General features: G+C 28.4%; 7 protein-coding genes and 1 long non-coding RNA gene across 8 annotated transcripts; 4 read left to right on the forward strand and 4 right to left on the reverse strand.

The window, feature by feature from the left end:
* Positions 1–560: 560 nt before the first annotated feature.
* LOC122515579 (nose resistant to fluoxetine protein 6-like) lies at positions 561–5,045 on the reverse strand. The gene is made up of 13 exons (XM_043632979.1): positions 4,802–5,045; positions 4,436–4,680; positions 4,172–4,365; positions 3,954–4,084; positions 3,477–3,704; positions 3,148–3,361; positions 1,997–2,162; positions 1,825–1,904; positions 1,646–1,741; positions 1,343–1,472; positions 1,064–1,238; positions 838–980; positions 561–753 (listed from the first exon to the last, which is right to left on the reverse strand). Exons 1-13 carry the CDS (start codon positions 5,016–5,018, stop codon positions 634–636), a joined length of 2,139 nt encoding a protein of 712 aa, XP_043488914.1. The 5' UTR covers positions 5,019–5,045; the 3' UTR covers positions 561–633.
* An 11,859-nt stretch (positions 5,046–16,904) lies between these two features.
* Positions 16,905–21,556, forward strand: LOC122515580 (nose resistant to fluoxetine protein 6-like). The gene is made up of 14 exons (XM_043632980.1): positions 16,905–17,121; positions 17,823–18,067; positions 18,146–18,339; positions 18,424–18,554; positions 18,739–18,966; positions 19,084–19,297; positions 19,583–19,748; positions 19,845–19,924; positions 20,020–20,115; positions 20,367–20,496; positions 20,599–20,773; positions 20,857–20,999; positions 21,081–21,107; positions 21,515–21,556. The coding sequence occupies exons 1-14, from the start codon at positions 16,905–16,907 to the stop codon at positions 21,554–21,556; spliced, it is 2,088 nt and encodes a 695-aa protein (XP_043488915.1).
* A 2,513-nt stretch (positions 21,557–24,069) lies between these two features.
* LOC122515581 (nose resistant to fluoxetine protein 6-like) lies at positions 24,070–28,701 on the reverse strand. Its single transcript, XM_043632981.1, has 10 exons — positions 28,485–28,701; positions 28,119–28,363; positions 27,859–28,049; positions 27,641–27,771; positions 27,164–27,391; positions 26,840–27,053; positions 24,791–24,920; positions 24,512–24,686; positions 24,286–24,428; positions 24,070–24,192 (listed from the first exon to the last, which is right to left on the reverse strand). Exons 1-10 carry the CDS (start codon positions 28,699–28,701, stop codon positions 24,070–24,072), a joined length of 1,797 nt encoding a protein of 598 aa, XP_043488916.1.
* A 16,381-nt stretch (positions 28,702–45,082) lies between these two features.
* Positions 45,083–45,549, forward strand: LOC122515477. The gene is made up of 3 exons (XR_006303279.1): positions 45,083–45,153; positions 45,256–45,430; positions 45,514–45,549. It is a non-coding gene; the product is annotated as an uncharacterized LOC122515477 (long non-coding RNA).
* Positions 45,550–49,404: 3,855 nt separating this feature from the next.
* On the forward strand, positions 49,405–50,127 carry LOC122515582. Its single transcript, XM_043632982.1, has one exon. It carries the CDS (start codon positions 49,405–49,407, stop codon positions 50,125–50,127), a length of 723 nt encoding a protein of 240 aa, XP_043488917.1.
* Positions 50,128–66,535: 16,408 nt separating this feature from the next.
* LOC122515584 (nose resistant to fluoxetine protein 6-like) lies at positions 66,536–68,350 on the forward strand. Its single transcript, XM_043632983.1, has 6 exons — positions 66,536–66,587; positions 66,705–66,808; positions 67,473–67,552; positions 67,648–67,743; positions 67,993–68,122; positions 68,225–68,350. Exons 1-6 carry the CDS (start codon positions 66,536–66,538, stop codon positions 68,348–68,350), a joined length of 588 nt encoding a protein of 195 aa, XP_043488918.1.
* A 2,669-nt stretch (positions 68,351–71,019) lies between these two features.
* LOC122515585 (L-lactate dehydrogenase A-like 6A) lies at positions 71,020–86,590 on the reverse strand. Its single transcript, XM_043632984.1, has 6 exons — positions 86,435–86,590; positions 76,419–76,536; positions 74,010–74,183; positions 73,024–73,197; positions 72,672–72,913; positions 71,020–71,196 (listed from the first exon to the last, which is right to left on the reverse strand). Exons 1-6 carry the CDS (start codon positions 86,588–86,590, stop codon positions 71,020–71,022), a joined length of 1,041 nt encoding a protein of 346 aa, XP_043488919.1.
* A 4,780-nt stretch (positions 86,591–91,370) lies between these two features.
* LOC122515492 (L-lactate dehydrogenase-like) lies at positions 91,371–141,699 on the reverse strand. The gene is made up of 8 exons (XM_043632863.1): positions 141,618–141,699; positions 97,509–97,611; positions 97,279–97,431; positions 97,085–97,202; positions 92,926–93,264; positions 92,336–92,453; positions 91,729–91,861; positions 91,371–91,649 (listed from the first exon to the last, which is right to left on the reverse strand). The coding sequence occupies exons 2-8, from the start codon at positions 97,590–97,592 to the stop codon at positions 91,461–91,463; spliced, it is 1,134 nt and encodes a 377-aa protein (XP_043488798.1). The 5' UTR covers positions 97,593–97,611; positions 141,618–141,699; the 3' UTR covers positions 91,371–91,460.
* Between the last annotated feature and the right edge of the window lie 2,480 nt (positions 141,700–144,179).

Consider the following 144,179-nt stretch of genomic DNA (forward strand, 5'->3'; position numbering starts at 1 on the left):
AGTAACAAAAAAAATTATTAATGATAATAATAATAATAAGTATTATTATTATTTTTTTTATTTCCTTTTTTAAGTTATTTTTTTGAAGTTATTTTTGAGGTTATTGAGGTTATATTTTGTTTTGGTACGCCAAAGAAGTATAACTTCTTACGATCGTACATAAGTACACACACCAGTTTTTTTTAATACTGGCTGGGCCCAAAAATATATCTGATTTATTTCTCCTATCCTTATTCTCAACAAATAAACAACTCTCAACATTCACACGTGACGGCATTTTCGAACGATAATAAAAAACACTGGAGTACCGATCAAGTCGTTGGTCGTTCACCATAGAATTTTTATGTTTTTGAAGAATCTTGTAATTATCTTTTCAATAAAATCTATTGCTTCAAATTTCCTTAACTTTAATTTAAACATTGTTTAATCGAATATGACTTTAAATTAGTGTAATTGTTTTAAAAAAACTTTTTTTATACATAAATAATTTTTTATATAATACAATACTTTATATAACGGAGATTTATCGACTAACTTTATGCTATTAATTTCATGTCATTGTTAGCGCACATGATAAAAATATCATTTTTTCTTTAACACTCCAAAAGAAGTATAACTTCAAAAATACTCATGTTATTTGTTTAAGTATTTCATCCCTTCTTTCATCAAGGAAATATACGGCATTTCGAACATCAACGATACCACGTAGGAACATATGTAGCTTACTACTACGTATCCCAAACTTGCCACTACCTGGAAAATAAAATAGAACAACGATAATTGATTAATACTAATTTAATCAATAGGTATAATCAAAAATTAAAAAATAATACATACGTATGTTAGAGCATCGAAGTGAATGGATGTTTCACTTAAAAAATTTACAGAGCTTATAATAAGTGGATGTATCAGAAAGGCTGCGTAAGTCAATCTACTTAATGGTATCAAAACTTTCCACGAAAGAATACGATTCACTATACCTAAAATACGAAATGATCTTATTAGTAAAAATAATGAAGTTATTATATCGATTTAAAGAATTAAATTAAATATTTATTTATACCTCCATTATCTGTAAAACATGCTATTATTACCCATGCTATACTGATTGCCCATACAGTTTTTCCGAGAGCAATGTAAAAGGCAGCAGCTAAAACTGAAATTTTTTTCTCATATAATCCAAAAAGGACTGATAAATTGCATAAACTGCCCAGTATCCAAAACAATATTATTGTTTTCTAAAATCAGTTATATCAACAAAAAAGTCATCATCAACATCATCAAGAAAATAATTTGATTGCAAAGTATTTGTAAGCGTCAAAAGATCAGAAGATTTTTTTACTTTTTTCCATAATAATTTGTGGTTTAATTTTACAACTATATACGCAGCGATGACACCCACTAGGTAAGGTCCTATCCTAATCCATGGTCGAATGTACAATGGTTCAAATACATTGTATTGCTTGTCCATTCTGTAATATGAAAAATCGTCATTTCGTTCATGAATTAACCTTTTCATTAAAACATACTTTTGGATAACTCGACAATCTGTAAAATACTAGCTTATTATAAAGAATTACGGTTTTAAGTAAACTTAAACTATACATTACCGGAAATATGTATAATAATTAATATTTATATTTACGTAGGAATATAATTATAAATGTAGGATATACAGCCAGAAAGAATTATCGATGATATAAACAATAAGCAAAACAAAATAACTGCTACTTTAAAATACCTGTAATAAAATTATGTTCGATCAATTAGCATGATATACTCTTAAAAAGAACCTTTTATAAAAAAAAATATAAGATGCCTTACATTGAAGATAAGAATAACAGAAAATTTACTGTAAGGAAGTATTGCATATCGTTCGCCAAATACCAACTCCAACTCATACACTGCAAAGATCGGTATTGATAAGTAATATTGTATCTATTATTAATTAAATCATAGGAGAATTTATAAAATTGCTATTCACATAGGTCCATACCATATCTTGTAGACTAAAAAAATTTTGAATGTAAAGAATATTTCTCCACCAATATTTCTGACAATTTTCGTGTAAACGTTCCGTTATATAGAAGAGTGATGTTTTACTGTACCACGTTACATTTATCTGCACTAATCCGATAATTATCATAAAAGTAGGTGACAATCTAAAATAGCAGAAGTAGAAAAAATAAGTAAGAAATTCCAAATAATTATAATTCAAATTTTGATCTAATTTATATAAAAATTCATAAATCTTTGATATTCGGATATCCAAGTGAATAAAATTTAATATAAAGTCCAGGTAAATTAAAAAAATATATCTAATAATACGATTAAAATTAGTGATCTCAGAACCGTTTATCCGTTGTCAATTGAGCTTCCATCAAATATAGATAAAGATCGAATTTTCTCGAAATATGCATAATCGTTGTAGTATAAGAATCAATACTCGATCAATGTCACTTACAACGGATAAACTACCCTAAATCGTTTATTTCTAGAACTTTTTTTGTTCTTTCTTAATTAGTCATTTTTTTTCTCTAAGCTTGAAATAAATTCAAACCTCCACCTCTCTGTTTTATACAGGGAAAACTGAAAAACCAATTCTGTAAATTGACCTAATCTTTTCAAGGAATTTTAACACAGCCTTTCTACTTTTCATTGATTGTTACACATAAAATTACTTGAGATTACTTCCTTCACCACCGTACTCTAAAAATTCTTAACAAAAGAAAATCTTTTAAAATGAATAAAACCTTCATAATAATTATACCTTTAATAATAATACCTAATAATAATTCATACCTCTCAGTCAAATTGAAAAATAAATTCTCCTTTCTACAAATTGCGTGGATTTTACACTATGCCTGGCATTCTATAAAATTACTCATAACAAATATATTTAATTTCTTTTATTTTTTTATTAATATTTTGCAATCGGTTATTATAACCCCGTATGTTAGTATGCACATATATAAAGGTCCTCGAACAAAAAATCGTGCTTATGAACAACTAACATAAGGGTCACTATTATAGTTGATATTATTTATATATTAAAAAAATTGTTTTTATTGTCCTCGGACTTGAAAAACTTATGCATAAATTACTTGAATTATGTTAGATATATGAAATTTAAAAAAATGGTCTTACCTAATAAACCTTTTAATGAGAGCGAGAAAATATAATTTTATTACATTTAAATAATTATGCGGTTTACGTATATTCTTGCTCATGTCGTTTTTTAAATACAGGTAGGAGACAAGAAAACCGCCAAAACAAAAAAACGTATCAACTGCAAAGGTCCCATTTGATATTAATTGAGAGAAAAAATCGTCAAATTTTCTTAGAACCAATGACCTATTGTCTTTTTAAAAAAAATAAAATGAAAATAAAATAAATGTAAAAATCTAAATAAAATTACATAAAAAATATGTTAATAGATAATAAATTAAATTTATTCTGAATTATCTATACTTTACCAATAAAATTCTTTGAAAAGTAAAATGGGTGCAGCGAAATAATCCATATCATCGTAAAAAATCTTAATCCGTGTATAACAGAAATACCAGCATCTACAGATTTCATACTAAATATTATTATCGTGTTCGAATATGCGGAAAAAGCTAGGAATATTTTACAAAAAAAACTGTGGTATTTTGACTTTTCCAGTTGTCCTTTGTCATTATCGTTTAGCGTTTGAAGTTCTTCTAAAAAAATAAACGTTTTGATATTAAATTATTATCTGTTTGTCCATATGAATTGACAATAATAATCCTTTCGTTACTATTAACCCAAATACATATCTCACTCATGTAAAGATTTCGTAAAAATTACTAGAACATATAGGAGTATTACCTCATGCTACGACAGGATACGTGCAAATAATTTCTTATCGAATGATAATAGCTCAAAAGTATGTTGAAACCAAAGGATTACAAATTATAAAATAGATATACCTATCGCTAGAGAATTAACATTTTCACGATCTTGAAGACAATTGTCATTTTTCTTCAATCGTTTTTGGTATATCAGGACATCGTAGGCCGTTCCTATTATCACTAATAGGAATGTGAGTACGACTATTACCCTAAAAAAAGGCAACAACAAGAAGACATAATTTTATTGTATATTTAACGAAGGACTATCATAAATGATAAAAGAATTGTTGGTTTACATCATTGTAATGAATGTGCCACTTAATAACCATCGATGGTCATCCATTAGATCTTTTACTTCTACCAACGAAAAATCGGCTGAGTATAGTTCGCCTTTAAAAAAAGTTCTTTTTCTCAACACGTTTTCTAAAAGAATAGAAACTTGATCTTTCGAACAGGATGCTGGTAAGCACATACCGAGTATTATCAAATTCTACGAAAAAAAAATCAAAATATTTAATAAAAATGTTAAAATTGTTATTTTAATTTTTAATAAAACTTACTTCTTCAGGTACTACAATGTGGTATTGTAAAGTGCTATTATGTTGAAAATAAGCAACAAAGAATTTCACTTCAAAAGGTGGAAATTCATCTTCGATATGACGAAATCTCGAATTGTTTCGTAATATCTCTTCCGATAGAAGGAAGGGATTTCTATTTCCGGCATCTTCGCATTGGCTTTTACTACCCAACCAATAATTATTTCCATATATGAATCCTGCCTTTGGCTCGCCGCTCGCATCGATTACTTGATAAAAGAAATAAAATACAAATTTCATGTTTTTGTGGATCGAAATTAATTATTATGTGCAACTCAGGAAGATTAAACCATTTTGGTAGTCGCAAAAAAGATCGTAGATTTCACGTACCTTTTAGGCTCCATAATAACTGCTGATCATTGGCTTCTCGAAATTGAATCAGTTCTTTTCTACATTGAGTTGAATTTAAAAGTTCTGCGTTTGCTAGCATTGCATAAACTGGCAGCGTACGTATCTTCAATTCTCTCGTTTCATTTGCCGTACAATAATTAAGAAAAAAAATAAATGCTGTTAAATATTTCAGCAATTGGACTACTGGACGTGCCATTTTCACTATGTGATGTTGTTCTGATGTACTTTCGTTGTATTTTTTTTGCACCTATATAATACTCATCAAAAAAAATTTATTTTTACGCTACTTTCACCTTTTTGAAAAGTATTCCTTTTTGTTTTTACACTGGATGAGCAATAATATTTCGAGATAATACAAAATAGTATCAGTATAAATATTCAGAAGGAAAGAAACATAAAGTAAAGATAAACGAACGATATTACTTAAGCCTATACTCGAATAATAATGCGCGACGACCGTGAAAAAACTGAGAACATACACTGGGAAGATTTCACACCACCTGACGGAAAAACTACAACTGTTTGATTGCATTTCGAAGGATGTCTTTTTATAATCTATCTCTCCTATAATAACTGCCTCTTACATTTTAATAAATAATATTAACATAACAATTATGAGCGTCATTGTTGACGTCACAAAATCTTTTATTTTAACTAATCCAATCAACCTGCTCGTAGAATTGTTTTTTTCCATTCCGATAAGTTGTTTATGTCAAGGACTCATAGTTTCTTCAATTGAAGAATATTTTTCGTAGTAGAACTTCTTTTACCAGAAACGTTAAAAGAAATGTATTTTCTTGTAAACAATCCTAAATGTTAACAAAGTGTGACAAATTATTTAATATACCTCAAATTAATTTTTTAGTTGTTTGAAAAAAGTTTATATTTTAATCAAAAAACTCGTTTTTTAGGTTCGATCTAAAGACATCATATATATTTTTCCGTTATAATTAATTAAGTTGATAGACTACAAGAGCTCCAAATGATCGGAATAAATTAAAAATAAATAATCGGAATAAATTGAAAATAAATCCGAATGTTAAAGTCAAGAAGCTGATTAAATACGTTTTCTTATTTTCTACAGTAATCTTGTGAAAAAGTAAAATAAAAAAATCATTAAGCTTCTACATTCTTTGCCTACAATAATAAAGCTGTTTCCATCAATGATTTTTTTAAACATTTAGAAGAATTATAAATAGTAATTAAAATGTCCTAGTTTTTGATTTTCTCATTGTGTTTATTGTGTTTCGTCCTTTGTCTGAACAAATTTTGGAGGTTATTAAAACGAAAAATTCCTAGCCGAGTTGACCAATGATAAAGATACCTCAAGATACATTTTCACTGAAAGGATATATGATATTTACTTAATTTACAACGGGATAGGTTTTCTTCGAAAATCATACAACGGTATTTTTTGATATCTATACAGCTATCGCCTTCAACTTTCTATCTTGCTTGCTAGAATCTGGAAAGTCGTACTTCTCCTCAGCTATTCACACTCTAAGATGATACCGGTGCCCTTTATTAAAAAAAGATTTATAAGTAATGGGGGAAGACCGCTACAACTCAGTTGATCCATAGTTATTCAGAATTTGTTTAGTTTATCCAAATCAGTTGGATCAGTATTCAGTTGATCCAGTTGATCCGCACATAATCAGTTACGTAAATTCAAGTCAGTTCAGTTGAGTCATATTCAGAGTTTGTTTATTCAATTATTATTAACAAATTCAGCTAGTTAGTATGGATCAGAAGTTACTGATAGTAACAAACAAATAAATTATCTCATCTTATAAAGCGTTTTATTCTTTCAAAACATTTTATTAGAAAGTTTCCGTTTTAATTTCATTAGAAAGGAGTTTTTTAAATGGTCTACAAAATAGACCAGCTATACCAAACCTGTGACCAGGTCAGTCGTAAAAAGACGTTCGAAACGCATAAGCATTATTCATACATTTTATTGCGTCACCACTAGTTGGTCAATAACAATAAAACTCAATAATACTTTATACAAACGCGATTGTTTTTTTTTCTGTAATCGATCGCTTCTGATATCCATAACAAATATAAAAATAATTAATGAAAATTGTATAAGAGATAATATTTACTTACGATATAATTAAAAACCAATAAACAACTTTGAACTAATGTATTTAAAACAAACTTTCTCGATCAACATTTACTATGTTGATAAGTACCTTATTTACGACATAGAACATTTATAATTAATGAAAGTTGATTTTCATTGGAAGAAATAATTTAAAATGCCAAGTTAATCTGACAGTTTTTAGTCCTTCTGATAAGTATTATAACTCGTCATAATATAGGATCCTCCTTTTACCACCCTGTATAGTAAAATCTCAACAAATAAATTCCAAAAAATGTACAACTGTAAAAACACGGTAATAAGCACAAGTTAATAAGCATAAGTTTATATTATTTTTATCGAAAATAAGAAAAGCGACACTACCATATAACTATTCTTTTTTTTTTTAGGATCATATCCTACCATACAATGGTCTCGATTAAGCAACGTTTACTTTGTCTCTTATTACGCTTTTCGTGGATAAAAAGTAAGATTTATCGAGAGATTTATAGTTATACACGTCTATGAATATGTATACAGAGTGTACCGAATAAACATTATTTAATTTGAAATATTTCCGTCATTGGAGATTGTCCGCGCAAAATCCTTATCTAAAAGTTTCACACCACTTAAAGATCATTCTTGATTATGTATAGAAAATCTTTTTGAGGTTAGGAAAATTTATTTCCACCATTTTATTTGAAAATACAATCCACTATGATGGATTACGAGGAGATCAAAAAGTTAAGAAAAAAGCTAAAAAATCAATATTTTAACATTTAATTTACTTTATATAATAAATATCAAAATTCAATTATTCAATAATTTAACTCTTAAACAAAAAACTTATTATTGTTGTAAAACAATATTTAAATCAATAATATTTCAACAAATGAATTTTGATACTTTATTGTTATCTAAATTTTTTTTAAAAGATTAATTTACCTATTTAAAGTTTTATTGTACTACATTTAAAATACCGTAAAAAAAATAAATTACAGTACGAATTACTGTATAATACATACAGTACAGTACGGTACTGTATAATACATAATGAATAATCAACAAAAGTAAAAATATGTATTGAAACTAACTCAAAGTTCGTGATTATTTAATTCTATTTTTTTTTTAATTTTCGAAGGAAACCTATATATATATATATAATTTACACCCTTAAATCAGTTATTACTGCTGGTCATTAACAAATTATTTCATTGTTGCTGTTCAAATACTTTCTTGAAGCACTGTATATATGTGGGAATGTGAAAATAGTTGAATTATTCAATCGTTCGATGGTTAGAGAGAGAAAATATAATAATTTATATTATTTATACGATTACCAGTGTATGTAATTTAAAAAGGAATATTCATTATTTTACGACGAGAAAAACTAACAAACGTACATGCGCCATTTTTTCTAAATAGATAAATACTAAATGAGAATAAAATGTTCAAATGAAAATTGTCTACGCACACAGGAGTAAAAATTAAAAGTCAAAAAGACGGTTTTTTGTGGTTACTGTGTTACGTAAGTTGAATGGGAAAATAGACAATACATAGAATTTAAATGCGAAAATAAGAGATGACGCAATTTATACTTAGCATTGCATATTATCGGTCTTCTCTTTTTTCTTATTTTCTTACGAATGATAGAATGGTTTGCTATCATACCATTCGTGCCACAAATTAAAATGAGAGCTCTATAATTTTATATATTATATATTATTATTATATTATTTAATAATATTATAATTAAATTGAATCACATTCATTACTAAGAAACTTACCAAAATAATCTTTCTCATAAAGTAATGTTTGCATAAAAATAATCCATATCATCGTAATAAATCTTAATCCGTGTATAACCAGTAAAAAGTATTCTCAGATTGCATATTAAATATCATTTTCGTGTTCGAATATGCGGAAAAAACTAGTAATATTTTGCAAAGAAGACTGTGGCGTTTTAACTTTTCTAGTTGATCCTTGTTATTATCGTTAAGCGTTTGAAGTTTCTCTACAAAAATAAACGTTTTGATATCTAATAAATATTTGTTTGTCTATAAGAATTAGCTATACTAACCCTTTTGTTACAATCACCAATGCGAGGATAGAGTACGTACAAATAATTTCTTATGGAATGATAATAGCTCAAAAGTATGTTGAAACAAAAATATTAAAAATTATTAAATAAATATACCTATGGAATAGCAGTGCATGAATCTGTTAAAAGTTAAAAATAATAATCTTACTTCTAAAAAAAACTAATAATATAATTCTTGTGAAAAATATTTATATTATTATATTATTATATTATTTTATTATAGCATTAAAAAACTTATTCTCTTCGCATATGTGATCAATCATTTTACTGAAAAAGATCGCGCATTATTTTCAATAACGATAAAAAGAAACCAAAGACACTGAAATCATAAAGGATTTGAAAGACATTATCTTCATTTTTTTCATACTGGAAAGAAACCATGAGCATTAATATTCTATCAAAAGAATTGAAAAAATATTGCATCTTAATTGCATATAAATTATTTTCTACGATAATTCATATTAAACTATCATCTCCTGCATGTTTTTGACCAGTATCAGTATACATTTTACTTTCTGTTTCAGTTTTCGAGATTTCTAAAACTAATGCAGAGAAGTGCAATTCCTATAACTGTTGTTACAAAAATGTATTTAAAAGAAAGTATCCATCACAAACAAACGCAGAACGTTGTTAGGCGTAGAGGCTTCGAAAAAAAATGTTTTGTTACACAAAAGAAGTATAACTTCTTACGTGTGTACATAAGTACACACACCAATTTTCTGTTTTTTGAATATTTGGCTTTATCTTAAAAACTAATTAAATTAGGGATATAAAACCTTAAGGATCATTTCTGTTATAACTCTGTTCTGAAGAAGTATGACTATCGACAAAAATTCAAAAAATAGAAATGATCCTAATAGTTACAGACCCATCAACATTCTCTGTATCCTTGGTAAAATATTAAGTTGAGTTATCCTTAACGAGTTAGTACTATTTAAAGCAAAACAATATCTTCATCAATTAACAATTTAGATTCCGCAATAAGAACTCTATCATCTGAAAGCTAATAAGATTCATTGAATTTGTTGTTTATGGGCACAATAACAAGAAACTTTAACCCATGGTCTTATTAGGTTTCAACACGAAGGTCTTGACACAGTTTAATATTCAAGCTCTCTAAGCTAAATTTTATCCCCTCCCCAACTTATAAAAATCTTACTCAGTTTCCTATCCGACAGATCCTTCCATGTCTTTGTAATCCACTACCTCTCCACATTCATCCCTGTTCCCCGTCGTGTAGCCAAAGGGTGGATCCTTGGTTAAATATTATTCAACATCTTCGTCAACGATATTCCTTGTAACCTAATGGATGTAATTGATCTTTTTTTTCTGGGTGAGACAGCCATTCTTACTTCCTTCTTGTTTTACGCATACTTAAAAGCATATTCTGAAACACAAATGAGCCAAATCCACAGATACCATATTTACAAAAAATTTAGTAACAAGTGGTATAAACCATAAAACGGAGAAAATCCGAATAATAGATCCGAATGTCAGGTTTTATCCTTAGGAACGAGTGTTCTAGCCAATCAAACGAGAAACAACAGCCCTCTTAATTCATTTTCACAATGGCCCTAAACCACCAAAACGTGGCTAAAAAATGTGTATGTAGTTCAAAATTTTAATAAGTTAGGATTTAAGGATTTTTGGAGTCGCTGAATATGAATCTAATATTGATGATAAGACACTTCAAAATCGTCAATCGTGCAAAAATATTACAAAATTCCTTAGAACTGGCAACATCCTGAGTAACGAAGAGCAACAAAAATTTCCCTCTCTATTTTGATCATAGCTTAGTCCTTCCTCGATAGACATCATATTTAAACTTATGCAACGAATAAGAAACGCTCACGACCAATAGGGCACGCTTCTCCCTTCCGTAACGCCTACTTTGGGAAGAGACTCCTTTTCCTTCTCCATGAAATTCGTAAACGATCCTTTATAAAGTAGGGCTTCATGATTCTTATTTCTATACTTTCAATCTGCGATACCATCTTGGAATTTTCCGATTGATGCTGCATTATTCGAATAATTTACTTTGACCATTACACTGAGGGAACTCGTTATCGCTCGCGAATATTTATAAGTGAATTATTATTAAATTATATTATCAAATCTTTGTGACCTTTAAATTATTGTTAAACAAATAGATTACATTTATATAAAAATAAGTAAAAAAGGTGATAACAAAATTCACATTACGGCGGAAATTTCTAACTTATCGACTGAAGGATCGCTTGATGGAACGTGTCAATTATCCTTTGGTATGAAAATTTCTTCATTAAAAAAATTAAAAAGCTTTTATTAAACGTGTGAAAAAAATGTAAGGCTTTTGCTTAAACGTGTATCAAATGGACTACAACTTATTCGTAAAATTTAATATATTTACTACAATAACTATAAAATTTACATTTATTGATAAAAAGATCCCTGCCTTATCGATTAATAGAATTAGTTACAAGATACAAACTCTGCAGACATTACATTAAACATTTCCTGCATTAACATTTATAGATATTCATAATTAGTATAATATAATAGTTAACAGTCAAGTCAAATAATCAAATAATTTATAAATCGCAATTGAAAAATAATTTCGTTAACGATAGTTATTACTATTATGAAAGTATTAGTAGTCGAAATAAGATTCAGGTAACATACAATTAAAAAAAAATATAGAATTATATATAATTCTTCTTTTTCCTACGTTACCAAAAACCGTTTGGCATTGTGGCCAATGCCTAGAAGAAGCTTACGATCCCTGAAAGTCACACTTTTCCTATAAAAACTATATCTATATGTTATTATATTATATATTATTTTATATATATTTATATATTATGTAAGATTTTGGTAGATTTATATTTATAATGGTAAAGTAAAGTACTTATTTATTAATAAATAAAGTAAGGTATAATGTTTTTAAGAGATAGAATAGTAAGTATCTATAATCTAAACTAATGGTCTAATGCTACGATATACTAGGTGTAACCCTTTACGTCCGAAAACAACAGTTTTTATTAGTAAGAAACACCCGAACCCGACTCGTCGTTGCCTATCGTCGTCTTTTGTCCCTTCGCCGTCACCCGTTGTCTTACGTACACTTCATTACACTTTTCACTCGTCGTCTCAACCCAAAAACTATTATGGAATGCCACCACCAGTCGTTTCCGTCGCCCACTTAAACCCAACATCCCCTCCATCATCTCCCGTTGTTTCTTGTCATTCCTTCTGGAAACTTCCCGATAATTCCAAATAACGCACAAAGGCTTTTCCTGTATTCCAACGTCGAGAACGTTCAGGAGACTTCGATGTAGCTACACAAAGGCGGCAAAGTCCAGACGGTGTAACCCTAAACTTAAACTAATATTCTTATCTATCACAACGGTCCCTTTCTTTATCCTCGACCGATGCATTCTTTCATTCCTTTCAATCATTCTCTCATTCATACCATTATACATATTAATATTTACACTTCTCAAATACCCCTCAATCCCACATATTATTATAATTATTATATAAAAAAACGACAATTAATTGCGAAAGGATAGCGATAAGTACTGTTCAATCGTTCTGAAAATAATTGACCTAGAGTAGTTTAACCATTGTCAAGTTTTGTTTGTTCGAATATTAATTCTTGCACCACTATGATTACGCATATTTCGAGAACATTCAGTGCGTATCTATATCCGATCAAAGTTCACTTAAAAACTACGAAATTATTCGAAGATATCTTTTCTAATTTTATCACAATTTTATATAGCTTTCGTTCTTTTCTCTATTTTAACTAAACAGAATTAACTGAAGCACATTTTATAGATTGAATGAACCTATCAGGGTATTCTTAAGAATTTTTCTTTATACAAATTGCTTAAAACATATCTGTTGAGAAATGTTAGGTCCACTGTGGTAAAATATATTAACTCATCACCTTATCAGATTCCTTCTATTATTATTTTAACATTATTTAATAATTTATTCTTATGAATTACATATATACTTATATATATATATGGATACACAGAACATGTACTTAGGTTATCTTACTACTCGATACTAGGTTATCTCTGGTACTTGGCCATCTTATCTTCTTACTTCCGTTACGCGTCTTCTTTAAAGCTTAGCTGTTACCGTTGCGCGTACATGCCTAAATACTCACTCTACTTATACTACTTAATACCTAGTATAAGTAGTATGGAAATTACTATTGTCTTAACAGTATCTAATCCAAATAAAATTACTTTTGACTTTTTAATTTACATTGACTGCATTCAATTATATATTTATTTTTATTTCGAAATATAAAGAGTTTATTATTACTCAAAATCAAAAATATAGAAATTTTAAATATGTCTTACTTATTTTTTGTACTTCTACTGTTATAGATTGATACCGACTGACTTTATATTAATCGGATTACAGCAAATGGATACAACGTTGTATAGTAAAACCTTGCTGTTTTTTATAACGGAAGCTTCACATGAAAATTGTTCGAAATATTGGTGGAGAAATATCCATTATATTCAAAATTTTTTTAGTCTACAGGATATGGTATGGACCAATGCTTATAGAAATGTTAAAAATTGGCGTATATATTAATTAGTAATAGGAATAATATTATTTATCTATATGAATATTTGTAGTGTATGACTTGGAATAAGTACTTGGCAATTCACACGCAATATTTCGAGATTATATCTTACCTTTTATTCGTATTTCCCATGTAAAGCAAATAAGCATAATAAGCAAAAAGAGAAGATCGATAATAGGCAATGCTAAGTATAAAATGCGTCATCTCTTATTTTTGCATTTGAATTCTATCTATCGTTTCTTTTCCCATTCAACTTACGTAACCATAAAAAAACCACTTGAAAAATATTTTTTTCACTTATTAATCATCGCTTTTAGTAAACAGCCCATGTACGTTTGTTAGTTTTTCTCGTCGTAAAATAATGAATATTTCTTTTTAAATTACATACATTGGTAATCGTATAAATAATATAAATTACTATGTTTTCTCTCTCTAACAATCGAACGATTGAATAATTCAACTATTTTCACATTCCCACATATATACAGTGCTTCAAAAAAGTATTTGAACAGCAACAATGAAATAATTTGTTAATTATCAGCAGTAATAACTTATTTAGGGGTGTAAATTATATATATATATATATAAGTTTCCTTCGAAAATTAAAAAAAAAATAGAATTAAATAATCACGAACTTTGAGTTAGTTTCAATACATATTTTTACTTTTGTTGATTATTTATTATGTATTATACAGTACCGTACTGTACTGTATGTATTATACAGTAATTCGTACTGTAATTTATTTTTTTTCGGTATTTTAAATGTAGTACAATAAAACTTTAAATAGGTAAATTAATCTTTTAAAAAAAATTTAGATAACAATAAAGTATCAAAATTCATTTATTGAAATATTATTGATTTGAATATTGTTTTACAACAATAATATGTTTTTTGTTTAAGAGTTAAATTATTGAATAATTGAATTTTGATATTTATTAAAGTAAATTAAATGTTAAAATATTGATTTTTTAGCTTTTTTCTTAACTTTTTGATCTCCTCGTAATCCATCATAGTGGATTGTATTTTCAAATAAATTGCTGGAAATAAATTTTCCTAACCTCAAAAAGATTTTCTATACAAAATCCAGAATGATCTTTAAATGGTGTGAAACTTTTTGCTAAGGATTTTGCGCGGATAATTTCCAATGACGGAAATATTTCAAATTAAATAATGTTTATTCGGTACACTCTGTATATATATTCATAGACGTGTATAACTACAAATCTCTCGATAAATCTTACTTTTTATTCACGAGAAGCGTAATAAGAGCGACGTAAAGATTGCTTGATCGAGTCCGTTAAGCATGCAGATATGACTGCAAAAAAAAAGAAAAATAGTAGTATCGATTTTCTTCTTTTCGTAAAAGAAAATATAAAGTTAAGAGTCGTAGTTGCACTTGCTTTGAATATTCTTCACATTTAATGCATTTTCGTGTACCTGTAAGTCTTGCCAGATTTGTATCAATTATGTAATGCTGCAGCGACCGTATTAGATAGTGTTTGGAAGAAACTATTTATAGGTTATATACCATTTTCGGGAGAAGTTTTACGCCTAACCCAAAATATGGTCCTAATTCGTTTTGGAAATATATATTTAGGTATTTTCATGCTGAAAAGATATTAATCCAATTTATTCGTCAAAATAGTTGAACGAATGGATGTGTTACGAGACTTGTTTTCGTGATTGGAATGATCTTTAATAATAACTCAAGAAAAAATCAGAATATATTCATTATTCAAATAAAAAAATATTTATACGTTTTTTTTAACGCTCTCAATAGGTTGTGTAACAATTCCATACGAATATGAGAACGTTCGATTTGTATGAGTTGAAATGTATTGTTTTTTTGTGTTTTTTTTATCTCAATTTCATGTCTACTCGTAAAAGTTTTGTTTATGTATGTTTTTATTTACTTTTGCTAGAAGTCGTGTCTACTGTAACGGTAATTTAACGTGCTTCCACAGTTGCACATTTTAAAATTATTCAAAATAAATTTGTACAATAAGTATATGCACTTTTATAATGAACATTGAGAAAATATTTGTAAATAATACTATAGAGGAGATGGTAAAAAGAGGGTTCAATATTTTAAGGAGTTATAATACTTATCAGGAGGAGTACAAATTGTCCAGTTACCTACTTGTTCCAACACAGAACGAAACACAGCGAAGAAAACAAACAGCCGGATTTATTAATTACTCTTTACAATTCTTTCAAATGTTTGAAGAAATCTTTGATGGAAAAAGTTGAATTATTACAGGCAAAACTGTAAAAACTTAATGATTTTTTTATTTTCATTTTTTACAAGATTACTGTGAAGCATAAGAAAACGTATTAAATCAGCTTATTGATTATACCATTCGGATAATTTATTTTCAATTTATACCGATCTCTTGGAGCACTTGTAGTCTATGAACTTAATTCATTATAGCAGAAGAATATTTTCCTTTTATTGCTAATATTATATTCGTTATACCCATTAAACCATCAAAAATAATATAAAAAACGATTAATAAATGAAATTCAAATGAATTTTGTACATAATAAAATGTAAATTTAATATTAATTTTTGATGAGGTACTTAGGTCGAACTTAAAATCTGAGTTTCTAGATTACAATATGTATTTCTTTCGAGTAATTAACAAAATAATTTGACGTATATTAAATAATCTAATACACTCTGCCAATATTTAGGATGGTTTAAAAGAAAGTACATTTCCCTCAACGTTTCTGCTATAAGAAGTTCTAGTACAAGAAATATTTTTTAATTGAAGAAACCATGAGTCCTTAATATAAAAAATTAGTCGGAATTGAGAACAACAATTTTACAAGCAGGTAGTTTGAATTAGTTAAGATAAAAAATTTTGTGACGTCAATAATGACGCTCATTATCGTTATGTTAATATTATTTATTAAAATGAAAAAGGCAGTTGTTATAGGAAGGATAGATTATAAAAAGACATTCTTCTAAATGCAATCAAACAGTTGTAGTTTTTCCGTCAGGTGGTGTGAAATCTTCTCAGTGCATGTACTCAGTTTTTTCTCGGTCGTCCAGCATTATTATTCGAGTATAGGCTTAAGTAATTTCGTTCGTTAATCTTTATTTTGTTTTTCTTTCCTTCTAAATATTTATATTGTTACTATATTATATTATTTCGCAATATTTTTGCTCATCCAGTGTAAAAACAAAAGGGATACTTTGAAAAAAAGTGAAAGTAGCGTAAAAATAGATTTTTTTCGATGAGTATTATATAGGAGCACAAAAAATACAACGAAAGTACACCAGAACAACATCGCATAGTGAAAATGGCACGTCCAGTAGTCCAATTGCTGAAATATTTAACAGCATTTATTTTTTTTCCTCATTATTGTACGGCAAATGAAACGAAAGAATTGAAAATTCGTACGTTGCCAGTTTACGCAATGCTAGCAAACGCAGAACTTTTAAATTTAACTCAATGTGGAAAGGAGCTTATTCAATTTCGAGAAGCCATCGATCAGCAGTTATTATGGAGCTTAAAAAGTACGTGAAAGCTACGAGATAATTTCTATTACTACAGATTCTAAGTACTATGCTTTGAAATAATTATTTTTTTTATAATAAATGAGATCGTTCGAATGAATATTTTAAGGTACAAGGACTTATAAATAAATTAGTTCGGCTTTTTACTTTAAGAAAGGAGCAATATTATGAGGATTAAAAATTTTCAATTTTTTAATATAATTTTTCACAGGAGAAAGATCATCTCAAAATGATTACAGTTTCGTACAATTTATATTTAAAAATCGGACAATTATTGCAACGCGTAATTAAAAATTTTGTTCTAATTTTTAGTTATTTGGCTTTTTCTCAAAAATTAATTAAGTTAAGGATCTGAAATTTTCAGAATTTCATTGTTTTATTAGTACCTATATATTCTCTAAGTATCATTATATTGTCTCTCGCGGGCAAATTCAGTACGCTTATACCCCTATGGCCTTTCAAGAAAGTATGTATATTTCAAGAAAGTATTCAAGAAAGTATACATATGTGTTGCTTACAAATTCAAATTCTTCTGAAAAAATCTTACAAAAAGGGTCATTATTTGTAATAATATACTACTTTTTTATGGATGAAAAATCTTTAAAAAGAGTTCATTTTCAACTTTTCAATGGAATTTTCCTCGTAAAAATTACATTCGATTTACATAACAATGAAATTTTAAATAATACTTTATTGTCCAGTAATCGATGCGAGCGGTGAACCAGTATCAGGATTTATTTATGGAAGTAATTATTGGTTGGGTAGCAGAAGTCAATGCGAAGACGCCAAAAACGGAGATCTCCTCGTATTATCGAAAGAATCATTACGAAACAATTCGAGATATCGTAATATCAAGGAAGAATTTCCACCGTTCGAAGTGAAATTCTATGTTGCAAATTTTCGACATAATAGCACTATACAATACTACATTCCACTACCAAAGCAAGCAAGTTTCTATTAAAAATTAAAGAAAAAAAACACGTAATTTTAAGTCTTATTAAATATTTTGATATTTTTTTTCCAGGACTTGATGATACTCGGTATGTGCTTACCAGCATCCTGTTCGAAGAAACAACTTTCTATTCTCCTAGAAAACGTGTTGAGAAAAAGAACTCTTTTTAAAGGCGAATTATACTCAGCCGATTTTTCGTTAGTAGAAGTAAGAGATCTAATGGATGACTATCGATGGTTATTAAGTGGCACATTCATTACAATGATGTAAACAGACACACAATTCTTTTATCATTTATGGTGGTCATATATACAATATAATTATGTTTCCCTTTCGTTGACTATTTTTAGGGTAATAGTTATACTCACATTCATATTAATGATAATGGGAACAGCCTACGATGTTCTGATATACCAAGAACGATTGAAGAAAAATGACAATTGTCTTCAAGACCGTGAAAATATTAATTCTCTAGCGATAGGTACATCTATTTTATAATTTGTAATCTTTTTTTTGCAACATACTTTTGAGCTATTATCATTCGATAAGAAATTAATTGTACGTACCATATCCTCGCATTGGTGATGCGTAACGAAAGGGTTATTATAGCTAATTCTTATACACAAATAAATAATTATTTAATATTAAAACGTTTATTTTTTTAGAAGAACTTCAAACTATAAACGATAATAATAAGGATCAACTGAAAAAGTTAAAATACCACAGTTTCCTTTATAAAATATTACTGGCTTTTTCCGCATATTCGAACACGAAAATGATATTTAATATGAAATCTCAGAATACTTCTTTACTGGTTATACACGGATTAAGATTTATTACGATGGTATGGATTATTCTTTTACACAAATTATTTTTTGTGAAAGAATATGTTGGTAAGTTTTTTGTAATGATTGTGATTTCATTTATTTATAATAATATAAGTGATCTCATTTAAATTTATCAATGTTTCCTTCATTGTTGTTTTTTAAATCTTTAATATTTATTTTAAGACAATAAACGATTTGCTTTGAGAAAATCAGAGGAGTTGTTCCATCAAGTGATGTCCAATGCAACCTTTGCAGTTGATACATTTTTATTTTTTAGTGGCTTTCTGGTCACTTACTTTTACGTAAAGATAGAAATAGACAAAAGTATACGTAAACCAATTAATTACTTAAATAGGATAAAATTATATTTTCTCGTTGTCCTGAAAAGATTTATAAGGTAGGACTATTTATTAATATTTTTAATTTTTCCATATATTAGGATTAATTCCTGCATAAGTTTTTTAATTCTAAAAATGATAAGTGAAATTTCGTTATAGTAATAATAATAATATTTTTGTTGACCATTATATAAGTCGGTGGTAAATGCGATCCTTTGTTTTGATGTCACGTATATGGCTGGATTGTATTATAGAATAGTAAAAAAATATTAGTTTAGTTAGTACTAATAATATAGTAATTTTAAATATATCTCACCTATGTGTTACTACTTCTACTGTTTCAGATTGTCACCGACTAACTTTATAGTAATCGGGTTACAGCAAATAAATGCAACGTTGTATAGTAAAACCTCGCTGTTTTATATAATAGAGAATTCACACGAAATTTGTCCGAAATATTGGTGGAGAAATATCCTTTATATTCAAAATTTGTTTAGTCATCAGGAATTGGTACGGACCAATGCTTATAGCAATGTTTAATATTAGAGCGTGTATAAATTAATTAATTTTAAGAATAATATTACTTACGTATTTCAATCTTTACAGTGCCTTACTTGGAGTTGGTACTTGGCATTAGACATGCAATATTTCGTGATTATTACTTTTCTGTTATTCTTATCTTCCATGTAATGATCTTTACATTACACTAAACATACTGGTATATACAAAATAATATACAAGCGTTTACAATCCTTTTTCATTAAATATAATTCTGTTCCAGGTACTTCAAAGTAGCATGCAGTTTGTTTAGTTTCATGTTTACCTTATCGATAATCTTAACTGGATATTATGTCTACATTTATGACTACGAAGTTGTGTAAATATCAATGTTAATTTTTATACAAATGAAAATATTTAATCCTCCCGTCACTAGCGGCTTGCATATTTGTCCATATAATGGCTCGTATATAAAACTAGTGCAATCATTTATTGGTTATGCGTTTATAAATTATATTTATAAGTGATAAATATTTATGAGCGAATTTATATAGAATTATACTTTTGGGCCAAATACGCTATAATGAAAGGGTTATTGTATCAATGCATTAAAGATTTTTTGCATTACAGATTGGACAAACAATACAGTCTTTCAAGAGTGTTTTACTTTTCACCATTGGTTAGGATAGGACCTTATCTAGTAGGTGTGATCGCTGCATATATCGTTGTGAAATTAAACCACAAATTATTATGGAAAAAAGTAAACGAATATTCTAATCGCTTGTCGCTTTAAAATGCTATAGAATCGAATCACTTTTTTGATGATGTTGATGTTGACTCTAATGTTAATAACTGATTTTAGAAATCAATAATACTCTTCTGGATACTCGGCAGCTTGTGCAATCTAATAGTAATCTTTGGATTATATCGGAGAAGAGTATCAGGTTTAGGTGCTGTTTTTTACACTGCTCTCAGTAGAACTGTATGGGCAATTGGTATAGCGTGGGTAGTAATTGCTTGTTGTACAAATAATGGAGGTATAAATAAATATCTGATTTTATTGTTTAACTCGACATTATTACTTTCTTATCGTTATTAATAAAATCAATTTGTATTTTAGGTATAGTTAATCGTATTCTATCGTGGAAGGTTTGGATACCATTAAGTAGGTTGACTTACGCAGTTTACCTGATAAATCCAATTCTTATCATTTCTGTGAATTTATACAGTGAAACTTCCACTCACTTTGATATTCTCCCATTCGTATGTATTATTTTTTCTTGTTTGTTTATATTGATAGGTTTATATGAATTTTAATTATTTTTTTTTTGTTTTGTTTTACAGTTAATTTCAGGTGTGGGATACGTAGTAGTAAGTTACATGTGTGCATACGTGGTATCGTTGATGTTCGAAATGCCGTATGTTTCCTTGATGAAAGAAGGGATTAATTACTTGAACAAGAAAACATGATTCGTTTTTTTATAGTTTTCGATAGTTTTTTTCTATCGGTTACTAACGATCACGATAAAAAAACAAAGTTAATACAATCACTCACAAAAGTATTTTAAGACTTTCCATGAAATAATTTATTTATTATAATAATTATATTATACGACACTTACCGACATACTATTAACATTGTATGAAGGTGTGACTCTCTAGATTGTAGAGGTAATCATTCAAGCAAATTGAATTACATATACAATAGTCATACTTTGTCAATATTTTAATAAATGTGATTTTTATATAATATTTACGAAGACCCTTATTCTTAACAGGATAATGATTCTATAGATACTGCAGAAATGGTTAAGAAATAGTTTATATAGAATACAACTCACACTTTGTCTTCTTGTTTATTTCTTTTTGTCACTATGTCTTTTCCTTAGATTACTGCAATTTGCCTTGCTAAATTATCTTAAGTACTGAAAGCATAGTTAGTTTGCCATTTATGTGAACTACTGTAAATAGTTTCGATTTATTTTATACTACTGATTAAATGTTACTCGTTGTTTAGTTGTACTACTGCAAAAAAATTTGCTTAGAAAGTCGTGTCGATAGGTCACAATATACTAGAATTTTTAAATATCTTATGAAAGGATACTTCCAAATATTAAAATAAACAAACGAAAACCATGTTTCTGTTGCAACATTCTAATAATTTACATTTATTCTTTTCTCCATCTGAATCTGAACACATGCATAGATCTTCAATGACTTAGATTAGTATTATGTGTGTGAATATCGTAATATACAAATTTATAATTATGAAAATAAATTGTTACACATTCTCGTAGTAAGTTCAAATGTAATTGATTATTACCATCGTTTTTAGCTCGTTGGATGTAAATCAATACATATTATATATCACTGATTATTTCATAGCATCTTCTTTCTCCTCTACACCTTGAAAAGTATTTGTATGCGCAACTGCTGCACGAGTCTTATGATTGCAAAGCATTCTATCATTCTTAAGAAAATAAGCAAAAAGAGAAAACTGAGAATAAGCAATGATATGTATAACATGCGTTCTGCATAAAAGAAGAAATTGTTAGCTTCAGTGAACGCTACAACTCCCGTTTAGCCAAACATCCCAACCCTTTAGCAAAAAATTTACTGGAAACAAATGAACTAGTACGAAGACTAAAAAGGTTCTACCCTTCTGACCTTAAAACAAGATTTGAATGATTTAAAACATCGTAATATTATTTGAGTCTAATGTATTATATCTACACTCACCATTGTAAATCTTATTTATTTACATTTCATGTTATTACATCACGCCAGCCTAAAGTACTTATAATTCTCGTCGAGAATTGATTGTATGTTCTGTAATGAATTAAAAAAAAAAAAAAAAAAAAAAAATATAATAATTATTGTTTAGAAAACAAAGCGCAAGTACGTTTGTTAGTTTTTCTCGTTGCAAAAGAATTAATATTCTTTTTCATATTTCATACACTGGTAATCATTTTGTTAGCACAAATTATTATAGTTTATAACCGTCAATTGATTGAATAATATAACTATTTTTATTAAAATCGATGAACTAAAGTCTATAGATCGAAAGAAAAATTTATTAATTCATACAAGTCTTCACGATAGTCCGCAATCCAAAGTGTCTCACTGACAATGAGATCTAAATTGTGCGGTGCGACAGTTACTCAGAGAGAAAATACTTTATAATTTTCCCATTTGAACACATATACAGTATTTCAAGAAAGTATTTAGGCACCTACAATAGAATACTATATTAATTATTGTTATTTTTAATAAAGTTAAAGGTGTAAATTTAGTTTTCTTCGAAAATATGAAAATAAAAGTTAAATTAATACGAACTTTGAGTTTTCTGCAATACCTATTTATATTTTTGTTGGTTATATATTCTGTATTATACAGTACCGTATTTTATTTTGAAGCCGCTGTAGCTTATAATTATTTAAGAGAAAATTTTGTACTGTATTTTATTATTTTTACAATGTTTTAAATGTAGTACAATCAAATTTTATCTACAAATACACAAATTAATCTTTTACAATATATTTAGATAATGGTAAAGTATCGAAATTAATTTATTTAAACTGATATAAATATTGATTTACAACGATAAGATTTTTGTTTTAGAGTTAAATTATTAAATACTTGTTTTTTGACGTGTTTTAAAGTTTAATAAATGTTCATTTAAATATTTTGTTGCCTTTTTGTTAACTTTTTGGTCTCCTCTTAATCTATCATGGTAGATTTTATTTTTATATAAAATGCTGGAAATGTCTTATTTTTAGAAAAAGGCGTCCGTCAATTAAGACCTGTAAGTTTCAAAGTGATACGTTTGATAATTTCAAGCGATCAACTTGAGTTAAACAAATAAAATATATGTAAGAATGAGGGGTGATGGGGAGTAAGAAACTAAAGTGCATAATTTTTCATGTAAAATAAAGAAATGTCGTATATTATTTGTTCCAAATCAAAAACCAAAGGATACGGTCTGAATTCTACTGGAGCTGTCAACCGTCAGCCGTTTTTACTGTAATTAATATAACAATTTTGAATGTTTCGAATCCTACGCAAACGAGTGAGTGGGAGCGTCGAGACGTCGAAACGTGTCGAGACCTGTCGAAGCGCTACGACACCCGTGACAAGGAAGTATCCTAGTTTAGCGTTAAAACCAAGAAGCGCCGAGAGCCTTTTGTAAGGGCTCCTTCTTTCTTCTAGCACGCCCTTTCCGACCACAAATATTAGGCCATTCTTATGCATCGACAGCTACAGTATTTGTCTTTTCGGCAATTACCACTCCAAAAGAATAAACACTCCAAAAGAAGTATAACTTCAAAAATACTCATGTTATTTGTTTAAGTATTTCATCCCTTCTTTCATCAAGTAAATACGGCATTTCGAACATCAACGATATCACGTAAGAACATATGTAACTTGCTACTACATATCCCAGACCTAAAATTACCTGAGAAATAAAGTAGAATAACACACATGACGATAATTAATTAAAACTTATTTAATCTATAGGTACAATCAAAAATTAAAAAATAATACATACGATTGTTAGAGAATCGAAGTGAATGGATGTTTCACTAAAAAAATTTACAGAGCTTATAATAAGTGGATGTATCAGAAAGGCTGCGTAAGTCAATCTACTGAATGGTATCAAAACTTTCCAAGAAAGAATACGATTCACTATACCTAAAATGCGAATTGATTTGATTAATAACGATAAGAAAGTAATAATATCGAGTTAAACAATCGAATCAGATATTTATTTATACCTCCATTATTTGTACAACACGCTATTAATATCCATGCTATACCAATTGCCCATACATTTCTACCGAGAGCAACGTAAAAAGCAGCAGCTAAAACTGATAATCTATTCTGATATAATCCAAAAAGTACTGATAAATTGCATACACTACCCAGTATCCAAAAGAGTATTATTGTTTTCTAAAATCAGTTGTATCAACATTAGAGATATCATCAACAGCATCAAGAAAATAATTTGATCGTGAAGTATTTGTAAGCGACAAGAGATCAGAAGATGTGTTTACTTTTTTCCATAATAGTTTGTTGTTTAATTTCAAAAGAATATACGCAGCGATCACACCCACTAGATAAGGTCCTATTCTAATCCATGGTCGAAAGTACAAAGGTTCAAATACATTGAAGTGCTTGTCCATACTGTAATATGAAAAATCGTCATTTCGTTCATGAATTAACCTTTTCATTAAAACATACTTTTGGATAACTCGACAATCTGTAAAATACTAGCTCATTATAAACAATTACGGTTTTAAGTTAACTTTCTATAGGATGCTTTTAAAATATACATTACAGGAAATATGTATAATAATTAATATTGATATTTACGTAGGAATATAATTATAAATGTAGGATATACAGCCAGAAAGAATTATCGATGATATAAACAATAAGCAAAACAAAATAACTGCTACTTTAAAATACCTGTAATAAAATTATGTTCGATCAATTAGCATGATATACTCTTAAAAAGAACCTTTTATAAAAAAAAAATATAAGATGCCTTACATTGAAGATAAGAATAACAGAAAATTTATTGTAAGGAAGTATTGCATATCGTTCGCCAAATACCAACTCCAACCCATACACTGCAAAGATCGGTATTGATAAGTAATATTGTATCTATATTATTAACTTAATCATAGAAGAATTTTTAAAATTGCTATTATCATAGGTCCATACCATATATTGTAGACTAAAAAAATTTTGAATGTAAAGAATATTTCTCCACCAATATTTCTGACAATTTTCGTGTGATCGTTCTGTTATATAGAAGAGCGATGTTTTACTGTACCACGTTACATTTATCTGCACTAATCCGATTAATATCATAAAAGTAGGTGACAATCTAAAATAGCAGATGTAGAAAAAATATGTAAGATATTCCAAATAATTATAACTCTAATTTTGATCCAATTTATGTAAAAATTCATAAATCTTTGGTATTCCGATATCCAAGTAAATAAATTTAATATACAGTCCAGGTAAATTAAAAAAATATATTTAATAATACGATTAACCCCTTGCACTATTCGGAACCTCAGGAAAGGCCAGTCCAAACGCGGCTGTCTCGATCATCGCGGTGAAAGGCGAGCGGCGGAGCGCGCGTGCCGAAATTTGAAACCTATTTTCACGACCGAACGCAAGATGTCGAGTACGAGTCAAGCTCGTGATATTCATGTTTGATTTGGAACTGAACAACGAGCCAGACTCGTGACATCCATGTTTGGCCTAAAATTTTCATCACTAGTCAGACTCGCCAAAATAGTGCAAGGGGTTAAAATTAGTGATCTCAGAACCGTTTATCCGTTGTCAATTGAGCATCTATCAAATATAGATACAGATCGAATTTTTTTGAAATATGCATAATCGTTGTAGTATAAGAATCAATACTCGATCAATGTCACTTACAACGGATAAACTACCCTAAATCGTTTATTTCTAGAACTTTCTTTGTTCTTTCCTAATTAGTCGTTTTTTTTCTCTAAGCTTGAAATAAATTCAAACCTCCACCTCTCTGTTTTATACAGGGACAACTGAAAAACCCATATTGTCAATTGACTGAATCTTTTCAAGGAATTCGAACATAGCGTTTGTAATTTTCATTGATTGTTACACATAAAATTACTTGAAATTACTTCCTCCACGACCGTACTTTAAAAATTCCTAACGAAAGAAAATTTTTAAATGATTAAAACCTTAATAACATTTTATAGCATGCCCAGTCAAATCGAAAAATAAATTCTCCTTTCTACAAATTGCGTGAATTTTACACTATTCCTGGCATTCTATAAAATTACTCATAACAAATATATTTCATTTTTTTATTTTTTTAATTAATATTATGCAATCGGTTATTATAACCCCGTATCTATGCACATATATAAAGGTCCTCGAACAAAAAATCGTGTTTATGAACAACCAACATAAGGGTCACTAGTATAGTTGATATTATTTATATATTAAAAAAATTGTTTTTATTGTCCTCGAATTTGAAAAACTTATGCATAAATTACTTGAATTATATTAGATTTAAGGAATTAAAAAAATGGTCTTACCTAATAAACCTTTTCATGAGAGCGAGAAAATATAATTTTGTTACATTTAATAAATTATGCGATGCACGTATATCCTTGCCCATAACTTTTTTTAAATACAAGTAGGAGACAAGGAAACCACCAAAACAAAAAAATGTATCTACTGCAAGAGTTCCACTGTATATTACGTAAAAAAATAAATCATCTACTTTTTTCAAAAGAAACGACCTATTGTCTATTAATAAACATAACAGAAAATTAAAGAGAATTAATATACAAGCATATATTAATTTAATTGAAATATCTTATTTGAATGAAACTTAAATTCAATCGTAATAATTGTACCAGAAATATCCATTGAAAAGTATACTGTATGCAGCCAAATAAGCCATATCATCGAAAAAAATCTTAATCCGTGTATAATCGGAATACCAGCATCTTCAGATTTCATACTAAATATTATTTTCGTGTTCGAATATGCGGAAAAAGCTAAGAATATTTTATAAAAAAAACTGTGGTATTTTGACTTTTCCAGTTGTCCTTTGTTATTATCGTTTAGCGTTTGAAGTTCTTCTAAAAAAATAAACGTTTTGATATTAAATTATTATCTGTTTGTCCATACGAATTGACTACAATAATCCTTTCGTTACTAGTAACCCAGATACGTGTCTCACTCATGTAAAGATTTCGTAAAAATTACTAGAACATATGGGAGTATTACCTCATGCTACGATAGGGTACGTACAAATAATTTCTTATGGAATGATAATAACTCAAAAGTATGTTGAAACCAAAGGATTACAAATTATAAAATAGATATACCTATCGCTAGAGAATTAACATTTTCACGATCTTGAAGACAATTGTCATTTTTCTTCAATCGTTTTTGGTATATCAGGACATCGTAGGCCGTTCCTATTATCACTAATAGGAATGTGAGTACGATTATTACCCTAAAAAAAGGCAACAACAAGAAGACATAATTATATTGTATATTTATCGAAGAAATATTATAAATGATAAAAGAATTGTTGGTTTACATCATTGTAATGAATGTGCCACTTAATAACCATCGATGGTCATCCATTAGATCTTTTACTTCTACCAACGAAAAATCGGCTGAGTATAGTTCGCCTTTAAAAAAAGTTCTTTTTTCAACACGTTCTAAAAGAATAGAAACTTGATCTTTCGAACAGGATGCTGGTAAGCACATACCGAGTATTATCAAATTCTACGAAAAAAAAATCAAAATATTTAATAAAATTGTAAAATTGTTATTTTAATTTTTAATAAAACTTACTTCTTCAGGTACTACAATGTGGTATTGTAAAGTGCTATTATGTTGAAAATAAGCAACAAAGAATTTCACTTCAAAAGGTGGAAATTCATCTTCGATATGACGAAATCTCGAATTGTTTCGTAATATCTCTTCCGATAGAAGGAAGGGATTTCTATTTCCGGCATCTTCGCATTGGCTTTTACTACCCAACCAATAATTATTTCCATATATGAATCCTGCCTTTGGCTCGCCGCTCGCATCGATTACTTGATAAAAGAAATAAAATACAAATTTCATGTTTTTGTGGATCGAAATTAATTATTATGTGCAACTCATGAAGATTATACCATTTTGGTAGTCGCAAAAAAGATCGTAGATTTCACGTACCTTTTAGGCTCCATAATAACTGCTGATCATTGGCTTCTCGAAATTGAATCAGTTCTTTTCTACATTTAGTTGAATTTAAAAGTTCTGCGTTTGCTAGCATTGCATAAACTGGCAGCGTACGTATCTTCAATTCTCTCGTTTCATTTGCCGTACAATAATTAAGAAAAAAAATAAATGCTGTTAAATATTTCAGCAATTGGACTACTGGACGTGCCATTTTCACTATGTGATGTTGTTCTGGTGTACTTTCGTTGTATTTTTTTTGCACCTATATAATACTCATCGAAAAAAATTTATTTTTACGCTACTTTCACTTTTTTGAAAAGTATTTCTTTTTGTTTTTACACTGGATGAGCAAAAATATTTCGAGATAATACAAAATAGTAACAGTATAAATATTCAGAAGGAAAGAAACATAAAGTAAAGATAAACGAATGATATTACTTAAGCCTATACTCGAATAATAATGCGCGACGACCGTGAAAAAACTGAGAACATACACTGGGAAGATTTCACACCACCTGACGGAAAAACTACAACTGTTTGATTGCATTTCGAAGGATGTCTTTTTATAATCTATCTCTCCTATAATAACTGCCTTTACATTTTAATAAATAATATTAACATAACAATTATGAGCGTCATTGTTACGTCACAAAATCTTTTATTTTAACTAATCCAATCAACCTGCTCGTAGAATTGTTTTTTTCCATTCCGATAAGTTGTTTATGTCAAGGACTCATAGTTTCTTCAATTGAAGAATATTTTTCGTAGTAGAACTTCTTTTAGCAGAAACGTTAAAAGAAATGTATTTTCTTGTAAACAATCCTAAATGTTAACAAAGTATGACAAATTATTTAATATACCTCAAATTAATTTTTTAGTTGTTTGAAAAAAGTTTATATTTTAATCAAAAAACTCGTTTTTTAGGTTCGATCTAAAGACATCATATATATTTTTCCGTTATAATTAATTAAGTTGATAGACTACAAGTGCTCCAAATGATCGGAATTAATTGAAAATAATGGTATCTGAATGGTATAGTCAAAAAGCTGATTAAATACGTTTTCTTATGTTCTACAGTAATCTTGTGAAAAAGTAAAATAAAAAAAATTATTAAGCTCTTACATTCTTTGCCTACAATAATGAAGCTGTTTCCATCAATAATTTTTTCAAACATTTAGAAGAATTGTAAATGGTAATTAAAATGTCCTGGTTTTTGTTTTTCTCATTGTGTTTCGTCCTTTGTCTGAACAAATATTGGAGGTTATTAAAACGAAAAATTCCTAGCCGTGTTGACCAATGATAAAGATACCTGTAGATACATTTTCACTGAAAGGATATATGATATTTACTTAATTTACAACGGGATAGGTTTTCTTCGAAAATCATACAACGGTATTTTTTGATATCTATACAGCTATCGCCTTCAACTTTCTATCTTGCTTGCTAGAATCTGGAAAGTCGTACTTCTCCTCAGCTATTCACACTCTAAGATGATACCGGTACCCTTTATTAGAAAAAGATTTATAAGTAATGGGGGAAGACCGCTACAACTCAGTTGATCCATAGTTATTCAGAATTTGTTTAGTTTATCAAAATCAGTTGGATTAGTATTCAGTTGATTCAGTTGATCCGCATATAATCAGTTGCATAGATTCAAGTCAGTTCAGTTGAGTCATATTCAGAGTTTGTTTATTCAATTATTATTAACAAATTCAGCTAGTTAGTATGGATCAGAAGTTACTGATAGTAACAAACAAATAAATTATCTCATCTTATAAAGCGTTTTATTCTTTCAAAACATTTTATTAAAAAGTTTCCGTTTTAATTTCATTAGAAAAGAGTTTTTTAAATGGTCTACAAAATAGACCAGCTATACCAAACCTGTGACCAGGTCAGTCGTAAAAAGACGTTGGAAACGCATAAGCATTATTAATACATTTTATTGCGTCACCACTAGTTGGTCAATAACAATAAAACTCAATAATACTTTATACAAACGCGATTGTCTTTTTTCTGTAATCGATCGCTTCTGATATCCATAACAAATATAAAAATAATTAATGAAAATTGTATAAGAGATAATATTTACTTACGATATAATTAAAAACCAATAAACAACTTTGAACTAATGTATTTAAAAAAAACTTTCTTGATCAACATTTACTATGTTGATAAGTACCTTATTTACGACATAGAACATTTATAATTAATGAAAGTTGATTTTCATTGGAAGAAATAATTTAAAATGCCAAGTTAATCTGACAGTTTGTAGTCCTTCTGATAAGTATTATAACTCGTCATAATATAGGATCATACTTTTACAACCCTGTATAGTAAAATCTCAACAAATAAATTCCAAAAAATGTACAACTGTAAAAACACGGTAATAAGCACAAGTTAATTAGCATAAGTTTATATTATCTTTATTGAAAATAAGAAAATCGACACTACTATTATATATAATTATTTTTTTTTTTTAGGATCATATTCTACCACACAACGGACTCGATCAAGCAACGTTTACGTTTACTTTTATTACGCTTTTCGTGGATAAAACGTAAGATTTATCGAGAGATAGTTATACACGTCTATGAATATATATAAAGAGTGTACCAAAAAAACATTATTTAATTTGAAATATTTCCGTCATTTGAGATTATCCGTGCAAAATCCTTAGCAAAAAGTTTCACACAATTTAAAGATCATTCTTGATTTTGTATAGAAAATCTTTTTGAGATTTGGAAAATTTATTTCCAGCATTTTATTTGAAAATACAATCCACCATGATGGATTACAAGGAGATCAAAAAGTTAAGAAAAAAGCTAAAAAATCAATAAATTATCATTAAATTTACTTTAATAATTATCACAATTCAATTATTTAATAATTTAACTCTTATACAAAAAACTTATTATTATTGTAAAACAATATTTAAATCAATAATATTTCAATAAATGAATTTTGATACTTTATTGTAATTTAAATCTTTTTTAAAAGATTAATTTGTCTATTTAAAGTTTTATTTTACTACATTTAAAATACCGTAAAAAAAATAAATTACAGTACGAATTACTGTATAATACATACAGTACAATACGGTACTGTATAATACATAATGAATAATCAACAAAAGTATAAATAGGTATTGAAACTAACTCAAAGTTCGTGATTATTTAATTCTATTTTTTTTTTTAATTTTCGAAGGAAACCTATATATATATATATATATATATATATATATATATATATATATATATATATATAATTTACACCCCTAAATTAGTTATTACTGCTGATAATTAACAAATTATTTCATTGTTGCTGTTCAAATACTTTCTTGAAGCACTGTATATATGTGGGAATGTGAAAATAGTTGAATTATTCAATCGTTCGATGGTTAGAGAGAGAAAATATAATAATTTATATTATTTATACGATTACCAGTGCATGTAATTTTAAAAGGAATATTCATTATTTTACGACGAGAAAAACTAACAAACGTACATGCGCCGTTTTTTCTAAATAGATAAATACTAAATGAGAATAAAATGTTCAAATGAAAATTGTCTACGCACACAGGAGTAAAAATTAAAAGTCAAAAAGACGGTTTTTTGTGGTTACTGTGTTACGTAAGTTGAATGGGAAAAGAGACAATACATAGAATTCAAATGCGAAAATAAGAGATGACGCAATTTATACTTAGCATTGCATATTATCGGTCTTCTGTTTTTGCTCATTTTCTTACGAATGATAGAATGGTTTACAATCATACCATTCGTGCCACAAATTTAAATGAGAGCTCTATAGTTTTAAAGAGCTATAATATTATAATTAAATTGAATCACATTCATTACTAAGAAACTTACCAAAATAATCTTTCTCATAAAGTAATGTGTGCATAAAAATAATCCATACCATCGTAATAAATCTTAATCCGTGTATAACCAGTAAAAAAATATTCTCAGATTGCATATTAAATATCATTTTCGTGTTCGAATATGCGGAAAAAACTAGTAATATTTTGCAAAGAAGACTGTGGCGTTTTAACTTTTCTAGTTGATCCTTGTTATTATCGTTAAGCGTTTGAAGTTTTTCTACAAAAATAAACGTTTTGATATCTAATAAATATTTGTTTGTCTATAAGAATTAGCTATAATAACCCTTTCGTTACTAATCACCAATGCGAGGATAGGGTACGTACAAATAATTTCTTATGGAATGATAATAGCTCAAAAGTATGTTGAAACAAAAAGATTACAAATTATTAAGTAAATATACCTATCGAATAGCAGGGCATGAATCTGATAAAAGTTAAAAATAATAATCTTACTTCTAAAAGAAACTAATAATATAATTCTTGTGAAAAATATTTATTCAAAGAATTAAAAAACTTATTCTCTTCGCATAGGTGATTAATCATTTTACTGAAAAAGGGAGCGCATTATTTTCAATAACGATAAAAAGAAACCAAAGACACTGAAATCATAAAGGATTTGAAAGACACCATCTTCTTTTTTTTCATACTGGAAAGAAACCATGAGCATTAATATTCTATCAAAAGAATTAAAAAAAGATTGCATCTTAATTATTTATAAATTATTTTCTACAATAATTCCTATTAAACTATCATCTCCTGCATTTTTTTGACCAGTATCAGTATACATTTTACTTTCTGTTTTAGTTTTCGAGATTTCTAAAACTAATGCAGAGAAGTGCAATTCCTATTACTGTCGTTACAAAAGTGTATTTAAAAGAAAGTATCAATCACAAACAAACGCAGAACGTTGTTAGGCGTAGAGGCTTCGAAAAAAAATGTTTGGTTACACAAAAGAAGTATAACTTCTTACGTGTGTACATAAGTACACACACCAATTTTCTGTTTTTTGAATATTTGGCTTTATCTTAAAAACTAATTAAATTAGGAATATAAAACCTTTAGGATCATTTCTGTTATAACTCTGTTCCGAAGAAGTATGACTATCGACAAAAATTCAAAAAATAGAAATGATCCTAATAGTTACAGACCCATCAACATTCTCTGTATCCTTGGTAAAATATTAAGTAGAGTTATCCTTAACGAGTTAGTACTATTTAAAGCAAAACAATATCTTCATCAATTAACAATTTAGATTCCGCAATAAGAACTCTATCATCTGCCAGCTAATAAGATTCATTGAATTTGTTGTTTATGGGCACAATAACAAGAAACTTTAACCCATGGTCTTATTAGGTTTCAACACGAAGGTCTTGACACAGTTTAATATTCAAGCTCTCTAAACTAAATTTTATCCCCTCCCCAACTTATAAAAATCTTACTCAGTTTCCTATCCGACAGATCCTTCCATGTCTTTGTAATCCACTCCCTCTCCTCACTCATCCTTGTTCCCCGTCGTGTAGCCCAAGGGTGGATCCTTGGTTAAATATTATTCAACATCTTCGTCAACGATATTCCCAGAAACCTAATGGATGTAATTGATCTTTTTTGTGGGTGAGACAGCCATTCTTACTTCCTTCATGTCTTACACATACTTTAAAGCTTATTCTGAAACACAAATGAGCCAAATCCACAGACACCATATCTACAAAAAATATGGTAAGGAGTGGTATAAACCATAAAACGAGGAAAATACGAATAATAGATCCGAATGTCCGGTTTTATCTTTAGGAACGAGTGTGCTAGCCAATCAAACAAGAATCAACAGCCCTCTCAATTCATCATCCATCGGTGCACAATGGACCTAAATCACCAAAACGTTGCTAAAAAATGTATATGTAGTTAAACATTTTAATAAGTTAGTATTTAAGGATTTTTGGAGTCGCTGAATATGAATCTAATATTGATGACAAGACACTTCAAAATCGTCAATCGTGCAAAAATATTACAAAATTCCTTAGATCTGGCAACATTCTGAATAACGAAGAGCAACAAAGGTTTCCCTCTCCTTTTCGATCATGGCTTAGTCCTTCCTCGAAAGATATCATCTTGTTACGACCCTGTTTCGTGCCGTCCTTGGAAAAAGGACGTGAAGGTTGTTTCCAGGCAACGAGTTGTTGATCGAGAGAGAACTTGACAGGAGTTTGGAAAGCACGGACGTGTTCGTAATACGGGGAACTGTAGAAAGGGCCTTAACGGTTGTAAGAGTCCGCGCTGTTAAAGAAAGTTCTGTTCTTGTTATTTTACGAAATCTGTGTTTTGGGCGGGAGCGTTACAATATTTATACTTATGCAACGAATAAGAAACGCTCACGACCAATAGGGCACGCTTCTCCCTTCCGTAACGCCTACTTTGCGAAGAGACTCCGTTTCACTCTCCATGAAATTCTTAAACGATCCTTTATAAAGTAGGGCTTCATGTTTCTTACTTCTATACTTTCAATCTGCGACACCTTCTAGGAATTTTTCGATTGATGCTGCATTATTCGAATAATTTACTTTGACCATTACACTGAGGGAAGCTGTTATCGCTCGCGAATATTTATAAGTGAATAATTATTAAATTATACTATTAAATCTTTGTGACCTTAAAATTATTGTTAAACAAATAAATTACATTTATATAAAAAAAATAAAAAAAGTAATAACAAAAGTCCCATATTGGGGGAAATTTCTAACTTATCGACTGAAGAAACGCGTGAAGGAACGTGTCAATTATCCTTTGGTCTGAAAATTTCTTCATTAAAAAAATTAGGAATCTTTTATTGAACGTGTAAAAAAAGTGTAAGGCTTTTGATTAAACGTGTATCAAATGGACTACAACTTATTCGTAAAATTTACTATATTTATTACAATAACTATAAAATTTACATTTATTGATAAAAAGATCCCTGCCTTATCGATTAATAGAATTAGTTACAAGCTACAAACTCTGCAGACATACATTAAACATTTCCTGCATTAACATTTATAGATATTCATAATTAGTATAATATAATAGTTAACAATAAAGTCAAATAATCAAATAATTTATAAGTCGCAATTGAAAAATAATTTCGTTAACGATATGTATTACTATTATGAAAGTATTAGTAGTCGAAATAAGATTCGGGTAACATACAATTAAAAAAAAATATAGAATTATATATAATTCTTCTTTTTCCTACGTTACCAAAAACCGTTTGGCATTGTGGCCAATGCCTAGAAGAAGCTTACAATCCCTGAAGGTCACAATTTTCCTATAAAAAATATATCTATATATTATTATATTATATATTATTTTATATATATTTATATGCTTATAAAAATCTTAAAAATTGGCGTATTTATTAATTAATAATAGGAATAATATTATTTATTCCTATTATTAATTATTATTAATTATTAATATTATAACTTACCTTTTATTCGTATTTCCAATGTAAAGCAAATAAGCATGATAAGCAAAAAGAGAAGATCGATAATTGGCAATGCTAAGTATAAATTGCGGCATCTCTTATTTTTGCATTTGAATTCTATCTATCGTTTCTTTCCCGTTCAACTTACGGAACCACAAAAAAACCACTTGGAAAATATTATTTTTAATTATTAATCATAGGTTTTAGTAAACAGCGCATATACGTTTATTAGTTTTTCTCATCGTAAAATAATGAATATTTCTTTTTAAATTACATACATTGGTAATCGTATAAATAATATAAATTACTATGTTTTCTCTCTCTAACCATCGAACGATTGAATAATTCAACTATTTTCACATTCCCACATATATACAGTGCTTCAAGAAAGTATTTGAACAGCAACAATGAAATAATTTGTTAATGACCAGCAGTAATAACTGATTTAAGGGTGTAAATTATATATATATATATATAGGTTTCCTTCGAAAATTAAAAAAAAAAATAGAATTAATTAATCACGAACTTTGAGTTAGTTTCAATACATATTTTTACTTTTGTTGATTATTCATTATGTATTATACAGTACCGTACTGTACTGTAGGTATTATACAGTAATTCGTACTGTAATTTATTTTTTTTACGGTATTTTAAATGTAGTACAATAAAACTTTAAATAGGTACATTAATCATTTAAAAAAGATTTAGATAAAAATAAAGTATCAAAATACATTTATTGAAATATTATTGATTTAAATATTGTTTTACAACAATAATAAGTTTTTTGTTTAAGAGTTAAATTATTGAAGAATTGAATTTTGATATTTATTAATCCATCATAGTGGATTGTATTTTCAAATAAAATGCTGGAAATAAATTTTCCTAACCTCAAAAAGATTTTCTATACAAAATCCAGAATGATCTTTAAATGGTGTGAAACTTTTTGCTAAGGATTTTGCGCGGATAATCTCCAATGACGGAAATATTTCTAATTAAATAATGTTTATTCGGTACACTCTGTATACATATTCATAGACGTGTATAACTATAAATCTCTCGATAGATCTTACTTTTTATCCACAAAAAGCGTAATAAGAGACAAAGTAAACGTTGCTTAATCGAGTCCATTGTATGGTAGGATATGATCCTAAAAAAAAACAGAATAATCATATGGTAGTGTCGCTTTTCTTATTTTCGATAAAAATAATATAAGCATATGCTTAGTAACTTGTGCTTATTACCGTGTTTTTACAGTTGTACATTTTTTGGAATTTATTTGTTGAGATTTTACTATACAGGGTGGTAAAAGGAGGATCCTATATTATGACGAGTTATAATACTTATCAGGAGGAGAACAAATTGTCCAGTTAACTACTTGTTCCGACAAAGAACGAAACACAGCGCAGAAATCAAACACCTGGATATATTAATTACTCTTTACAATTCTTTCAAATGTTTCAAGAAATCTTTGATGGAAAAAGATGCATTATTACAGGCAAAAATGTAAAAACTTATTGATTTTTTTATTTTCAGTTTTTACAAGATTACTGTAGAGCATAAGAAAACGTATTTAATTAGCTTCTTGATTACACCATTTGGATAATTTATTTTCAATTTATACCGATATTTTGGAGCACTTGTAGTCTATCAACTTAATAAATTGTAGCAGAATAATATTTTCCTTTTATTGCTAATATTATATTCGTTATACCCATTAAACCATCAAAAATAATATAAAAAACGATTAATAAATGAAATTCAAATGACTTTGTACATAATAAAATGTAAATATAATATTAATTTTTGATGAGGTATTTAGGTCGAACTTAAAATCTGAGTTTCTAGATTACAGTAGGTATTTCTTTCGAGTAATAAACAAAATAATTTGACGTATATTAAATAATCTAATACACTCTGCCAACATTTAGGATGGTTTAAAAGAAAGTACATTTCCCTCAACGTTTCTGCTATAAGAAGTTCTAGTACAAGAAATATTCTTTAATTGAAGAAACCATGAGTCCTTAATATAAAAAACTAGTCGGAATTGAGAACAACAATTTTACAAGCAGGTAGTTTGGATTAGTTAAGATAAAAAATTTTGTGACGTCAATAATGACACTCATTATCGTTATGTTTATTATTTATTAAAATGTAAGAGGCAGTTATTATAGGAGGGATAGATTATAAAAGTCATCCTTCGAAATGGCAATCAAGCAGTTGTAGTTTTCCGTCAGGTGGTGTGAAATCTTCCCAGTGTAGTCCCCTACGTCCCCCCCCTTTATTTAGATTAAAAAATTTACTCTATCCCTCATTTTTATTTTCTTATTATTATGTGAGGCAGTTATTATAGGAGGGATAGATTATAAAAAGTCATCCTTCGAAATGCAATCAAGCAGTTGTAGTTTTTCCGTCAGGTGGTGTGAAATCTTTCCCAGTGTATGTTCTCAGTTTTTTCACGGTCGTCGCGCATTATTATTCGAGTATAGTCTTAAGTAATTTCGTTCGTTAATCTTATTTTTTTTTTTTTCCTTCTAAATATTTATATTGTTACTATATTATATTATTTCGCAATATTTTTTCTCATATAGTGTAAAAACAAAAGGGATACTTTGAAAAAAAGTGAAAGTAGCGTAAATAGATTTTTTCGATGAGTATTATATAGGAGCACAAAAAATACAACGAAAGTACACCAGAACAACATCGCATAGTGAAAATGGCACGTCCAGTAGTCCAATTGCTGAAATATTTCGCAGCATTTATTTTCTTTCTTAATTATTGTACGGCAGATGAAACGAAAGAATTGAAAATCCGTACGATGCCAGTTTATGCAATGCTAGCAAACGCAGAACTTTTAAATTCAACTCAATGTGGAAAGGAACTCATGAATTTCGAGAAGCCATTGATCAGCAGTTATTATGGAGCTTAAAAAGTACGTGAAAGCTACGAGATAATTTCTATTACTACAGATTTTAAGTACTATGCTTTGAAATAATTATTTTTTTTATAATAAATGAGATCGTTCGAATGAATATTTTAAGGTGCAAGGACTTATAAATAAATTAGTTCGGCTTTTTACTTTAAGAAAAGAGCAATATTATGAGGATTAAAAATTTTCAATTTTTTAATATAATTTTTCACAGGAGAAAGATCATCTCAAAATGATTACAGTTTCGTACAATTTATATTTAAAAATCGGACAATTATTGCAACGCGTAATTAAAAATTTTGTTCTGATTTTTAGTTATTTGGCTTTTTCTCAAAAAATTAATTAAGTTAAGGATCTGAAATTTTCAGAATTTCATTGTTTTATTAGTACCTATATATTCTCTAAGTATCATTATATTGTCTCTCGCGGGCAAATTCAGTACGCTTATACCCCTATGGCCTTTCAAGAAAGTATGTATATATTCATATGTGTTGCTTACAAATTCAAATTCTTCTGAAAAAATCTTACAAAAAGGGTCATTATTTGTAATAATATACTACGGGTTTTTTTTTGGATGAAAAATCTTTAAAAAGTGTTCATTTTCAACTTTTCAATGGAATTTTCCTCGTAAAAATTACATTCGATTTACATAACAATGAAATTTTAAATAATACTTTATTGTCCAGTAATCGATGCGAGCGGTGAACCAGTATCAGGATTTATTTATGGAAGTAATTATTGGTTGGGTAGCAGAAGTCAATGTGAAGACGCCAAAAACGGAGATCTCCTCGTATTATCGGAAGAATCATTACGAAACAATTCGAGATATCGTAATATCAAGGATGAATTTCCACCGTTCGAAGTGAAATTCTATGTTGCAAATTTTCGACATAATAGCACTATACAATACTACATTCCCCTACCAAAGCAAGCAAGTTTCTATTAAAAATTAAAGAAAAAAAACACGTAATTTTAAGTCTTATTAAATATTTTGATATATTTTTTCCAGGACTTGATGATACTCGGTATGTGCTTACCAGCATCCTGTTCGAAGAAACAACTTTCTATTCTCCTAGAAAACGTGTTGAGAAAAAGAACTCTTTTTATAGGCGAATTATACTCAGCCGATTTTTCGTTAGTTGAAGTAAGAGATCTAATGGATGACTATCGATGGTTATTAAGTGGCACATTCATTACAATGATGTAAACCAACAATTCTTTTATCATTTATGATAGTCCTTCGTTAAATATACAATATAATTATGTTTCCCTGTCGTTGACTTTTTTTAGGGTAATAGTTATACTCACATTCATATTAATGATAATGGGAACAGCCTACGATGTTCTGATATACCAAGAACGATTGAAGAAAAATGACAATTGTCATCAAGACCGTGAAAATGTTATTTTTCTAGCGATAGGTATATCTATTTTATAATCTGTAATCCTTTTTTTGCAACATACTTTTGAGCTATTATCATTCGATAAGAAATTAATTGTACGTACCATATCCTCGCATTGGTGATGCGTAACGAAAGGGTTATTATAGCTAATTCTTATACACAAATAAATAATTATTTAATATTAAAACGTTTATTTTTTTAGAAGAACTTCAAACTATAAACGATAATAATAAGGATCAACTGAAAAAGTCAAAATACCACAGTTTCCTTTATAAAATATTACTGGCTTTTTCCGCATATTCGAACACGAAAATGATATTTAATATGAAATCTCAGAATACTTCTTTACTGTTTATACACGGATTAAAATTTATTACGATGGTATGGATTGTTCTCATACACAAATTAATTTATGTGAAAGAATATATTGGTAAGTTTTTTGTAATGATTGTGATTTCATTTATTTATAATAATATAAGTGATCTCATTTATATTTATCAAGGTTTCCTTCATTGTTGTATTTTAAATCTTTAATATTTATTTTAAGACAATAAACGAGTGGTTTTGAGAAAATCAGAGGACTTGTTCCATCAAGTGATGTCCAATGCTACCTTTTCAGTTGATACATTTTTATTTTTTAGTGGCTTTCTGGTCACTTACTTTTATGTAAAGATAGAAATAGACAAAAGTATACGTAAACCATTTAATTACTTAAATAGGATAAAATTATATTTTCTCGTTGTCCTGAAAAGATTTATAAGGTAGGACTATTTATTAATATTTTTAATTTTTCCATATATTAGGATTAATTCCTGCATAAGTTTTTTAATTCTAAAAATGATAAGTGAAATTTCGTTATAGTAATAATAATAATATTTTTGTTGACCATTATATAAGTCGGTGGTAAATGCGATCCTTTTTTTTTATGTCACGTATATGGCTGGATTGTATTATAGAATAGTAAAAAAATATTAGTTTAGTTAGTACTAATAATATAGTAATTTTAAATATATCTCATCTATGTGTTACTACTTCTACTGTTTCAGATTGTCACCGACTAACTTTATAGTAATCGGGTTACAGCAAATAAATGCAACGTTCTATAGTAAAACCTCACTGTTTTATATAATAGAGGATTCACACGAAAATTGTCCGAAATATTGGTGGAGAAATATCCTTTATATTCAAAATTTGTTTAGTCTGCAGGAAATGGTACAGACCAATGCTTATAGCAATGTTAAATATTAGAGCATCTATAAATTATTAATTTTAGGAATAATATTACTTATGTACTTCAATCTTTACAGTGCATTACTTGGAGTTGGTACTTGGCATTAGACATGCAATATTTCGTGATTATAACTTTTCTGTTATTCTTATCTTCCATGTAATGATCTTTACATTATACTAAACATACTGGTATATACAAAATAATATACAAGCGTTTACATTCCTTATTCATTAAATATAAATCTGTTCCAGGTACTTCAAAGTAGCATGCAGTTTGTTTAGTTTCATGTTTACCTTATCGATAATCTTAACTGGATATTATGTCTACATTTATGACTACGAAGTTGTGTAAATATCAATGTTAATTTTTATACAAATGAAAATATTTAATCCTCCCGTCACTAGCGGCTTGCATATTTGTCCATATAATGGCTCGTATATAAAACTAGTGCAATCATTTATTGGTTATGCGTTTATCTTCTTCTTCTTCTTCTTTCTTTAGTTTAGGCAAATTGCCTGTTCCGTAACGACGTTTTTCTGCCTATTGCACTGTTAAATTGTCGCACCATCGTTTTCGTGGGCGCCCCGTGCTTCTGCGGCCTACCGGTGACTTATCCCGTGCAATTCTGACAATTCTTCCGTTGTCCATTCTGTTGATATGTTCGTTCCATTCTTTTTTTCTTTTTAGTATCCACTCGTTAATGTTTTCCACTTTGCATGTTCTTCTTATATCTTCACTTCTCTCTCGATCCAGTAGTGTTTTTCCAGCTATTCTGCGAAGAACTCTCATTTCGGTTGTCTCTAGTAACTGTTTCGTTTTCGCCGTGTCTGGTCGAGTTTCTGCGGTATGTGACATAATAGGTCTTACCATTGCCTTGTAAATTCTTGCTTTGGTCTCTATGTCAATGTTTTTGTTTCGCCATATTGTGTCATTCAAACAACCCGCTATTCTGGATGCCTTCATTGTCTGTTCTCTTACCTCTGCTTCAACATCACCATATCCTGAGATTTCTATTCCTAGGTACTTAAATCTCATTTCCTGCTGAATAACCTTCCCTTCAATTTCCAGTTTGCATCTTAACGGTGTCTTTGATGTTGTCATGCATTTTGTTTTCTGGGCCGATATTTTCATGTTGAATGATTTGGCTATGCAGTTAAATCGGTGTAGTAGACGTTGTAGATCATCCTCATTTTCGGCCACTAATACAGCGTCATCAGCATAGCATAGGATGGTTATTTCTTCACTGCCCATTTTATATCCTTTTAGCAGTCTTACGTTTCTTATTATTTCGTCCATAATGATGTTAAAAAGCAGGGGACTTAGGGAATCCCCTTGTCGGATACCACGACCTGCATCAATCGGTTCAGTCAAGGCGCCATTTATCTTTGCTTGGATCTTATTGTTTCTATAGATGTCCTCTATGGTCTTGATAAGATTGTTCGGAATTTGCCGGTTATAAAGGAGGTGTATAACATCCTTTAACTGCACTCGGTCGAATGCCTTTTCCAAATCAATGAAACACATATATGCTGGCTGTTGTATTCAATTGATTTTTCTGTTATTGTCTTATGATGAAAACCGCGTCTGTGCACGATCTGCCTGATCTGAATCCTTGTTCGTCTTCTAGATTCGTTAAGCTGTTAATTTTATTCGTTATAATCTTTGTTGTTAGTTTTAATGAAGTGTTTAAAAGGTTTATTCCCCTGTAGTTTGTAGGCAGCTGTTTGTCTCCTTTTTTAAACATAACTATAGTTGTGCTAGTGCGCCATTCGTCAGGTATTTTGTGTTGGCATAGTATTTTTTGGATTAGGAATGTTAGTTGTTGTGTGAGACGTTGGCCACCATATTTTATTAACTCGTTTTGGATGCCATCTTGCCCTGAGCTCTTCCTATTCTTTAGTCTTCGAATAGCTGTTTCTACATCACTGGACTCAATTTGTATGTCGCTTCTGGTTATTATTTCTGGCGTATTTAGTTCCGTTTGAGGTTCTTCTGATTTATAGAGCTCTGTTAGATAGTTAATCCAATTTTCTTTTGTGATCTGGTTTGTTTCTATCATTTCATTGACCTCCTTTCTTTGATTTCTAATAAATCGCCAGATTTGTTTTTGGAGTCCATAGAAGTCACTCTCCATTCTTTTCGAAAAAATCTCCCAATAATTTTGCTTTGTTTGCCTTACTAATGTCGCTGTTTGATTCCGGATTCGTCTATACGTTTCGTATGACTCAGGTGTTCTTAATGTCCTATAGTTAAGGTATGCCATTTTCTTTTTTTTGCATATTTCCTTAATCTCTGGGCGGAACCAAGGAGTTTTGATCATTCTAGCCCGGTTTTTTACAGTTCGTGTTCCCAGGGCTTCATATGCAGCTTCTAAAATGTTGGTTCTTAGTTTCTTCCAGGCTATGTTTATGTTATCTTCTTCTTTTATTGGGTTTTTTTCGATTTTTTCTTTCAACCTGTTCTCGTATAGTTGTTTGGTTGATAAGTTCCATAGTGACTCGATGTTTATTTTAATTCTTGAGTTGCTCGTGAAGATTTCTTTGGGGTTTAAACTTCATTCTTATCTTTGCTAATAGCAGGCTATGATCGCTTCCTACATTCGCGGAGTTTAACGTCCTGATATCTAATATTTGGTTTGGTTGGACGTATCTGTTGGTAACAATGTAATCAATTGTAGACCTAAAGCCTCTGGTGTTGCTGTATGTAAATTTATAGTGTTCTTTATGATTGTAAAATGTATTAATAATCCTTAGCTCGTTAAATGTGCATAGCTGTGTCATTAGTTCTCCATTGTCATTTAACACGTTTTCGTTGAACCTTTGTTTTATTCCAGGTATTATTTCATTTCCGATGCGGGCGTTAAAATCTCCAAGGATTATCATTTGTTGGTTACTTGGTAATGATCCGACTAAATTTTGTAGTTGGTCGTAGAAGGCTTCTCTTTCTTCTTTCGGTTTATTATCCTCGGGTGCATAAATTGACACTATATTTAATTTTTGGTCTTCCGCTTTCATTTTTACAACCAAGATACGCGAAGATACGTAGCTGCATTCTTATATGTTATTTTGATATTTCGTCGACACTGCGATGGCTACCCCTTCTTTTGCCCTGATTTGTTTTTCGACTCCACTATAGACCACTAGGTAGTCGTCGTACTGTATTTGCCCTTTGCCTTTCTTTTTGGTTTCTTGTAAGGCGCAAATATCGATGTTATTGTCCTTCAGTTCTTTCAGAGTTTCTTGATCTTTATTATTAGGTGATTTTATTTTCCAGGTATCCAGACGCATTATGTGTTCTTTTTTCCAACTCTTTGTCCTTTTTCTTGCTTGGGTCGTCATCTTTGAATCCGTCCTGTTCCGAGGCAAAAACTCTTCTCTATGAGCAAATTTCTTTTTTTTACGTTGGGTAGGGAGCTAGCCTGATCCAACAACCTTCCTCCTTTTCCCGGGCTTAGGACCGGCAACATGATCGCTGATTTCGATGCTCCCATCGATCATGCAGGCGGAGTTTATGCGTTTATAAATTATATTTATAAGTGATAAATATTTATGAGCGAATTTATATAGAATTATACTTTTGGGCCAAATACGCTATAATGAAAGGGTTATTGTATCAATGCATTAACGATTTTTTGCATTACAGATTTGACAAACAATACAGTCTTTTAAGAGTGTTTTACTATTCACCATTGGTTAGGATAGGACCTTATCTAGTAGGTGTGATCGCTGCATATATCGTTGTGAAATTAAACCACAAATTATTATGGAAAAAAGTAAACGAATATTCTAATCGCTTGTCGCTTTAAAATGCTATAGAATCGAATCACTTTTTTGAAGATGTTGATGTTGACTCTAATGTTAATAACTGATTTTAGAAATCAATAATACTCTTCTGGATACTCGGCAGCTTGTGCAATCTAATAGTACTCTTTGGATTATATCCGAGAAGAGTATCAGGTTTAGGTGCTGTTTTTTACACTGCTCTCAGTAGAACTGTATGGGCAATTGGTATAGCATGGGTAGTAATTGCTTGTTGTACAAATAATGGAGGTATAACTAAATATCTGATTTTATTGTTAAACTCGACATTATTACTTTCTTATCGTTATTAATAAAATCAATTTGTATTTTAGGTATAGTTAATCGTATTCTTTCGTGGAAGGTTTGGATACCATTAAGTAGGTTGACTTACGCAGTTTACATGATAAATCCAATTCTTATCATTTCTGTGAATTTATACAGTGAAACTTCCCCTCACTTTGAACTTCTCCCATTCGTATGTTTTATTTTTTCTTGTTTGTTTATATTGATAAATTTATATGAATTCTTATTATTTGTTTTTTTGTTTTGTTTTACAGTTTATTTCAGGTGTGGGATACGTAGTTGTAAGTTACATATGTGCTTACGTGGTATCGTTGATGTTTGAAATGCCGTATGTTTCCTTGATGAAAGAAGGGATTAATTACTTGAACAAGAAAACATGATTCTTTTTTTTCAAGTTCTCGATAGTTTTTTTCTATCGGTTACTAACGATCACGATAAAAAAACAAAGTGAATACAATCACTCACAAAAGTATTATATTTTAAGACTTTCCATGAAAAAATTTATTTATTATAATAATTATATTATACGACACTTACCGACATACTATTAACATTGAATGAAGGTGTGACTCTCTAGATTGTAGAGGTAATCATTCAAGCAAATTGAATTATATATACAATAGTCATACTTTGTCAATATTTTAATAAATGTGATTTTTATATAATATTTACGAAGAACCTTATTCTTAACAGGATAATGATTCTATAGATACTGCAAAAATGGTTAAGTAGTTTATATAGAATACAACTCACACTTTGTCTTCTTGTTTATTTCTTTTTGTCACTATGTCTTTTCCTTAGATTACTGCAATTTGCCTTGCTAAATTATCTTAAGTACTGAAAGCATAGTTAGTTTGCCATTTATATGAACTACTGTAAATAGTTTCGATTTATTTTATACTACTGATTAAATGTTACTCGTTGTTTAGTTGTACTACTGCAAAAAAATTTGATTAGAAAGTAGTGTCGATAGGTCACAATATACTAGAATTTTTAAATATCTTATGAAAGGATACTTCCAAATATTAAAATAAACAAACGAAAACCATGTTTCTGTTACAACATTCTAATAATTTACATTTATTCTTTTCTCCATCTGAATCTGAACACATGCATAGATCTTCAATGACTTAGATTAGTATTATGTGAATATCGTAATATACAAATTTATAATTATGAAAATAAATTGTTACACATTCTCGTAGTAAGTTCAAATGTAATTGATTATTACCATCGTTTTTAGCTCGTTGGATGTAAATCAATACATATTATATATCACTGATTATTTCATAGCATCTTCTTTCTCCTCTACACCTTGAAAAGTATTTGTATGCGCAACTGCTGCACGAGTCTTATGATTGCAAAGCATTCTATCATTCTTAAGAAAATAAGCAAAAAGAGAAAACTGAGAATAAGCAATGATATGTATAACATGCGTTGTCTCTCTTTTTCGCATTTAAATTCTATCTGTCGTCTCTTTTCCCGTCCAACTTACGTAACACAATAATCACAAAAAACCGTCTGTTTGACATTTGCTTCTTACGCCTATGAGCGTAGAGATATTTTACATCACACATTTTATTTTCATATAATAATTATTGATTTAGAAAACAAAGCGCAAGTACGTTTGTTATTTTTTCTCGTTGTAAAAAAATTCTATATAATATAATAACTTCGCCTACATGATCGTGAGGGTCATGTTGCCGGTCCCAAGCCCGGATAAAGGAGGAGGGTTGTTAGGTTAGGTTAGCTACCTGCCTGACGTAAAATAAAGCACAAGCTCGAAGAAACCACAACGCGCCTCGGAATAGGACGGATACACTGATGACGACCCATGCTAGAAAACGGATAACGAATTGGAAAAGAAAAAACATTACCAGGATGGCCTCTTGGAATGTAAAATCCCTTAATAACAAAGAACAAGAAATTCTACAAGAACTTGAAAATCAGAAAATAGACATTGCTGCACTCCAAGAAACGAAGAAGAAAAGCAGGGGCCAAAGAATATACGGTGAATATATTGTGATATACAGCGGCGTTGAAAAGAGCGAACGAGCTAAGGAGGGTGTCGCCATTGCCTTACATAAAAGATACATCAACCAGATCGAAAGCCGTCAACACATATCATCACGAATTGTACTGCTCAAGTTGCTGACTGATTCGTCCCCACTAAATATCTTGTCCATTTATGCACCAGACGAGAATAAAGCGAAGCAGAAACGTGAAGACTTTTACAAAGAACTTGAACGTATCATTGAATCACTACCCCCGAGGGAACGAGTAGTAATTTTAGGGGACTTTAACGCTCGCATTGGTCACCAACCGATCCCCGGCATAATGCAGAGATTCAATGAGCAAACACTGAATGAGAACGGAAAACTCATGATAGACTTCTGCTCCCTAAATGGATTTAGAATCACAAACACATTTTTCAACCACAAAGAGCAACACAAGTACACTTTTAGCAACACACGGGGTCAACGCTCAACCATTGATTATATCTTAACCAATAGTTATATACCATCATCTGGAATCTTGGATGTGAGAACACTTAACTCAGCCGACGTTGGAAGCGACCACAGTCTACTTCTTGGTAAATTTAGAATCAAATGCCAACACAAAAGAAAAGATCAAAGTCACAAACGAAGAAACAATAAAGATAGATACCTTCTGGGATACAACAACACGAGAATTATACAAAAGACGTTTAAGAGAAAAAATCGAACTGAACCCAGCTGATAATCGTGACGAAGTAAACACTATATGGCTGAAACTAAAAGCAAACATAAAAAGCGCGGCCATAGAGGCATTGGGAACCAAGAAATGTAAAAAACGAGGCGTCGCAAAAAATAAAACTCCATGGTTCTGCGAAGAGATAAAAGAACAATGTAAGAAGAAAAAACAAGCCTACCTTAAATATCTAACAACTAGAACTGCCGAGTCTTACAACGCATACAAAAACATCAGGAACGAAACTGGTACGCTAGTTAGAAGAATGAAGGACATGCACTGGGAAAAGTTCTCAAAACAACTAGAGAAGGACTTTTACGGTCTCCAAAAACAAATGTGGAGATTCATTAGAAACCAGAAGAAAGAAATTACGGAATTAATACCAGTAAGCCAAATTGATAAGGAAACATGGACCGCATATCTAAAAGACCTATACAAGGATGACCAACCTAACACAACACAAGGTGTCCCAGATATCATGATAAATAATAACATCTCTATCGACGAAGCTGACATGAGAAAAGCACTATATGGATTGAAAAATAGGAAGAGCCCTGGTCAAGACGGCATCGCAAATGAACTCCTCAAATACGGTGGAGAAAGATTGGTTCAGAAGTTGACTATTCTCACACAAAGGATCCTCGAACAACAAAAAATTCCGGACGAATGGAGAGCAAGCACAATGATTTTACTCTTTAAAAAAGGAGATAAAAAGCAGCCCGGGAACTATAGAGGAATAAATCTGCTATGCACTACCTTGAAATTAGTCACCAAAGTAATCTCAAATCTTATCAGTAAAAGGAAACCACTAGCTGACGAGCAACAAGGGTTCAGACCTTGACGATCATGTAGAGATGCAGCATTCGTCGTCAGACAAATAACGAAAAAGTCGATAGAATATAATAAACCGGCGTTCTTCTGCTTTATAGACCTAAAAAAAAGCGTTCGATAGGATACGACTAACTGATGTGGTTCATCTCCTCTATAACAGACAAATACCAAACAACATCATAAAAACAATAGAAGATATATACCAGAACAACAACATACAGGCAAAGATAGATAACGAACTAACAGAACCCGTAACACTGGGAAGAGGCATTAGACAGGGAGACTCACTGAGCCCGCTACTATTCAATATTATCATGGATGAAATTATAAAAAAAGTCTGTAAACAGAGAGGTTATAGGATGGGAGATAAAGAACTGAAAATCATATGCTATGCAGACGACGCAGTTTTAATAGCGGAAAATGAAGACGATCTGCAGAGACTTCTACATGAGTTCAACACAATGGCTCAATCTCTTGGGATGGTAATATCTACATCCAAAACTAAGTGCATGACCACATCCAAGATACCCCTTAGATGTAAATTGGTGGTTGATGGGAGCATTATACAACAAGTGATGAAGTTTGACTACTTAGGCATAGAAATTTCCAGCTTTGGTGAAATAGAAACGGAAGTAAGAACACAAGTGGTTAAGGCAACAAGAGCTGCGGCACAACTCAATGACACCATATTCCGCAACAAACATCTCAGAATAGACACAAAAAGCCGTATTTACAAGGCCACTATAAGACCCATACTAACATATGCGGCGGAAACAAGACCCGAGACATCTAAAACCCGCCAGATGATGGAGGCAGCGGAAATGAAAATAATCCGGAGAATAACCGGAAAATCTCTATGGGATAGACAAAGAAGTGAAGCCCTCAGAAGAACATGCCAAATCGACAACATCAATGATTGGGTATTGGGGAGGAAAATTCAGTGGAACGATCACATAACCCGAATGACAGGAGACCGAATTGTGAAGATCGCTAGGGATAGATCACAACTAGGGAAACGAAGCCCAGGAAGACCACGAAAACGATGGGCGGACAATATACCTACAAGAAGCGAGTTGCGATGAAGAACAGGCAATATGCCTATTTGGACGCTGGAAGAAGAGAAGAAGCAAAAAAATTAATATTCTTTTTCATATTTCATACACTGGTAATCATTTTGTTAGCACAAATTATTATGGTTTATAACCGTCAATTGATTGAATAATCTAACTATTTTTATTAAAATCGATGAACTAAAGTCTATATATCGAAAGAAAACTTTATTATTTCACACAAGTCTTCACGATAGTCCGCAATCCAAAGTGTCTCACTGACAATGAGATCTAAATTGTGCGGTGCGACAGTTACTCAGAGAGAAAATACTTTATAATTTTCCCATTTGAACACATATACTGTATTTTAAGAAAGTATTTGAGAACTTACAATACAATACCATATTAATTATTATTAATTTTAATAAAGTTAAGGGTGTAAATTTAGTTTTCTTCGAAAATATGAAAATAAAAGTTAAATTAATACGAACTTTGAGTTTTCTGCAATACCTATTTATATTTTTGTTGGTTATATATTCTGTATTATACAGTACCGTATTTTATTTTGAAGCCGCTGTAGTTTATAATTATTTAAGAGAAAATTTTGTACTGTATTTTATTATTTTTACAATGTTTTAAATGTAGTACAATCAAATTTTATCTACAAATTCACAAATTAATCTTTTACAATATATTTAGATAATGGTAAAGTATCGAAATTAATTTATTTAAACTGATATAAATATTGATTTACAACGATAAGATTTTTGTTTTAGAGTTGTTGAACGACCGACGCCTTGTATCGGTACTCCGGTGGTTTTCTTGTCGTTGAAAATGCACTTATAGATGGATGTTAGGAATCGTTTATTTATGAGGAATGAGGGTAGGTGAAAATAAATTAAAATATATTTTTTGAGCCCGGTCAGTACTAATAAGTACGATTTATTTGGCTCGTTGCAGGGAAAAGCCTTTCGGCATAAAAACCCTGGTTGAAATACAGTTGATGATGATGTGTCGCTGGCTTGCCTATCGGCAGCTATCGATGATAATGTTAATCCAAAGGCAGAGTATAATTCTGACCACATGGCCTTCTTCTCTTGTTCCTTTGTTCCGCTGATGTAATAGAAGCGCAGGAATGTAGTTCTCTTCGAAGTGAACGCACGCAGGTCTCGTGGTAGAATAGCATTTAAGCGTGAAAGCGCGCGGCTTATATAGAAAAAGACGATGCAACGTGCGGACCAATTACCGAAAAGCTAGATAACGTAGCTGTCGATGCATATGATTGGACTAATAGAAATGGTGGGAGAACGCGTGCTAGAAGAACGAAAGCGCCCTGCAAGGAGCTCACTGCGCTCCTTTGTTACACCGTAACTAAGATGTTTCTTTGTCGCTATATTTCGGCACGCGTCGATACGTCTCGAAACGTCCAAATGATTCTCACTCACTCGCTTGCGTAGGATTACGCAACAAGAGTTAAATTATTAAATACTTGTTTTTTGACGTGTTTTAAAGTTAATTAAATGTTCATTTAAATATTTTGTTGCCTTTTTCTTAACTTTTCGGTCTCCTCTTAATCTATCATGGTAGATTTTATTTTTATATAAAATGCTGGAAATGTCTTATTTTTAGAAAAAGGCGTCCGTCAATTAAGACCTGTAAGTTTCAAAGTGATACGTTTGATAATTTCAAGCGATCAACTTGAGTTAAACAAATAAAATATATGTAAGAATGAGGGGTGATGGGGAGTAAGAAACTAAAGTGCATAATTTTTCATGTAAAATAAAGAAATGTCGTATATTATGTGTTCCAAATCAAAAACCAAAGGATACGGTCTGAATTCTACTGGAGCTGTCAACCGTCAGCCGTTTTTACTGTAATTAATATAACAATTTTGAATGTTTCGAATCCTACGCAAACGAGTGAGTGGGAGCGTCGAGACGTCGAAACGTGTCGAGACCTGTCGAAGCGCTACGACACCCGTGACAAGGAAGTATCCTAGTTTAGCGTTAAAACCAAGAAGCGCCGAGAGCCTTTTGTAAGGGCTCCTTCTTTCTTCTAGCACGCCCTTTCCGACCACAAATATTAGGCCATTCTTATGCATCGACAGCTACAGTATTTGTCTTTTCGGCAATTACCACTCCAAAAGAATAAACACTCCAAAAGAAGTATAACTTCAAAAATACTCATGTTATTTGTTTAAGTATTTCATCCCTTCTTTCATCAAGTAAATATACGGCATTTCGAACATCAACGATATCACGTAAGAACATATGTAACTTGCTACTACATATCCCAGACCTAAAATTACCTGAGAAATAAAGTAGAATAACACACATGACGATAATTAATTAAAACTTATTTAATCTATAGGTACAATCAAAAATTAAAAAATAATACATACGATTGGTAGAGAATCGAAGTGAATGGATGTTTCACTAAAAAAATTTACAGAGCTTATAATAAGTGGATGTATCAGAAAGGCTGCGTAAGTCAATCTACTGAATGGTATCAAAACTTTCCAAGAAAGAATACGATTCACTATACCTAAAATGCGAATTGATTTGATTAATAACGATAAGAAAGTAATAATATCGAGTTCAACAATCGAATCAGATATTTATTTATACCTCCATTATTTGTACAACACGCTATTAATATCCATGCTATACCAATTGCCCATACATTTCTACCGAGAGCAACGTAAAAAGCAGCAGCTAAAACTGATAATCTATTCTGATATAATCCAAAAAGTACTGATAAATTGCATACACTACCCAGTATCCAAAAGAGTATTATTGTTTTCTAAAATCAGTTGTATCAACATTAGAGATATCATCAACAGCATCAAGAAAATAATTTGATCGTGAAGTATTTGTAAGCGACAAGAGATCAGAAGATGTGTTTACTTTTTTCCATAATAGTTTGTTGTTTAATTTCAAAAGAATATACGCAGCGATCACACCCACTAGGTAAGGTCCTATTCTAATCCATGGTCGAAAGTACAAAGGTTCAAATAAATTGAAGTGCTTGTCCATACTGTAATATAAAAAATCGTAATTTCGTTGATAAATTAACCCTTTCATTAAACCACACTTTTGGATTACTCGACAATCTGTAAAATACTAGCTCATTACAAATAATACGGTTTTAAGTAAACTTTCTATAGTATGTTCTCAAAATATACATTACCGAAAATATGTATAATAATTAATATTGATATTTACGTAGGAATATAATTATAAATGTAGGATATATAGCCAGAAAGAATTATAGATGATATAAACAATAAGCATAACAAAATAACTGCTACTTTAAAGTACCTGAAATAAAATTATGTTCAATCAATTAAAATGATATACTCTTAAGAAGAAACTTTTATAAAAAAAAAATATAAGATGCATTACATTGAAGATAAGAATAACAGAAAATTTACTGTAAGGAAGTACTGCATATCGTTCGCCAAATACCAACTCCAAAGCATACACTGCAAAGATCGGTATTGATAAGTAATATTGTATCTATATTATTAACTTAATCATAGAAGAATTTTTAAAATTGCTATTCAAATAGGTCCATACCATATCTTGTACACTAAAAAGATTATGAATATAGAGGATATTTCTCCACCAATATTTCTGACAATTTTCGTGTGATCGTTCCGTTATATAGAAGAGCGATGTTTTACTGTACCACGTTACATTTATTTGCACTAATCCGATTAATATCATAAAAGTAGGTGACAATCTAAAATAGCAGAAGTAGAAAAAATAAGTAAGATATTCCAAATAATTATAATTCAAATTTTGATCCAATTTATGTAAAAATTCATAAAACTTTGGTATTCCGATATCCAAGTAAATAAATTTAATATACAGTCCAGGTAAATTAAAAAAATATATTTAATAATACGATTAACCCCTTGCACTATTCGGAACCTCAGGAAACGCCAGGCCAAACGCGGCTGCCTCGATCATCGCAGTGAAAGGCGAGCGGCGGAGCGCGTGCCGAAATTTGAAACCTATTTTCACGACCGAACGCAAGATGTCGAGTACGAGTCAAGCTCGTGATGTTCATGTTTGATTTGGAACTGAACAACGAGCCCGACTCGTGACATCCATGTTTTGCCTGAAATTTTCATCACGAGTCAGACTCGCCAAAATAATGCAAGGGGTAAAAATTAGAGATCTCAGAACCGTTTATCCGTTGTCAATTGAACATCTATCAAATATAGATACAGATCGAATTTTTTTGAAATATGCATAATCGTTGTAGTATAAGAATCAATACTCGATCAATGTCACTTACAACGGATAAACTACCCTAAATCGTTTATTTCTAGAACTTTCTTTGTTCTTTCCTAATTAGTCGTTTTTTTTTTTCTAAGCTTGAAATAAATTCCAACCTCCACCTCTCTGTTTTATACAGGGACAACTGAAAAACCCATATTGTCAATTGACTGAATCTTTTCAAGGAATTCGAACATAGCGTTTGTAATTTTCATTGATTGTTACACATAAAATTACTTGAAATTACTTCCTCCACGACCGTACTTTAAAAATTCCTAACGAAAGAAAATTTTTTAAATTGATTAAAACCTTAATAACATTTTATAGCATGACCAGTCAAATCGAAAAATAAATTCTCCTTTCTACAAATTGCGTGAATTTTACACTATGCCTGGCATTCTATAAAATTACTCATAACAAATATATTTCATTTTTTTTATTTTTTTTATTAATATTATGCAATCGGTTATTATAACCCCGTATCTATGCACATATATAAAGGTCCTCGAACAAAAAATCGTGTTTATGAACAACCAACATAAGGGTCACTAGTATAGTTGATATTATTTATATATTAAAAAAATTGTTTTTATTGTCCTCGAATTTGAAAAACTTATGCATAAATTACTTAAATTATATTAGATTTAAGGAATTAAAAAAATGGTCTTACCTAATAAACCTTTTCATGAGAGCGAGAAAATATAATTTTGTTACATTTAAAAAATTATGCGGTGCACGTATATCCTTGCCCATAACTTTTTTTAAATACAAGTAGGAGACAAGGAAACCACCAAAACAAAAAAATGTATCTACTGCAATAGTCCCACTGTATATTACGTAAAAAAATAAATCATCTACTTTTTTCAAAAGAAACGACCTATTGTCTATTAATAAACATAACAGAAAATTAAAGAGAATTAATATACAAGCATATATTCATTTAATTGAAATATCTTATTTGAATGAAACTTAAATTCAATCGTAATATTTGTACCAAAAATATCCATTGAAAAGTATACTGTATGCAGCCAAATAATCCATATCATCGAAAAAAATCTTAATCCGTGTATAATCGAAATACCAGCATCTTCAGATTTCATACTAAATATTATTTTCGTGTTCGAATATGCGGAAAAAGCTAGGAATATTTTATAAAAAAAACTGTGGTACTTTGACTTTTCCAGTTGTCCTTTGTTATTATCGTTTAGCGTTTGAAGTTCTTCTAAAAAAATAAACGTTTTGATATTAAATTATTATCTGTTTGTCCATACGAATTGACTATAATAATCCTTTCGTTACTAGTAACCCAAATACGTGTCTCACTCATGTAAAGATTTCGTAAAAATTACTAGAAGATATGGGAGTATTACCTCAAGCTACGTTAGGGTACGTACAAATAATTTCTTATGGAATGATAATAACTCAAAAGTATGTTGAAACCAAAGGATTACGAATTATAAAATAGATATACCTATCGCTAGAGAATTAACATTTTCACGATCTTGAAGACAACTGTCATTTTTTTTCAATCGTTTTTGGTATATCAGGACATCGTAGGCCGTTCCTATTATCACTAATAGGAATGTGAGTACGACTATTACCCTAAAAAAAGGCAACAACAAGAAGACATAATTTTATTGTATATTTAACGAAGGACTATCATAAATGATAAAAGAATTGTTGGTTTACATCATTGTAATGAATGTGCCACTTAATAACCATCGATGGTCATCCATTAGATCTTTTACTTCTACCAACGAAAAATCGGCTGAGTATTGTTCGCCTTTAAAAAAAGTTCTTTTCCTCAACACGTTTTCTAAAAGAATAGAAACTTGATCTTTCGAACAGGATGCTGGTAAACACATACCGAGTGTTATCAAATTCTACGAAAAAAAAATCAAAATATTTAATAAAATTGTTAAAATAGTTATTTTAATTTTTAATAAAACTTACTTCTTCAGGTACTACAATGTGGTATTTTAAAGTGCTATTATGTTGAAAATAAGCAACAAAGAATTTCACTTCAAAAGGTGGAAATTCATCTTCCATATGACGAAATCTCGAATTGTTTCGTAATATCTCTTCCGATAGTAGGAAGGGATTTCTATTTCCGGCATCATCGCATTGACTTTTACTACCCAACCAATAATTATTTCCATATATGAATCCTGTCTTTGGCTCGCCGCTCGCATCGATTACTTGATAAAAGAAATAAAATACAAATTTCATGTTTTTGTGAATCGAAATTAATTATTATGTGCAACTCAGAAAGATTAAACCATTTTGGTAGTTTTAAATAAGATAGTAGATTTCACGTACCTTTTAGGCTCCATAATAACTGCTGATCATTGGCTTCTCGAAATTCGATCAGTTCCTTTCCACATTGAGTTGAGTTTAAAAGTTCTGCGTTTGCTAGCATTGCGTAAACTGGCAACGTACGAATTTTCAATTCTTTCGTTTTATTTGCCGTACAATAATTAAGAAAAAAAATAAATGCTGTTAAATATTTCAGCAATTGGACTACTGGACGTGCCATTTTCACTATGCGATGTTGTTCTGATGTACTTTCGTTGTATTTTTTTTGCACTTATATAATACTCATCGAAAAAAAAATCTATTTTTACGCTACTTTCACTTTTTTGAAAAGTATCTTTTTTGTTTTTACACTGGATGAGCAAAAATATTGCGAGATAATACAAAATAGTATCAGTATAAATATTCAGAAGGAAAGAAACCTAATATAAAGATTAACGAACGATATTACTTAAGCCTATACTCGAATAATAATGCGCGACGACCGTGAAAAAACTGAGTACATGCACTGGGAAGATTTCACACCACCTGACGGAAAAACTACAACTGTTTGATTGCATTTCGAAGGATGTCTTTTTATAATCTATCTCTCTTATAATAACTGCCTCTTACATTTTAATAAATAATATTAACATAACAATTATGAGCGTCATTGTTGACGTCACAAAATCTTTTATTTTAACTAATCCAATAAACCTGCTCGTAGAATTGTTTTTTTCCATTCTGATTAGTTGTTTATGTCAAGGACTCATAGTTTCTTCAATTGAAGAATATTTTTCGTAGTAGAACTTCTTTTACCAGAAACGTTAAAAGAAATGTATTTTCTTGTAAACAATCCTAAATGTTAACAAAGTGTGACAGATTATTTAATATACCTCAAATTAATTTTTTAGTTGTTTGAAAAAAGTTTATATCTAAAGACCTCATATATATTTTTCCGTTATAATTAATTATGTTGATAGACTACAAGTGCTCTAAATGATCGGAATAAATTGAAAATAATGGTATCCGAATGGTATTGTCAAAAAGCTGATTAAATACGTTTTCTTATGCTCTACAGTAATCTTGTGAAAAAGTAAAATAAAAGAAATCATTAAGCTTTTACATTCTTTGCCTACAATAATGAAGCTGTTTCCATCAATAATTTTTTCAAAAATTTAGAAGAATTGTAAATGGTAATTAAAATGTCCTGGTTTTTGTTTTTCTCATTGTGTTTCGTCCTTTGTCTGAACAAATTTTGGAGATTATTAATACGAAAAATTCCTAGCCGTGTTGACCAATGATAAAGATACCTGAAGATACATTTTAACTGAAAGGATATATGATATTTACTTAAATTACAACGGGATAGGTTTTCTTCGAAAATCATACAACGGTATTTTTTGTTATCTATACAGCTATCGCCTTCAACTTTCTATCTTGCTTGCTAGAATCTGGAAAGTCGTACTTTTCCTCAGCTATCCACACTCTAAGATGATACCGGTGCCCTTTATTAGAAAAAGATTTATAAGTAATGGGGGAAGACCGCTACAACTCAGTTGATCCATAGTTATTCAGAATTTGTTTAGTTTATCCAAATCAGTTGGATTAGTATTCAGTTGATTCAGTTGATCCGCATATAATCAGTTGCATAGATTCAAGTCAGTTCAGTTGAGTCATATTCAGAGTTTGTTTATTCAATTATTATTAACAAATTCAGCTAGTTAGTATGGATCAGAAGTTACTGATAGTAACAAACAAATAGATTATCTCATCTTATAAAGCGTTTTATTCTTTCAAAACATTTTATTAGAAAGTTTCCGTTTTAATTTCATTAGAAAGGAGGTTTTAATTGGTCTACAAAATAGACTAGCTATACCAAACCTGTGACCAGGTCAGTCGTAAAAAGACGTTCGAAACGCATAAGCATTATTCATACATTTTATTGCGTCACCACTAGTTGGTCAATAACAATAAAACTCAATAATACTTTATACAATAAGTACTCTATCATCTGCCAGCTAATAAGATTCATTGAATTTGTTGTTTATGGGCACAATAACAAGAAACTTTAACCCATGGTCTTATTAGGTTTCAACACGAAGGTCTTGACAGAGTTTAATATTCAAGCTCTCTAAACTAAGTTTTATCCCCTCCCCAACTTATAAAAATCTTACTCAGTTTCCTATCCGACAGATCCTTCCATGTCTTTGTAATCCACTCCCTCTCCTCACTCATCCTTGTTCCCCGTTGTGTAGCCCAAGGGTGGATCCTTGGTTAAATATTATTCAACATCTTCGTCAACGATATTCCCAGAAACCTAATGGATGTAATTGATCTTTTTTTGTGGGTGAGACAGCCATTCTTACTTCCTTCTTGTCTTACACATACTTTAAAGCTTATTCTGAAACACAAATGAGCCAAATCCACAGACACCATATCTACAAAAAATATGGTAACGAGTGGTATAAACCATGAAACGAGGAAAATACGAATAATAGATCCGGATGTCCGGTTTTATCCTTAGGAACGAGTGTGCTAGCCAATCAAACAAGAATCAACAGCCCTCTCAATTCATCATCCATCGGTGCACAATGGCCCTAAATCACCAAAACGTGGCTAAAAAATGTATATGTAGTTCTACATTTTAATAAGTTAGTATTTAAGGATTTTTGGAGTCGCTGAATATGAATCTAATATTGATAACAAGACACTTCAAAATCGTCAATCGAGCAAAAATATTACAAAATTCCTTAGATCTGGCAACATTCTGAATAACGAAGAGCAACAAAGGTTTCCCTCTCCTTTTCGATCATGGCTTAGTCCTTCCTCGAAAGACATCATATTTATACTTATGCAACGAATAAGAAACGCTCACGACCAATAGGGCACGCTTCTCCCTTCCGTAACGCCTACTTTGCGAAGAGACTCCGTTTAACTCTCCATGAAATTGTTAAACGATCCTTTATAAAGTAGGGCTTCGTGTTTCTTACTTCTATACTTTCAATCTGCGACACCATCTAGGAATTTTTCGATTGATGCTGCATTATTCGAATAATTTACTTTGTCCATTACACTGAGGGAAGTTGTTATCGCTCGCGAATATTTATAAGTGAATAATTATTAAATTATACTATTAAATCTTTGTGACCTTAAAATTATTGTTAAACAAATAAATTACATTTATATAAAAAAAATAAAAAAAAGTAATAACAAAAGTCCCATATTGACGGAAATTTCTAACGTATCGACTGAAGAAACGCGTGAAGTAACGCCTCAATTATCCTTTGGTATGAAAATTTCTTCATTAAAAAAATTAGGAATCTTTTATTGAACGTGTAAAAAAAGTGTAAGGCTTTTGATTAAACGTGTATCAAATGACGACAACACAATTTATTCGTAAAATTTACTAAATTTACTACAATAACTATAAAATTTACATTTATTGATGAAAAGATCCCTGCCTTATCGATTGATAGAATTAGTTACAAGATACAAACTCTGCAGACATTACATTAAACATTTCCTGCATTAACATTTATAGATATTCATAATTAGTATAATATAATAGTTAACAATAAAGTCAAATAATCAAATAATTTATAAATCGCAATTGAAAAATAATTTCGTTAACGATATGTATTACTATTATGAAAGTATTAGTAGTCGAAATAAGATTCAGGTAACATACAATTAAAAAAAAATATAGAATTATATATAATTCTTCTTTTTCCTACGTTACCAAAAACCGTTTGGCATTGTGGCCAATGCCTAGAAGAAGCTTACAATCCCTGAAGGTCACATTTTTCCTATAAAAAATATATCTATATATTATTATATTATATATTATTTTATATATATTTATATGCTTATAAAAATCTTAAAAATTGGCGTATTTATTAATTATTAATAGGATTATTATTTATTCCTATTATTAATTATTAATATTATAACTTACCTTTTATTCGTATTTCTCATGTAAAGCAAATAAGCGTAATAAGCAAAAAGAGAAGATCGATAATTGGCAATGCTAAGTATAAATTGCGGCATCTCTTATTTTTGCATTTGAATTCTATCTATCGTTTCTTTTCCCGTTCAACTTACGGAACCACAAAAAAACCACTTGGAAAATATTATTTTTAATTATTAATCATAGGTTTTAGTAAACAGCGCATATACGTTTATTAGTTTTTCTCATCGTAAAATAATGAATATTCCTTTTTAAATTACATGTACTGGTAATCGTATAAATAATATAAATTATTATATCTTCTCTCTCTAACCATCGAACGATTGAATAATTCAACTATTTTCACATTCCCACATATATACAGTGCTTCAAGAAAGTATTTGAACAGCAACAATGAAATAATTTGTTAATGACCAGCAGTAATAACTGATTTAAGGGTGTAAATTATATATATATAGGTTTCCTTCGAAAATTAAAAAAAAAAATAGAATAAAATAATCACGAACTTTGAGTTAGTTTCAATACATATTTTTACTTTTGTTGATTATTCATTATGTATTATACAGTACCGTACTGTACTGTAGGTATTATACAGTAATTCGTACTGTAATTTATTTTTTTTACGGTATTTTAAATGTAGTACAATAAAACTTTAAATAGGTAAATTAATCATTTAAAAAAGATTTAGATAAAAATTAAGTATCAAAATTCATTTATTGAAATATTATCGATTTAAATATTGTTTTACAACAATAATAAGTTGTTTGTTTAAGAGTTAAATTTTTGAATAATTGAATTTTGATATTTATAAAAGTAAATTTAATGTTAATTTATTGATTTTTTAGCTTTTTTCTTAACTTTTTGATCTTTTCGTAATCCATCATAGTGGATTGTATTTTCAAATAAAATGCTGGAAATAAATTTTCCTAACCTCAAAAAGATTTTCTATACAAAATCAAGAATGATCTTTAAATGGTGTGAAACTTTTAGCTAAAGATTTTGCACGGATAATCTCCAATGACGGAAATATTTCAAATTAAATAATGTTTATTCGGTACACTTTGTATATATATTCATAAACGTTTATAACTATAAATCTCTCGATAAATCTTACTTTTTATCCACGAAAAGCGTAATAAGAGACAAAGTAAACGTTGCTTAATCGAGTCCATTGTATGGTAGGATATGATCCTAAAAAAAAACAGAATAATCATATGGTAGTGTCGCTTTTCTTATTTTTGATAAAAATAATATAAGCATATGCTTATTAACTTGTGCTTATTACCGTGTTTTTACAGTTGTACATTTTTTGGAATTTATTTGTTGAAGTTTTACTATACTGGGTGGTAAAAGGAGGATCCTATATTATGACGATTTATAATACTTAGAAGGAGGAGTACAAATTGTCCAGTTAACTACTTGTTCCGACAAAGAACGAAACACAGCGCAGAAATCAAACACCCGGATATATTAATTACTCTTTACAAGTCTTTCAAATGTTTGAAGAAATCTTTGATGGAAAAAGTTGAAATATTACAGGCAAAAATGTAAAACTTAATGATTTTTTTATTTTCATTTTTTACAAAATTACTGTGAAGCATAAGAAAACGTATTTAATTAGCTTCTTGATTACACCATTTGGATAATTTATTTTCAATTTATACCGATATTTTGGAGCACTTGTAGTCTATCAACTTAATAAATTGTAGCAGAATAATATTTTCCTTTTATTGCTAATATTATATTCGTTATACCCATTAAACCATCAAAAATAATATAAAAAACGATTAATAAATGAAATTCAAATGACTTTTGTACATAATAAAATGTAAATATAATATTAATTTTTGATGAGGTATTTAGGTCGAACTTAAAATCTGAGTTTCTAGATTACAGTATGTATTTCTTTTGAGTAATAAACAAAATAATTTGACGTATATTAAATAATCTAATACACTCTGCCAACATTTAGGATAGTTTAAAAAAAAGTACATTTCCCTCAACGTTCCTGCTATAGGAAGTTCTAGTACAAGAAATATTCTTTAATTGAAGAAACCATAAGTCCTTAATATAAAAACCTAGTCGGTATTGAGAACAACAATTTTACAAGCAGGTTGATTGGATTAGTTAAGATAAAAAATTTTGTGACGTCAATAATGACGCTCATTATCGTTATGTTAATATCATTTATTAATATGAAAGAGGCAGTTATTATAGGAAGCATAGATTATAAAAAGACATTCTTCTAAATGCAATCAAACAGTTGTAGTTTTTCCGTCAGGTGGTGTAAAATCTTCCCAGTGCATGTACTCAGTTTTTTCTCGGTCGTCCCGCATTATTATTCGAGTATAGGCTTAACTAATTTCGTTCGTTAATCTTTATTTTGTTTTTCTTTCCTTCTAAATATTTATATTGTTACTATATTATATTATTTCGAAATATTTTTGCTCATATAGTGTAAAAACAAAAGGGATACTTTGAAATAAAGTGAAAGTAGCGTAAAAATTGATTTTTTTCGATGAGTATTATATAGGAGCACAAAAAATACAACGAAAGTACACCAGAACAACATCGCATAGTTAAAATGGCACGTCCAGTAGTCCAATTGCTGAAATATTTAACAGCATTTATTTTTTTTCTTAATTATTGTACAGCAAATGAAACGAAAGAGTTGAAAATTCGTACGTTGCCAGTTTACGCAATGCTAGCAAACGCAGAACTTTTAAATTCAACTCAATGTGGAAACGAGCTTCTTCAATTTCGAGAAGCCATCGATCAGCAGTTATTATGGAGCTTAAAAAGTACGTGAAAGCTAAGAGATAATTTCTATTACTACAGATTTTAAGTACCATGCTTTAAAATAATTATTTATTTTTTAATAAATGAGATCGTTCGAATGAATATTTTAAGGTGCAATGACTTATAAATAAATTAATTCGGCTTTTTACATTAAAAAAGGAGCAATATTATGAGGATTAAAAATTTTCAATTTTTTAATATAATTTTTCACAGGAGAAAGATCATCTCAAAATGATTACAGTTTCGTACAATTTATATTTAAAGATCGGACAATTATTGCAACGCGTAATTAAAAATTTTGTTCCGATTTTTAGTTTTTTGGCTTTTCTCAAAAATTAATTAAGTTAAGGATCTGAAATTTTCAGAATTTCATTGTTTTATTAGTACCTATATATTCTCTAAGTTTTACCTGACGAATGGCGAACTAGTACAACTATAGTTATGTTTAAAAAGGAGACAAAAAGCTGCCTACAAACTACAGGGGAATTAATCTTTTAAACACTTCATTAAAACTAGCGACAAAGATTATAACGAATAAAATTAACAGCTTAACGAATCTGGAAGACGAACAGCAGGGATTCAGATCAGGCAGATCGTGCACAGACGCGGTTTTCATCATAAGACAGATAACAGAAAAATCAATTGAATACAACAGACCAGCATATATGTGTTTCATTGATTTGGAAAAGGCATTCGACCGAGTGCAGCTAAAGGATGTTATACACCTCCTCTATAACCGGCAAATTCCGAACAATCTTATCAAGACCATAGAGGACATCTATAGAAACAATAAGATCCAAGCAAAGATAAATGGCGCCTTGACTGAACCGATTGATGCAGGTCGCGGTATCCGACAAGGGGATTCCCTAAGTCCCCTGCTTTTTAACATCATTATGGACGAAATAATAAGGAACGTAAGACTGCTAAAAGGATATAAAATGGGCAGCGAAGAAATAACCATCCTATGCTATGCTGATGACGCTGTATTAGTGGCCGAAAATGAGGATGATCTACAACGTCTACTACACCGATTTAACTGCATAGCCAAATCATTCAACATGAAAATATCGGCCCAGAAAACTAAATGCATGACAACATCAAAGACGCCGTTAAGATGCAAACTGGAAATTGAAGGGAAGGTTATTCAGCAGGAAATGAGATTTAAGTACCTAGGAATAGAAATCTCAGGATATGGTGATGTTGAAGCAGAGGTAAGAGAACAGACAATGAAGGCATCCAGAATAGCGGGTTGTTTGAATGACACAATATGGCGAAACAAAAACATTGACATAGAGACCAAAGCAAGAATCTACAAGGCAATGGTAAGACCTATTATGTCACATACCGCAGAAACTCGACCAGACACGGCGAAAACGAAACAGTTACTAGAGACAACCGAAATGAGAATTCTTCGCAGAATAGCTGGGAAAACACTACTGGATCGAGAGAGAAGTGAAGATATAAGAAGAACATGCAAAGTGGAAAACATCAACGAATGGATACTAAAAAGAAAAAAAGAATGGAACGAACATATTAACAGAATGGACAACGGAAGAATTGTCAGAATTGCACGGGATAAGTCACCTGTAGGCCGCAGAAGCACGGGACGCCCACGAAAACGATGGTGCGACAATTTAACAGTGCAATAGGCAGAAAAACGTCTTTTACGAAACAGGCAATTTGCCTAAACTAAAGAAGAAGAAGAAGATATTCTCTAAGTATCATTATATTGTCTCTCGCGGGCAAATTCAGTACGCATATACCCCTATGGTCTTTCAAGAAAGTATGTATATATTCATGTGTTGCTTACAAATTCAAATCCTTCTAAAATAATCTGTCAAAAAGGGTTCTTATTTGTAATAATATACTACGGGTTTTTTTTTGGATGAAAAATCTTTAAAAAGTGTTCATTTTCAACTTTTCAATGGAATTTTCCTCGTAAAAAGTACATTCGATTTACATAACAACGAAATTTTAAATAATATTTTTTGTCAAGTAATCGATGCGAGCGGTGAACCGGAATCAGGATTCATTTATGGAAATAATTTTTGGTTGGGTAGCAGAAGTGAATGTGAAGACGCCAAAAACGGAGATCTCCTCGTATTATCGGAAGAATTATTACGAAACAATTCGAGATATCGTAATACCAAGGATGAATTTCCACCGTTCGAAGTGAAATTCTATGTTGCAAATTTTCGACATAATAGCACCTTACAAATCCACAATCCATTAACAAAGCAAGCAAGTTTCTATTAAAAATTAAAAAAAAAACACGAAATTTTAAGTCTTATTAAATATTTTGATATTTTTTTTTCAGGATTTGATGATAATCGGTATGTGCTTACCAGCATCCTGTTCGAAGAAACAACTTTCTATTCTCCTAGAAAACGTGTTGAGAAAAAGAACTCTTTTTAAAGGCGAATTATACTCAGCCGATTTTTCGTTAGTAGAAGTAAGAGATCTAATGGATGACTATCGATGGTTATTAAGTGGCACATTCATTACAATGATGTAAACCAACACACAATTCTTTTATCATTTATGGTGGTCCTTCGTTATATATACAATATAATTATGTTTCCCTTTCGTTGACTATTTTTAGGGTAATAGTTATACTCACATTCATATTAATGATAATGGGAACAGCCTACGATGTTCTGATATACCAAGAACGATTGAAGAAAAATGACAATTGTCTTCCAGAACGTAAAAATGATAATTCTCTAGCGATAGGTAGATCTATTTTATAATCTGTAATCCTTTTTTTTGCAACATACTTTTGTGCTATTATCATTCGATAAGAAATTATTTGCACGTACCCTATCCTCGCATTGGTGATGAGTAACGAAAGGGTTATTATAGCTAATTCTTATACACAAATAAATAATTATTTAATATTAAAACGTTTATTTTTTTAGAAGAACTTCAAACTATAAACGATAATAATAAGGATCAACTGAAAAAGTCAAAATACCACAGTTTCCTTTAGAAAATATTACTGGCTTTTTCCGCATATTCGAACACGAAAATGATATTTAATATGAAATCTCAGAATACTTCTTTACTGTTTATACACGGATTAAAATTTATTACGATGGTATGGATTGTTCTCATACACAAATTAATTTATGTGAAAGAATATATTGGTAAGTTTTTTAGTAATGAATGTGATTCAATTTTTTAAAATAATATAAGTCATCTCATTTAAATTAATCAAGGTTTTCTTTATTATTGTATTCTTAACCTTTAATATTTATTTTAAGACAATAAAAAATTTCTTTTGAGAAAATCAGAGGACTTGTTCGAACAAGTAATATCCAATGGAACTTTATCAGTTGATACATTTTTATTTTTTGGTGGCTTTCTGGTAACTTATTTGTATTTACAGAAAGAAATAGGCAAGAGTATACGTAAACCGTTTAATTACTTAAATAGGATAAAATTATATTTTCTCGATGTCCTGAAAAGATATATAAGGTACGACAATTCCTTACAATTTTTAATTTTTCAAGATATTAGGATTAATTTCTGTATAAATTTGGTAATTATTAAGGATATAAGTGAAATTTCCTTATAGTAATTATAATAATAATATTTTTGTTGACCATTATATTAGTCGGTTGTAAATGCGATCCTTTTTTTTGAAGGCACGTATATTGCTGGATTGTAACATAGTATTGTAAAAAGATATTAGTTTAGTTAGTATTAATAATATAGTAATTTTAAATATATCTCACCTATTTTTTACTACTTCTACTGTTTCAGATTGTCACCGACTTACTTTATATTAATCGGATTACAGCAAATAATTGCAACGTGGAATAGTAAAACCTCGCTATTTTATATAACAGAAGCTTCACACGAAAATTGTTCGAAATATTGGTGGAGAAATATCCTTTATATTCAAAATTTTTTTAGTTTTCAGAATATGGTACGGACCAATGCTTATAGTAATTTTAAATATTGGCGTATAAATTAATTAATATTGGGAATAATATTATATATATTTATCTATATATCAATATTTTCAGTGTATGACTTGGAGTTGGTACTTGGCAATAGACATGCAATATTACGTGATTATAACTTTTCTGTTATTCTTATCTTCCATGTAATGATCTTTACATTATACTAAACATATTGGTATATACATAATAATATACAAGCGTTTACAATACTTATTCAGCAAATATAATTCTGTTTCAGGTACTTCAAAGTAGCATCCAGTTTGTTGATTCTCATGTTTACCTTATCGATAATCTTAACTGGCTATTTTGTCTACATTTATGACTACGAAGTTGTGTAAATATCAATGTTAACTATTATACAAAGAAAACATTTAATCCTCCCGTTACTAGCGGCTTGCATATTTGTCCATATAATGGCTAGTATATAAAACTAGTGCAATCATATATTGGTTATGCGTTTATAAATTATATTTATAAGTGATAAATATTTATGAACGAATTTAAATAGAATAATACTTTTGGTAAAATACGCTATAATGAAAGGGTTATTGTATCAATGCATTAACGATTTTTTGCATTACAGATTGGACAAACAATACAGTCTTTCAAGAGTGTTTTACTATTCACCATTGGTTAGGATAGGACCTTATCTAGTAGGTGTGATCGCTGCATATATCGTTGTGAAATTAAACCACAAATTATTATTGAAAAAAGTAAACGAATATTCTAATCGCTTGTCGCTTTAAAATGCTATAGAATAGAATCACTTTTTTGATGATGTTGATGTTGACTCTAATGTTAATAACTGATTTTAGAAATCAATAATAGTCTTCTGGATACTCGGCAGCTTGTGCAATCTAATAGTACTCTTTGGATTATATCCGAGAAGAGTATCAGGTTTAGGTGCTGTTTTTTACACTGCTCTCAGTAGAACTGTATGAGCAATTGGTATAGCATGGGTAGTAATAGCTTGTTGTACAAATAATGGAGGTATAACTAAATATCTGATTTTATTGTTTAACTCGACATTATTACTTTCTTATCGTTATTAATAAAATCAATTTGTATTTTAGGTATAGTTAATCGTATTCTTTCGTGGAAGGTTTGGATACCATTAAGTAGGTTGACTTACGGAGTTTTTTTGATTAATCCAATGGTTATAATTTCTGTGAGCTTACACAGTGAAACTTCCCCTCACTTTGATGAACTCGCAAACGTATGTATTATTCTTTCTTGTTTGTTTATATTAATGGATTTATATATATTTTAATTAAATTTTATTATGTTTTTTTGCTTTGTTTTACAGATAATTTCAGGTTTGGGTTACTTAATAGTAAGTTACATATGTTCTTACGTGGTATCGTTGATGTTCGAAATGCCGTATATTTTCTTGGTGAAAGAAGGGATGAAATACTTAAACAAATAACATGAGTATTTTTGAAGTTATCCTTTTTTCGGGGCGTTTGGGAAAACGTGATGAGAGTGAATTTTTACGAGCGGCACGAAAAATCGACACTACGAAGTCTGTGGGGTATTTTACGATGCGCGGGCGAAGCGATTTTAAATTTACGGCATGAAAGTCTTCTCTTCTTCTTCGTCTTTTTTGCTGAAGCGGTTCACCCATCCAAGTACTAATCGTACTCAGCGCTGCTTGACTTAAATGATCGAGCGGAAGCTTGTGCTGCCACCGCTCCAGGGACGTTGACAGATAGAATTCAAATGCGAAAATAAGAGATGCCGCAATTTATATTTAACATTACCTATTATCGGTCTTCTCTTTTTGCTTATTTTCTTACTAATGATAGAATGCTTTGCAATCGTGCCACTAATTGTTCTTTTAAACTTTATCTGTCAATAACACTGGACCTAAAAATAAGTTTCAGTATGTATGAAAAGTTGTTAACATTACCGAAAAAGAAAATTGTTTATATTGACTTCCTTAATCTACTGTTCACAGTCAGTTAGTTGAGTTTTGAAACAACTTGTATATATAAGTAGAAGTATACACCTATACTCGTATATGTTCAATCAAAAGGTAGACCAATAAAGCAATTACATTTGCATAAGCAAAGCTGATTTGACTTTGAAATGCGCGAGAACTAATTGAGTTCTCTCTCTTTCCTTTCTCTTAGTTAGTTACTAACGGACGATTTACTACGACCACATATATGGGATCTTCTTCTTGTATATCGAGACCACTTTATTAAATAAGCAATCGGTGAGTCGTCCTTTCGAGATATCGATTGGATTGCGTCTTACACGCCCTTCGTCGAATGGCTTCTTTGGCTGACTGAGACGAAAGGTAGATATCTATATGAACGAGTATTGCTAACGAATTGCCCTATCGTGCCTTGCTAACAGCACTAAACCAACCGTCTTTGTACATTTAATGACGATCGTTTTATCATTCGACGACTCGATCTTTGCTTCAACGAGCTAACCATAACGGGTCCTATTAATTATCACTCTTTGTTATTAATCTTTATTAATTGGCTATTGTTTTTGATGTCCTTAGGAATCTTGCTTTTTTTGTTTTTGTTTTTTTTATTTTTTATTAATTACTTTCAATCAAATAAATCTCATTTAATTTATTACCGCAGAAATCTATAATTGAGGGAAATTTTTTATTAGCACAATAAACGATAATAAAACTATAAACGTACAGTTTTCTACTAAACTCTTACTGTTGAGATTAGGAGTGCTCCTATTTTGTATTAATACTGTTCGAAATATACATAAATTGTAATATACAGTCATCATAACGTTATCTTTTTTAATATCATTGTTTTAGGTCTTTTTTAGGTTAGGTTTTAAGGTTGTTCTTTTAACGGAATTGCATTTTTTTTTTATACATTATTGTAACTTACACTTACAATCAGTTAGACAAGTTCAACGTTGTACCACATTATGACTTTCATAGGAGGTATAGGATATATATAGGAAAAAAATATAATACTATTTAAAAACCTTGAGAATCTAAAAAACACTTAAAAAAATGACATTAGAAGACAATGACCATGTGCGTCCTTCGAAACTATTTTGGTTCTAACGTAAATATACTCTGCAATTTTAAATCCTACAGAGATATTTAGGTGTGTTTGGTTAGTTCTGATTTACCCTGCAGATTTATTCTTTAATTATTAGCATAGAAATATTGCTTAAACATAAATTCGGATGGTTTATCTTTATTACATAAAATATGGATCCTAGTTTTTCTGTTATTTTTATAAAATCATTAAGTAATACATCTGTCTCACACACTTGTTGTTTTATCTCTAATGTTTTTTAAGCTTACTCATATTTATTCACACTGATTTTTTCTAATAGACTTTTTACTAACTAAAATTATACCAACTTATTAGAAACATGAAACTTATTTCTAACACCTACAATTCAGTTATTATATTTTAGTGCATAATTATGAAATTAGAAATGAATATTTATTCCAATTTTGTACAAATCAACTTATGGAAACTTTACATTCCTTAACTTTTTGTATTATTAATTGTTTTTGATATTTCTTTTTTTATTATACGATATTTAGGTGTTTTTAGTATCTACAAAAAATAATTTCTCGAATACAATGTTATGGAAATATCAAGATATTGATTTAGAAAAGATTTTCCAAAATTGATTTCTGCTTATCGTAGATTTGACGACAGGAGTTTTCCATCATTTCCTGTTCCTCTTTCGTGTAGAGATATCTTATAAGAGATTGAACACCATTCCGACCAATTATACAAGGCAATGACATGTAAACGTCCTTGTCTAAACCATGTCGACAACCCTAAAATTGTAATTATTTCATAAGTGATAATATAAATTCAATAGTTTTAGTAATTGAGCCGTACAGATTTCAAAAAAATTAACACGATTTTTAGAATTTTGGAAAATTCTATTATTAAAATGTTAGATCAATGTTGAATTTTTTATATTTAAAATTAATTTTTCTAATAATTCAGTTGCAAATCACTAAATAACAATCATTTTTATGACCATTGAATAATAAATAATATAATGATGATGTGTAACTTTAATAATTTGTTTTACATTTTGTTTTGTGAAGTTAATCGTTTAGCAAGTGAGTAGTTCAACTATTGAGTTAGTCAATCAGTAATATCACAATTTTCAGTATTCTATATCTAAACGAACACTACATTAGTATTGTTAAAACTAACCTTATAGTGTAGTATTTAATAAGGCAATGATTGATATATGTTGATTTAACATTGATAATATTTTATATCACAAGAAATAATACTATTATAGTATTTTTGACCCTTTTAATATACGAGCATCAGATATATCCAAAATTCATCTAATGACTTAATTTAACTTAACTTAACTTAACATTGTTTTATTAAGCCTAGTTTTTATTTAACGTTAAAAAATATCTTTGAATATATATTGAATATAATATGAAAAAATGAATAAGAATATCTTTGAAATATCTTTCTCATGAAAGGGTTAAAAATAACATAATAATACAGTACATATTTGATTAGTCAATAATTTATATTTGTTTATAGTTTTGATTTTTCATATCTGAATAAACAACACTAGTATTATTAGACACAATTCAATAGTATAATATTTGATTTATCAATTACTATCAACCAAAATAAAAGAGTTTATATTTTATATCATATTAAACAATTCAAATATTACAAGATATAACTCAATAGAATAGTATTTGATCAGTAAATAATATACATATTTATAATTTGATGATATATTACAATAAACAATACTAGTATTATTAAATGCAACCACATAGTATTGTTTAATATACTTGTTCAACTAATAATTAATATATATTGAAATGATATTTTATACGATAATAAACAATACTAGTATTATTAGATACTACTTAATAGTATAGTATAGTATTTACCCTGTCAATATTTATCGTATGCTAATATTTTTTACTGTTTATATCTAAATAAACAAACCAATAAGTATATAATTTGATTTTTCATTACAATAATCGAAATATTTTTAAATTGTTGAATATTTAACATTTAAATAACCAACACTACTATAATAAAACTTACATTAATAAAAAAATATAGTATTAAATTATTTAATACTTAATCATATCTCTAAATTGTCAATGTTATATATATAAATAAAACAATACCAAATAAATAAACAAAACTAGTATATGTACCTAGAATGCAGTATTAAATGAATTAACACTTAATTTCATGCTTCCCATTAAAAAATAGTACTGTAATTAAACTTAATATAATCATAATTAACCTTAAGATAGGTCGACACTGTCACACAGATACCCGTGTTTCTCACAATAGCATCAACTATCTCACTAACGCAGATTCCAACTCCCCAGTTGTAATAACCTTTCCTTGTGATGATGTCGCTATCAGCGTCTATAACTTTAGCATGCAATTCTCTCCAAGCTTCAGGATCCGTCTTCGTACCAATCTCTTTGTTGATGTCCTTCAGTTTCATGCCCATTACACCGACAGCGGACCAAATTGGTACTGGTTGAACAGAAGGAAGATGGTGTATGATAAATCGATGAAATATATTTCTAACGTCTTACTCGAACTATAATGTGAACGGAGAAACAAAACGTTCCATTACTTATTACCAGATGACGATCCATTTTCTCCGATGATAGAAGCTTGAACCGAATTAGCAGCGAGTCCCAATTTGTCTGCTATGAAATATTGAAATCTACAGCTGTCCAAAAACGTTCCAAGGCCAATAACACGATTTGGTGGGAAACCTGAGAGTTTCATAGCCACGTTCGACAATATGTCAACTAGAAAATAATGTCTTTGATTGTATTGAAATTAGTTAAATATTTTAGGTTAGGAAAATCGAATCTAATGAACTTCATTTGAATATTATTCTTAAGGTCGTAATAATTAAAAGATTTTGGTCGACGTTTGATTTTTATTAAAAGATATAAAATAAATCAAGTTTATTTAGCAAAAAGTAATAATTTTGATAACATGTACGTATTACACGTGCAGGGTATCCTAGTTATTTTTCATATAATTCTATTTATAGGATATGCTGATAAGATTTTGCGAATAAATAATAGGACATCTTTTATGATAAAATGTATCTTGACAGTTTCAATTATTTATGTATAATAAATTTAATGACTTACAATTAGTGGGGCACCTTTCTCGGTAATTTGAAGTATATTCGTATTGAAAAATAATCTTATTATTTTAAGAATCGATATAATTTTGAGGAAAATATGTGTATATACACATATACATGATATATTTTTTTCAATATTAAATGTCACAAATGATACAATTATTGAAAAATCAACCGAAATTGTTTTATATTTATAAAAAATAGATTTTAAATTAATATAAATAAATAAGCAAATCTACTGAAAGTATATTCTGTAAAACTTACATAGTATTTGAAAATGTATTTGTCAATAAACATTTTAATAAACAATGAAATATTTTTACTTAATACAATGACCTTGACAATATATAACAAGATCAAGATCACAGGGGTTGCTTATTTTCATCTAAAATGTTCAGTTTTTGAACAATTGTGTAAATATCAACAAAAAAATATGTACAAATGTAAGTATTAAGTATCAACCTGGATTGGTGACGATCACTAAGACACTGTTAGGCGCATATTTTGTTACATTAGGCACGACGACTTTGAAGGTAGTTAAATTTCGCTCGAGGAGTATTGTGGGATCTTGATTCGCTTGCGATTTATCTCCCAAAGTGATCACGCATACCGCGGCATCTCTTGCCAAGGCGTAATCTAACAAAAGGGAACGTTAAGGCTGATGTGAATTGGAAAAAAAGAATAATTAAATTGACGATTAAGAGAAGATTAAACTGTTGAGAAATATACAACGAATTTATTATTTCAGCGACGAGGAAACGTCGTATTGTCTAGGATAATTATAACTTCTTTATCATTGGCTTAAGATAAAGATAGAGACACAGGGAAAGACAAAAAATATTAGCAAAAATAATTATAATCTTTGTGGATGTGTAATTGGATAATTTTAGGTCAAATGGTCATAATAAGAGAAATTGTTGACTTAAACATGTTCATTTAACACGCCCGTTTTTCATTTAGTATTTAATAATAGTCAATGTAAAATTAATGATGAATAATTGTATGGAAATAAAGCAAATAGGTTAGTTATGATTTATTTCAATATGACTTTTTTCAATATGATCACCAAATATATTTCCTTTGTTGTTAGATGTGATTTTAGTTTTATTTTTGTATAACACTGTGACATATTAGAATTGTAACTAATCATTAAACTAATAATGTTAACCTTATAATCATTATCAAATTAATATGCTCTCTCCATTTCAAATTAGTTGCCACATTTGGTGGGTAAATTTTCATATAAATGTGAAAATTAATTTTGAATAGAAGGAGTACTTTTTTTAATTGATAATTTAGAACAACATTATACAAACGTGTATTAGTCAATAATAGTTAAATAATAATAAATTACTAATTAAGAACTTATATTGTAAGAAAATAATTTTAATAATTTTGTTCAATTAATTACATGATTTAAATTATAAACTTATTTTTAAACCTTACACATTCTGAAAAAATTATCCTAACATTATCAGAAAATAACAATTAAGAGTTTCATGCCAAGTATGGATACACTAGTTACTAATTTTCTAAAAATTATTAATTAATAATAAAGTTTAATGAAATAAAAAAATTATTTTACAAAACCCTACTCAGTAATTAATTATGTATATTATTATTATCTATTAAATAATGTATTATGTAATACATCATAATTAAATTTGCTGATAAGAGCAAATTTGATGTTTATGGTGGTGATAGGAGATTGAGAATATGGAGAAAATCTCACGAGAAGAATTAAATCCAAAACATCTAAAACCTATAGTAAAGCACGATAATGGTTCCGTAATGATACAAAGGTGTATTTCATCACATAAAGTGGGAGAATTAATATTAATTGATGACATCTTCGATAAAAATAAATTTGTGTAATACAAAGCAGAATTTTTTTTATACATTTGTAATAATGTCCGATAACCATCTCCGCAATCACCTGATTTAAATCTTATTGAAAACTTGTGGGACGAACAGAATTGATAAATTCGCAAAACCACCATAACCTCAAAAGAAAAGTTAAAAAATTAGCTTGTGAAAGAATTGAATAATATTTACATTCATTTAAAAAAAAAAAGGATTTACAATCGTACCAAAACGCTGAGTCATGTTGCGAAATAAAAGGGATATCTGACAAAATATTAAATTTTCTTTGAAAATCTACAGCTATACATGAGTTTTGTATTTTCCAAGTTTAATTAGTATAATATTTGAATATTTTTGTGACGTATTATACAGAGTAACGACTTCTTCGATTCTCTTCCACATTATTAAAATAGTTATATATTATAAACAAATTATTTTTATATTTTTGTTATCTAGAAACCATGATTTATCATAGCATGATATATTTTTTTAGTTATTTGTACATATGTTAAAAAACAGAACATAAATATCAAATCTTTACTTGGTGCTGGAATATTTTCTTGACCGACTGTACATACATTAATAGTATTCACTAATGATAAGTTGCTCCTTTAAAAGATCGAATCAATTTTTAATAAAAACGTCTGGTACATTTTGTTTTTCAAAAAAACATAATCAGCGACTCCCAAAACCCGCAAATATTAATGTTAAAAACAAATAAAAAACTCGGTTTCTTCGAGTTTACCCGAATGAACGTTTCATCTCTTAACGTGACCAATCAGACTTATTCACTGTCCAACAAAAAGTATCTACGCGGTGTCCCGAAAAAAAGTATTCACTTGAAAAATATAATACATGTAAAATCTACTAAAAGAAGCAAGTAAACGCTTTAGAAACGTTTTAATATATTACCTCATGAACTTATTAATCAATCATCTGATAGTAGTTTATCGTTAAATACAATGAAATATAATAACTCGATTATTTTGAAAAACCTTTTTAAAGTACCTTTAGTTCCAACGATCTTTGGGTTGCCTAGGAAAGCTGCCGCGTGCCCAATGTCTTCAGCTTCCGCTTTGGCAAGATCATCATTTGTATCTATGAAGACCAGTTCTGAGGCTAGTCTCTACAACAAATCGAGAAATAGAAATAAAAATAGAAATAGAAATAGAAATAGAAAGAGAAATAGAAAGAGAAAGAAAAATTCGAAAAAGGAATTAGTGAAAATAAGTGGAGACAGGTGATAGTAATTAATACCATCCTTGTCTTCTCTACGCGGATGTTGATAGTTATTAGTGGTAATGGCGAATGAGCAACCTTGTTATAAAGTACGTAGGGTGAATCGTTACGCAATCGAGCGCATCAAGCCCTCACGGGAATCGCATTAGGCTTCCACGTGCGAGCTATCGATCGTCACTCAGGACAGCAGGCGATCCCTTAATGCGTACGATCGTTAGAGCATGATCATTTTTTATTTTTATTTTTTTTCTTCTTTTGTTTTGTTTTCTTTTTCTTGAGCTATGCCTTTTTGTAATATAAAACTTTGTCTGTTTGCTCGTCGACGCTTTGTCTTACGTGTAATCATTCATTCTTTTGAATAATTATACTATTTCTTTTCTCTCTCCCTCTCTCTCTCTCTCTCTTTTTCTTTTCTTTTCTTTTACTTTTATTATTTAAGATTACTCAAAGTGTTTCGCGACTGCTTCTTTATTACGTTTTATATTATATATATAGTTTATAATATTTATTTATTTTTATAATGTTGATTTTGAGGTTATACTATTCAGTGAATTTGTATATCGAAATTTTTCTATTACTTTTTATTTATACGTTTTATTAATATATTTTATATCGCTTATTTTGAGTTTATATTAATTATGTTAGTTTTATACCGTTCAATTAATTTTATATACATTATTTAATTTTATATCGTTTATCGATATTAATATATCAGTAATAAAATTTTCAACAATATTGATAAATCTGTATTTATTTCTTTTTTTCTCGTTATTAAAATAGAATTTAAGTTTATTGAAAATAGTTTAATTGAATTAAGATATTACACACATTACACACATTAATTAAATAGTCGGTAATTGTTATAGGGGTAGGGTTGCATCAAGATTACATGTTAATTGAGGTTGCATACAAATATAATATTTTATATGAAAAAAATATTCTTTTTATATATATTAATATATAATTATTTAAAACTGCTGATTAAAAATATAAAACAAAAAAAAGTGTTAAATGATGTATATATTTTTTAACTTTATAGTAACTTTCAGTATATTTGGTACAGCTTTCTATTAGAAATTACAAAAATTATTTACTAATAAAAAAAAATAAATTTTAATTTGATATATAATTTCTTATATCTAAAAAACAAATATAATAATATACAGGGTGGACCATATATATGGGAACATCTAAATATTTTCTTTATTTACAATCCTATTAAAATACTTTCACTATTACATTAACAGAATGTAATAGTTGAAAGACCTTTTTTCAAGATTATTTTTTTACGAGATTTATAAGTTAACTTTTTTTTTCTTACATCTTAATTGTCGGTTGCTAGAATATATAATAGAATAATAATGATGTTTAGAGTGATGTTAGTTATTACTAAACACGACTAACGAAGTATTTGTGCCAAAAACGAAATGATTTTTAATATATTATAGTATGTGAATTTTAAAAAAAAAATTACAAAATACAAGTACATATTGTGTATTTCGATACTACAGTTATTTCTTTTACATATACAATAAATATTTCAGATTTCAACATTTTTTAATATAACTATTTAAAAACTTCACAATTATTTTTTATCCAGGTGTTATTACTGTTATTTTAATTATATATAAAATATTAATTTGTATAATTTACATACATATTATTGTTATTGTTTTATGTGCATTAACGAATAAAAAACTATATTCGTCGATTGTTTTAATATAAGCAATTAAAAATTCTGATACATTATTTATTAACAAACCAAAATAATACAATTAAAATTTATTTAGATGTTTCTGTTATTGTGTTATTTACTTATTCGAAAAATTACAATATTATTATTAATTCATATATAATTGTTTTATTTAGCTTAAAAATAATATGAACATTTCAACACTATCTATTGACCAATCCAATGTAAATGTAAAACGCAGAAAAAAGATGTTCAAAACAAAATGATCGTCTTTTCTATGTTTCCAACGATAGAAACACTCAATAGTGAGTTATAAGAAATCCTTCTCCCCCCTCCCCCTCCCCAAAAAACATGGTTTTCGTTTTAACAGTTTATCCTCGTCGTTAACCGTGTAAATGATATCATAAAAAAGCAATAGCCCCTATTTTCTTGTAACTTTACGCTAAAACAAATTTTCCTTTATCGAATCGATTCGAAAAAGCTTCTAGTGTTTCCTGACCTTTTCGTCCTTCACCCTTCGTCCGTAAGAACAGATGGACACATTTTTCTCTGACATCTGGCGCTTTCACGCGTTAAGACATAACTGTGCGGCGAACTACAAAACCGGATTCTTAATTTATCGCATCACACCTCCTGTATTTCCAATCTGTTATTCCCCATGCTTGTTAATCACCATACTTCATCAAGCATGACTTCCGCTATGATGCCAATGAGCATTCCAAGTCTTGAGATAGTCATTTACTTTCAAATATACATTTTTTTAAGGATTTATATATATATATATAATTACTATTATGTTATATATTATTTTTATATTTTTTGTTTTGTTTTATTTAACACTAATTCTACCACGGTTTTGTGTATACTTATTTGAATGCAAATATCTTGGAGATAATGATTTAAAAATTAATTTCTTTTTAGTTTTTTCTTTTTTTTATTTTAAGATACGACATAATTAATTCAACAATTATTATTGGAATAGTAAAAAATTTATTGAAGAATAACGATTGAACTAATGATAATAATTTAAACCGAAAATTGTTGACAGTTTCGGTCAAAAATTAGTGTTTATTATTTATATTATTTTAAGTGGTCAACGACCTAGCTACGTTTGCCAAATAACAAATAAGTGTGTTGTATTTTCAATTTTAAAGCTAAAAGTTAAAAAACATAGAATTTATAATTATTATTTTTGTGGGATCGAGTGCCTTCATGTTAAATAGATAAATAGGTATTCGTGAAAATTGAGATCGTAACCCCTAGATAGCTCAATGGATAAAGCAGTCGACCCAAAGGCAAAAAATCCTAGGTTCGAATCCCGTCCAGTCAATTCCAGCGACAACAATTTTTTTCACGAATAATACATTGTATTAAAATATCATTTACTAATATTATTTTATTAATAATAGTAATATATGTATAATTATAATAATTATTGAATAATTTTATAGAAATCGTTCGTAAAAAATTTCTACTATATTATTTTAAAATAATAAACCATTATCTCCAAGATATTTGCATTCAAATAAGTATACCCAAAACCGTAGTAGAATTAGTGTTAAATATAATAAAGCAAAAAATATAAAAATAATATATAACATAATAGTATTATAATTATATATATATATAATAATAATATGAATATAATTAAAATAGTTTATGAATAATTTCATAAAAATTGTTCCTAAAAAATCCGTGCTATAATTATTCATTACTGTTATTAAATAATTAATTTTATAAGAACTGTTTCTTTGGTGTACTCATAATAAAAAATTGAGATTATCGTTTATATGAAATCTTGAAAAAAGAAAGAAAGAGGGAAATCATTTGCTCAGGAAAATGCAAATGCAAATGAAAAGGAAATCGGTTAAGTTTTTGGATGAGAAAGGACGATAAGAGGTGGTCAACAGTGTCCTCGCGGACAGGTATGGATTTCAGCTTCCTTCGTAGGTGACTAACATAAATCAGTTCCTTCGGGTATCCTGCGGGGGCGCTTGGTCGACGTGTAAATGCTCGCGTTACGATCCGATAACGAGCGAAAGGAAGCACGTTCCTTTTCTCATTCTCTCTCTTTCTCTCATTCTTGCTTCTTCTTCCTCTTATTTTTTTCTTATATTCTTCTTTTTCTATATCTTACCATCCTTCAAGGTTCTTCTTCTTCTTCCTCACGCAGCCAAATTTCCTCTTCTGGTCTTTCGTTGGTCATTTGCATAATAGCCTTTTTGATCCAGCACACTAACGAGCCTACATTCAGGATCCCATTCCCCATAAACGTAATACATGTATCTACACACGTATATACATGTTATACTGGGTGATTCATAAGTACATGTCAATACTTAATGGTGTTCATTTAATTGTAAGATCAATTTTGAGCAAGAATCGAATTGACTTAATCAAGGATTATGTTGTCGATGAATTATTTTTATCGTAATCAGTTGTTACTAAAATATTTGTACCGGTCAAATGATTGGTTTTAAATATTTGATTAAAATTCTACGTTTAGTGTTTTAACGTCATAACTAATATCGTATTAGATATTTTTAATTATATTATTTGGTTGAAGAAAAAGTTTCCTCGTATTTTTCTGGTAGTTTGTTTTAGGATTGCATAATATTAATACTTACGTATGTTTGAAAGTTGACATATCATAATAAAGTTGTAATATTTGTTTATACAGTTAAAAGTTATAACATTTTGAAGATGAGTTAAACTAAAGAAGAAATTCGATACATTTTGAAATTCTATGACAAAAAATGGATTTACAATTGAAAAATTTTGATATCAAAGTTGCACTTCGCATTGGTTAACCAATCAATGAAAAAGTAGATGAAATCATGGAAATATTTCAACATGAACGGCACATTAGAAGTCACAATTTCGGTAAAGAACTAAGCGTTGATCGCAAAACAATTTTAGAACATTTGGAAAAGGCTGAAAAAAAATATGAAAAAAAAATAACGTTTCATTGTAACATTAAAACACAAAGAAACATTTTTCCCAAGCAAAGATAATTTAAATTTCGACTATTGTTTCCGAGAGCATAGTACAAACGTATACACGTATATACAGGCTGATTCACAAATACATATCTATACTTTAATGGATAGTTATTTGTGTAATAATACTGTAGAATCCAATTTTATCATAGATTATGTTATCAATCGATTATTATCGTCATAATTAGTTGTATCTAAAACATTTTATATTAGTACTAAAAGTATTACTTGTATTTAATTGTATTTAATGTTAACGTTTTTTTTATTTGATTTTTCAATTTTATTTACAAAAATTATTTTACTCTAACTTAAAATTTGTATTTTTTATCTATTATATAACATATACAGTTATTTCCGGAAATATTGACATGTATTTATGAATTATCCTATAAAGAAATTGGAAAGAGATGGTGTATCAAAAAACACGTGGTATAAGGGAAGTTTGTTCCTTGTTCTTTGCTCTTTATTTGTAGTTGACAAAGACTTGAAGTTATCTTTCGTGAGATTCACGCCAACGTGAACTAACTTTGATTCTTTTTTCTGTCTCCTTCTTCATTTTTTTTTATATTTTCTTCTCCTTCTTCTTCTTCTCCTTCTTTTCCTTCTTATTTTTATTCTCCTATTTCTTCTTCTTCTTTGTTTTCTATTTTTTCTTTTCCTTTTTCTTGTTCTTCCCCTTTTTCTCATTCTTCTCGTTCTTCTTATTCTTTATCTTTTCTTTTATCGTTTTTCTTATCGATGATTCCACCTTGAACAAATACGAATCACGTTGCAAGCCAACACGTGGGCGAGAACACTGTCTCATTCACATTGTGTCTACGTTTAGATTGTACAACTTGTTGCGGTAAACTCCCTGGAAATCTTCCGACTTTCTCTGTCTCTCTCTCTCTTTTAACCCTTTGAGTGCTGAATACTTTTAGCTGAAGTGTTTTGTAGAGATTGAATAGTTTATTATTAGTGCGACTGTTTCCGTTGATTGATATTATTAATTAAATCTAATAATAAATTGTATTTATCAATTAACGTTTCTGTTTCTTATATAATTTTTATGTGACAAGACTAAAAACAATAATCAATACGCAAAGCAACATTACTGGCAACTTTTACCAAACGCATATATGCGTCCATAGAAGTCAAATGGTTATAATTTCTCTATTCCTTTGATTATTTCTCTCTCATTTAATTTTTTCTAGTTTATTAGAATCATTTATGAATATTCACGTTTCGATTACATCAGTTCATTTCTAATCAATTTCAACAGCTTTCAAGCGGAGTTCAGAAAGGAAACGATGATCGAACGACTATACAAATCTACCTGCTTGCAGCAGCTTATAATACACTACACCGATTTAATCCTACCAAATGCACAGCATGACCTTCTTTTCATGGATATTCTGTTGTTGCGTTGGTGTTGATGGCTCTACGGGACGTACCTATATCTTTTGCTTAGGATTGTCATAAAAAGTTTATTTTTCATCACTAGTCACAGTTTGATGCAAAAACAAGTTCCGTTTTTGAAGTAACAATTCAGGAATGAGTCAACGTTTCGCAATGTTTCCCTCCTTTAACTCATTTAGAACCCAGATTCCTAACATTTAAATAATTTCCATTGTTTTTTTAAACGTTTGCTAACGATTTGACTTATCGATATTTAATGTTTCCGAAAACTCTTTGAATTTTTTGACATGAATCTTCTTCCAACAATACCTTTAATTCATCGTATTCAAACTTTTCCGACTGATCAGGACGTTCTTTGTCATTCACATCAAAATCTGTATCTATAAATCTTCTAAACAAATCTCTGCAAGTTGTTTCAGATAAAGCATGCTCTTATAAGTCTCCGCTAGTAAACGATGAAGTTTCAGCAACAAATTTTTTGAGATGAAAATAGAAAAGTAATGATTATCAAAGATGCTCTTTTTGAAGTTATACTTCTTTTGGCGCGTCTGGGAAAATGTGATGGGAGTGATTTTCTTCCGAGCGACACCACGAAGTTTGTCGGCATTTAACGATGCGCGGCAAAGAGATTTCAAATTTACGGCATGAAGTTGTCTTTTCTTATTCTTCCTCTTTTTTTCTCAAGCGGGTTAGCCATCCAAGTACTAATCGTACTCAGCGTTGCTTTACTTTAAATGATCAAGCGGGAAGTAGTTCAATCACCGCGCCATGGCCGTTGACGCATAAAAAAATTCGATATATCTCACTTATATTTAGTGTGGACAGATATCCATATTTTGATATTTTTTTTTTATTCTTTTATATATATATGAGTCGTTTATTTTGAAAGTGGCCTAACTCCATATAACCTTAAATTAATATATTTAAAGGTTTTTCGTTTCAATGCAATTAAAAATATACGTAAAGAATAACAATGAGTTATGTTGCTTAAGTGTATCTAAAGGTGTTAAATTTACAGTTCCTATTAAAATAATGGCAATTATTAAGTGAATAATATGCGTTTTCTTACCAAGAATGGAGTTAGGCCACTTTCAAAATTAACAACCAGATTCGTTATAAAATTTGAAGGAACCGAAGTCCATTCAACATAATTTAAGATGCTTCAAATTGCGAAAAAAACAATACTTATTTCATTTTACATATCTTTATAATACTTTAAAAATATAAATTATGCGATTCGAAACATTTTTTACAAACATAAATTACAAAAAAATTTTTTATTTTTTTTCATTTTGTTTATGTGAAAGGGATTTAAAGAAATCACGATGTTTCGGTGGTAAATATCTTAATAAGTCAATTATGTCCTTGAATTTTGCGGTTGTAATTTGTCTTATATTTTTATACAGTGATGTCAATACAATATTTTCGAACTTTCTTGGTCTACTCCGACGTGGTATTAAATTCAGGACTTTCAAATTTTCGTTCTCATTCATTGATGTCTTATAGAAAATCTTATTCATTTTTGACAAAACGCATCCAACATATTTTTAACCAGTTTATTGGTTCTCCGTTAGAATTCTTTACCCTTTTAAAAATTGCGTCTTCTAATAATTTTGTTGATACAAAATCTTCTTGTCTCATTTCATGTACAATAAAGTTATTACCTTTCCGACACTTTTTGATAATATTGTAATACTCTCGGGGGACAAACAGTAAATTATTTTTTTTAATGCCATTTCTACCACACCAAAATCTCTACTCCTAATGGAGTTAGGCCACTTTCAAAATAAACGTTTCAGTTATTCAACTAACTCTGAAAACTTATGTGTCCAGAATTACCGTATTTACTCGGAATATAAAAAATCTTAAATGCTTTATTGATAGATAATTTGAAGCTGTACATGTTACCATGAGTAACCGGAAAAAAATGAAAAATGGAGTTAGGCCACTTTCAAAATAAACGACTCATATATATATAATATATCGATCGATTAAAAATATTAATATTAACAAGGAAAATTAAAAAGTAACAAGGAAAATTAATAATAATAATAATAATAATTATTATTATTATCATTTTTTTTTGTAAAGTTATTTTTTTGAAGTAATTTTTGAGGTTATTGAGGTTTATACTCGTTTTGGTACGCCAAAGAAGTATAACTTCTTACGTGCGTACATAAGTACACACACTAGTTTTTTTTTGGTACAAAACTGGACATCCTCGATGCAATAAAAAGTTATGTTATTTGTATTTCGATCTAATGTCACACACTGATGATTGTAACAGTTATTAATAGTACTTTTATATACATAACGGTCACTTTCGGCCATATTAAAATAGCACTACTGACCTCTATTAGTAAACAACGAGAACTAATTATATCACTCAATAGAATAAAATTTGTTCATTTAAAGGTTAGATTTTCGAGAAAAATAAGTTTGAAAATTTATCGAGTACTTGTGCACTCAACTGAATTTCATTATTGGAATTTAAAACCCTTGTTTGATAAGCATAAAAGTAGAACTGATACCGGAAATATCATTATATTGTAAATGTTTATAAACATATTACGAAGCACAAAAATGATCTCAGAATTATCCTAGAATAAAATAGTAAAATCCGTTGAATTGAAATTGAATCAAATTAATGTGTACATGATAATTTTTAAACTTATTTTTTTTTCGAAAAAAAAGCCTTCTATTCTACATATTATAGAATTACCTTTTGTTACAGGACACCCTGTATATGGCATATCTAGTCATTAGCGAGCCGTTAAATAATATTGATCGGTCTTTTCGTTATATAGGTCTTGATTTAAATTATAATTATAAAACAAAACTCATATAAGATTAGATACCGGTTAAACAACCTAACTTTATCACTTGAAACATTTTTGTCATCTTGGTGTTATATAAAAATCATACTCAGTACCAAGTTTCACTATTTCAAAGTGCTTGTTATATGACGATAAAAAAGATTTTTATCAAAAAGATATTTTTACCAGATTAAAAATATATTCTTTTGCAATAATGTATATGTTGAATCAAATAGTAAGAAAAAAATATGATCGTAAATATTTAGTTTATCTTAAAGTTTTTGTCTCTTCACTCTAATTGTAATATTATTTTCTAACTTCAGTAAAAATATAGACACATCTATTGTTTCAATTGCGTAAATTATTTAAAATTTGTTAAGAATATCCATACACAAATCTAATATTTTTTCAACAATGTACTTGAATACTTTTTTATTTTAAATGACATCAGAAATCAGTTTATATAAAAAGAAATTATAGATTTTCATGAAAAAAAAATACCAATGATCTTGAAATCTTCGTTAAAAAATAAATTTAAGAAAAACTCGTTTTTTGACACTTAATATATTGTATAGTTTGTTAGATTTTAAATTTATAATAAATAATATTTATTTTTTATTTATTTTCGAGGCAAATTAATTAAATTTTACCTTCATATGAATTTTAGTTTAAATTATTTTTACAAATATTGTTATTTTTTTAAAGAAAATATAATATAAAGCAATATACGATTTAAATAAAATTATATTATAGATTGTTTAATTTTAATTTTATACGAGCTTTAAGAATTTATATTTTGAGGAATAATTTTTAGAAACAACATTTTTTAAATTATATGTGTGTGTCTGTCAAATAGAAATTATTTTATAAATGAAATACCTTAAATAGAATAGCAATGGCCGTAGCAACTCCAGTGTGACCGCTACCAACGATAACGATCTTAACCCTATGATCGTCTGGAAAATAATCTGCACGTTTAGTTAACAAGAACGATGCTGTGTTTTTGGTATCGTATTTTCGTTTTCCTTCAGTCATTTTTATTGAAAGTTAGGCTACTTTCTTCACTGTAAGTTTTTTTATCGATATCGTGATATTATAGAAAAATCTAAATAAAATCTAAATCATGATTAGACACTTGTAATTTTTGATATTATTATTAATTTAATACTATTTAATGTTACAAGATACTAAAAGGTTAAAACAACGAAAAACTTTCGAGATATCGTTGTACTCGTATCTTTTGTATTTACGACTTGAAATTAGACCCGAGTGTGTTGTCGTAAGATTATCTGAGGTATCTTATCTTGAGATTAGAAAACTATTTCTTTTTTGTTTGGATTTATGACCACTGTTGAATGAAAACTGTAACAGATGATTATCTTTGAAACTATTTAAAATATTTTCAAACCGATTTTGATCTTTATACGTATAAAAATATATACATATATCTGTGTATATGTTTTTATTCTACTATCTGAATAATTCGATAGATAACCTTAAAATTTATATTTAAAATAAGGACTCTTGAATGAATTAATATTTAAAATTTATATTCAAATAAATATTTAAAATAACACAATATCAACCGTATTTAGTTTTTCAGCATCAATTTCAGGGGGATCTCATTAATAATTTAATTAATTACAGATTTAAATACAGTAAGATGTTTTATAAAGATTTATTCTGTTAAACTTACAATTAGCGAAAGTCTGACATAAAAAAGTATTTAATAAATAATTATTATATACTTTAGCTTTCTGTAATTCTTTTTTATAAATTTTATAAAGTACAGTTATAATAATTCCCTTCTTTATAAATTACCTTTATTGTGAAACCAATGGGCTGTTAGAAAATTGTACTATTAATAAAGATATAAATATGAACGGTAAGTATGAAAAAGTTAACTACATTTGGTTTAAACAATTACGTAAACGTTAAAAGAACGTTAAAATAAAAATAATTATTATCTTAAGTTCCATCTATTGCGAATATTATTTCCGTTATACAAATGTAACCTTTAGGAAAATCATATAAACAACATTTAATAAAAGAATTTTATTTAATTTTCATAGAGAACGATGAGTCAGACTAACGTTGGATTTCGAAGAAGACGGTACGTCAAACTTATACTTCGTGTTTTTAGGCAAATATATACATTTCTTTCGATTAATTAACAATTAGTTTAGTACTATAATGCATTCTACTTATTTTACAGGAAAATTTTATCCTCGAAGTCATCAATGCGCAGGAGCGGTTAAATAATTACCTAAAAAATAAAAGAATATTAAAATGAGAACGTTACAATCTTAAATTTTATGTATTAGGTGTATGATTCCCTTTATACACATGCGCGACGTTCGGAAAGTCATATAAGCAACTTTTAATAAAAGAATTTTTGTAAAAGAGAAAGTGCCAGTTTCAAGGTGAATTTCGAGGAAAACGGTTGACAGAACATATATTCCGAGCTTTTTACCAACAATAGACATTTCTATCGATTAATTAACAATTATTTTAATATTCTAATACACTCTTTTTATATTTCAGATAGTTTTAACATATATGTACTAGTATAGAGGAATTACATACTTATTAACTTACTTTGAATATTAAATAATTTCGATGTGATATTCTTTTCGATAATAATTTTCCCCTCCGAAGTCTCCACTACACAGGAACGTTACAACAAATATACATTTGTTTAAACAATTACATAACAATTGAAATAATGCTAAAATCAGAATTTTATATATAATTTTAATTTCTATTTATTACAATTAATTTTCTCGTTACATACATAAAAAACTTTCTGAAAGCCATGTAAACAACATTGAATAGAAAAAACTTTTTTATATGACAACGTGTCAGTCTTACAGTAGATTTTGAAGAGAAAGGTTCATCAAAAGGTACATCCATATTTTTCGATTACAATATACATTTCTATCGATTAATTAACAATTATTTTAATATTCTAGTACACTCTACTTGTATTTAAGATTAGTTTCAACGGATATACATTGTTTTTAACATTACATACCTATTAAAGTACTTCGAATAGAAAACAATTTGGATACGTTAATTATTTATGATTTTTCTACATGACTGTCTTTACTTACTTTCTTTCGTTAACATAAATTTTTCCCATTACTTATATTGTTTTCTAATTAGTTCTCAGTTAGACTTCGACGAGTTAAAATCGATTCGTATTACTGGCAAATCAAATATAGTGAATATTTATTCAAATTTGGGTCTTCGGAAGCGGTTACCTCCTCGTGGTTAGACCCGGGCAATGGTATTTTACTTTCAGTATAATGTTTAACATATTTAATATGCTATACATTCCATTGCAAGTAAAATCCAGCCAAAGACCGCTTAATTAACAATTATTTTAATACTCTAATACACTTTCTCCTTATATTTCAGATTGTTTAAACACATATGTACTTGTTTTAGCATTACATACTTATTAAAGTATTTTAAATAGAAAATAATTTGGACATGTTTTTATTTTATGTTTTTAGACGATTCTCTTAAACTTGGTTTCATTATTTTTTAGTCAATTCTCTGTTAGATTTCGACGTGTAAACGTCAATGCGTGTTTCTGGCGAATAAAATTTATTTAATATTTAATAAAAATTTGGATCTTTTCCGAAGCGGTTATCTCCTCGTTGTTAGACCTTGGCAATGGATATTACTTTACGTGTAATTTATATCATATTTGATATGCTATACATTCCATTGCAAGAACCGCTTACCATAAATATTAGAATGACAATTAGTTTTTCTCATTTTTCTAATTAATATCATATTTAAATTCCTTTCATTGTTTTTCCCTAAATATTACTAACTTCGTATTATATTTCACAATACTTGATTTATTTTTTAGGAACTTTAATCATAAACATTCTTTTAGCGATTTCTAACGTGCAGTACGCTTGGTAGCATAATATCTGTGAGGATTTAGAATATCACTCGAAAAAATCAGAAATCATCTACAAGAAGTTAACATAAAATTGCTTACACATCAGTTTAAAACAAAAACCTAGGCTATCGAAAATGCTATTGGAGGAACAGTTACATAGATCAAAGACATTGTTAACACTTAAAAAAAACTCGCTGTTTACTGATCCTCATACAACAAACATAACAGCATTCTCTTGACCACCTCATCGGGAACTTGCTACCCTGAAAGATGAAATAAGGTCTGCAATTAAACATCTAAAATATCATAAAGTAGTAGGTGTAGATAAAATACTTATTGAAATTATAAAGGAAATGGGTTATTTTGAAGTGAAAAAATTTCATACTAATTGTCTTAGAATATAGGATACTGGAGATTGGCCCGAAAAATAATCCAGTTCAGTGATCATACTACTGAACAAGAAAGGCTCAACAAAAAAATGCAACAACAATAAATCTTCTAAGTTACAAAATACTATATTTAACTTTTGTTTATTTATATTACTAATTATTAATGTTAGTGCGTAATATGCAAACATATATATTATTTTACAGTTAATAATGAAGAAAATACAGATCTTTATCTTTTCATTTACTTACTGTACGAATACTTTTGGTCCTTCACTATATAATTAACAATAAATTCCAGTGATACTTATTGAATTATTTCTTATTGTCATGACATGCTATAGTCTGTCATAAAATATTTTCCTCTTATTCTAGAATATCCTCTATAAAGAAACTCGTTATTAATTTATTATAATTTATATTAGGATTTTTATATGATAATTTATTATAATTTATAATAAGGGTTGGAAAGGGGGATGAGGTAATCGATAGCTATTGATCGTGGAAGATATTTTAAAAATAGCAAGACATATGGAAATTAAGTTTCCATAATGTTTTCGAAAACAACGGGTCCCACCTGTGCGATGTTGCAGCTGCCGATGGCACGCACTCTTTCTTATAACCGATCGATGATACTTTTTGCGGGGGAGAAGTTTTTTTTTTGTATGCATATACAGTTGCACATGCAATACGTATAATACGAAACGTTGAAGTTTCTATAAAAAATAAGAAAAAATTCAAAACCTCCAGCTGCATGCAGTTCACGCTATAACAACATAGTATTTCAAATATTTTAACACACTTTTGATCATTTTCGTTCTATATATCATTTTTGTGATATATTTTATAATACTCTAAAATATAGCAATTTTTATATAATCAATTGTTTCAATTCAAAATTATTTATGAATTTTTATAACGTATAATTTGGTTTTTCATACAAATCTAAATGGAATTTATTATACAAGTTCAAATTTCTTTTTCATCCATAAGCCTTGATTGATTTCATAAATAATAGATAAATAATTTTGTTGTAAAAATTAATAATTAACGAGTTATTTTAAATAGTAGTTTTTATTGACTCACCCTGTATATTTGAATATACATATAAATATATTGTGTATAGGTTGTGAAAATTGAGAATATATGATGATTGTTGACATATCTAATTTGAATATGAATATTTTATAAAATAACTTGATTCCATGACTGCAACTGCATCAGGAACGTTATCCTTAAAGTCAACAACATTTCTTTATAGGATTCTTTCGTAATTCTCGCTTCGCTTCACCGAGTTAACAACGAACGAAATTTTTCTTATCTCGTAAATATGAAGCAGAAACTCTTGGTAAGTGTGACTTTCCTTAGATAATTTAACTCGTTTGGTAATACAGTTTATTAAAAAGTATAGTTTGACTACTATCATGTACCCTACCAATCAAATATACGAACGTAAGAAAACCGGTTACCAACTTCTCTAACGTTACTTTCTATTTTTTTGTTCTTTCTTTTTCTGACATTTATATCACAGCTTGATCGTTTCACGAGTTCAACAATTTCCGGTGATTCATGGTCTTGTAGAAGTTTTCCTGTATCTATTCTACTTCTCAACGTCTTCACTAACTTCCTGTAGAACACCGTATTCACGTAATGTGTTTCTAATACTATCAGCACATGCTTGAACTTCAAGTTTTTCTTGATCAGTTAATTTTTGTCGTACTGTACAATGAACACCTTCTCGGCCAATCACACAGGGTACTGACATGTAAACATCTTTGTCTATACAACTCTACAAATGTTTATATTTTTTAAATAGTTATTTGCTAATAAGGATATATTTTTAATAGGATTTGTTTATTTTTTCTTACTTGTATATGCGTAGAAACTGGTAAAACGACTTTTGTGTTTCTGATTATTGCATCAACGATTTCTGCTGTGCAAATACCGGTAGCCCAACAATTTGGACCCTTGTCACCTTTCATTTGGTTTAATACTGCATCACTGAAAAGACCATTTTTTTTTTAGTTTTTATAATGGAATTGATATATATATATATTATATATATGATTTGAAGTTATTAATATGTGTACTTATAATTAGTTAATATGAGTAAGTAAATTGTAATAATTTTTATTTTTATTTTTATGATAAAACTGGTGAATATTTATAAATATAACTTGATGTTGTATGTGTATTTATATTAGTAACAGTGAGGTAATGTAATATTTATGTAATTAATATGAGGAAGCATAGTATTGCTTGCCTACAATCAATGGATGCAGTATGTTTGTAATTAATATGAGTAGGGAAATAATACTTCTGCAGTTAGCTTAGGTTGGTAAATGTAATAATTTTGTTTTTAGTACAAGTAAATAGATGTAGTATTTTTAGAGTTAGTATAAATAAATACAATAAATATCATACTTTCGCAGTTAATTTGAGTATGTAATTAGTGTGAGACAGAAAAATGAATACCTTTGATGAACTGATTCTGTAACTTCGTACCACTTTTCAGGATCATTTTTATCACCCATTCGAGGATTTATATCTCGTAATTGTAAACCTGCTACATTAATGCTTGACCAAACTGGAACTATAATAAAATGTTGTGTTTATTTATAAATAGATACGTCATTGTTTCAATTTGTTACACTATAATTATTATTTTTGTTTATTGGAAGAATGGTAGAGATTTTATCTTTGTTTATAATTTATTTTTAATTTTATCATTGTTATCTCAAAATTTAATCTTTGTTAATTTTCTATTCATTATTATATATTCTGTTTCTAATTTTAATATTTGACCATTGATATAAAAAAATTGATTGCAAAATTATTTGAAATTGATTCTTGTATTAATTAAATTAGCATTTAATTTAAAGCTATGCTATAACAAAATTGTTGCTAATTAATCAATTATTACTGTGATTAATTATAATCATTACAATTAAGTATCATGTTAGAAATGATCATAATGCAATAAGTCAATAAGTGTATTAAACACAAAATCTAGTATATTACTAGAGTACGAAATAAATTATAAATTATGCTTTAAAGTGATATACCAGACGTGTTTCCATGTGCACCAATACTCATACAGTTAACAGAAGACCGTGCTACTCCAATTTTTTGGCTAATTTTATCTTGAAATCTGGCACTGTCAACAAGTGTTCCAGCACCAAGTACACGATTTGGAGGAAATTTGGAAAGTTTGAAGGCAATGTAAGACATAACATCAATTGGTTCTGTCACTACTAATAAAACTGCATTGCAAACGAATTTCGTTATTGGTGGTATGATCTTTTTAAAAATCTCCAAGTTATCTTTCACGTTTGGTTCTTCGTTTGAATGTTTTTCTGGAGTGGCTATAATCACAACAGCAGATTTTTGCAGCATGCTTACGTCTGCAAAAAAAGGATTGAATTTTTAATTAGTATTGCGTAATATACATATGTGTATATGTGTATATTGGATATAATTAACGAGTTTCATTGTTTATTATTGATAATAATATATGAATATATTTCATTGGATTGCATTTATTATTGGGTATATTATATTAAGTTGAATTCACACTATTAGATATAATATACTATATTAGGTTATATTTACTATTGAGTATATTATAAGGTTATGTTACTGTCGAATATTAGTTAGATTACTTTTACAATTGGTTATATTATTGGATTAATCTCTGATTAGATACTAGATTTTATTACTTCTACCATTGGGTATATTATTGGGATTTATTATACAATTGGATATACTATATTATATATACTATACATTGCATCTTATTATTGGATACTGTACTGTATTTCGTTGCGTTTATTATTCCGTATATTATTTAATTGTTATTGTTATTATTGGATATATTATTGGATTTTGCAATTATTGCGTTGTAAATGCTTTCTATATATTATTTTATTTATTTGTATTTATTTATATTTATTTTAATCAGACTTATTATACTACTGAGTATACATTTTGAATGATTAATAATTAGTATTTGCTTTTTCAATACATATATAATAGTAATTCTATATTGTCATTTATTGAAATATAAAATATTAAAAACTCTGATATTATTTATCAATCCGCTCATCAACCTAATATTTAAATATATATTAAATATTTATTTACTTATATATATGATTATTTAAAAATCAATACTTTTCAATTGGACGGAATTATGTTCAGAACTTTTAATATTTTTTATTAAAAATGTCTATGTTTCACTTATTGATCAATCCAATCAATAAATATGTAGATAAAAATAAATAATGATATAATTAATATATATATATATAAATATACACAAGTCAGGAAATCATGAATCACGAATGATTTTCCAGTTAAAGTCCGCTGATCGTAAAAATGATGTCACATTGTTGGTTATTCATTGAAATATAAATTAAAATAGGAACGAATAGTTAAAATCTAACAATCTTTCATGGAAATGTCTTTTTTCGAAACGTCTTATTCAATCGCACGATCATTGGTCTCTTGGAAAACAGGCAGAATACAATATGCTTGAAAAGATCAGAAAATCTTTCCTTTAAAAATTCTTTCTTGGTAAGATCCATCGATAAAGACGTGCCAAGTGGACGATTCCAGCACGAATGTTCGAGAAGAAAAATACACATACGTGTTAACACATTCATAAAAATGACGAAGTTACTTTAAATAACGGTAGTTTGTATCTTCTTCCCGAAAGGAAGTTTTTTGAGACCGATGTTGTTACAGATAATACAGCAAGGACGTAAAAAAAGGTCGTCGCATTACATTTCTTTGCGGTAATTGTTACGTAAAAACAAGATCTCAGCGTGTCGACAAACTACTCTACTCGAATAAGTTCTTTTCTTCCGGAACTAACAAGATTCGTTGAAGTATCCATGTTTCGGGTTTATATTTTTTTTTTATTCAAATCAACATTCGTTCTTTGGAAAATAAATTTTAAGTTTTATTATATCTGTTATATTTCCCTTTTGGAATTTATAATAATCATTAAAATTTAATAGCAACGAAAGTAATTCAAATTTTTGTCGACTAATAAGATCCCCAAATAAAAATGGGATTTTATATATAAATTGATTTTGATAGGAGGATCAAATAAAAATTTTCTATATATTGCGAAGTGCCATTATGTATTGTACCGTGTATTACTCAATATCATTAAATCAAAGGAGATTATATTTCTAACTTATCATTTTTCTAAGTAATTGTTTTATTTTTTTCTTTAATAAGCAAGCTATATGTTCAAATTAATAAATAAGGGTTTGTAATAAAATTAACAATATTAGAAAAAAATAAAACGATCTCTTAATTATAATTTAACTCAATATTAAAACAGCTACAGAAATTAATATTATACAGCTCAATATTAATACAGTTATTAGAAATTTTGGAATACTATTTCATGGAACTACACAGAGACTTTTCGAAGTACGCATTTTTGTGGCTTCCATACTACAAATTTAAATTCATTCCTTACAAAATAGAATTGATTCTATATTTTAAACTGTGTGTGTTCATTTTCTGATATATTTTTTAAATAAAAAATTTCTAAGCATAGAAACCCGTTTATGCTTCAAATCGTAACTCATTTTTATAATAAAATATTACCTTTGTTAATAATTTCTTATTAATTTCTTTTTATTCTAATAATTTATCAAAATACTTATTTTTTGTTTACCTTCATCCTTGAAATCATAATAAATTTTATACGAAGTAGTAAATTAGCTCTAAATATTTAACAATATTTTTTTCCTAGACTAAACAGGCCTCATCAAAGTATTTATATTATAATTTCCTAACCTCAAATCTAAACCCATTCCCATCCAAATAAAAAACTTACGTTAGATCTTATTATAAATTCGAATGAAAGCCAACAAATCGTGGTTACACGAGGAGATGCTAAAATTCAAAAAAGAGTCACAATAAAACGTGTCCGTCCCGTTTTTCAACCGCATACACAGACGAACTCTACGAACTACCAAAAATAAAATGAAATAAAAAAGAATACAAAAAAAAGGACCCAAGAGAGACAGTAGAGAAAGAAAGACAAGGAAAGAAGAATCCCATAAAGAGAAATCCTAAAAACATATCGTGATGTCGATCCTGAGGTAGATAAATAAGAGTAGTATGAAATTTACGAGCTTGTCCGTGGAAAGCTCGAGTGTAACGCTTTGCCGTCGTCAGGGGGTTTGTGCCGCGTGTAAGCAAGCGGCAATGTAGATGAGAACCGAGATTAAAGGGACAGGCTCGGAGAGAGGATCCGGATCTTGAAACTCGCTTCCACAACCCAAAATTCATTCCCCCTACCATTCCCCATAGCCCTTTCCCCTCTTCAACGAGCATCGTTTCTGAGCCAGTGCACGTTGACAGGGGTCCCCATGACGAGTAGAAGCCAATGCGACGGGTCATCTTTTAAAATGGGCATCCGATCGGGTACGATGATCGCGACGCACGCCGGGCCTCATCAGTCGGGACAAATCAATCTAAAATTTCGGGAATTTGTTCTTCTGTCTCTTGGATCAGATAGAACGTTCTATAGATCGTACGTTTTATATACGTAGATTGTTCGTATGATGATGATGATGATGATGATGATCAACGAGCCGTGATAAAGGTAGTCAATTTTTCTTTGATCAGTTATTCTTCTTTATAGATTTAGGTGAATTTAGTTCGTGACTAATGTTAGATAGCTCTAAGACTATGATCTCTGAGTCATTTAGGAAATATGTACTTTTGGGAATTCGTATTTTGATATATGATTTAATCTGTGACGCTACGTGAGAAATTTTCGGTGACTCATAATATGTCGATTTATGTATACGTAGAAGTTTACTATATTATTTTACTTATTTTTATTTTTTTTTTCAGGATAAAAGGAAATACATTTTTATGGATTTATTAGGTATGCATACGAAATAGTTTTGTTACTGAAAAAAGAATTAAAAAACAAAATAATAAAATTTTATTTTTAAAAATAATTCTTAACATTAATAAGGTTTCGTCTAAAAATATTGTAAATATTGTTTTAAAGTGTACCCTTTATCTTTCTAAAAGACATGTTTTTCAATTATCAAGGATAATTAACGGAAACTATTTTATAAATATTTGAAATATTTCTAGTTTAAATTTACAATTAGTGTTAAAATAGATTTAGTTTCAAAATTAGAAACGGTGCCTTAATTGTTATGATAATCAAAGAAATCCTACCTGAAGTACCGGTCACTAGAGGGTTTCCTAGAAAAATCCCAGCGTGACGAATATCTTCAGCCTCAGCTTTAGCCCTATTCTCATCTTTGTCGAATAAACAGACCTCGCTCGCAATTCTCTGTAAACCAAATGTGGTAAAACGTTGCTATCGAGTGTTCACAAGTAGGGCGTTCAATTTAATAGGGTATACTAACCCTCATGAGAATTGCGATTGCACATGCCATTCCAATCTTTCCAACCCCAACGATAGATACTTTTACGCGATGGGGATACACTTCACATGGGCCAAGCATGGTCGTTATTAAAGCATTTTTTGTACTGGTTGTTGTAATTGGTATTTGGTCGACCTACAACGAAATAATCAATAAAAGGGGATGAACGAATATTATGGTGTATTGAGGGTTTACTCATGAGTATCATTTACATCGTCACATTCACTATCATCTTGAGCTTTTGAATTGGTCTTGTTGTTAGCCATGTTGTTTTCTTTTTTATTATTGTTTTCCATCTCGTTTGATTGAACAAATCTGAAATTACAAATGATAATACTATAGTAATTATAATTATTAGTGTTTTAAGAGATTGCTATTATTTTTATGTAGACGTAGGGATTTACCAATCAAATTGTAAGAACACATTCTACAAGTGCAAATAAAAATAAAATGTTATTTAAAGTTCGTTTAAAAATGATTTATTACAAAGTTATAAATAAATGAAATTGAAATAGGTTATAACAGATTTTATGAACGAATGAACAGAGCACTAAGCTTACCCATCCAAATATTGAATCTTGTATAATTATTGCTAAATGTGTTAGTAATAGTTTTTTAGTAATTAGCTGTATTTATTATAATAATATTAAATTAATTATTTATTTTATAATTGATACTTGTATGCGTTCGGTTAATATATCAGTAATGATAAGATTTTCAATATAAAAAATGAATACTATAGAGTTATTTATTTAAATATAAAATAGTAAACATTATTTCATTATAACAATACCAATGAAATTGATTGTTATTTATTTAAATTAAAATATTAAAAAATTTGCAATAATATAATTATTATATATCATTTTATTTATTTACATTATATATTACTAATAAACTACAATTTATTGGCTAATCAAATACGCACATACATGATTATATGTGTTTTACGATTACCACTAAATCATGTTATTAAACATTATTATTATTATTCCTTCATCATTCCAAAGTACGTAGACTACTAACATCAATTTCCCTAAACGCCATCAATTTTTTCGGAAGCAAACGGTAAAGTGCAATTTCTTAGTAAACTGAAAGAGAAGATAACCAAGGAACGTAGTTTCAGATCGCCCACGCACAATAGCATGAGGTTACTACTTTTTCCATGATCTTTGCCGGTGCGAGAAAGACGAAGAGAGGACGTTTAAGTAAGAAAGACTAAGAACTTAAGAGAAGAGTGGAAAACCTTAAGCGGGATGAGAATAACGATGGAAGTTATCCGCTCGGTTCGCTGTAAATTAGCCGCAGGTAGTCGCCTCGGGAGCTGCAGGTACAACGCTGTGGGTTGCCTCACATATATATACATAGATTTTTACTCATATAAATATATATATATATATATACCCATGCATGCGGATTTATACACACTAACATTTATACATGCACAACGTCTCTAATATATGTTATTTTCAAAATGGGAATGACCTGTTAGCTGATTTCCACGCTCTATCGTGTTATTTTACTCCTCGCCTTTCTAGAGCAAGAGTAATTAAAGAATGAAATCATGTTTGAAGATATACACGGGGTGTACTAATTTATTTTATTATTTATAACGTATTCGTTTTTTTTTTGATATTATGTAAAACAGCACTTTGAACAACTACATTAGTTAAACCAGTAAATTTAATGACAAAAAGAACGTTTCCTAAAAGTTATTTTTGAATATTGAATATGTTATTGGATTGTATGTAATATTGCTTATTCTATATTGGGATACATTTACTATTGAGTTGCATTTACTATTCTGTATACCTTTAGGTTAGGTTACTATTGGATATATATAATAAGATTCATTTATTACTGCATATACTGTATTGGATTGTTTCTATCATTGAATATACTGTTAAGATGAATTTACTATTGGATATACTATACTAAGTTGCATTTACAATTATATATGTTATATTGAGTTGCATTTACAATTGGATATACTGTATTAGCTTGAATCTTATTATTGTGTATTGGGTTGCATTTACTATTCAGTATTCTATTGGATTAGGCTACTATTGGATATATTATATTGGATTGTGTGTTTGTATCATTGAGTATATTATAGAGTTTCATCTACCATTTGATACACTTTTGAGTTAAGAAATTATATTGGATATATAATATTGATGTCTACTATTCATGCTGTCTATACTATCCAATCCTGTTTACTATTGGGTATATTATATTGAGTGTAACTTATTATTGTGGATATATTTTATTAGATTATATTTACTATTGGATATATCATTGAACTGCATCTACTATTAAATATTATATATTAATTGGGATGTATATTTAATATTATTGGATATATTATATGGTTAGGCTACTATTTGGAATATAATTAGATTGTCTTTATTATAGAATATACCATATAGTTGTGCTGCATTTGGGTATGTAATTAAATTTTGCTACCATTGAATATACTGTTACATTAAACTTATTATTGAGTATACAATTTCTCACTTTAATATTCAAATATCTTACTTTTTTTAAATATGATTGCTTTGTATATTTATTTAGAGTCGAGTTAAGAAATTCTTATTTATTGAACAAAGTAGTAGTTATATTTTTAATAATTGTCAGAAACATAGGTTTAACGCTAATAGGAAATAATTCTTAATTTTAGTATCGCAAGAATATTTGTACATCTAAAATAAATACATTTTTACACAAGTTATTAACAAAAGTGAATAAAATGATATTAATACTAATATTTTGTTGGATTATCTTTTTCTTAAATGATATGATGCAATCGCTTTAGCAATTTCAAAATTATTTTCTTGAAATAACACTAGACTAATGGACTCGCATACTCGGATACACTTCCCTTTCGCTTCCATACTTTTATCTGTTGGTTTACTATCTCATGCTGTGCTGGTACTAATCTACAAGGAGGCTAATACACAGGTGTATCATATTTTATTATTGTTAGCTGTGTCTTTATATATATTAACGCTCTTAACTGGTCTCGGTTCGTAATTATCGACAATTTCTCGTATTTCCGTTTTCAGTTTTCCATATTCAACGGGTCGTATCGCTACTTTATACTTTCAAAATTATTGAAAACATTTATGTTAAATATCTCTGTTATATCGTCTCGTCAATCCGGTTCGTTATCGTGTTTCGTTACTTTTATAATATCATCGTCTATCAACACACTAGCTTTATTAATACTAAACCTACCACGCGCGGTTAAATGAATTTGTAAAAATATGGTGATTTGTAAAAAATGCAGTAAAAACGCATAAAATTTATATTATTCATTTCTAAATAAAAGAAAATATATTGTTCACTATCCTACACATTACACTTGCATCCCATGTGTAAATTACATATTTATATATTTATTTATAATTATTTTGGAATCAGTATATTTTTATTACATAAAATATTGTTTTAAATTTTTAATATTTTTTAGTAATATATTCTATACTTTGTTTATTGCTTTATATATTGTATATTGACTTACTCTTATATATGTATATACCTACTGAAAATTTACATTATTATCAAATAAGGTTATGTTCTGAATTATCAATATTTTTCATTCAAAATTTCTATACTTTATTCATTGCTTAATAAATAAATAAATAGAATTATAAATGAAAGACTCAAATTGGACTATATATTTACAATCATATTTTATTTATAAATGCATATGCATATATATTATTTTTTTCACTAATACTCATGCAATGCGTCACTGCTCTTATGAAAAAAATATTATCATAGACATTTAATTCGTTTTGAACTCTACATATTTTTTTGCTAAGATTTTATTCAAGTTTTCATAAAAATCCACTTGTTACAAATGAGTAGTAATTAAATATTTTTCCAAATACCTCTTAAATTTATTACAACATTTAAAAATATGTTACTCTAATTTTTTGTTATCCGTAATGACAGAAGAAAATTATATACGCAAAAAAATCATAAGATTCTGCTTAAAAAAAATATCAATGATCTTGAAATCTTGCAGAAAAATAATCTTAAATTTCAACAGAGAATAATATGCATGATTTGTAGAAATTTGATTAACTAAAAATTTAAAAATACAAATAAAACAAATAATGATCGATTTTATTGTTGATTTTATCGTAAATCTCAATCTAATTTATTGTCAAAAATAATTTTAAAAACAAATTCTGTTTACCTCTACAAGTGTTCGTAATAAATTTTAACTTTTCCTTAGAAATATTTTTTTATAAAAAATAATTGTAAAATGGTTTAAAAATTAGCTTAAGAATTTTTTCCAACATATCAAAGCCAACTTTTCAATTGCTTTAACTATTTTCTAAGCGTTCTTTTCATAACATCGAACATGATTTTGAAATAGTGTAATTTTTTTTGTTAAGAATTTTCGTTATAAAATAAAAAATGACCTATCTTTCGAAAGAAGTAAAATTCTTCTGAAAATGTGTCATAAAAAATGAAGAATAATCTTCAAATGGTGTGCAACATTTTCTTAAGAATTTCGAATGATGGAAATATTTCAAGTTAAATAAAATTAATTTGGTACACTTTGTATATATATTTATAAACATATATAACTATGTATCTCTATATAAATCGTAATTTTAATCGACGATAAGCGTAATAAGAATCGACGCAAAGATTGCTTGAGCGTGAAACTAAAGAGCCGTAAAAGAAAAGAAAAATTGTATCGTAGTGTCGATTATCTTTTATCGAAAACGATCGAATAGGGTTAAGAGTCGTCGTTTAACGATCATTAAAATCAACGAACGTTGTATCGAAATGTCTTGATGATTATCGAGAATGGTAGTTCGTCTTAATTTCAATTAATTTATACGCCGAGATAGATAGACCCTTATCGGCTCTTATATTTCAGTATACACGAGGGACTCGTTAAATCGGTTGAGATAAAAAATGAGAAACAGGAGAGAAGTTCGACAATTAGGAGGATAAAATGTATGGGTTTGTGATAGTCAATGTATAAAAGAAAATAATAAAAGGTAGAGATTGGAGAATAGATATTTTTAATAAGACTTTCGAATTAGAAGAAGCGAAAAAATTGTAACAGATTATCTTTGTGATATTTTTTGAGATAACGAAAATCTTTTTTTAACATTTATATTTTATATTAAAATAATGGCACGTCCAGGGCTCCTATTGCTCGAATATTTCGCACCATTTTCTTATCTTTTCTTTTTTAATTATTGTTCGGCAAATGATACAAACAAATTCAAGACCTATAGAATTTATAGAATATCAAGAAGGTTTTAACGAATCTAAAAAATTTGCTTTAATTTGCTGTGTTTATAACACGATTATGGTAGGGGGTGGTGGGGGGGGGGTAGTGATCTCAAGCTATTGCAAATAAAATAAACTATAAAAACTTAAAACTGTGTATACATTGTTATTAACAATTTTAGGTCAATCTATAAAATTTGATTCAATGGGGTGTGTTTAGAGCATAGAGAGTGGGAGGAAAAAAATCTGACTTTATTCTATCTATGTTGTAAATCTACTGTTGCAAATTCAGAGAAAAAAAATATTTGTTTCTTCGTTTGTATGCCTTATAAACAAGGGTTATCTAATCACGAGATAGAATTTCTCTATTTAATGGTTTAATTAGTCTATTTTTAGTCGTATATATTTACAGACAGAAATGTATATGTTACCGCTAAAGTATAGAAATCATTTATTTTACAGATTATCTAGGTAATGTACAGATTAATTAGGGTGATCCATTAAAGTGCCGAAAATAGTTTCATTGCCCAAATCCTCTAGATAATTTGCATATTACTTACTAGGCACTCGTTAAAGTGAAAATAAGATCTTTACTGAAACAACAGCAACGTTTCTGTACGCTTAAAATAACGAACTATTATTTATTTATTTTTCGGTATTTCAAAAATCAAGTTAATAAAATCAAACAATCAACAAATTAGTTGATGGAATCAATAATCAATCAATTAAAAAATTGTAATAGAAAGAATAAAACGATTTAAAATATCATTACAATGAAAGAAATGAATTTACAGAACATATGATAAAATTATGCGTATTTATTAGTGCAATCTAAAGATTGATGACACTTTGAATTTCATAGCAATTGGTTTTTACGACATTTAGATTTGCAGTCACATTTTCTGAAATCTTGGCCAGTACCAAGTTATTGTTTTATTACGGTTTGACGTAAAGATATTTCTACAGCAGGAACACCTTCTTTAACGATACTTTAACGACACGAAATCAGTCAATGTGCACATTACCTACGTAAAATGCGGAAAACTCTTGATTCAGCACGTTAACGGATCAAATCAGTTAATCTGCAGATTAACAAGGTAATGTACACATTAACAGCTTTCGAGCTTTACCGGTAACATGTATATTCGTGAGAACGTTAAAGTTGATAATGAAGGGAAGAGAAATAATTCGAGGGTGGAATATACGATGCTATGTCCATAAGTTTGAAACAGAGTTTATATCTTTTAAAAAGGTGAATGTATTATTCCTTCGATAATATTTTTCCTCGTACGCTTGCGTGCGGTGAGAATGAGCGATTACTAAATTATAACGGACCCTTAGATAAGATCGCCGAGCCATAATTGCAGGACTATTCATACATTATTGGCTCGTATATTATTTGACGCGATTCAATAACTCCGAAGTGGATATGCATGGAAGGTACGATGTTATCTTACCGTCGTTAAGCCGCATTCGCAATATCGATCGATATTGATAAATGGCTGCGTTTAAGGTCCTCTGTTGCTTTTGTTTTTTAACTGATTATTAACGTTAAAATTGAATGCGCGTCCGAACGAACCTTTTGGTGGGTCCTACTACCGTCCAGCAGGAATCACGTGTGAAAAAAAGAAAACGACACCTCTCGGTGAAAAGAAATGATTCATTAACTAATTGTATAATACTTTAATATCAGATGATACCTGAGCGAGTTGATACATTTCTCAATTTTTCATTTCTCCGATTGTTTTATTAAATATATTATTTAATTAGAGGAAAGGGTGAGATGGTATTATAGATTTCTGTTGATCATTTGGTTTCATCGTTAATTTCATTAATTTATAGAAACGTTTAACGGTTTATGATTTTGTTTGTTTCATTTATATTTTCTGCATGTGCATGTAGAATTATATTTATTTTTGATAAAACGATGTTTATTAGTTGCAACCTTTAAAATACGTATAACTACTGTGGATACAGGTATAGTAGATAATTCCTGTCAGTCTAACAATTTTAAAACTACTGCGTGTACAAACATGATTTTCGAGCTGAAAAGAACTAATTCGACGCGTGATTTATTGCTCGTTTGTTTTTTCATCCCGTTCGCAGCATGTTAGAAAGTTCTTTTTTTTCATTTTCTGATCATTTCCATCTAATTTTCTGCGAAGATATTTTCGACCGTAAGTATTAATTATTAATACTTATTCCATGTTTCTATTTATTTTTCTATTTATTTCGATGTTCTTATTTGTTTTTAATTTTCTCAGCGTTATTATAAATATTATTTAATAATTGTATCTTTATGTTTGAGATAAATTTAAATTAAAATATCAAATTGCTTTTTAGAGTGATATTGTTTAAATGTGTTTTTTTTTATTTTTTTATCAACACACATGTCTAGATATCAACAAAAGACAATGATTTTGGTGCGAACAAGAATTCTAGTATTCGAAACAAGCAATTAAATAAGAAATGTCTAAAACCAGCTACTGAATGATACTGGAATTTATTCTCCATACAAGGTGGTCAAAAAAATAGTCTGATATTTTAAGGGCTTATAGTACTTATCAAATGGAATAAGGAATGTTTAATTAATATGAATCGTAAAACCAATCTTTTCGATATAAATTAACTTTTATTATTTATGAACATTTAATTTCGTAAACGAGTCTATTTGTAATAAAGTGAATTTACACAGAAGTATTCGATTATATACGAAATATGTTATCAAACGCTTATAAATAATGAAGGTTAATTCACATCAAAAGGGTTAATTTTAGTATTCATGTTAATGAGATATTTTTTACTCGTCTCGATGAGTATTATAAACTCTCAAAAAATTTAACTCTTTTTCTTTACCACCCTGTATAATAATTTTAACAATTCTGTTTATCGAATTACCGAATTATATTCAAAAATTTACAAGTTTTAACGTTTTATTTTAACTGATAGGTATTCTGCCATATTCTCCTACATGTTTGGGTAAAATATTAAAATTATGGTCAAAACAAAAAAAATTAAAATTAAATATGAAAAAGTATCGTTATTTATTATTAAAATTATACGATTATTCAAAATTATTTTTAAGAAAATCAATTTCTTCTGTTTTTTTTTTAGCAAAACCTGTGTCTAAACTATTCTAGAACTTAGTGAGATAATTCCGAGTTAGGCTAATTTTAGATTTAATTATGATATGCTTATACTTACTCGTTTAACAATATGACGTTGTGATAAATGCAATCTTTCTGATGTCCTTCGCTCTCCTAAGTATTACCAGACGGATTTGTATTATTCTTTTAGAAAATAATAGAATTCTATAGAATTGTTGATGATAACATTAAATATATGCAAATATATATACATTAATGAATATATTTATATATCAAGAAAAATTTGGAATGCTACAGTTCCACAGTGTTTACGCACAAGCCGCCTCTGTTAACAATGCAAATTTTATTTATTTAATTGAATGTTTCCAAATAATTGTCTGTACGATCGTTGTTAAGTGTCATTTACTCTAACTTTTATGAAAGTCCCTAAAATGACTTATTCTCATAATAAAAATGTTAAATTCGATTAAATTATATTTCTTAAACTTGTACTATGTGTCTTACATAACCTTAAATTTTTTTTATTAAAATTTGATTAAATTATATTCCTTAAATGTTTACTATTTATCTAACATAACCTTAAAAGTTTATTAACAGTTGTAAAGTAAAATTTGAAGCAATTTAAATAATGAATCAGATCGTAATCAAAAACTGTAAAGACATATAATCATTTCAATCTAATTCGAAGAAAAAAATAAAGAAAACTAAAAAGACATGAAAACAGTAAATAATAAGAAACGGAAAATAGGTAAAGGTAGAAGAGATTGGTCGATAACAGTGTCTCGTCGATAGGTACGATTTAGCCAAACGACGATGCAAACGAGTTGCATCTCCGGTTGCTCACAGACAACAAAGATAGTTCAACAAGGTTGGTCGTAAGCAACCGATCTTCTCGTAGGAGTTGCAGTCAACCGATCCAGACATCGACTAGTGCATGCCTCCGGTGCACAATGGTCGGTAGTAATACTGCAGCTGATACAAGTATGTTCGTCGTGCAACCGGAATTTTAATTGGCTATTTGTTTGTCCGCTACACTTGGCGGTGATGCTATTGTCCGTTCTACTGGATAAGAACAAACACCACCCTTCTTTCTCCTTATTCTATCCTTTTACTTTTACATAGGTTTCTTCATGCTCGATTTTCAACATGAAGGTTAGCATTAACCCTCCTTTAACGAAGAATTCATTCTAGTCGGTAATCATGAATACGAACAAAAAATTGTTCTATCTAGAAATTCATGCAAACATAAAATTACATTCAAAAATTCTGTACATCTTGAGACTTTGTCTCTGTTATTATAGGAATAATAAAGATAAATTGTTAATTAAACATTGGGGTATGTAGCATATCTACTATACTATAATTTTTTTTTTATTTAGATATAAAATACTATATTATTGCTGTTATACTATAATAATTAACTAAAGAAGATATGATGTAATCTGTTTATTCGTATAACATTGAGTATAAATAAAATTATTTTACCATGTATTATATCATTATGCAAATATCAGATTGCATTAAGATATTCAGAATATTCTGAGACTGTATTAGTGTTATTACTGTAATAACAAAAATAAATACATTGAAGAAGAATTAAAGAATTAAGCTTTTTGATGTTATCTGATTGTAAAGAGTGATTGAAATTTAATATACCGTTTAACATTTAAATCTATTTTTGTTGGAAGTTATCTTAATAAAAATTGATTCAATTTTTCTAATGTAAAAGTTTTTTGTATACTTTGAAGGAACTTTAAAATAGATTCAGAATTTTCTATAAAAATATTGAATAATATGTTATTTTCATGTATAATTACTTACTGATTTAATACTATACTAATAGAAGCAATTTAATAGAACACAACAGAAAACTTAAAATTTTATAGTTTTTTTTTATTTATATATAAAATACTATAAATTTTTCATTACAATACTATACCATTATTACATAGTCATATGTAGTTTATTTAAATATGCTTTTGTTTAGGTACAATAACCTCAAAATTCTTACACATCATTGAGCTAACTGTGATATTATTTTTTACTAGACTTTGATACAATGTTGAACCATTCATGTACTAAAATTCTCTTACTTAATATATTATTATACTTAAACCAATGATACATGTTTTTTTGATTATGTGTGAAATATTGAACCCTTTTTCTTTATTTATTTGTTAACTCAGTAGTATTGTATATAATATAATATAAAAGCGAAATTATGAACTGTTTCATGCACTGAAATTTCCTGTTAATTCTACACTATTATTATTATACTTTGATAAAATTTATTTACTATTTTATTTTATTTAGGTATAAGATACTAAAAATTTTTACAGATGATCTATTATTAAACCCAATAATATGATTGAAAAGTAGACATAAAATGAAGTGATAAGAATTCCTTTCTAATATTAAATTATTACTGGTACACCTTAATATTGTGTGTGTTTATATATATATATTTAAATGTTATTTTATTTAGTTTTATAATACTAAAAATTCTAACATACTCATAAATATATTTTAACATTAAACATTTAATAAAAAATTAAACAGAAATTTCATTCAAATTTCATCTTACTGTAGTGCAAAATACTAAAAATTCTTATAAATGATTCTAATTAGTTAGAAACCGTAACTTATTTTTTTACATACCAAAAGTTAATTCTGATATTATACTAGCAAAAATTCTTACACGTTACTTATTAACCACTACAACAATATATTATATAACATTAGACATTAGATGAAACATTGAACCACTTCATGTATTAAAGTTCTCTTCTAATAACACAATTTATTTGAATAATCTATAAAATACTAAAAACTCCTTATAAATGATTTTAATTATCTTATTAGTTAGAAACCAATTCTAATTAACAATTCTATTAAACACTAAAATTTCATTCAAATATACTAGCAAAAATTCTTACACGTTACTTATTAACCACTGCATCAATACGTTATAAAACATTATACATTAGATAAAACATTGAACTACTTCATGTATTAAAATTCTCTTCTAATAACACAATTTATTTGAATAATCTATAAAATACTAAAAAATCCTTATAAATGAGATTTTAATTATCTTATTAGTTAGAAACCATAAACAATTCTATCAAACACTAAAATTTCATTCAAATATTATACTAGCAAAAATTCTTACACGTTATTTATTAACCACTGCAACAATACATTATAAAACATTATACATTAGATGAAACATTGAACCAGTTAATGGACTAAAAATTCTCTTCTAATAACACAATTTATTTGAATAATCTATAAAATACTAAAAAATCCTTATAAATGATTTTAATTATCCTATTAGTTAGAAACCATAAACAATTCTATCAAACACTAAAATTTCATTCAAATATTATACTAGCAAAAAATCTTACACGTTATTTATTAACCACTGCAACAATACATTATAAAACATTATACATTAGATGGAACATTGAACCACTTCATGCATTAAAATTCTCTTCTAATAACACAATTTATTTGAATAATCTATAAAATACTAAAAAATCCTTATAAATGAGATTTTAATTATCTTATTAGTTAGAAACCATAAACAATTCTATTAAACACTAAAATTTCATTCAAATAAACTAGCAAAAATTCTTACACGTTATTTATTAACCACTGCAACAATACATTATAAAACATTATACATTAGATGAAACATTGAACCAGTTAATGGACTAAAAATTCTCTCTTCACTTTATTTTATCTTTTCCCTCATCCTGTTGTGAACCTTAACGCACCCTCTTTAACAAGCCCCGAAAACGTCCTCCGTATTTTATCCAGTGCGTTTTCTTTCTTTCCGTTTTTTCTTTTATCCGGAGGAGGGAAGGAAATATACGAGGTCCGTTCCCCGTTAATACACTTTATCGAATTAATTCCTTTTTTACTTACAATCGGGGGAAGATATTCGCACGTATCGTTTTCGGTGCAGAACGCAACCGAGAAATCGAGTTCGGTCGAGTTATCCTCGAGTCCGGGCGTGCACCGCGCCCTAATAAATTAGGAAGCGACAGCTTCGCGATTCAGTTTAATGGCGGTGCAAGAAGCAACACGGACCGGCCACGGCCAGTTGTTCATTCGACGATTCAGCGTCGGTACGCTTAGGACTGCCCGAAGCGGGTTAAGGAACGTCGTTCCTGACCGGTCCTTCGAACAAACTACTACTTTTTGCACGGCGCGAGGCACTTATTCCAATTAAAATCGTACCTCTATTTTAGGCCAGGCACCAACTCTCAAAACGGAAGGCACAAATTAATTGACCGCACGAGCTTCTCGATACTACAACCATCGTCAAAAGAACTATGCACCATCGTGTATTTAATTCTAAATATACTGTTATATACTATCAACATTTATATCCTTCACTCGGGATCTTTGTTATTCTTGAAATGTTAATTTTAGGTTTCATATGTGTTAAATGATGAATTTCCTATGTATACTGATTATTGTGTATTTAGTTTCTTCTTTTTTTTAACACTTGGTAGACAAATACTTTTATTTTCTTGCTTTCACCAATAATATTTTACCTTTACCCAAGTGTATTTTGAGATATCGAATAAGTGTTAGATTCAAAATTATTCACGATATGTTTTCTGAGAGGAAAAGGAAGATTTTTGTCAGCGATTTGAATTTTATTTATTATCCTTCACTTGGGAGAGATCTTTGTTATTCTTGAAAAGTTAATTTTCGGTTTCGGATATGTTAAATGATGGATTTTCTATGTATACTGATTATTGTGTATTCATTTTCAATTTTTTTTTTATTTTCTAGCTTTAATCCTTTGAGTACTGAATACTTTTAGCTGAAGTATTCTTTATGAACGGAATAGTTTATTATTAGTACCACTGTTTCCGTTAATTGATATTATTAATCAGATCTAATAACAAATTATATTTAATAATTAAAGTTTTTGTTTCTTAATATAATTTTTGTGATGAGAGACTCAAAACAATAATTAATACACAAACTTACATTACATTATTTTACATTAATATCAACAAACACGTATATGCGTCGATAGACCACGTTGGCAACTTTTACCAAACGCATATATGCGTCCATAACATTCAAAAGGTTAATCAATAGTATTTTACCTTTACCTAAGTATATTTAGAAATACCTAATAAGTGTTAGATTCAAAATTGTCGACGATGTGTTTTTTGAGCGGAAAAGAAAGATTTTTGTTTACTATTTGAATTTTATTCATTATACATTATACGAGTTCTTTGATGTTTCAAATGGATCAATAATGATGTCAATCACACTTATGTTTCAAAAAATAAAGTAACTGCACACAATATGGAACTTTGCAATGTTGATTATTTCTGTCACAATGACGAATCACACGAATATTCAGGTCTGTAAAATAATTTTAAAAGTGTCTTCAAAAGGAAAGAATTCTCGTGATATGATTTTATTTATTGAAAAAAGTACAGTTGACTGTATCATTGCTAAATATTATAAATTAACAAACTTTTTATGGGATTATTATTATAATGTAAAATACAAAATTTTCCACTGTAAGACACAGTGGTGAAAAGTTTAACATAAAAATACAATAGGATTCCTAGAAACTTTTGCTCACCACTGTATGTATTCGTTGATTGATAAATTATTCAGACTAAATAATTGCTTAATTTTTAATTGATTTATGACATATATAAAAATTTGAATCTTTAAGACCAATTATCGAAACTATATCCCTCAATTAATTCAAATAATCAATGCTCTACTGTATTTTAAAGCATTTTATAAGTTTGTTTCATTTTTTCGTAATGTTTATAATAGTATCGATTTAATTTCATAATTTTATCACAATAATAAACGACCGATAATTTATTTCTTGGAATTATTTTGAAAATTTCTGAATTTTTCTATACAATGAAATAAATCTGACCGGTAAGTGTTAATGATAATAAATAAAACATAAATATTAATAACAATTGTCAACATAAATTTATAACGATACTTAAATAATAAATCGATTGATATATCTCACATTAAAGATATATTTTATTGTTATATTTTAATTCAAAGTTAAGATCGAACACACATCGAGGAGTATAATTAGAATGAAAATACGTTGAACCTTTTAGAAATCACAGGATCAAAATTTATATGATCGTAGGAGGTCGAGAATTGCGTAGCCAGCGAGCACAAAGACCACGAAGACTTTCGTTTCGATATTCTCGAAGCCCGAGGCCCAGTTGAAAGAGAAACTTTGCAAGGAGGAGAAAGATCAAGAGACGTTGAACGAGACATAGTTCTTGTTTTATTACAGTGCATCGAGAAGAGGCGAGGCCGGTACGCAATCGTTTATGTTCGTGTCCCGCCCTATCGAACGCATCGTACTCACGCACGAATATCTAACATAAGCGTGTATAAGGGACAAGGACAAGTAAGTTACTCTTTTTTTGGTTAAAAAGATAAAAAATATATTTTCTTTTCATTTTATTTAATATAACGTTATTTTGAAGTATATATTTATTTGTTATTATTTTCGATATAATAATAATTATAAATATCACCATTGTTTAGCAAATAGTCAGTAACTAACGTTTATGCTAATCTAACGATAAATTATTGTTCTTCAAACAAATTTTTAATGGGAAAAATTAGGTTCAAGAAATGTATGCTTTTTATTATTGCTTTCACGTACTCCTACTATTATCAATAACTTTTATAGTGTACGCAATCATTTATGTTTGTGTCCCACCCTATCGAACGCATCGTACTCACGCACGAATATCTAACATAAGCGTGTGTAAACGACAAGGACAAGTAAGTTACTCTTTTTTTGGTTAAAAAGATAAAAAATATATTTTTTTTTCATTTTATTTAATGTAACGTTATTTTGAAGTATATTTATTTATTATTATTTTTGTTGTAATAATAATTATAAATATCACCATTGTTTAGCCAATATAGTCAGTAACTAACGTTTATGCTAATCTAACGATAAATTATTGTTCTTCAAACAAATTTTTAATGGGAAAAATTAGGTTCAAGAAATGTATGCTTTTTATTAATGCTTTCACGTACTCCTATTACTATCGATAGCTTTTATAGTGTACGCAATCATTTATGTTCGTGTCCCACCCTATCGAACGCATCGTACTCACGCACGAATATCTAACATAAGCGTGTGTAAAAGACAAGGACAAGTAAGTTACTCTTTTTGAAGTTATTTTGGTTAGAAAGATCAAAAATATATTTTCTTTTTATTTTGTTTAATGTAACGTTATTTTTAAGTATATTTATTATTATTTTTGTTATAATAATAATTATAAATATCACCATTGTTTAGCCAATAGTCAGTAACTAACGTTTATGCTAATCTAACGATAAATTATTGTTCTTCAAACAAATATTTAATGGGAAAAATTAGGTTCAAAAAATGTATGCTTTTAACTAATACTTACACGTATTATTATTATTAATACTTTTTATAAAGTAAATGCATGTAAATTTAGAAAAGTAATTTTTTCATCAATAAAGATGGAAATTTGGTTTCTGGCCATATATAATATTTTGTATAAAATTAAATATAAATTATTATTTAAAAAATTGTATATTTATTTCCTATTTTTATTATCTAGAGAAAATTAACATTTACAAGTTTCTCATTATATATAATCATTTTTTTCTTCTCTTTTTTTTATTTTAATAAAAAGAACGAAAATGATAGATATTAATATAATAGACGGTGATTTGATTTGACTAAAATGAGATAAAATTTATTCTACCAGGAAATATTGTCGCTTTTTTTTCATTTTTCGAATTCCAACATTATTATATCAATTTAGATTCCCTTTGATTTTCTCTCTATATATTACTATATGTATATATACGCATACATGTTACATAGGTGGATGCATTTTCATCTGATAGCTGGCATCTTCCGTTATAACACTCTTATCGTAACGAGTATCACGTCTTTCGAGTGATACACAATGGTACATATTTCGCATTCATTTCCTCAAACAAATATATGAGAATGAACAGGGAAGTGAGCTCAGCGACCGTGAGAATGACCACCATTGAAGTTGTTTCGAAATTTCTTCAATTCCATCTTCGATAGAAATCAAATAATTTTTTGCAAGCCATAATTTCGATTCGCGTAATATTCATTTTTTTAAATAAATTTAAATTAAATTATCATAAGGAGGGACTAAAAAAGAAATTAATAACACACCTATAATTAAAAATATTATTACAAAAATTATAAAATAAACATCATTAAAATATATAATTATGCAAATATTTCATCAATTTCTAACAATAATAAATTCAATACATAATTAAACTATCAATATATTATATTCATAAAATTTTAATAAAACTATTCTATTTATATTAGTATAAATATATAAAATAAAAAATAAATTCATCTATTATAAATTATAATTTATAATTTATAATTTAAAGTTTTATCATTTTTTCACTTATATATAAAAATTTATATTAAATATAGTAATTATATAATACTATAATACATACAAATTTATATAAAGTCATTGGTGATGCAAGCGATTAGGTGGTGATTCCACAGAACCAATTAAGTCGATAATGTAGATTACAATGTTATCGTATAAGGCTTTCTTTTCGAGATAAATAAGTTTGAAAATTTGTCAAATAAGCAATCACTCGATTCAGTTTTAGCTCGACAAATTTCATTATCTTAATCTCGGATATTTCAGACATCATTTTTGTGCTTATCGTTTCCAAAAATTTCGTAAATTTCTTTTTTTTTCTTTTTTATTAATTCCAAACATCTTTACAATTTGTCCGTAGACATTTGGTAAATTGTTATAAAAGTGAAACAAAAATAACACGTGGACGGTTTCTCCAATGAAATAGCTTCGCTATTGTCATTTATTTCGATTAGGTTTCATTTTTACTAGGTCTCCTTGGTGGATTCTTTTGAGCCTTCTAGGGATATATTGGTTGTAGTTATCGTTGGTTAGCGGGTTTATGTGCGTATCAATTCTTCTTTTGTATCTGCAGGTTGTCTTGGTTATTTCTTCTTCAATCGTGGGAATATTTAAGTCCTTCCTTATTTCTTCGTTACGGACATACCATGAAACATTCACGATTGTGCGTAGGGTTATGGATTGTTGAGTCTCAAGTTTGGCAATGTGACTTTTCGCTGTTATACCCCATAGCGGTAATCCATATGTCCAGATTGTTTTATTATTGTTTTGTAGATTATTAATTTATTATTTATGCTAAGTTTAGATTTTTTACCAGTTAGCCAAGCCATTTGTCTCTTTTTTAAACGAATTTGTTCAATTTTGACTTTTATATGCTTTTTCCATGTTAGTTTGGAATCTAGGTGTAGTCCCAAATACTTGACCGTCGTTACTTGCGGAATTTCTGTATTATATAGTTGTAGTATCGGTATTTGGTTTTTCCTCAGTGTAAACGTGATATGTTTATACTTGATAGAGTTTACCTTGATTTTCCTATTACGTAACTATTCTTCAAGAGAGTTGATTTGTTTTTGTAACGATTGAATTGCTTGTTGCGAGTCCTTGTTTATGGTGAGCATTGCCGTGTTATCTGCAAATGTTAAAACTATGCAGTTTGCGCTTATTGATATGTCTGCCGTACAGAGGGTGTAGAGAATTGGTCCGAGGATACTTTCCTGCGGAACCGGTAAATTTATATCATACATGATTGCGTTAGGATTGCACCCCAGTTGTTTATCATAAAATTTTACCAGCATATTCCATAAGTAAAAATAACAAAACAAATGTTATATAAACACGAGTATTTCAATGTTTAATTAAAATTATTTATGATGTTTCTTCAACACATCATAAGAATACATTACCAATATTTATTTAAATGTGCAACAATAAAATATTCGTACTTCACATTTTACTGAAAAAATTAAATATAACCTCACTGTGTGCCGCAATTGTCCAACAAATTTATTATCAAAAATCTCAACTTAAATGTTGAGATTTAATGAGTTTATAATGAGATTTAATATGTTCTCCTTATCAATATGTTAGATAATTTTTTTTTAAATAAATTGCAATTAGAATTGAAAGGAGTTATTTCATTTAAGGGATAATAAAAGAAAAAATTGATAAAATACAAATTAATACGCATTAGGGTTGCGTCAGAGTTTCGACAGGTTATTAGCTCATAGAATATGTTGGTAAAATTTTTCAACAAAAACAATTAGGACATCTCGTATATTAATTACATTTCCTATACAGTGAATTATAATATATTATAATTGTAAATAATTATTATATACAAAATATTAAAATATAATATTAGAAAGCTTCTGTGAATCGTATATAAAACACAATTGTTGTTATAAATAAATTATGTTTAATTTTATATAAGTTTTGTGGTAGAGGAAAAGTTGCATTAAATTTCATTTAAATGATATTTGAATATAATTTTTTTTTTTTTTTTTTATAAAAAGCACTGGGTATACATAATTATAAACACATTTTGTAATTTTAGTTAGAGACATCACAAAAATTGTTTTCAAGTCCTGGTAAATATAATAATATTAAATTAGTTGGATGATAAAAACATAAATTACATCTGTCGCTTGAAATGATTTCTAACCTAAAAAAATCCCGCAATTCATAAAAAGCAGTAGCAAAATTCATTTCAGTAATGCAGGTGTGTAACACTTTACCACTATAGACGGGATAATGATCTAATGAATCCAAAGATCTTATAAGATAAAATTCTCGTTTCCTGTAAAATAAAACGTTCGTCTTTCTTTGGTAAATTGGAAACACGAAGGACACTCCGAACGAATTAAAGTATCGTCCTTGGCCATTCAGTATGCGTGCAGATAAATACATAATGAAGATATTCCTTTGAAAAGTACTTAATGTGAGTAGAAGAACGTACAATATAAAACTCATGAATTCCATCACGAACGGATAAACAGGGGATCTTGTTTTGTTGAAAAGAACAAATGACCAAGAAAAATAGGGAGAGAAAGAAAGAGAGCAATATACATACAAAAATAAAGTATCTGTCTCTAATTATAGATCATCTAATTTTAAATATGACAAAATTAATACTTGATCTTATAAAAGTTTAATTATCTTGAAAAAATATTATTTCTCGTGACAAAAAATTATTCTTATCAGTTTTACAAAAACACTTTATACTATAAAAAAAAAGAAAATATATTTAAAAAAAATAATGACTATTTACTAATTCTAAGATACGGTGATAAACATTTAAAATACCTTGATATAATTTTTAAATAATTCTTATTATTATTCAAAATATATATTAATTTAGTTATACTGATAATATAATATATAATAATTACAATTTAGTTATATATATATATATTATTCGCAAGAGAAATAAAAATATAAATACGTAAGCCTATTATTAGAAAACACAAAGGATAAAAATTACGAGGTAAAAGAAAGAAAAAAAAAAAGAAAATGGCGCGTATTAAGCTCGGTAACGAGCTAGAAAGTTCGCGACAATAAATGAAAAAAAAAGAAAAGAAATGAGATAAGTAGTAAACGGACGAAGAAGAGAACAAGTCGAAGATGAGTAGAGGAACGTTTCCGCGCGTATTCTCAATTTTCTTTCTCGCTTCCACTCACGATCGAGATCACGATCGCGGGTCGGTTAAGAAAAAGGGGACGACGGTTCGTTCTGCAATTTGCGCTTAGCCTTCTTAGGCCGCTACTTTGCATTTATATGAGCGTGGCTCGTTTTCGCTCGTGGCCGGTGCATAAGTTTATCCGAGCAGAACGAGAAGCAGCAAAGGACGACACGGAAAGGAACTATCGGTTCAACGAGAAGATGCAACGACTTTAAAACACTCCTTCCAGTCACGTCGAGCTCCAATGAATCTATTTAACTTCCTTATACCTAACACGTATATATATCTCTCTTCTTTCTTCCTCCAATATAAATTCTAACTACAATTATTGTTAGGAAAATTAATTACACAGTATATATTAGCTCGATGATGATTATGATGATGATTATGATGATGATGATGGGATTTGTATATTGGCTAATTGACGATGATATTTGTACGTAAATCGATTGGTTATGGTATTTGTATAATTTATTTTTGTTCATTGATAATATTATTTAGCTAATAAATTAGCCGAACTATGGTTTATTTTATTTCCATTTTCATAATAATTTAATCCTTTAAAGCAAAAAAAAGTTCTATCTTGATATTAGATAATCATCACTTGGAAAGAGCATAAAATAAAAAAATCCATATTTTCTGTCCCTAGATTTACAACAGATTTACAGATTTACAATGTAAGTAAGTATTGAAACGAAATTGAAGAATATTTTTCTTATATTTGGGATCAAATCATACTTTAACAACTCACCTCTCATGAAATCATGAATTATCTACTTGATGTAAGTAATTTTGCCTTTTTTCATACTTTAACTCCTTCATTTAGTTATTTCATGTGATAGCTAGATACTTCACGAATTAACGGATAATAGTATTAGGTGTACAAATAGGTTTCCGCCGTTTTAATGTAGATAGCGCGGCGCGGAGTTTCCGTTAACTTTCGCAAATGATATCCTGCTTAAAAATTAGTTTGGACGTTTAAAAACAACATAACCTATTAATATTATTGATTTCATATTGGTAAAATATAATTTTTTTTAGTTGAATATGTCCAAATTTGAGCCAAATAAGCGTCATTTGCGGGAAATATTAGTTTACTTCTTTAATATAAAGAAATCTGCTGCTGAGGCGCATCGATTGCTCGTAGAAGCATATGGTGAGACTGCTTTGAGTGAGAGAACGTATCGTGAGTGGTTTCAAAAGTTTAAAAACGGTAATTTCGACGTAGAAGACAAAGATCGCAGTGGAAGGCCAAAAATTTACGAGGATGCAGAATTGGAGGAAATATTGGAGGAAGATTCATCTCAAACACAAAAAGAACTTGCTGTAACATTAGAAGTCACTCAGCGAGCAGTCTCACATCGTTTAAAATCATTAGGAATGATTAATAAACAAGGAAATTGGGTTCCATACGAATTAAAGCCGAGAGATATTGAACGCCGATTATGCTTAAGAGAAATACTGCTTGCTAGACATAAAAAAAGGGTTTTTTACATCGTATCATCACTGGTGACGAGAAATGGATACATTATGATAATCCAAAAAGAAGAAAATCATGGGGATTACCAAGCCATGCGTCAACATCAACAGCAAAACCGAATATTCACGGAAAAAAACTCATGCTGTGTATTTGGTGGGATCAGCTGGGTGTAGTGTATTATGAGTTGCTTAATCCGAGCGAAACAATCACCGGAGCCCTCTATCGAACACAATTAATGAGATTGAGCCGAGCTCTGAAGGAAAAACGCCCTCAATACTATTCTAGACACGAAAAAATTATTCTCCTGCATGACAATGCTCGTCCACATGTAGCGGCTCCCGTGAAAAAGTATTTGGAAACACTTGATTGGGAAGTGTTACCCCACCCGCCGTATTCACCAGACATTGCACCGTCCGATTATCACCTATTTCGGTCCATGGCACATGCTCTGTCGGAGCAGCGGTTCAAATCATATGAAGATACCAAAAATTGGGTTGATTCGTGGATAGCCTCAAAAGACAAGGAGTTCTTCCGACGTGGGATCCGAATGTTGCCTGAGAGATGGGAAAAAGTCATTGCAAGTGATGGACAGTATTTTAAATAACCTTAAAATTACCATTCTTCTAGAATAAATACTTAATTTTTAATAAAATACGGCGGAAACTTATTTGTACACCTAATATTAGTATACTAATAATAATATTAATAATTGTATGATACGATGAATGATGAAATCGTTGATACATTTTTTTAATTAAATAACATTATTTTGGTTATTATAAAAAATTAAAAATCGATATCTCTCTTATTCATTCTTATATAAATACAAATACTATTATTGTACAAAATATTAATCATTTTGTATAAATTAATTCATCGATAATACTATGTGTGTATAATTATAAACGATTAATTATGAGATCGTAGATACGTCATTTAAATTGAGATATAATTTTTTTATTAATGACCATTCATATAAATAATTATAAATCAATATGAAAAGAAAGATAAATCTATTTAATTTTTATTTGCACACACCAATCACGTTTATGTCTTTCTTCATAGATCTAACATAAATATCAATTATCATTATCATGTAAAAAAGTTTGTTATTTTTATTAATTCTATATTACCCGATTGATGATAATATCGGTATAATCACGTACGATGAATGGTGAGATGTTAGATACGTCTCATGATTTGACGGACTTTTTATAGCTAACGACATCTTTATTAGTAATTAAATATCGATATGGAGAAAGAAAACATATACCATAACAGTGTATGAGAGCATTTATTTCTGTCATTTATGTATGCAGCTTGAACGAATCGTTCGATCTTTGTATATGTTAAGAAGTATTGGGTTGGGTAAGAAGAAGAGGAAATATGAGAAAGAGAAAGACTGTAAAAGCTAGAGAAAGAAAGAAAATACAAGAGAAACTTTATGTGTGTATGTGAGAGAGAGACAGAGTGAGATAAAGATGTAATAAAAGGGAAAGAGAAAAGGGATAAGAAGTGTAAAGAGAGAATAAAGGACAGAAATACAAAATGATAATAAAAAAGAGAAAGAAAGAGAGAGAGAGATATAAGAAGACATAAGGATGTTGAGAAAGAGGGAAAGAGATAAATGAAGAGAGGACGATGTAAAGAAAGAGAAACAGGAAATGAAAGAGAGAAATAGAGGATAAGTTAAGGAAGAGAAAAGTAAGGAAGGATTCGCATGCTTGCACCTGCATGGTCGTTTGGTTTAGTCTTTAATCTTATCGACTTGTTACCTTTTTTTCTCCTCATACGAAACAAGTTATATTTTTTCCTATATTTTTAACTTAACATAACAATTATGTGTGTGTGTAACATTATTTTAGATATTGTTTGTTATTTAAGGGTTTTTATATACGTATTGTATTATATATTAAGTTGGTTAATAAGAAATATATGAATTTTTAATATCTTATGTTTAAATATTAACAATATTGTAATACAATTTTAAAATTATATGTATTGGTTGTCTTGAAACTGATGGTACATACGAGTAGGAAGTGATTCTATATGAGAAATTAAGAATCGAATAAAATTTTGTCATGTTAGACTTTGTTTTTACATGTGCATTTGATTGGGTTTGCAATTCTGAAAATTAAAAGCATATGATTTGAACCGATACAAGAAATATCATCACATTGATAATTTTTGTAAATATATTAAGAAGTATAAAAATACTTTCCGAAATATTTGAAAATAAAATATTTATCGAATTCAAATTGTATCAAGTGCACGTGTACTTAACAAATTTTCAAACTTATTTTTTTCAGAAACAACAAATTTTCTATAAATATATTTAATTCTACATTTTTTATTTAACTTTCCATGTAGAATCATCATTTGCTTGCTTGAACAATCAGTTACAGGACACCCTGTATATAATTTTTGTAAATTATTTAAATTCTACTGGATGAGATAATCAATAAACAACAATAATATATTTTATTGAAAATTCCAACATTGTCTACGAATTTACTCAAAACAGTAAAACCTCCATTAAAAGAATTAATTAAGAGACAAAAGGGTTCATATAAGAAAATTTTTCATATAGTAGAACAAGTGTTTAGCACGTATGTCATTTTGAATCCTAATTAATATGATAGATATCTTTTTTATGTACTAAGACAAATAATATTTATAATTATTTACAATACTGTAATAGAAGAAATACTATTCATATAATAGAATGTTCACATAACAAATGTTCATATAATAAAGACAGATATTGTATTTAAATACTATTGCAGTTATTAATAAAAAATATTCATATATTATTATATATTTACATTGAATATATTCCTCTAAATTATGTAAAATGTAAATAGTAAAAATTAAGATTACAAAAATTTGATACAGTTATTAGAAGGAGTAATAAACGATTTAAATTTAATCACATAGTTTCTTTTATAATTTTTTTTTTAGATATAATATCTTTAATAACCTCTGACTCATGTCAATTTGTGTAACACATTCTATATTTTATATTAATTTACAGGATGGGTCCAAAGTTCCTAAGCTTGTAGTTTTACAGTTTAAAAAACAAAAATTAGTCTGTTTAATCTTAAAACATAATAAGTGATTTTTAGGATCATCTAACTGTAAGATTTTATTATTTGAATATGATTAGTGCAAAAATATTACTTTATCATACGAGTATTATGTTTATATTTATTTACAGTTGAAAATTTACCCAAAATATCAATTTCTGTTAATTCAAATTAATAAAATTTAGGAATGATTATTAGAAACAAAGATTTTTTAAATAAAAAATGACTACGTTATTAATTGTGAGTGATAATAATTATTATATTAGCATGTTTAGTTTAAATTATTATTATTAACTGTATTAATGTTTTTTAACATTACAACAACATTATTAAATAATAAAAATTATTATTATTTGTTATTGAATATCAATATTATTACTAAATTAATATATAGGGAAACTCTGTAATTGTGATAATAAATACCTATTGTGCTTAATAGAATCTAATTGTTTTTTGGCTTATTTTGTTTAATTTGAAGATACTCTCTACCATTTTTGTTAAGGTTAGAATTTTTATTGACAAAAAAATTGCTATAACTTCCATATCTTGATATATTTCTTCTATGAAGTAATTATCATAAATATCACATTTCTTTTTGTTTATTATAGCAAATTTTTGTTTAAACATATTTTTATGAATTAAATATTATCAATGATATTTGGTCATAACGTTTAAAATGAAACACCCAGTAAACTGTTATTACTATTATCTTATTATAAAGAATATTCAAATATTATTACCAATATATTATTTTAATTATTATTGCTATTGTTGTTATTGAAAGGTTATTATTATTATTATTTTTTAATTATACAAAATCATAGAGTAATTCAAACAAACCTAAACATTTTTCTTTGCACTTCACTAATCTCAAATATAATACATTTGAATATAGAATACTTTCTTCAAACAATATTAAATATTCACAACATTCCTAATATGATTTTTAATAAATATCATTCCTCATTTTGAAACATTAAATGCAATAAACAATCAACGATCATTATAACTCGACAATAAAAACACATTTTTGATTGCATGTACTTATTCGCAAACGTGTTATTCGATGTACAACGTAAATCGATGTTCGAATATACTTTTCAAATAATCAAACGTATATGATAATATTATCGTTATGAATATCAATGAACAGGACTCGGAATATTTGAGTCGAATAATAAATAATAAAAGAAAAAAAGTAAAAAGGAAAAAAGAGAAAAAAGAAAAGTAAGTTCCAATGAGTTAAAAAGGGATTTCATAAGCATCGATGCACGTCGTCGGGTTCGGAGAACGGAATGAAATAAAGAAAGGGTACAGCGAACTTTTGCCGTTCATACGAAGCGTGGCGATGTTGGGTCATTCGAGAAGGAGATTTAATATAAATCGAGAAGACGAATGGCACACGGTACCCTCTTGACTGGCTCGCGCTCGCGCTTATACAGCAAGAGAACCCTCTGTGTATCCCTAGGCGTACATGTATTTAAACATACGTTTAACATTATTCATCTTCCGGGAAAATATTTTTCTCTATGTTATTTCTCTTTCCCCCCTCCCCACCCCCCCCCAGTTATTCAAAGCTAATACTCAAATGTGTAATAAATTTGAAAATTTTGTACAAAAAGTTATAAGATCATTTTTCCTTCTTTTTTTGTTTTTTAAATGTTTCAATATTTTTTCTAATATTATTAGCACTTCATACGAATAAATAATAATGTAATATTTTGTAAAATTTTGTCAATATTCTTTAAGAAATTGTGTATTCTTTTTTTTATAATTTTTAATATCAGTTGACAATAAACGTACTGAGTTTTATGTATACCTATAATATTTCTAACGCAACGAATAAAATGACCAATCTTCAAAAAGTCATATATTTTACGATGTATGTATAGCAGAAAATATATCATTTATGTAATAAGAATTTTAGATTCACTAAATAACATAATAATTTGTAAAAAATTTCTTCAAAAAATTGACAAACGGTCATTTGTCCGGTCATGGTACAGTGACCAGTACATGGTACAGTGGTTTAGTGTTAATATAGCTTATACGAAAATTCTTTGAAATGTTAGACGAATATATAGCTCTGTTATGATTAATTATCATACGTTGATACTCGAATGAATAACAGATTGAAAAATTCTTTAGAAAGATAGATGATTTCTTCATCATTTTTAATATTCAGTGTAGTTAACTATTTTTCGAAAAATTCTATCCAAATTTATGAATCTTTAATATATTTCATTAAAATATCATTGACCAATAAATACTAGAATATTAACAAAATGAATTAATAACAACAAATCTTATGATTAATAATAGAATCTAGAAATGATAATATATTTAAACATTGCACAATAAATAATTGTTTTTAAGTAATCATAAACAATCAAATTATTATAAGCACAATATTTTAAATAATATATTTTGTATTTAAACTCATTTAAATAATAAAATATTTCTCAAACAAAAATCCTTCTTTACAATCATTAATCGTAAAAGTGTTTAATAAAATTTCTAAAAAGCCTACAGACAAATCTTAAGAAATGATAAACATCTGTTTACTTATCTTTTAGAAATAAGCTATGTCATTGGTTAAATCGAATAGTCACTAGATGTAATTTCAAGTGTAGTAGGTATTCGTCACCTTGACCTTAATTCCAAGAACGAAGGTCAATGGTCTTTTCATGGCTCTAAAAGTAAGATCAAGGTTCGTGAGAAGGAAACTAAGTTCTTGTATGCGACGTATTCCTTGAGAATACTTTCCCGAAGGACAACTGACTCGTTCAGATGCACCTATCTCTCTCAAGTCGTAGTACAATAAAAAGAAGTAAATACGAAAGTGGTATCGCAAGAGTAGCGTCTTAACAGTTTGTCCTTTACATTTTTCTTGAATTCCCTAGAGGTGTTGCATGTAAGACGTTCCGAGAAAGATACTCACATGAAACAAGTCGATTGTGTTTACAAATTTCCTTTTTTACTTGTTTCTTATACAATGAAATTTGTAGTAGGTAAAATATTCTATTGGGATTTACAATATTATATTTGAACAATGGAAATATTTGATTGTACATTTGTTTGCATGTTGTATTTTCATTTGAAAATATAAATTAAATATTTAATATTAAAATATTTAATTTAATGAAATTATTTTTAATAAAAATGTCCGGTATATCTTAATCCGATATTATTTTTTTTCAACAAAATATTATAAGATTCCTAATCAGCGATCACAAAAACCTTGTAATACTAATTTTCAAAAATATTAAACTACATCTTCATATTTTGATCACGTTTTATGGATTTTGGACGACTGTGGTGATATAAAATACGCGGTTGCCTGATCATAGCTGATTTACTTTATGATTCTACTCGAACCGCAACAGTATACTCGTTCACATAAGAGATCATAACTGCTCGAATGGTGGGTTTAGTGCTCGGATGTAAACCCTGCGAGTTCTTCGATCTTATTGTTGGTTAGATTCTCCTTTTACTTGGGTCTAGAAACATTCTATGAATAAGAACAAGAAAAAGCAGAATAAACGAAAGAAAAAGAAAAAAATAATTGGTGAAAGAGTAAAGAGAAAAAAAAATAAAAAAACAAAAACAAGAGAAATATGAAGAGAAAGAATAAATAAAAGATAAGAAAAAACTAAGATAAGAGAAAAGAGGAAAAATGCAAATAGGAAAATGATGAAAGAATAAGCAAAAAAAAATTCAGAATAAATATGAAACGAAGATGAATTAGAATAATAATATAAAAATAAAAAAATAATTTAAAAATAAAATGTATGAAAAAATAAATTCAAAAGAACAAATAAGCAAATAGGAAAATGATAAGAAAAAAAAGAAAAAAGGAAGAAAGAAATGAGAATAAATAGAAAACAAAGAAGAAAAATAAGACGAAGAACGAGAGATACAAAAAGAAGAAGAAGCAGAATAAGCGAAAGAAAAAGAAGAAAAGAATTGTTGAAAGAGTAAAGAGAAAAAAAAATAAAAAAAAAAAAAAAGAAATATATGAAGATGCAGAATAAATAAAAGATAAGAAAAAACTAAGATAAGAGAAAAGAGGAAAATGCAAATAGGAAAATGATGAAAGAATAAGAAAAAAATAATTAGAAAAAAAAAAGAAAATAAACTAGAATAATGATATGAAAATAAAAAAATAAATCAAGAATAAAATGTATGAAAAAATAAATTCAAAAGAAGAAGTAGGAAATAGAAAAATGATAAGAAAAAAAAAGGAAGAAAGAAATGAAGAATAAATAGAAAGCAAAGAAGAAAAATAAGACGAAGAACGAGAGATACAAAAAGAAGAAGAAAAAGAAGAGTAGAGAGAAATATGAAGAAAGAGAAGAAGAGGCCCCCTGTAAATCCGAGTGCGCTAAGAGAAGAAACCACTTCGTCTTTCGATGTATTCGCGTTTATGCGCGCAGGTGCATAGCTCGTGATAATATATATTAAAGACACCGCCCTTCGTAGCCAGTGTAAATTACGTTCAGCCTTTCCAAGGAAATTGTTAATGAACGATTCCATTGTGAGCTCGTAGCTTCTACCAGCCGATCGAGCTACGAATACTCGATCTCGTTCAGAAATTACTCTTATTACGTTCCTGCCGAAGGATTTCCAGTCATTCGGTGAACGAGCTTTTTCTTTCCTGCCGTAAGGCAGTTTTACAGGAAAGTAGTATTTATTAATTAGGACATATAATCTTTTAGATTGTTTAACCTTTTGCACTCGAGGCCTTTTTTCGCTTGCGCGAACCAGCAACTCGACGACGATTTCGGCTAAATTAAGTAGACATTTTACAGGTACTTTAAAAACATTTATAAACAAACAAGCGTATAGAAATAATCAAATATCATCAGTTTATTCATTTATATGTCGAAAAAAACAAACTTTGATAAATATTATACTCTGTAATTAGTTTTGATTGAGTTGACACTTGAAATCGGCCAGGCGCCGTATCAGCGCCGCTCGAGTGCAAAGTGTTAATACTCAACAATAGATTTTATGTATTTATGTGTAATATTTTTTTATACATAAATATGTACATGTGTACGTATTACATGAGCCGTTTATTTTGAAAGTTGTGTAAATCCATTTCCCCAAAAAATCGAGTTAGTTACCTTAACAGTTACAATTTTACGCGATCTTTTTATTCTGAAGCAACTTTTTACTAATATATTTAATATCATGAATATTTTGTTAACATGAAAACTTTCTGGCTAATGAAGTGATAAAAAAATTTATTTTGAAAGTGCCGTAAGTCCAATCATAGCCATCACAAACATATTATTTCTTAAATAGTGTTAATTATGTTAATTAGGATAATAAATTTAGCACCTTTAAAAACCTCAAAATATTATTCTACTATGTCATCTGTTATCTTTATTTTTAAATTTAATCGAGACCAAACAATTCCAATCAATTTCTGCAATGTTAACCGAGAGTTATCACTATCCAAAATAATTACGCTGCACTAAACATTATCTCGATTTCTATTGGTTACATTAATTGTCCGATCTTAATAATTGAATAAAAGCAGTAAAGTATTCGTTCAAAACTAGTAGTTTATTGCCAAAATTAGAAGACTAATATTAACCCTTTGCACTCGAGGCCTTTTTCGCTTGCGCGAACCAGCAACTCAAGGCGATTTCGGCCAAATTAAATAGACATTTTACAGGTACTTTAAAAACATTTATAAACAAACAAGCGTATAGAAATAATAAAATATCATCGGTTTATTCATTTATATGTCGAAAAAAACAAACTTTGATAAATACTACACTGTGTAATTAGTTTTGGTTGAGTTGACACTTGAAATCGGCCGGACGCCGTATCGGCGCCGCTCGAGTGCAAAGGGTTAATACTCAACAATAGATTTTATGTATTTATGTGTAATATTTTGTTGTATATAAATATGTACATGTGTACGTATTACATGAGCCGTTTATTTTGAAAGTTGTGTAAATCCATTTCCCAAAAAATAGAGTTAGTTACCTTAACTGTTACATTTTTACTCGATCTTTTTATTCTGAAGCTACTTTTTACTAATATTTTAATATCATGAATATTTTGTTAACATGAAAACTTTCTGGCTAATGAAGTGATGAAAAAATTTATTTTGAAAGTGGCGTAAGTCCAATCATATAGCCATCTAAAACATATTATTTCTTAAATAATGTTAATTATGTTAATTAGGATAAAAAATTTAACATCTTTAGAAACCTCAAAATATTATTCTACTATGTCATCTGTTATCTATATTTTTAAATTTAATCCAGACCAAACAATTCCAATCAATTTCTGCAATATTAACCGAGAGTTATCACTATCCAAAATAATTACGCTGCACTAAACATTATCTCGATTTCTATTGGTTACATTAATTGTCCGATCTTAATCATTGAATAAAAGCAGTAAAGTATTCGTTCAAAACTAGTAGTTTAATGCCAAAATTAGAAAACTAATATTAACCCTTTGCACTCGAGGCCTTTTCGCTTGCGCGAACCAGCAACTCGACGACGATTTCGGCCAAATTAAGTAGACATTTTACAGGTACTTTAAAAACATTTATAAACAAACAAGCGTATAGAAATAATCAAATATCATCAGTTTACTCATTTATATGTCGAAAAAAAACAAACTTTGATAAATACTACACTTTGTAATTAGTTTTAGTTAAGTTGACACTTGAAATCTGCCGGACGCCGTATCGGCGCCGCTCGAGTGCAAAGGGTTAATACTCAACGATAGATTTTATATATTTATGTGTAATATTTTTTTTTATATAAATATGTACATGTGTACGTATTATATGAGCCGTTTATTTTGAAAGTTGTGTAAATCCATTTTCCAAAAAAATCGAGTTAGCTACCTTAACTGTTACATTTTTACTCGATCTTTTTATTCTGAAGCTACTTTTTACTAATATATTTAATATCATGAATATTTTGTTAACATGAAAACTTGCTGGCTAATGAAGTGATGAAAAAGTTCATTTTGAAAGTGCCGTAAGTCCAATCATAGCCATCAAAAACATATTATTTCTTAAATAATGTTAATTATGTTAATTAGGATAATAAATTTAGCACCTTTAAAAACCTCAAAATATTATTTTACTATGTCATCTGTTATCTTTATTTTTAAATTTAATCCAGACCAAACAATTCCAATCAATTTCTGCAATATTAACCAAGAGTTACCACTATCCAAAATAATTACGCTGCACTAAACATTATCTAGATTTCTATTGGTTACATTAATTGTCCGATCTTAATCATTAAATAAAAGCAGTAAAGTATTCGTTCAAAACTAGTAGTTTAATGCCAAAATTAGAAGACTGATATTAAAAGTTACTAATATTGATAACAAGAATAAGAAAGTAAGAAATGTAATATTCCAAATCACTGTCTCTAGGCTATCATTTTTAATGATAAATAAAGCACTTTATATAAACTTTGTTATAATGGGGGTTGGGTGTACCACCTTTGAGATATCGCCGGTAAATAGACGATAAATATTAATTAGAATCGGTGAGATAAAACAAATGAAAGACCTCCATGCCACCGGTGAGCATATATACGAGTGCCGGTCACGAGCCGATGAAGAGAAAGAATAAAGAAAGAGTAAAAGAAAGAGTGGAAGAAAGAGTGGAAGAGATAGAGTGAGAAAGAAAGAAATAAGAAGTGAAGTAGAACGAGATAGAGAGAGAGAGAGAAAGAAATAAGAAGTGAAGTAGAACGAGAGAGAGAGAGAGATAACGAAAGGAAAGAGATAAAGAAGAAAGATAGTAAGAGAGAAATAGAAATAAAGAAAACAAGAATGAGAGAGATAGATAGATAGATAAAGAGAGATATATAGAAAAAGAGAGAAAGAGAAAGTGAATGAGTAAGAGAAAGATAGATAAACATAGTGATAAAGAAGCTTATACAATGAGTCTCAGGAATATTTGTATTGTATATGTGTGAACATTGTAAAATTGAAATAATTAATAATATGTTTGGTATGCAAAGCTTCAAAATTTGTATACATAGATAGCTCTTATGTAAAAATTATATTAAACATCAAATTGATATATTTTATTTTTCGAGAAATATAATTTTACTTCAACTAGTCTCATAAGATTATTTTTGTTTACGTAAGATTTAATAAAAACACAATGATTATTTTTGTAATTGTAAGTGGTACTTTGTTAGCCCTTCTCTTTAAATGTTTAAATAACTTTAAGTCAATTAGGTATATTCTGATGATACTAAAATTTGTTATAATCTATGTTTCAGTTAACTTTTCTTAAAATAAAATGTACTTCTGTTATAAAATTGTTATCAATTGAAAAATTTAATAATCGTAAAATATATTTCTGCATAGAAAAATTTTGAAATATTGTATTACAAGAAAATATTAATTGTTTTAAATTGACAGCAAGGTTATATACGACTACTGTAACTCACTATATACAGGGTGATAAGAAAATATGGTTCGTAAGTTGAAGTGTTCATAGAACTCGCCTAAAAGAATAACAAATTTCGTATCAATATTGTTCCTAATACTAACCCATTCTCTAATCTTAAAATCAACTTTTAATATTTAGTTATGTTCTTTTTTATGATTGCATCATTTTCTTTCCAAATAGTTTAAGCGAAAAAATACGATTATTAAGATATTTTTGAGCATATAAGCGATAAATCAGGTACGTATTGTTATTGGTAAAACCATACACGAAATGTATATGTTACGGTTAATGTATTACTGAGTAGGGGGGGGGAGGGTCAATCTAGAAAATGTGCTTCAGTTAGCTTTGATAAAAACACGGAGGGTGGGAGGACGAAAGGATCTTAAGCCCGTGTTAGTGAAAAAAACCATGGAAATTTAAAATTTCGTACACAATGTTCTTGATGAGTTCCGATTAATCTATAAAATGTGCTTCAAGGGGGTGTAAAACTAATGTTACATCAATAACCTTGAACAATAAAAATGAACCTCGAACGAAAAGAATAAAATACTTAAACATGCATTTAGACTCGTCCTTAACATGAAAATAGCACGTAAGAAGAATAATAATTCATATTCGAATCAAAAGAAAAAACATGTTCTGGCTAACTAACAGATATTTAAAATTAAACATAAACAACAAACTTTGAATATATAAAATAATAATTAAACTTATCTGGACATACACACGGTATTGAACTTTGGGATATGGTAGTCGAAAGCAATACAATTAACAACAAATTAGAAGCGGTGCAATCCATCATACTTAGAACTATAGTCAATGCACCGTGGTATGCGTATAATGACGAAATACACAAAGGTTTTAGAGTACACTCCGTGAAAGTAAAAATAGCACGTCTATGTGTAAACAACAAATAACGACTAAGTAATCATTCTAGTAACCTAGTTAAAAAGCTGTAGACAACAAATTTAGCCAAAACGTCTGCGTATAAAACATCCCAAAAATCCCATAGCTCAACAACTTACGTTGTACCATTGTACGTATGATTCCTAATGATCAAAACATCTGCGTGATATGAAGCCCCCAACATTGCTAACAAAATTCACCTAATGTTCTTACTGTACAAGTTTTAAATCTTTTCGTAAAGAATACAAAAGACAAAACGATTGGCCTAAAGTTGCTTGACAAAAAGGTCAACATGAAACCGTTCGTTTGTCAACTTATCTAAACAGATCTCACATCGTTCAATAAACCTCAAATTTAAACGTTCCCTCGTTATCTAATTACTCGCACACATATACACGCATACTACGAACGCATCTTAAACTATAAAACCTTGCACCAATAAGCAAGAAAAAATGATCGGTTCTTAAATCAATGACACCTTCCTTGCCAACTTACACTTTCATTTCTTTTTCCATAGTCACAGGGGATTATAATAAAAAAAGAAGTAATAATTTAACGAACGAGAATAAGTATGACAAATCGGTAATCAGGGGCAAGGTGGAAGTGGGAAGGATTCAGTTTTCACTTGACAAATCCTAAAGATTTTCGTAGGCAGTAAAATATGACAAATGTTAATTAAATATTTTCTACTTCCCCTAAGCGAGAACTGTAATCTTTTTATGTTTTGGATTGAATTTTTTCATCAGCCAATGTATCTATAGAAAGAGAGAGAAAGATTGAAGTAGATACAAGCAAGCAGAACCAGTACTGGGCCACAAGTAACAACGAAGGAACGGTACAGAGTGGCACGAAGAAGATGAAAGTAAGAGAAAGAGAGAGGGAAAGAGAAAAAGTGAATGAGGGAGAAAGAGAGAGAGATAGCATTCTCAAGCTGAACGATGCACCAACTTGCAACCAATGTCAGGTTCAGTAATTTATATAGAATCATATCTTCATCTGAATGTCTTCATTTTTAACGCACTGCTGAGCAATCGGCTTCCCTTCGCCTTTTCTTCAAGCGTTACTTTCAAATATTTCGTTTCGGAGGCTCATTCTCGTTTTCATTTCTATTACTCGTCGTTCGAACTTCAAGGAGATTAACAAAAAGAAAAAAAAGGATCAATCAACAAAAAGTTTCGTGAGCTTGATAATTTAATTGTACGATAAATTTCAGAGGTGGCATAAAAAATGTAAAACAATAAAAGAACTGAAAAATTGGGAGTTCTGTTAGAAATTTTAGTATAAAATTATGATGTCGCAAAATTGACTGTCATCAACATAAAAATGTAAAATTGTGATATTGAAAAATATCTCATAGCCAAAACGAAATTAATGATAATAGTAAAGAAGATTTATAATATTTTATAATTTCGGGGAATTTTAAATCATGGAAATAAAATTTGGATAGTTTGAAACCTAAAATATGAATGTAAAAATATAAATCTAATATTAGTAGATTTGTTTGTATTAAAAAGATTATCTGATTAGCAGGTTAAAAATATTTGGAATTCACAAATTTGATTTTGTTAAGAGAAGAAAGGAAGATTGGAAAAAATATTAGTTACATTTTTATTCTCTAGATTTTTTTCTATGAATTTTATTTTATTTTGTCTCGATTATTAAAACAAATTAGCAATGATTGTTAAACATATGAAAAATGTTCTCATATAAAAACTACACAATTAATTCATACAACGTCAACTTTACTGTATATAAATTAACAAAAAACGCATATAATGTAACTGAAAATATTTTACATTGAGTATTTCTTTGAAATGGGTAAAACATTAATATAAAATAATTTCTATACAAATATTTATTATTCGAAAGAATAAATTGCTTCATTTTTAATCGATTTATGACATAATTAAGAATTTGATTCTTTAAGATTTATTATCTGAAAACCTATTATCAAAACTAATTTGTCTTTCAATTATTTCAAATAATCGATCTTCTACTGTATTATATGTACAGTATCTACTGTATTATATGTATTATATGTATGTATACTGTATATACAAAAAAAAGAAAACGATCAGATATATTTTTGCGTAAATTAATTTAAAACATTATCCAAATTATTATTTTTCCTCTTCTTCTTCTTCTTATTATTATTATTATAATGATGGGTATATAATATCAAGTAATTAAATTTTGCATGGTGTTGTTACATTTTAGTAAATTTTTATTAGCACCACACACACACATAAACACACACACATGTTAAAACCGAGAAGCGTAAAATATACTTTAATTTTATTTCATACCGTTAAACGTATTATCACGCTGAATTTCATGATGTAAAATTAAAGGCGGAACAACGATCGACGATTTTTCGCGACGCTCGCGCGTGGATAATCGTCGACCTCGATTTTCGGCACGCTCCGTTATCTTTCCAAGACGCGGAACGATCATCTCTACCCCTTCTTTTTCTCGCTTCATATTGCATAATCGAAAGATGAGAGTTACGGTAATCCAGTTATTTTAATTTATATTTTCTTTTTCTTTTCTTTCCTTTTTTTTTCTTTTTTTGTTTGCTCGAAACTAAATTGCTGTTTCTCTTCCGGTATTAAATTAATTTGAAATTATGTGAGATCGAATTTATTTGGTAAAACAAAAATAGAACAAATTAGTTAATTTCAGAATATAAATATTTGTTTAAAGTGCAGTGGCTCCATATTGTATAATCGAAAGATTAGAGTTACGGTAATCTAGTTATTTTTATTTATATATTTTTTTCCTATTTTATTTCGTTTGCTTCCATATTGTATAATCGAAAGATTAGAGTTACGGTAATATAGTTATTTTTATTTATATATTTTTTTCCTATTTTGTTTCGTTTGCTTCGTTGAAACTAAACTGCTGTTTCACTTCCGGTATTATATTAATTTGAAATTATGAGAGATCGAATTTATTTGGTAAAAAAAAATAGAACAAATTAGTTAATTTAAGAATATAAATATTTGTTTAAAGTACAGTGGCTCCATATTGTATAATCGAAAGATTAGAATTACGGTAATCTAGTTATTTTTATTTATATATTTTTTTCCTATTTTTTTTCGTTTGCTTCGTTGAAACTAAATTGCTGTTTCTCTTCCGGTATTATATTAATTTGAAATTATAAGAGATCGACCTTATTTAAAAAAAAAAAAAAATAGAAAAAGAAAAAATTAGTTCATTTAAGAATATAAATATTTGTTTAAAGAACAATCTTTGACAAAAATATTCCGATACTTTATTATAAAAAAAATTTTTGAATTCAAATTTTTTTTTTAGAACACCCTGTATATTCGAATCAACTGTTATTCGGATTAACGACATTTCGAATCATTGACAGTCAAATATTCAACGTTCTACTGTATTTATATTATTTATTGTTAAAAACTTACTAAAAGTTAATTTAAATATTCTTACATCACTGATTGGTCAACCTATTCAACTGCTTAGCTATGTTGCATTACTAGTTTCCTTCAGATCACTAAAATTAGGCAACATGGGCATAGTTGATAAAATGGATGGATGATTCATTCGAAAAAACAAATAATCGTGTGTTGTTGACTCCAGAATGGTAGAATTTTATTAGTATTAGTAAAGTATGAGAAGATGTTAGTAGAGAAGTGACTCGAACCCGTAAAAGGGAGAATAAAAAGACACACTAATTGGTAAACCTAATATCTATCTATTTATTCATCTACTTATATCTTTCTGTTTATCTTTTCATCTTCCTATATATCCTTATCTATTTGTTTCTTTCTACTTCTCTCTTTTTCTGTACCATCTTTGTTTATCAGTTCGTATCTATCTCGTAAAATACGTAGAACCAATTCTCCCATAGTCAACATCAGTGACGGCTCGTTATAGAAAATCGTGGGGTTTATGCAATTTTCGAATTATTTATACATACTGTATAAACAATGTACACAAGTTCAAATTAAATATCAAAATAATGGTAAAAATAAAATAAACAATAAACAAAATATTAATGTTTATTAACGAGAAAAATTATAAAGTTTGATTCAATTCAAAATTATTTGTTTGAAATAAAATACATTTTTCCTATTTTGTCTCGTAAATAAATTATTGAAAAAATTATATGATTTGGTATAATTCAAAATTACTTAAAAGTAACATTTATTTTTATTTTCTTTCGAACAAAATTTGTATATAAAGAACAATTTAACTATACAGTATCGAATTAGATTAATATCTCACGTTTGTGTATACGACACTGTGATAAACGCAGCTTTGTTAGTGTTCTTCGATGTATAGAATTGTTGATGGCAAAGTGAAATAAAAAAAAATAATAAAAACAATAAAAAAAGAAAACACACAACGATACAAATGTTAAATATTTCGAAAAATATTCACATTTCGATAACCTTGTGTAAGTACTTTTATACGTGAAATAATCAAAGGGATCAATTGGTTAAAAAAAATAATTAATAATCAGAATTATTCTAATATAAATTAACTGTGACGTCTTTAACTGTGTGTGTCTTTCCTTTTTTTAATTTTTTTAATATTACAAGTAAACATAAATAAATAAATATATATTATTATTATTTTATTATTATTATTATTATTTATACATTATATTATATTATTTATATTATCAGTCAAACGTTTGAGATTACTACGTAAATTCAGAAAAACAAGATATTTAACAAACAAAAAAATGAATACCTTTAAAGTAACTAATTTAGATTATTTTGTAAAAAAATATTATGAGAACTACGTTTCTCATTTAACTCGTTTCAAAACGAGAGTACTTTTCTCTAAATTATCCTTTTATCAAAATAACTATATTTATTTTTATATAACGACAGTTTATTTTTAATTATTATTTACTTTTAATTATTTATTTTTAATGAAAACATCTTCTGGTCATCCTAGCAATTAGTTTATCGAATGTTTCAAATTAAATATTTTTCCATGCTTTTTGTAGAAGTTGCCAAGTACAGTCACAGTTGGAAAATTTATTTCAAGTTATCGTATTAAAATTAAATGTTTAAACTACGCAAAAACATTATCGACGTAAAAAATTGCTTACATTTGTAAAAAAATAATTACATTTGTTATTATTGGATATTATAATTACAAATCATTTCAAAATTCATAGGTATATTTGATTTTTATGGAAATTGGCAAATGATTTGAAACTTTTGAACGGTAATGTATACAGGGTGATAAAAAAAAATGTTTAATATTTGAAAAGCTTGTAGTACTCACCGAGACTAATTAATATGAGCCCTAAAATCAATCCTTTCAAAGTAAATTAACCTTCATTATTTATATTAAATGTACACAGAAAAATTTGCTTAGAAATACATTAGTTCAAAGTTGTCAAAATAAATTTATTATGAAAATAATCAAAAACTATTTTACTAATATCAATAAAGATTACATCGTAAACGTAACAATACAAATATTTAATAAATATTTCTTCTCTCTCTCTCAGTAAACTCTAATAAATAATAATAATAATAAATTTAATCAATTCATGTTAATTAATAATTAATCACATTAATTAATCATATTAATTAAACATTTTAAATTAGTCAATTAGTTGTTTATCACGTCCAAAAATAAAATTATTAATAAAAAAAAAATTAATAAAATATTAATAAAAATTATTAAAAATATTAATAAAATTATTAATAAATGTATTGAAACTTCGTGTCCAACTTCCCTGTGAGATATTTATTAATAATTTTATACTTGTTTCGGTGAATACTATAAGCCCATCAAATATCGAAACTTTTTTTCTGTTAACCATCTTGTATAAAATAAAATGAAGGGTGCTGAAGTTCGTATTTGCTGTGGCTACGCATAGGCCAGCCCTGGTCGGCATGCAATGCAATGCAATGCGAGTTAATGCAAATTTCCTTGAAGATAAGCTTGTGTGGGTACCAGATACAAGGAAATACCAAAGACGTCCGGTATATAAACAATAGTCGATCGAAAACGATAAGATAATTCTTGGGAATTGAAAGTTGAGAAAAAGAGTAACAATAAAATCAAAATAAGAATAAGAGGAAGTGGAAATGGAAGTTAGAAGTAGAAGAGAATGAGAAAAGGAAGAAGAAGAAGAAGAAGAAGAAGAAGAAGTAGAAGAATAAGAAGTAGAAAATGGGAAAAAATAAATTCAAAAGGTGAGAAATAAAATAAACGTGTCGCGTAGTAAACAGGTGTAGAACGTGAAACGCATTTATGGTGGAAACGTTTATGACGAAGCACGTGAGTGTCCTTCCACGGTTAGCCATAGAAAATATGTGAAACTAGCTGCATATGTCGAGATGACGTTAAAGTGAACGTACGTATAAAGGAGAGACGATAGGACACGTATTATCAACGATTTGTACTCGACTCGTCGTAAATATCGATAGTTACGAATAATATTCAATGTAAAAAATGTATTGCTTGAATCCACCCAATCGCATTCCAAAAATAAACGCAATACTTGTTATAGTATATTATCGAAAATAAACATTCGATTAGATAAAAGTATACAACTTTTATACTGTAAGGTTAATACCGACATGATAACGTTATCTTTTATCAGAATTCTTATGGGTTATATATTTTGATGTAATTATTATGTATCAATTAATTATATTCATTCACGAATTTTTCTTTTTTTATGTTTAATAAAAAAACGACATTAATGGAAAAATCTAAAAGATAATTTATATTAGAATAATTGTGATTATTAATTGTTTTTTATTTTAACCAATAGATCCCTTTTATTATTCTGCGTATAAAAGTATTAATACAAGGTTATCGAAATGTGAATATTTTTCGAGATATTTAACATTTATATCGTTGTTTTTCAAGATTATTCTCTAACAATTTTTTGTGTCAAATTGCATTAAAAAATAAAATACATACAAAATAAGGTCGATAAACTTTCAAATATGTTTTTCACGAGGATAAAGGTTAAAATGAAAAAATTGTATTTTACATTTTCGACTTAGTTTTTCATATAGAATCAACCAGTTCCCGCTTGTAACACCAGTTATGGGACATCCTTTATATTATTTATTATAATAAATAATATTTTAATAATAATTAATTATTATTAAATATTAATAATAATTAATAATAATAATAATTTATTATAATAAATAATAATATTTTCTATAGAAAATAATGTTTCTTATGTAGATCTATAAAATACTACAAAATTCCAACACAGTCACACACACACACACACACACACACACACACATATTATTACTATTGGCCAATTTAATATCATTCACACATTAGAAACGAGCAGTAATTTGATATAATGCAACAAAGTTAGTATAATAATAGACATCGTCATCATTCAGAAGGATTAAAGTGCAGGTGTTTAGAAGGTCACAGTTGGATAGCAAGACGACCCTTTTCAAAGAATAAAAAGGACGAAACACGGTGACATTAGCTACCAGGGGTCCTTCAAGAGGACTCTGACTTCAACCCTATCTTCTTTTCATATTGACGTATATAATAATATCTTGTAGGGATTTCTAACGGAACTCATGAAACGTCGGCACGCTGATCATGACGACTTCTTTTGAAGGATGACCAGCATTTCTTGGACACGGCATAAGGGACCATTCAGTTACGTATTCGAAACTCTTTCCTCAACGTTCTTTTGCACCGTTACGGAGAACGATATCTCTCGTCGTTCTATCAAGACGATGATTCGTCAGATCGTATGATACTTATGATGATCCAGGCAATTTTCATGGATAGAATTTTTTATAGGTTATGGTTTTTATTTGGATTGTATTAATATTTTTTAATATTTCTGATTATCCTTGATAATTATTAATATAATTAGTTTTTGTTTTAATATTAGCATAACTACATTAATTATTTAAAAAATTAGAAAAGTTTTAAATTGACTATTAGTAAATATAATCATTTTTAACTATTTATTGATTGCATAGAAAATATTTTAGTATTTTTAATATATTTGATAATTAATGATCAGTTTTTTTTTAAATATTAGCATCATTACATTGATTATTTAAATAATTAGAAGTGTTTTAATTTGAATATTAGTAAATATAATCATTTTTAACTATTTATTGATTGGATAGAAAATATTTTAGTATTTTTAATATTTTTGATGATTGTTGATAATTAATGGTCAGTTTTTTTTTAATATTAGCATTATTACATTGATTATTTAAATAATTAGAAGTGTTTTAATTTGAATATTAGTAAATATAATAATTTTTAACTATTTATTGATTGGATAGAAAATATTTTAGTATTTTTAATATTTTTGATGATTGTTGATAAGTAATGATCAGTTTTTTTTCCAAATGTTAGCATTATTACATTGGTTCCTTAAATAATTAGAAGTGTTTTAATTTGAATATTAGTAAATATAATCATTTTTAACTATTTATTGATTGGATAGAAAATATTTTAGTATTTTTAATATTTTTGATGATTGTTGATAATTAATGGTCAGTTTTTTTTAATATTAGCATTATTACATTGATTATTTAAAAAATTAGAAAAATTTTAAATTGAATATTAGTAAATATAATCATTTTTAACTATTTATTGATTGGATAGAAAATATTTTAGTATTTTTAATAGTTTTGATGATTGTTGATAATTATTGGTCAGTTTTCCTTTTAATATTAGCATTATTACATTGATTATTTAAAAACAATTGTAAGTGTTTTAATTTGTATATTTATAAAAATAATAATTTTTTACTATTTATTTACTTCATAGAAAATATGTAATACTATTATTTTAAATATTTTTAGTGACTTGAAAATAATTGATCTATTTTTGTACTAAGAAATCATTATATTATATAAATGATCAGTGTTATACAAATTTATTGAATATAGGATCATTTTCAGTATTCTAATCAAACTATATTTCAATATAATCATTTTTGAGTATTTTTTGACTGAATAGAAGATATTTCAGGTTAATACTTTTAAATATTTTTAATTAATATTTTAAATATATAAATAGTTGGTTTTATTTAGTATAAATCATCAGTATAATATCAATAAATACAAAAGCAGTTAACATTTTAAATAGATTGCCAATTATTTTACATAAATATGTCATTTATTATTTAAATTTATTTTTACGAAATTTAAATGACGATGATTTTCATATTTTTATAAATTTTTATCTTGATAAACTTCTAATAATTTTTACTACAGAAGCTATCATAACATTTGCTTTCTTAATATTAAAAATATTTATCGTTTTGTTTTTATAATAAAAAAATTCTTTTAAAAAATTTTGAGTCAATATGTCAATGTCACTGCAAGAAAAAGAAATTCAATACTATTTTAGAAGCCACCTTTCCCTTGTGTTTTTATCTTTTCAAAAAACTAATATATTTATTTTCTTTTAACCAAATTGTCTTTTCTGTTACCCTTTCTTTCATTGTTTTTCTTTAAATTAATGTGTTTTTCAGATGTCAAAATTTAACATTAGTTTCTTGATGCTAACATTTGCTTGCTTGATATTTTTTTTCATACAATCAAACTGATAATAAACAGTACCTTTGATGTTAACTCATTTTCATATCCAATCACTAGTTTAATCAAATTATTGGATTGTATATCATGAACTGTAGTAAATACATTATCATGATAATTTTCTTCGATTGACCTTTCATCAGCAATTTATGTAAAAGGTCTTACATTTGTAGTGTGAAGAAATATTACAAATTCACTCTAATGTACATGCATTATATATGAAGATTACAAATTATCTATTGTGAATGTATAAAGGATTCAACCTACTCCTATTTTGTATAATAGGTAGAAACGAAATTAGTAATTCTAGAATTATAATATAATAAACATTTCTAAAACATCATTAAAATTGCCACAAATTATTAAATAAGAACTTACTTCTGGAATTTACAGCATCAAAATTAAAAACGTATTACCATAATTAAAATAAAATCAACTGAACCAAGAATAACAAAACTGTACGTACTGTGTATCAATCAATTCTAATAATTTGACTCAACCAATACAAAATACTACAAAAATATTTTTGCAATTGACTTTACAAAAAAAACAATGAATTCTTCTTAAAAAAATAAACTACAAGACACCAATAGAAAAATTAAAAACAAATTACTTCGATTATAGTAACAAACCAATTGAATCTCAAAAAAAAAGGTATAAAAATCGTGCGCACAATTCATCCAACCATTTCTCCAACTTTTTACGAAACCATTAAAATTCCAATAAACGGGAAAATAAGAAGGAATTTTGTTGTTCTACTAAATAACAAATTGCAAGAATAAAAAGGCCTCGCGGCGAAATCCAAAACGAATTACCTTTGAGTCGTAGCGTGCTGCAAGTCAAGGAAGAAAAGTTAAGGAACGGTGAAGGCGCTAAAGGGCGCCGTCCAGCATTAACTGTCACTCAAGCGCGTCGTAAAGCAAAACTACAGCGTGTCCAGTCAACGGCCTCGTATTTGTGTCCTGTAACGTGTTCCTAGTTTCTTCCTGTACAACACAAGATACGTTTATGTGTTATTACTTTTTCCTGACGTTACATCCTACCTAATGTGATATGAATGAATTTGAAAAATTCAAATAAAACTAATAACCAAATACTATATAACCAATACTGTAACTGTAACATTACTGTACTGTAAAATACTGTATAACCAATAACCAAAGATTGTTAAAGGACAAGAATGAGGAATCAAGATCAGACTAATAAGAGAAATAAACGGGTAAAGAAAAAAAAAAAAGAAGAAGAAAAAGAAGAGGAAAAAAGAGAAACATCTTCGTCCATGAACAGAACTCAGGACGGATCAGCCAAGAGCAAATTCTCTTCGCCTTTCTTGGGTGCAAAGTTTAATTGCACCTGTTCTTTCTCCTCGAGTAAAAACGCGAATCGATTATCTGAGCCGTCGATACTCGAAGGAAAGACCGATCTCTTCGGTTAAAGGGTCACTTGCTGCACTATTCCATAGATTTTCAATGCTTTTTCTTACAGGGATAGCTTGTTTGTTGCTATTTCGTAGAAATTTACTGATCGCGAGTTTTGAACCTTGATTTTCTCATTTATTTTTTTTTTCATTTATACATGGCCAAGGTCGTATTGATAATGGTCAATGAAAAAAAAATTTGGATTTGATATTTTTATTTATAAATGTAATAGAACGGTTTTTTGAAATATGACGACAATTTTGAAAATGGACTGTGTGTCGATAAATTCGAAACTAATTCATTTTATGAGTAATTTTATATTATAATTATTTAAATTATAAAATAATTTATGTGATTAATTTTTTTTTTAAATTTTTCTGCTTTGTCCATTTTTATAATTATCGACACGTGTGCATTATTTGTTGGGAGAAAAGTTATGAAAATTGTAGCATTTGAAAATATTTGCTGTTTTTGTATTAATCGGTGTAATACAAACCACTTATACTGCACTATAAATACTATTATATCTATTTCTTATATTAACAGTTTTTATACTAGTCGATATAATATATTTTTTTTATTTGCAATAACACCAAAAATTATTTGGACACTACAGTACGATTAACTTTTTGACTTCATATTTCGGTTGTTTATAAAGCAATCACTCTGGTTATTATTTTTGACAATATACAATTTACTAATCTTAAAAAACATTTATGTTTATTTAAATAATTTTAGTAAACTGATATCAAGAACCACTATTACAAAAAATAATTGAAAATTACGAGAATAACATTTGTAATGAAAATATTAGTAACAATAATATTTAGTAACAATTATACTGGCAATAAAATGGACAATAACAATTATTACATTTGCTAAACACAATACTGAAAATAATAGCTACAAATATAATGAAAATAATAATGACATAAAGAAAGACTATATAATAGTGTCATTGATGGTATCAATATTAGAGAATAATTACAATGATTGACAATATATTAATGTTTATAAACAATCCAAAAATAAACCTATAAAATTGTTATACTATTGTGTCGAAACATTTTTGATAGTCGTTTAAATAACATTCTATTAGAAATATTGATTATTTATTCAAAATATTAACAATTAATATTATAAATATAAACTAATCGTATCACTTACATTTCACATTTATATCTCATCACAAATATTGACAATTTATTAGAAATATTAATGAGTAAAAAAAATGTTTAAAGATATTGACCCAATAAATAGGAGCCATAGGCAAATAAAGAAAAGTGAAAAACAATAAGTGATTCCGAATAGAGCCGTTTTTCTGAATGCTCCTACTAAAGAATGAAATATCGTGGCTCTAACTCATGACATTTATAGCACAGTGGAACGAAGGTTACATCGATGAGCTTCACGTGCAGAGAGCAACACGTACCTACGACAGAGACACACACCATGGGGACTATCATATTGGCTACGGGAGACCACGCAACGGTTTCACTCGCGTTTTATGTTCCGCTGAGATAATATAGGTATCATAGATATCGAACAATATAACCAAGTATACTATAATACTAAAATCCACCTTTATCGCACCTGACGCATTTTCCTTTCTTATATTTATTCTTCTTCATTTTGTTATTTTTTTATTTTTTTATTTCTTTTTTTATTTTTCGTTTTTCTTTTTTTTTTTTTTATTATTTTCAAACATTTTCTTGACTCTTAAGTTATGTTGGGTTCGACGTTGAACGTTTATTAAGGGCGATTAAAAATTATTTATATCGCAATTATCCGTGAGCAGGAGTATCCTGCAACCATCTTCAACGAAACACCATGAAGCTTCCATAAGGGCTACTCGATACTTGAAGTCAACCGTGTCTATTCTTTAAAACGTTTTTACGCGTGCGACACAACATGCTCGTTGTTTCATTTTGTGTTTCAAGCCGTGCGAGAAAATGTCTT

Source organism: Polistes fuscatus, unplaced genomic scaffold (genome assembly GCF_010416935.1).
Source record: "Polistes fuscatus isolate 324 unplaced genomic scaffold, CU_Pfus_HIC Scaffold18, whole genome shotgun sequence".
NCBI classification, from domain to species: Eukaryota; Metazoa; Arthropoda; class Insecta; order Hymenoptera; family Vespidae; genus Polistes; species Polistes fuscatus.

Excerpts from the sequence above, each read along its gene's own strand:
- LOC122515584 (XM_043632983.1), top strand. The coding sequence starts at position 66,536 with ATGGTATGGATTGTTCTCATACACAAATTAATTTATGTGAAAGAATAT. Across the intron at positions 66,809-67,472 it reads TATTTTTTGGTGGCTTTCTG|TGTATGACTTGGAGTTGGTA; the intron begins GTAACTTATTTG and ends CAATATTTTCAG. Across the intron at positions 67,553-67,647 it reads CTGTTATTCTTATCTTCCAT|GTACTTCAAAGTAGCATCCA; the intron begins GTAATGATCTTT and ends ATTCTGTTTCAG.
- LOC122515579 (XM_043632979.1), bottom strand. The coding sequence starts at position 5,018 with ATGGCACGTCCAGTAGTCCAATTGCTGAAATATTTAACAGCATTTATT. Across the intron at positions 3,705-3,953 it reads TGTTAATTCTCTAGCGATAG|AAGAACTTCAAACGCTAAAC; the intron begins GTATATCTATTT and ends TTATTTTTTTAG. Across the intron at positions 1,473-1,645 it reads ATTTATAATTATATTCCTAC|AATGGACAAGCAATACAATG; the intron begins GTAAATATAAAT and ends TTCATATTACAG.
- LOC122515492 (XM_043632863.1), bottom strand. The coding sequence starts at position 97,592 with ATGGAAAACAATAATAAAAAAGAAAACAACATGGCTAACAACAAGACC. Across the intron at positions 97,432-97,508 it reads ATGATAGTGAATGTGACGAT|GTCGACCAAATACCAATTAC; the intron begins GTAAATGATACT and ends ATTTCGTTGTAG. Across the intron at positions 92,454-92,925 it reads TGCACATGGAAACACGTCTG|TTCCAGTTTGGTCAAGCATT; the intron begins GTATATCACTTT and ends ATTTTATTATAG.
- LOC122515581 (XM_043632981.1), bottom strand. The coding sequence starts at position 28,701 with ATGGCACGTCCAGTAGTCCAATTGCTGAAATATTTAACAGCATTTATT. Across the intron at positions 24,921-26,839 it reads CTCATGAAAAGGTTTATTAG|TATGGACAAGCACTTCAATG; the intron begins GTAAGACCATTT and ends TTCATATTACAG. Across the intron at positions 24,429-24,511 it reads GTGTTGTACAAATAATGGAG|GTATAGTGAATCGTATTCTT; the intron begins GTATAAATAAAT and ends TTCGCATTTTAG.
- LOC122515582 (XM_043632982.1), top strand. The coding sequence starts at position 49,405 with ATGGGAGATAAAGAACTGAAAATCATATGCTATGCAGACGACGCAGTT.
- LOC122515580 (XM_043632980.1), top strand. The coding sequence starts at position 16,905 with ATGGCACGTCCAGTAGTCCAATTGCTGAAATATTTAACAGCATTTATT. Across the intron at positions 18,340-18,423 it reads GGCACATTCATTACAATGAT|GGTAATAGTTATACTCACAT; the intron begins GTAAACAGACAC and ends GACTATTTTTAG. Across the intron at positions 18,967-19,083 it reads TTTTGTGAAAGAATATGTTG|ACAATAAACGATTTGCTTTG; the intron begins GTAAGTTTTTTG and ends ATTTATTTTAAG.
- LOC122515585 (XM_043632984.1), bottom strand. The coding sequence starts at position 86,590 with ATGACTGAAGGAAAACGAAAATACGATACCAAAAACACAGCATCGTTC. Across the intron at positions 74,184-76,418 it reads AAAGATCGTTGGAACTAAAG|ATTACGCCTTGGCAAGAGAT; the intron begins GTACTTTAAAAA and ends CCCTTTTGTTAG. Across the intron at positions 73,198-74,009 it reads AGTGATCGTCACCAATCCAG|TTGACATATTGTCGAACGTG; the intron begins GTTGATACTTAA and ends ATTATTTTCTAG.